The following is a 112,500-nucleotide window of genomic DNA, read 5'->3' as shown; positions in this document are numbered from 1 at the left end:
GCCCCACACAACCACCAATGTACCAAACATTGAGGGTGGATTTTGTTCCAGTACAGGGATTGGGTGAACCAGGACATGTTCCTTTGGTTTGCTTTACATCAGTGTGTTCTTACCTTGAAGGAAAACAAATGCAGAGAAGCATTTTGAACATAAATCAAGAGTTTGACACCATGTTTAGTTTCACCCTGTAAATATTGTCAGATTATTTACCAGTTTGAGTACCAACCAATTTTTTGTTCTTTGACACAGTTACTCTGAAACTGTCATCGATGTCTCCTAAGTTGAAGAAAACATTGTAAATAAGACATTTAAAACAACACGTTTTCTTAAACATTAACACTAAAGCAGTAATATGTTTGTTTAAATGAGTGAAATAAGATTTATTACAGCTCGCAAAAATCCACTTCTGTGTAATTTAGCCAATCGGATAAACACTAAATCTTTCAAAACAAGCCACTGTGGGTAAAGTTAACCCTTCAATGTGTAATGAGGTCAGTGTTTATGTGTGAGCATGTCTGATGTTTGAGTTCTAAAGACAAACATCCAAAAGTTCTCAGAGTTTCTAAATGTGTCTGAGTTGTTTCATGTATGTTGAAATATTCCCCAATAAGAGTGAAAGGCTTGATCAAGCTGAAACACATGGAGGTTATGATGCAGCCAGACGAGGAGGAATTTAAACATCTCCAAATGTACAAAGTAAAACGGCATATAAGGCGTATACATAATAAATGAGATAAGATATATAATAATGATAACATACAGTAAAGTTTATGAATAATATCAGAAAGATCTTGCCGATTATTTTCTCTGTAGATCAACGTTTGACAACAGACTCAAAAAAGATTTTATATGATTAATCATCGATCTTTTTTTCTTTCCAAGCAAGTTTGGACAAAACAATTCTGCATGTTCTCCCTCCGTACATTGAGCTTTATTTCATATGTAAGTCCATTTGGATTAAATCCTCTTTTTGGTGTAAGACCAGGCCGGGGTGTCAAACCATTACAGTCAAAAAGGTGTAAAAAGAAATTAATTCACACAAAAATTTCATACTTTTTTTTAAATGTTGCAATTTTTTCTTTCTTTCTCCAAAATTGTCTGTTAAATTTTTTAAGCGGAAGACAAACTATTAAACTAAAAATGACATTTAAAGGTCCTTGCCCTCTTGCTTTTTTATTAGTGTGTCCTCACTCTCTGACGTGCGAGCTCTTCAAACAAAATCAATCATGTCGACTTTCAGCCCCTTGCTACATTCTGCCTCGTAACATCTGTATATTTTTTCCACAGCAAATCAAATAAGTGATAAAAGGATAAAATATATATTTTTGAGTTTAAATAGGATTTCTTTTTTTCTGCTTCCGTCTCATGTTTCTAACTCTATGATCCCTCTGATTTCACTGCATTATATCATTCAACATGTTGAGAAAAAAAAATGTCTCCCAATGGGAATCCTTTCATGGATCCCAGGTGGTCCCTCGTGAAGTGCACCACAGCCTGACACACACACACACACACACACACACACACACACACACACACACACACACACACACACACACACACACACACACACACACACACACACACACACACACACACACACACACACACACACACACACAGGGCTGCAACATCCACCTATGTGCACACTGCTGCCCCCTGGTGATTAAACACAGACACAACAGCAGGTGGATGTCTGACCTGTGTGTCTGTGATGGAGTGTCTCCCCCTAGTGGACAAAGTGACAAACGAGCCTGTGTGTACCTTCCATGATTTATGAAAACTGATTTTGGGGGGACATTTGTCGTTTTTTCAGCAGGAGAAAAGTTCCCTGAAATACTCAGATAGTGAATGTTTATTTTACTTTTACTGTCCCTGATTTAAAATGTTTTTTTTCCAGTGCCAAACCTGCACTTTACCACCCCCCTTTTTTCATTTACATATTAATTTTCTTGGACCTGGATTAACATATCTTAAATTGTGTGCTGTCTATCACAAACAAAGTGTTTAATGAAACCTTTTGCATTCAATAGTTTTTGTTTTTGTAAAAAAAAGAAATGTCTGGCAATCCAAATGGAAATAAAGCAGTCGGCTGTTACCGCTCATTAGTGTCTGCAGTTAAAGACACATAGACAAATATTAAACTATGCAGTCACTAGATTTGTTACTGCGGCTCTCTGTAAATGTGTTTTAAAATAATCTGTAGTGAAAGTCTTATTATCAAAGTGTCAAAGTGTGTGCGCATTTAAGGAGGTTATGGGGGGGAAAAGTCAAATCTTTGTTTTTGGAATTTGTTAAAAAAGAAAGAAAAAAGACAAAAATGCAACAACAAAAAAACATGATTTCCAAAATGAAATAAATTAAATCCTTACCACAGTGTCATATTATTATATTATATTTTAGGAATCAAATCCTGCATACAGAAAGCAACTTTTAAATCGATTGAAAAAAAAAAAGACTCCTGTCGTCAAATTTGTAAGGAGAGAAAAAGAAGGAGATTGCACGAAACAGAAAACTTTCTCCACTCATGACCCTCGTTGTTGCCCTGCAGGAAGTTCAGCAGTGTTAAACTCCCCGACATCTAACACAGACTACTGGAGTGTTGTGTCTTGTATTTCTATCCCTCGTGAATTTTATAATTTTATTCGCACAAAAGGATTCCGATTCTCTGCCATCCCAGTAAGAGGTTTTCAGGGGGTTCAAAGTGCATCCTGCTAAGTTTACATCCCCAACATCAAATGGATATTGGCCAATATCAATAATATAAATGCTGGTACTGCTCTTTAAAAAGGACCTCATCATACGCTGTAATAATTGGCTTTACAGATCAGTTATATCTGACATTAATGGGAACAAATGTTGGCTTGGTAAGATCTGAAAACCCCTCTGTGCTGTATTGGGTTTATCCAACTCCAGAGAAGTGATTTGTTTGTTTGTTTATAAATCACTTTATAATTCATGGTGGAGATGTAGGCTACTCATTGGACTGTTTAACCTTTGACCTTTTGAAAAACGCTATACAACCTTATCTGGGTCACAGTTATTTGACATAATAGATCATTTTAAAAAGACGCATATGGGTTGACTTTGTATATTATGCGTGGCTCTGAAAGGGGACAAACAGTTAACATCAGTGTACCATCAGGGAGATTATGAAATCCTCTAAAAATAGTGTGTTCTGAGGCGGAACTGATCAGGTAGAGCACTCTCTCCTCATGTCAATGAAGGCAGCTCATTTATTTATCTCCCCGTTTCATGAGCTTTTGTTTGGATGCATTCATAAGCTCCCTAACTGCCCTGAAATCACGTCTCGGTGGTTTACAGAAATCACCAATCAAAGGCGCGTTTGTTCCTCTCTTGTCCCCTTTTTTTTTAATGTGAGGTGGCTCCTCGTATGTCGCATCCCGGTTGTAAACGTGTTAAACATCCACCTTCAGCCACAGAACAAGGGATCAGTATGGACTCAGAGGTTCAGTGCGACGCCTGCGTCCAGGAGAGGAAGATAAGCTGGAGGAATAGAAACGAGGGAGTGGGTCGGGAGGCAGCTACAGCCGGGGATTATCCCCAAAAAACTTTGCCCCGGGGTTTTGGCTCTCCTGTGCGCGCGGACCGGACCGGCGTCTGTTCACCGCGGCCCCGGGCGCTGACTGACAGGCTCCCCGAGGGGGGGGAGGCCCAAACGCGACTCTGTGTGGAGATTACAGGGGTGGCAACGCGGCTGGTATCTCTCTGAGAACACACACACACACACACACACACACACACACACACACACAGAAAGAGGTGAGATGATCTTGAAGAAGAAGCCCGCGGGCTGCAGCCGTGCCCATAAAGATTGACGCCTCAGCCTCACGCAGCTACCCCCCCCCCCCTTTCACCCCCCCCCAGAATCACACTCCCTGAACCTCGTGTGATGAGCCGATACAAGCCAACTTTGTTCAGCTGACAAAGAGGCAATTGTTTGCTGAAAGGTCATTCGCCCAAAGGGTTGAAGCAGAGCAGCAAGAACAGCTCCAGAAGATAACAACTAGCCTTTTTTTTTTTTTTTTTAAAGTCATATCTGCACTGTGAGGGCTTTGATAAACCTGCTACTTCAAATCAACATGCTGGTCTGGAATTAAATGAAGCCTCCGGGGCACTTTAAGTGGGTTTATCAGGCAAACCCATTGGACTTCCCCTCAGTTTTAATCTATTTTCAATGTGATTACAAAACCACACGTTTCATAAAAAAAATGTAATTTCATGGGGGAATAAATGCACACAAATGGTTTGGATATAAGATCATTTTATTTACGCTTTGTAATTCTCTTATCATCTCTCTCTCTCTATATATACAGCGTTATCTCAGTATATAAATCATCTCTGATGTATAATCTCTGATATTTGCGATACTTTTTTGGTACAGCAGTGGGTTCTACACAAACATCAATTCAAAGACAGACATCATAAACACTTAATATTTTTGACTTAAATATCATATTTCTCACACAACATTATTCATCATCTCCAAAGTACATTGGACACTTTGAGTTTATTTCCAGTTTTGTGTTGATGAGTCGGATTACATTTATCGATGCTCTGGGTGGGAAACGGGTGAAGAAATTGAAGTTTTGGGAACATTACAATCAGAAACATGAGTTTGAAGCTCAAACCTGTCAGACAAAATAAAGGGGAAGTCGTCTGGTTTTGTTTTTTTTCTGGGGAGATTCTTAAAGGCTTTATATGTGATTTTTTTTTTGATCCAGCAGATGTCGCCCTTGAGCACCAGCATGGAACCAAAACAACTTGCAGTGCATTGTTGTGTTAGCATGCTAATGCTAGCGATCTTTATTATGCTCGTATCGTCACACTGCATGTAAATTTACCTGAAATGAGCGTGATCTAGAAACACAGTTAAGCAGTGAGTACAGTATGTTATTCTTCTTTTCTCTAGTCCCTCAATTAAACAACTTTTATACACGAGGGGAGGAGTCAGCCGGCCGTTCGGGCGATGTAAACAAAGTGAAGATAGGACTCTGAAAACTCTGAAAACATCACAGACAGTGGGACTCGGGTGTTACACCCATTGTAGACAGTCATGACTCACAGAGTTATTTTCAGAGGAGATACTTGATTTATATTTAAGAGTGAAACATCACATAGAAAGCCTTTAGGAATTAAAAAAAACAAAAATACAGTTTTCCTTCTCTTTGTGTTTCAGTCCCTCCTTTTCCTCTCCTCTCTTCATGATTGGCTGACGGCAGCAGCGGGTGCGGCGTTAGCCACAGCGGAAGCGGCGCCCATACGCAGCAGTTCCTTCCTCTGCGTGAGGATGACGTCGAAGCTGGACTGCAGGCGGTTCTGCTGCTCCTGGATGCGGCTCTGCAGGGTGCGGACCCAGCGGATCAGGGCGAGGCGGCGGTACATGGTCAGCTGCACCTGGTGCTTCTCCATCTCCTGGGCCTTGAAGTGCTCGCGGTCCCGCAGCGTCCACACGGCGTCCATCAGCTCCGGCATCTCGCTGTCGGAGTCCGAGGAGCGGTTGTTCTCTCCGTCTTCCTCCGCGCCCTCCTCGATGAGATTCCCCAGGTTCCTCCCCGTCAGAGACTTGCGCGGGACACTTCTGCGTCTTCCGGGCGGCTCTCTGTTGCTGTTTCTGGTTTGGTTGATTTCCTGCTGGGTCGATTTCGGCTCCCCGACTCCGATGCGGTCCCAGCCTCCCATCAGCATCCCCTCGCCTGCGCCTGTGTCCATGTTGAGCGGGGACATGCTGCCGCCAGACCGGAAGCTGAACTCGGACTCGGAGTCGCTGTCGCCCCATTCGTCGCCGTCCTCTTCTTGCTCCTTGCACATCCTCCTCTGCTGCTCCCTCTTCTCCCTCTGCTTCTCCTCGTTCTGACTCATCATCATCCTCTTCACTTCCTCTTCCATCCTGCCTTCCTCCGCCCCGTCGGGAGGAACCCTGCCGTACCCGTCATCGCCCGTCTCGATTTCGGGCAGGGGCTCCAGCGGGCTCCAGCAGGGCAGGCGGGAGCGCGGCGACAGAACGCCGGAATTGTGGTGATAGGACGGCGAGGAGCTCGGAGGGTCGCGGCCGAGCGGGCCTAGGTTGCGGGGACGCACCTGGTTGCGGTTCTCGTCTCCGCCTCTGTTGCCCGTGAGGACCTCGTCGTCGTCCTTGCCCGGCAGGAAGTTGAAGTTGCCGTCTTTGTCGCCTTTCCTGTTCCGCAGGGACGACGAGGAGACATCTTCAGAGCCTCCCTTCCCTCCGTAGGCCGAGTTCAGAGGTTGGTCCTGATGGAGCATCACTGACCTCGACTGAGACTCACTGAAAAGACAAGAGACAGAACATCAGAGTGTCAAACATATTCCAACGCGGGAGCTGACGTGACAAAAAGGAGTTCAGTTCAGTGTTTTTATCGGACTTCTGAGCAGCCACAAGTTCAGCTTCATGTCAGGACACTACAAAACAAGAAATATATTCTAAACAAGAACTTTTATCGCTTGTTTTTACCTTCTCTCTCTCGTTTCTATTTCTTTCTGTATCAAAGCTGAAACGGTAAATTACAGCAAAAAAGAGTCGCTAAGAATTGAAATCTCAGGAAAAGTTATCAATTGAAGTTTCAATAAGGAGCAGGTCTGGCTCCTCCCCTTTGTAATAAAGAGCAAAAAAATCAAATTATTTTAACAGGCAGAAAACTTGAGCAGAAACAGACTCATTGATGGAAAGCAATCTGTCGCGACCAACAACCAAGGAGAGGGAGAGAGACAACGATTCCTACTCTTGGAACAAGTTTCTTACCTATCAGATTAAGATCTTAATTTAATTATCTTTTTTCTCTTCGTACCTTTTCTTTGGATTTGTATTTATTTTTTATTTTATTTCATGTTGCATGTATTCTTGTATGTTTAAAAAAATATATATAAAAATGTGCCAGGATGAACTAAATTTGTGATGAAATATGACAACGTGTAATGTAGTAAAACAGCCTGCAATAAAGTAATAAAAGAAAACCTTCTTACCTATCTTTAGAAAAAGTAAAAATAACGTCAAAGTGTAATGTTTGTATCTAAGGTGTTGTATCAACATTACAATCCAAAAGTTTGAAACACTACCAAGAAAGCAATCGATATCTACGGTTCAAAAAGCTAAATCTGGCAGTTTTTAAACCTAAAGTTGTTCTGCTCTAACTCACTTCTGTTCTCCTAACATCAGCTATTTTCCTGTTATTAATCCCACCACTTCCAGACAGAACTGAGATAATCACTCCACGCAGCTCGATACTTTCAAGAATCTCAAGAGTTCTCAAAACATGCAAACTAAAGCTTTCAACAGCACGACGCACCAGAAGCAGAAGCGACTTTAGCAGCGGTTTTCCAGTTCCTGTAAAGTTGATTTTTGAAGCAAGCACGAGTCAAAACACGAAGCTGCATGAAAGAGAAAAGAACGAGCAAGAAGCAGATTTAAAAAAAAAGTGATCTTAAACTTCGGGAAATTAAATGAAAAATATGTGAGGAAAATGAAATTCAGGGGATAAAAGAGGTGGATTAAAAACACAACAATAGAAGGAACAATCAAAAACTAATGGATGAGTAAAAGAGGAAAATGAAATCTAGTTCAGCAGGCCATCCCACCCTAAACACACACAATCACAGTCTAACACACACACACACACACACACACACACACACACACACACACACACACACTCCTAACTCCTTGTTTTCAGTGTCTAGAACTACAGGCTGGTCCCCACACTCCATTTCTATTAGCATCAAATATTTACATGTCTCCTCAGAATGGAAATTTCTCTAATCCTGACTTCAGGCTGCTGTCAATCAATCCCCCCTCTCTCCTTTTCCTCTGCATGCGCGTTCACGTGGTGCTGAAGGACAGCGACCGACTGACTGTGGCTGTGACGGGAGCGCGCATTCAGCGGGCACACACACACACACACACACACACACACACACTGACGATGCCTGACGATCACGAGGCGAAAAACACAGATTATTCGTGTAAAAAAAACAAAAAAAAACGACATTTAAACATAAAAATACCAAGTGGTGGCACCAGAATCGTGTGTTTTCTACATGGCAACACATCTGCAGTAAAGTAGAAAAAATAGATGTAAACACGCGATGGAAAAAAAAGAGAAAAAATAATACCAAAGCGGTCCTTCTGCTGGCTGGATGTTTCGCAGCTGTTCAAAAACACGTCTGTCTTTGCTCTGACGACGGCAGGAAACATGAAAAATGCGACCAATGGCGTTAAATTGTTGCATTTTACCGCTAAAATAAACAAACCCCCCCCAAAAAACACCAAACACGACAGTCTTATGTCTTAACTCGTCCACAGCGAATCATTAATGCCAGAAAAAACGCGAGAAAAATAAATGCAATAAATCATATTTCATGTCTACGTTGGGCGTTATGTAACGCTCACCCCATATCAGTGCTGTCTTCTCTCTCTCTCTCTCTCTCTCTCCTCAGTAAAAAAAACAACCTCAGTCTCTTCCTTTCATCTCTTATTTGCCGACTGGGAAAGTCAAATGACTGACACGGAACCTGAATGTATTAACATGATGTTCGGGATTTTTCTTACCTTTCTGCTGGTTTTCAGTTCGCTGGAGAAGCTGGACGCTGCGCCCTCCCAATTTTTTCCCCCTCCTCCTCCTCCTCCTCCTGCGACCCCTCCTATGTGATGTTTATCTTCCTCTTCCTCCTCCCTTCCTCTCTCTCTCTGCCGCGGTGATTCTGAGGGGAAAAGGAAAAAATCAGAGCAGAAAGGAACCGGACTGACTAATCGCTTCCTGAACTGGGCTGGGGTCTGCAGTGAAGAGGAAACTGTGCAGAGTGGACACAAACAATGTTGAGGACACAGAGTGCTGCGGTGCAGGCTACATAAACAGGGGATTATATATGAAATCACAAGCCTACAGACACATGATTGCACGGTGTTAGAGTAGCCTACACAGTGACATCCTCGGCTAGTTTAGCTGAGTCAGGCCCCCAGTGGCGATTCTAGAGTCTGTTGGGACCCCACTGAGGGGCCCTCCAACCATCATGACCGCCACTTTCCCCACGCATACTCCTCTGTTTCTTTTTCCTCTCCTGTTGACGGATCATTCCTCTCCAGGTGGGGCCGCTTAAAGGAGGTTTTCCAGCGTTGCAAAATTTGCACATTTTGGACAATTGCTGCGGTTTAAAGTTTCCGAGCCCTCAAGGGGGGGCCCCCTACTGGCCTTGGGCCCCCAAGCAGTTGCCTGTTGACAAGCAGCGCCTCTGGTCAGCCTTATAGAAAGTAAACGTCTCGTAAAAACCTCCATGATACATATCGTCTTGGAGTGAAACTGAACTTTAACTCAGCATTAATAAATTGGTTCGTTGTTATTTAAAGTTCAAAGCTATAGGGACATTTTAAATCTTTAGAAATGTCGCCTACAACTTTTCTAAAGATTTTTACCGTCGCTTATTATAACATTTTTTTCTGTTTGTATCAGGCGATAGCAACTGTAGTTTTGTTTATTAGAAATCAGGGACAGTGTAGAAAATAACATCAGTCTCAGAAGAGAAAAGATGCTTTGTGCCAGATTTAACTAACCAGCTCATTTCCATCTGTTGTCCCTGGGCAGATGATGGCAAAAGTAAAAATACAGATCCACCAGTCATCTACACACACACACACACACACACACATTTCATAAGAAACACAGAATAATATACAGATAATTAAACATTATGTACATGTAGTTGACTAAGTTGTCTTTTAGTTTGGCTGCAGTCTTCACTTTTTTTGTATGCAGGAGTTGAAGTTGTTGACAATCACAAAAAGAGACATTTTGAATCTTTTACTAAAAGTGAACGTTCTGGTTAGTCTTTTTTTTTTTTTTTTTTTTTTACAATTCTTTATTTAGAGGATGGTTGAGAACAATTTACAGACAATTAGCCATGAAGTTACAGAAGGTATAAAGGGTCCACAGTGAAGGTCTGCAGCAAACATCTAGATAATCTTGAGACCCTTTTCCTCCTAAACATCCTCAAATTTTTTTTTTTTAACAATATGTGGTTAGTCATTTTTAAATAAAGGGAGTTTGTATGGGTCACATATGACTTTTGTTTGAATTGTATTTTAATGACGATTTAGGTAAGCCATAATATTTGAACTTTATGTGAGTTTATGTTCTGCATATTTCAGTTGTGTAACTTAAGTTATGAAAGTTCCTGGATAACCCAATGGCAGAATAACCTGCCTACATAACAAACAGCCCCACAGTGACTGTAGAGTTAAACAACCGAGCCGGACACATTTTAAAATCGACTGTGGTGCTTTAAGAACGTGATCAAACACAGTTCTGGGGGCGGATCTTTAAGGAACTAATTCGTTCCTGTGGCCAATGTTAGATCAGAGGTTCTCACACTTTTCCTGTCATGCCCACAAACATTTTTCACACCTCTTGTTTTTAACTTTGAATTTTATACATTACATTTTTAACCTGAGTGGCACCTTGGGTGGCCTATCAGATTCAAAGGTGGGCCCAGACCACCTCTGGCCATGCCCCACCCACACCCCCTTGTCATGTCTTAGTCCCTGGTGCCCATAGAGGTATTAGTATTAAATGTGTTTTCACAGGAGAAGACAGAACAAGTTATTGAGACTGAGTTCCTTAATGCACTTTTACTCCCACTCACGGTGGGGAAAAGTGGGGAACGGGGCTCGACCCACCTGTCAGGCCATCAGCGCACCCACATTCAGACATTTTTGACCTGCTCAAAGTGCCTCTGCTGCTTCAGCACTTTGTCCGACGTCTCCTTTGTCCTTACTGATTTTTGTCCATTTAATTGTGCTGAGGCAGCCTAGAAATAAATTGCCATAAATAGCCAGTCATGTTTTTTTGTTTAAATGTTACATAAAGGGACATTTCATAAAATCAGAAACAAATGAAGTCTTTGAAACTTTTAGTGAACTTGTGACTCAAACAGATGACAATCCTCACTTTCACTCACTTGTTATGAATACTCATCTGTTGGTCTTACGCCATGGCTGTTTTTTTCCCCCTCTTTCCAGGTTTTTCTTTGTGATTTCAACAAGCAAGGTCACGCCTGTCCTCTGGTGGTCGTTGAACGGCATTCTGGGAAATGGAGGACGTGAAAACGGTGACTTTTTAAGGTGAAATCCTGCAACGCTTTCTGGTACTTTATCACAACATCGATTGCTTTGTCGAAAAAGTCTCCTCACGACATGATGCATGGTGTCTACAATTACTGATGGTTTAAAAGTGTCAAAACTTTTACCCACAATGCAACAGTGACAGGCAACATATTTTTAGTCCTCGCAAAGATGGAGGATTTGTTGCAGTGTGATATTTCTCCAGACTGGTGACTGGCTGCTTTTGTGATCGTCGATCCTCAGATCTAAGGGCACTGCAGTTGAATGTGTGTGTGTGTGTGTGTGTGTGTGACACAGTGTGTGTGTTTTCTGGAGGTGTGTGTGTGTGTGTGTGTGTGTGTGTGTGTGTGTGTGTGGTAGCCTTTAGAGAGGCTACATCAGAAAGACTTAACAAGTGTTCACCGACTCTCTCCACCCTGCTCTCATCCCCCTGACATGTCGTCGCTGGCGGCAGAAAGAACCTCGCATCCTCCCTCCTTTTTTCTCCACGCGCGCGCACACACACACACACACACACACACACACACACACACACACACACACACACACACACACACACACACACACACACACACACACACACACACACACACACACACACACACACACACACACACACACACACACACACACACAAAAACACCCCCCCATCCCCTCTTTTCTCCTTCAACAACATCCCCATTCAAGTGCATCAGCTCCAGGCGTCCTTCCTCCCTCCCCTCCCCTCCCCTCGCTCCCTTTCCTCCCCATCGTTCACTAGTAGCCTAAGCACATAAAAAATACATCAAACACAGCCGTCCGCCCAAGGCCTCGTCACACGCAAAATCATCTCTCCCTCCATCTTTCTTTCTCTCTCTCTCTCTGTGCAATAAAAAAAAAATAGTTACAAAAGACAACTACAGAGGACACTGATAGGAGAGATAGACTGAACTCGGGTCATCTGTATGTGAGGCCTCCTGAGAGGGGGGGGGGGAGTGGGGGGGGGACAGATTATTGTAATGTTAACACTCACACGTTAAAAAAAAGGGAGCATGACTTACCTTGTGCATAATAAGACCTTGTTTGGATTGTGCACAGCCCTGCAGCAGCGTGACCCACTTCCCTTCAGTTCAGCTCCACATCTGCTCCAACCAACCGGTCTCTGCTGTGACAGGGGCCGAGGGCAGACATCAGGGGGTTGGTTGGGGGCACCCTTGGGCCCACGCTGTCAGATCCCCCCAATGCTGAGACTGTAACAGAGAGAGAGAAAAAAAAGAAGCCTGCCGGACCTCAAGAAAAACACAAAAAAACACAAAAAAAAACGTTGGCCAAATTAGCCAAGACGTGCTAAATTGGACCACTAATCCAGCACGGGAGGGCTGCTTTGCACACTAATTCCACACTTTTATTTAAAGGCGTAGATGTGAGCAGACACGCAAGTCATGACACACAAGCTTGCACACTCCCCTGGGTGCTACATGCTCATGTTTCTCTTCAATTATTCCACCCTTTGCCCTCTCTCTCTCTCTCCTCCACTTCCCCGCACATCTGAATAAAAACCAGATCCGTGTCTTGTCCTCTAGATATTTAGAAGCCGTGCCAAAACGTGTAACCGTCCTCCTCTTTCAAGTGTGGAGAGAATTGGGAGTTCAGAGGGGTGGTGGTGGTGGTGGGGGGGGTTTAGTGCGCTGACCTCGTAAATTTCCTCTCAGGGGGGTTAAATAAAGTTGTGAAATTCAGTTTGTGGTGTTGATGCACAGAAGGAAAAAAAAAGCGGAATAAAGAGCAAATTTAAGCGGAATTACTCTCCAACTTGCAAAGATTTTATTCCTATTAAATACCAATTAGAATTGATTTCTTGACCCTGAAAACAAACCCTCCGGACTCGGAGTCAAGTCTTTTTCTCCATTAATTGCGTTGTAATGGCTCAAAGATAATGATCGACGCAGCATAATAGGATTTCTTTGGCCTAAAGCCTCTTTGCTCTTAAAAATTCCCTCAAAAATCCAGAATTTTCAGACATTTTTTTTAAAACAAAAGGTGAAACTAATAACGGCTCTAACGGGGAGGATTAGGCCTGGCCTGCCTGCAGGTAGAGCTGCACGCGTTACGCAGGTCCCCCTCCACGGGGTTCATTCCAGACACCCTCCTGGCGTTGGCCCCTAATGATGTGTAATGGGGCCCTCCTGCGCTCCCGCTCCTAACCCCGGGACCTCCTCCTAATCACCGCGTGCTACTAATGAGATGGAGAGACATGAAAGGGCTCGTTAGACGACCCTCCATTTAACGCCGGCCTATTATTAGCCACTTAGCAAATCATTAAGTCTCTAAACTGCAATTATGTTTTAAAACAGTTAGGGGAAAAAAGTGAGATGAAGAGTCGGAGGAGTCTTAAAGTGTGGAGGTCTACAGCGGGTGGAGACGTGTAGACTCCTGGAGGGGTGTGGGTCAACAAAGGTCGAGAAGCATTTACAAACAACCCGGTGAAATACTCTGTTATCGTCACCTCAAGATTTCCTGTAGTGACCGTTGTTGTGTGCAGATCTGACATTACGTCTCCGTGCGGTCGAGAGATGAGTGCAGATTTGTGCACAAGAGGCCGGACCGCCGTCTGCAGCTCTCCGTAGAAAAGGAGGCATCTAAGAGTGGAGTTGGAATCAGAAAATTACTGTAAAAAGAAAAGAAAAATAATAGCTTTGCCTCTCCCTCCATCCTCCCCTCCAATCAAATAACGCTCAAACCAAACCCAAAACCCCGGCTGCAGTCAACTTCCGCTAAAACATAACCATTACACAAACTCTCACCACAACATTGTTTAACCTCAACATATTCAACACACACTGCTCAACTCTCTTCTACCTCGCAAGTCTCCTTTACAAAGCACCTTCTCTCTTCTTCTGTATCCCTTCTTAGGTATTTCATATAGTTTTGTAGTTTTTTCTGTTCGTAGTCTGATGTGTGTCTATTGATGTCTTAGTATTTTGCTGTCTTAATTTGTTTTTTTTTACTGTATTTTTTTGGAGTCGATGTCCTGACCTTGTCTGTTTGTTTTTTTCTGTGCCTCATTTGTTATGTATATGTCACCAGTTTGTCACTTTATTGCACCTAATAAAAAAAATATTACTGTAACAGAAATGTCTAAATCCCAAGAAGCAGCATGCAACGACCTCAGGGAGAAGAAGAGAGAAGAGCTTTTAAAACGGTCTTTGTTGAAGAAAACACACAAACGGTTAAAGCTACTAAAACGGAAAATCCCCAGTTATTTAAAAACAAACCCTCAAACAGACATCTACAAAACTACCTTGAAAGAGATCCTTTGTCATGTTGTCACTAAAGAAAATCCAGAGGGAGTTTAGAATAAGATGAAATGGGTTAAGCATTTTTCAACGTTCCTTAAAGAATATTTGCTGAACACTGATGTCTAAAATCTTTACATCTACATTTTGATCAATCAACAAAGAGAAGCTCATGACCTTTTGAGGGGCATCCTGTATGGAGTCTGTGTTCACACCTGAGCTGAAGTGGAATGGGAAAACGTCTCCTTTTCTTTCCTGTATGTCCGGTATTGAGTCGAGTCTCTCTTCGGGGAAACCAGGAGACTGTCTTATGATAAAGAAATGAGGATTAGGTCATTTTAAATATTAGAAGATTTTGATTTAGAGGAGATATTGTGAAGATTTAACGCCAGATTATGTTGAAGATAGAGATAAACAAAAATAAAATCAGAGCTGATACCGATGTTTAAGTCATAAGGTCTTCATCACGGCTCCTCGGCTCTATAAATAAAGCTGGATAATTGTTCCTGCATTTCATTTTTATGTACTAGTTTTAATGGATTTAAATTGTCGGTAGCAGAACATCCTCCTAAAATGTCACCCCAAATACATCGCTGATCTTCCTCAGAGACCGTGCAAGACCGCCACGCTAACATTTCCTTTCATGTTTGACCCTAAAAACCAATCAGTTTGTCCAACTTCCTCTGCCCAACAAAAAGATCATCTATTGAGAATCGGAAGTTATCTGCACTAACATGCCTGCATTACATTTGAGGCGTCACAACAGATACAAATCGGCTACTGACATCAGTGCAGGCCTCATTATTTGCAGCTCTTCCCACGTCTGCCAACAGGATCTTACATCTGTCGACACTGTTGCATCACCATCCCTAGTGGAACATCAACAAATCTTCCAGATGTGAATTCATATTTCAGTTTTTTTTTTTCCAAACTTAAAAGCATAACAATGCCTAGTTCCCAAAGTTTATATGAATGTTATGCTGTCAGTCAATTAGCTGTGTGTGGCTGCTTGTTGGTTCAGTTTGAAGGAGTTTAATTATTTTATTTTATTTATATAATGCACACCTAGGACATGTGGACACACTGAGCTGTTGGGGGTTCAGTGCCTTGCTCAAGGGCACATCTCCAGTATTCAGGAAGTGGCCTGGCACCTCTCCAGCTACAAGACCAACTTACATATTTTGGTGCGCACCAGGACTTAAACTGGTGACCCTCTGGTCCCCAACCCCCCAAGTCCCTACAGAGTACAGACTGAGCTGCTGCCGCCCCTCAACATTACCATACTAACATTTTGCTAATCAGCACTTCACACTTTGTTTACTTGAGTTAGATGGGACTGTTATGAGATTGATAAGTATTTAGTCAGACACAAAGTATTGGCCTCGCTACCTACAGTGGAGCTAACAGCCCGACCAAAGAGGACGTAAAAAAAGGTAATGAGGTCAAAATGTCTTAAAATACACTTTTATTTACATAGTAGAACACATACATTTAAATCATCGTATAAAAGTCTCCCTAGTCATTAAAAACAAAATAAATCCTATTTACATGATAAAAGGTTTGCCTCTGTGAGTCAAGTAAGATGAGGTCATTAAAGGCTTCTGATGGATTCATAAAGTAGACACAAGCTGAGAACGTGTGCCGCTAATGTGTTGAGGTCAAAAGACGCCTCAGTGGTGCTCTTCAGTTTGCCAATCAAGGCAATGCAAACACGCAAAAACACGGACGAACATCTGCGTTTGTGTTTCATAAAACAGATCCAGAGGGAAGGACGCTGATCAGACGGCTCGACGCACAGCCGTCATTTCAACCTCCTTCATTTTTCAAGTCTGATCGGCTTATCCAGCAGTCCGTTATCAGTGTGCTTTTCTCCTGGCCCGCTGATGATTATCATTAAGTTAGTGTGTTACTGTGACCTCACTGGCCCAGGAAGTTGAAGATGCTCCTCTGCGGGCCTTTAGTCTGTGCAGCGGGTTTGTTCCCCGTGCAGACCCTCTTAGCTGCCGGGTTCACCGTTTCCACCGCTCCCCTCTTCTTCATCATCTGAGGGTCAAACACGAACAGAGTCAGAGCTTTTAGTTTGAAATGTACATGCACTAAAACCGTTCTTTTAAAATCAACCCATTTATGTGTAAAACATTTCTTCTGTGTAGTCGATGGTTGATTTGTGATGGATGATTCTTGGGAAGAACTGCCAAGCAACAGTTATTTTTTGCTTTTGTGCTTAGGGGGGGTAAAAAGAGGAGCAATGGGCTTTGGCTCCACCTAGTGTCAGAAATGTAGAAGACATCAGGATCAATAAATCACATGACTGTCACACAGTGTGCGGCCTCCAGTTTACATCTTTCAGTGTTCTTTTGTGTGATTATTTCTTAACGGTCACATCTTGCCAAAGAAACAGGCAGACGGATGAATCAAACTGTCTGAAGGCGGATACAGAAAATTATCTGTTTAATCCAAACTGTAAGGGGAAGGTTACGGACACTTGTGTAGTTAAGGATTGGACGTCGGTACAGATTTTAGAGGCCAGAACAAAAAATGAGAGGCAGCACATTTGCAGAGTTTCACAGAGGGCTGCATGATATTGAAATATCAAACATGCACATCCCATACATGCTCTCATAACGATATGAAGAGTGATTAAAAGAGAACAAGTATGAGCTTGAACTCACATTTTAATGTCTATCTGCTGTTGTGTCATGAATCCAAAAAGCCATTTATTTCATCTTTAAAGTGGCCCCAATTAATCTGATTTTAGCAGAACGATAGTTTGAGCTTCATCCGATTACAAGTGGTGTAAAAGCCCCTCCATTAAAATCTGCAGAGACCCTTTGCACCTTTAAGATAAAGCTGAAGACCCTGCTCTTTCACGAACACATACGTAAAATCACTGACTTCTCACCTGTTTCTGAGGAGCGTCTGCGGTTTTGCCGTCCTTCTCAGGAGACAACGTTTGAAACAGGAAACCCCGGGTGTTTCTGGGCGCCAGAGGATTCCCGTCCGAGATGGTGGCCAGCTTCTGCAGGACGGACTGAGGCTGGCTCAGGAGTGAGCCTCTCCTCACCTGGAGGAATCAAATATAAATCTCAGATTTAAGTTGTGCAGATCTCAGGGAATAATATGTCTTTAGGTTTAGACCCTTCTCAGGGAGGTCTTCTCGTTCTCACTCAGCGGTATTTTTATATTTACAAGATACCAGACTGCTTCTCACGGCTTAAAAAAAGAGGAGTGTTTTGTTGCCATAAATGTTGAATATAAAAAGTATTCTACATGATTGGAGACCGGATTGTCCACAGATCACCCGTTACATCAAAAACCTTAAACATGATAAATGTAAGGCCTCCATATATTCTCTGTTCAGCCTTTAATGTCATTAATCCTTTAAAATGGACGGTTTGATAACATCTCTCATCCACAGAGAAGTTCTTAGTTTAAATAAAAAAGTCAGCACAAGGTTGAGAATTCTGCTTTTTCTCTAGTTTCACACTTTCTGGTCCTCGAGAAGCCGTTACACCTTTACGATTCTTTCTCACGTTGTCAAAGTCTCTGGTGGAGTAAACGCGCCTGCTGATGTGTTCTGAACCTCGTCAGTGAAGAAGATACGACGAAGAGTCACAAGAATGACTTCAGCAACAAGTGAGGGACTCAATCTTTCTTTGTAACGCTGAAAGATTTTATAAAAGAAATGTATACACTGCAGTGACAAACTTCACTAAAACACATTTACAAGAAACTGAAGTGACAGTGACATACCTGTAAGGGCTGCGAGGGTCTCTGGAAGGGATTGAGGGCCGCTGTCGACTTCTTCTCTGGTTGTGGCGCCGCAGGAGGTTCTGGTTTAAAGATATGTGAAAAGTCAGGATGTGAAAGAGTTTGAATAGAACCCAACAGTTTATCTCGTCTTCCTCTTTTTGGGGGGTGCTACATGTGTAGTCCTGAAAGGTTTTGATCCATATACATTCATGGTGGCTGTGTGACAGCAGAGGGTCCTCGTTGCGGCGGTCGAGGGTTTGAATCCGACCTCGTCCTCTTTGCTACATGTCACCCCCCCCACTCTCTTCTCCCAACATTTCCTGTCTCTTTCCAGCTGTCCAATCCAATAAAGGCAAAAAATATATATTTGAAAAAAATTATCCACATTTCAAAATTGCACATTTGTGATTTCATAAACGTTTCACTTCATCTGTTGTTTAACTTTCTCTTGTTTTCACAATGAGTTTAGTTTTTATGGCTGTCGTTCTTTGTCTCTTAGTTATAAATGCCAGTTTAGTCATTTAAAAGCTTTTTAGCCTTACATTATTATTTACTTTAAATCAGAGTGTTTGTCTACATGTCAGAGTCCAGCTCACTTTTCAATTTGGATGTGATGTTACTGCGAAAGCGTCCAGTAACAAAAACTCATGAATATGATGGCGTTCACTTTTAGTCATATTTCTTCTTCCAGGAACACGAGAATGAATCAACAGTCGGAGGAAATGAACAATCGGAAGAAACTCTTGGCAGCACTTTCCCGTCTGTGTCCACTCGGTTAAGCTCAGTCTGCTTGGACAAACGCCAGAGTGTGTGTGTTTCTCATTTGACTTCCTGTCAGGGACAATTTTAATACCAAAGACCCGATGATTTATTCATTCTAGGATTGTTCATGTGTTAGAAGTTACCTCTCTAAATATGCATCTGGACCATATTCACAGAAATGATAAAGACTTCTTATTTCAATGAATTCATGAACACCTGGACTTGAACAGTTAATGTCTGATGAAGCAAGATTTCAGCAGTGTTGCATTTCTATATCTGGAGCTGTATATGAGTGTGTATGCAGCTTTGTATGAACTTGACTTTTGTACAATTTGAAAATATTGCAGAAAAAAAAAAATCTATCAAAGCAGATTGCAGAGCGGAAGTAGCAACAAGAGTCCGCTATACAATGCTACACTGCCTGTCCAAAAAAAAAGTCGCCACCTGGATTTGACTAAACAAATAGGTAAGAGCCTCCCATTGGATAATAACTGCAGGGGCGATTATCTTTCAGCTGGCAACAAGTTATTTAACCCCAACTGATGCAATGAGTAGCTTCTCATTTCTTAAACTACGACGTTGAAAGACCCATCCTGTGGTCGTGGAAAAGATGTTAAGTCTGTTTTGGTCAAATCATTGGCATGCATCAAGCAGAGAAAACATCTAAGGAGATTGTAGAAACTACTAAAATTGGGTTAAGAACTGTCCAACGCATTATTAAAAACTGGAAGGAAGATTTCCCCTGTTCCAGAGTGATCAGGGTAAGAAGAGAGGCAGATGAAGTGATGCACCCATCATGCCTACTGTACAAGCCTGTAGGGGGCAGTGCTATGATCTGGGGTTGGTCAGGTCTAGGTTCAGCAACATTATGTGCCCAAAGAATGAGGTCAGCTGACGACCTGAATATACTGAATGACCACGTTATTCCAGGTTTTTCTTCCCTGATGGCACGGGCATATTCCAAGATGATAATGCCAGGATTCATCGGGCTCAAATTGTGAAAGAGTGGTTCAGGGTGCATGAGACATCATTTTCACACATGGATTCTTCCACCACAGAGTCCAGACCTTAACCCCCATTGAGAATCTTTGGGACGTGCTGGAGAAGACTTTGCGCAGTGGTCCGACTCTCCAAATCATCAATCCAAGATCTTGGTGAAAAATTAATGCAACACTGGACGGAAATAAATCTTGTGACATTGCAGAAGCTTATCGAAACAATGCCACAGCGAATGCGTGCCGTAATCAAAGCTAAAGGCGCTCCAACGAAATATTAGAGTGTGTGATCTTTTTTTTGGTGGCGACTTATTTTTTTGGCCGGGCAGTGTATAATGAGAATATTTGCCTTGAAGAAGGCAGAGAAGTATCTCTCTGCGGAGAAGACATGCACGGAGATCGTAGCGGTCACATGCAGACACTCTATGCACTGACTCCAGTCACAGGATATAAACATCATCAACCTCTCCCACTGGCCCGAGGTGAATTCTCCTGATAATATCCTGCTGCGTTCTCAAAGCTTAAACATTTGTAATGACCCGTCTGCTGACATCGTCTTAAAGTTTTCACACGTCTTGTTGTTTTTATAACTCATAGGCTTCTTCTTCCCGTGAGGTCGCGTATCACACTGACCTTTTCTCTGCAGAGTCTTGGCGGTCAGCTTCTTGGCCAGCTTCATAAAGTGGCTGTCTTCCTCTTCGATCTTCTCGTCATCTGCATCCAAATCGTCCCCTTTCTTGGATTTCTCTTCAGACTGCGAGTCGAGACACAGAGAGAGAAAAATGAGGACAGAAATCACAAAAACACTGCAACAGGAAGGGAGATGATCGGACCATGCAGCAGACTGGTCACACACATTTAACGCTTACTGTTTGTCTACAGTCTTAAGTCTGCGTCTAATTCACAGAAAGCAGCATCTTAAAAAGGTGCATTTAAATAAATGTCTCCTCACCATTAAGCTGCGACAGAAACATATTTCCAGCACTCACCTGCTCTCTGAGCCACTGCTCTCTCTCCAGTCTCTCTTTCCTCCTCTGGACCTCGGCCTGGTCCACATCTTCATCTTCCTCCTCCTCTCCCTCGCCCTCTGCTCCCGTCCCCTCCATGTCAAAACCATCGTCTGGATGAGGGATTTTAAAAAAAAAGAAGCTCTGAGAGGCTTGTTGGAGAAACTTGACAGAAGTTTAGATACGTTGAAGAATTTACGTGTTGTTGTTTTAATATGTAGACTCGTTTACTTTTGTTAGGTTGAAAAGTGTGTTAATAACGGCCGTTTCAATCTTTATAGAATCTGAACTTGATGTATTTTTTGGTACTACTGTACATATATAGAGACACTAAAGCCATAAATGATGGCACAAATACACCAGAAGACAGATAATAATGTTCTGGGGGAGATTTGTTTGAGTGAGATAAGAGATGGTCATGTAAGCTGCTGCACTTTAAGATATTTGTAATAAATGTTACAGTCAATGTTTTATAATGAGCATTACATTGAATTTTCATAAACGATAAGTTGTCACTTATAGTTCTTTCAAGAACTGCAAAATCAGAATCGGCCGGTTGGACCTTTACAAAAATATCGGAACCAGGCAAAGACATGGTAGTCGGGAAAATTGCTCTTTATTTTTGGGTTATTATGCTTTTAGTGGAGAGACGGGACAGTGGATAGAATCATAAATCAGGGCGAGAGAGACAGAGAGAGAGTGGGGAATGACATGCGGGAAAGGAGCCACAGGTCCGATTTGAACCTGCGCTGCCTCGCTTCAAGTGCTACAGACTCTGTACATGGGGCGCGTGAAACTGCTAGGTCAGCGGCGCCCCGTGAATCTACATTTTTAACACCACTTTCCCAAAGCTTTAAATTCACCACCAGAGTGTGTTGTGGTTAACAGTTCACTCTTTTCCCCCTCGTCTTCCTGCTGCCAACTTTGACTATGCCAAACAATAAGTTGATATTAAAACATTGCAAACACAAACCCGACCATATTCTGAACTTGGTGTTTATGGTATTTATCCACTCCTCTTGTCTACTCACCGATATTTTTCCAACGGAAGCGGCGTGCTCTTCCTGGGCCGTCAGAGTGCAGGTCGCCGTCAGCGAGGTAACGCTCCTGGTAGAGTCTCAGACGACGCTTGTCATCATCCATGATCTGCTTCCTGAAGGAACAATTACAGAAAACTCTCATCTCAGTTTAAACCAAAGTGTAAAATCGGTCTCTGAAGAACGCAGTCAGGGAATGACAGAGGCGGCATTCTTCCTACTGCAAATCAGAAGAACAACAAAATGACCGTGAAGCTAACAGTTCAATAAAGTCGTTTGAAAAGGCTGAGAGAAGGATTTGAAAGCATCAGTCAGAGTCTTGATTGACTACCTCCAGATGTAAACGCTGCGTCTCTGCAGGAGTTTGTTGAGTCGTTACTCACATGTGGATTTTGTTGACCTGGTCCTGCAGCTCTTCATCAGACGGCAGCTCTTCTAGAAGCTCCTCTTCCTCGTACTCACTCCCTCCGGCATCATCCTCATCCTCGCTGGCCAGATCGCTGCCTGACAGCTCCGCCTCCGCCTCCAGGTAATCAGCCAGACGCCTGTGAAGAGGACGCAACAGCAGCCCGTTTAAAACCTGGACTTGAATCTAATTGTCTAAAAGAAAAAGTCTGACATTTGCTGTTGAGGATTCAATCGATTCTACTCTTACATTTTCTTCTTTTTCTTCACCCGGCGATGAGCGAACAGACCCTCCATCTCCTCCTGTTCTACCTCGTTGTCCTCCTCTTCACCGGCATCTGCCTCCTCCTCTCCTTCTCCGTCCCCACTGTCGACATCATTGTCCTCCTAGATCAAACAGTTGACTTGTCATTAATCTAATATAAGACATATATCCAGCTTTTTAAACGTAGAGTGACACCTATGGAGCGAAATAACAAAGGTGATGAGGCCAACCTGTTCACTATGACTCTCTACGTCTGACAGCAGCCGAAACTCGCAGTCCTCTTCTTCCTCCTCTTCTTCTTCCTCTGGCTTCTTTTGACTTTAAACAGAGAGACAACTTTGAGAATCTTATTCTGCATGTAGATGTTTGCTAATACGAGATATTATAAAAAGCACACTAATAGAAGCTTTGTAAAAATATCCCAAGCAGTTATAAACTTTTAAAGACAGATTTGTGTTTCACGTTAGAGTCATTAAATATAGAAATAAAATCTGTCTTCATACTGTACCTTTGTTGTGCTGGTGAAGCTGTGTGGGCAGAACCTAAAAGCGTCAGCAAAGGAGACAAAGGTACGTTCTGTTTATCTCTGCAGAAAACAACTCAAAATAGACGTTCAGAACATTTCAAAACCTTAAAATCTAAAACATTTTAACCGCTATAGATGCTTAAAGTTCCTCATAGTTAAAAGACTCTTTATATGTTTCATTTATTTTACTGTAAGATCCGCTCTCTGGTTTTAAAAAGTATAAATTACCTGCTTATAACCGAGCTACTGGACAGTGTTCTAGTTCTCACAGAAAAGGAGGACAGCCCGCACTTCCTTACCTTGACTTGGAAACTTCCCCGAACACAGCCCCAGCAGCCGCTCCATGGTATGATCAGACTCTTCGTCTTGTCCTCCATCTTTACTCTCTTCTGTTCCCCCCTGCTCCTCTCCCGCCTGCGTTGTTGGAAACGCTCCAGAGCACAACCCGAGCAGCTCCTGCGTCTCTCCGAGGTCTGCGGCCTGACTCGAGCCGCTCTCCGCCCTCGTCCCGAACCCCCCCGAGCAAAACCCTAAAAGCTCCCCCATGTTGGCATCCATGGCGTTTTCATCCAGGCTGTCCAGGATCAGCTGTCTCTTGTGGGAGCGGGGAGCACCGGGACGCGGCCCCACGTTCAGAAAGCCGTCTGCGTCCAGTAACTGGGAGTGGGTGTCGTCCTCCAGCGAGAAGCGACCGGACGCGGCTCCACCCAAGGGCCCCGAGTCTGCTCCTGGGGATGGAGGTGCGTACAAGTCTTGGGAGTCCTCAACAGGGAGGCAGAGGGAAGGCTCAGAAAGTTTGCCTGAACTCTGAGGGGGAGAAAAAATTTACAATTTAAGCATTTCATTTTAAAAGTCAACAAAATAGAAACTTTTGATTTTTCTTCATTTTTTTAACTGCTTAAAATCATAAACAAGTGTGAACTACAATTCTATTTAATGTAAACATGTTATCTGACCTTCAACTTGGTTTTTAGTTTTCATTTAAGAGTCCAGAAATCCTTCTTTGTTTTATGGTTCATTTTTGATTGATGTAAATGTGAGCATATGTGGATCTCAGAACTATTGTTAAACATATAAAAATACTGTTTTCAAACTAGGAATGTTATTAATTACACTACAGCTTTATGACTTTTTCTGTTTCTGTTTCGGGTACAGCTACACTGAAACATCCATGTTTTATTCGGACGAGATTTGGGGAATTCAAATCAGCTCTGAGTAATAAACAAACGGTGAAAAAACACGACTTACCTTAGAGGCAGAGCCCAGGAAGCTCGGCCTGAAGAGGCAGGGGGAAGGGGAGCGGAACATGGAGGAGTTGGAGATGCATCGTCCTGCGGAGCGCTGATGACTGACAGGCTGGTAGGAGGTGATCATGGATCCTGCCAGCTCGAAGCTGCTGTTGTGGCTGTTGTCCTTCACCAAGGACAGAGAGTCGTCCTCATCTACGGACGAGAAGGATGACAGAGCGTTCAGGGATGTGATTGATTGGCAAAGGACAAAAAAAAGCAGGAGAAATTTGTATGAATGGGTGAATATGACATGTGGTGTAAAGCTCTGCGAGTAGTCGGACTTGAGCTTTTCTAGTCTTCTGTTTCACAAAAGGTTCTGATTAATTAGTTATTTTTGAGTGTTCAAAGAATAAACTTTCACTCTACTCACCCATCTTGTTGCCGCTGTCCTGTCCAGAGGGACCAGACCTTCTAACACCATCACTAGAAAAAGGAGAACAGAGCATGTGAAGTGTTGGCTAAATGATTTAGGTGTATAGTCTGGAGTCTCTTAAAAAAAGGTGTAAAACACACAACCAGAAAGTCCAAACCCTCTTACCCGGTGCGAGAGCAGGAGTTGCCGGGGAACAACATAAGTGTGCCATCCGTGTTAACTAGGTCAGGAGTTGGAGACGGTCTGATCCGAGCCACAGAGGAAGTGCTCCTGATACTCTGAGCCACACTGCCTGCCACACTGCCTTCGTCCTCCTCCTCCTCCTCCTCCTCACCATCATCACCTCCCAGTAAGTCATCCACACACTGGTTCAAGAGAAGACCGAGTTAATGTGAGCACAAAGAGTAGGCAGTTCAAAATCAAAATGTGTTATAAAAGTGCAACCCAAGTAATCTTCCAAATCTTACTTCTTCATCCTCGGACTCATCCGTCATCTCTCCTTCCTCCTCTTCCTCCTCCCCGCACTCCTCGTTGTCCAGGCGATTCAGCTCGGCCTTGCGTACCCGCTCCTCCTGTCTCCGTTGGGCCATGGCGAGCTGCAGACGCTGCTTCAGAGTCAGCAGCTTCTCTCCTGTGAAAAATCAGAAAGGAGGGTGAGGTTACAAAACTGAATCTCCAGCTTGAAATTCACCTATTCTTCATCTTTATTTTTTCTAGACAGAGTCTGCAGTTTGGTCCACTGGTCTCAAGTATGCTTATTAAGTAATAAAGCCTCTTCTAAGTGCACATCACATCCATCTATAATACCTGGTTTGGTTGCCCCAGGCTCCTCTGCGCCCTCTTTAACAGTAACAGCGACTGTCTCGGTGTGCAGCTCCTCCTGGCCAGAGGAGTCGGTGTCTTTGCGGATGATGTTGAGCTGCATTGTACGCTCTGTTTGAGGGCGTGCGGGTGGTTTAACATGACGAAGGTAACGCACTTTAAGAGCTTCCAAACCTAGGCGGAAAAAAAAAAAAAGAAATTAATCTAACAGTAGACATTTATTTTCAATCTCAATCTTTTATTCTTTTGTTTGCTGAAATCCCAAAATTGGATCAGTTCCCACCTGGGTTAAGCTGAGCTGGCTCCAGCTGAACAAAGGCCCCGTCATCTGGACAGAGTTTAGCAACCGGTGGAGGGTCCAGTCCGAGCTTCTTCAGCATGGCGAGTTTGTCCTTTTTGGGTTTCGTTGGTTGCTGTGGAGAAGCCTCTATTGGAGCTGGATTCGCGCTCCCACACTGAGCTGCTAACGGCTCAGCCGATGTCCCAGATTCGGGCTCTTTTTGCAGAACTTTAGAGTCATCCATGGCTGCATTTTGACTCTGGTCTAAACACGCATTAGAGGTTTCTTCTCCCGATTCAGGTCTCACTGATCCATCTGCTGTCTCAGACTCCTGCAGGCTCTCGGAGAGGTAAAGCATCGGTCCGGATTCCTGCTCAGGATCGAGGCTCTCGGGAGTTTCTCTGGCCTTGCTCGGGCTCTCCTTCTGCGGGGATGAGGTGGCGGCAGGCTCAGGGATGGGCTGGATCTGAGTGGACGACAGATCCAGAGAGGGAGACGAGTCCTGCTCTGTGGGTGGCAGCAGAGGCTCGCCGGGTGGATCAGTGGGAGGTGGAGGAGGAGGAGGAGGAGGAGCTGGTGGTGTCTCCAACATCACGGCTGAATACTTTGAAGATCTTGAATGAGAAAGATTGTTTTATCAGATCAGCCTTTCAACTTTTAAAAGAGCTTATGACAGAAATAAATTGGAAACGTTTCACAAATAAGAAATCTTAAAAATCAGATTTCGCTTGTAAAATTGTGACAGTAGATTTTTAGTTTTTGACGTTTATTGTTTGCCCTTACTTCAGCAAAGCCATGGCAGGACCCTCGGGTCTGGCTCTCTTCTTAAAAAACTGGTCGATGGTCTTCGGCTCAGGGATGTGGTAGGGCAGGCCGAGAGTAGACTCTTCAAAGAGATAAAAAAAAGATTACCGTAAAATCCGGTGTAAAGGACACACTTTTGATATCAACTTTTTTTCCACCTATAAAGTTGGCTGCGTCCTTTATACTGGTACGACAAATACACCAGTTTAAAATACTAACTTTAGTGCAGCCCTCACACACTGCATGCAATATGACACAATTGTAAATTCACTCCTACTCTTTGTGTTTTGTGAGCTGTGCTGGGAAACAGTGACGTTGACAAGATCAGCAGTGACACTTTTTTTTTTTTACAATCTTTTTTGTAAACGGTGGCATACTGTTCGGTGAATTCAGCTTATGGAGCGCTGGTCTGATTGAAAGACTCCTCATTTGAAGTCCAAGAGTGACCAGTGGAGGTGGGCAGCACGACTCGAGAAACGAGGGGAGCCCACCTCACAGTATTTAAAGAGAGAATGGATTCAGGATAAAAAATGAAATACTCCATCTATGATCCAGACCAGCATCATGAAAACACAAAAACACACAGATAAAGAAGATAAAGGGGAGTGAGCATTATGAACTGACCTCTGACGAGCCTCTGAGATTCACTGTGGAGCTGCTTCATCGCCTCTTTGCTGGCGCGTGCAGCTTTCCTCTCCTGAATATTAAAAGCACATGTTGACAATAAAAGATGTTTATGTTCGGTATGTGGTATTTATTTATTACAGTATTTAAATTACATTCAAGGCTCTTGGCACAACATACCACACGCTGGGGTTTCTCCAGTGGTTCCTCGTCTTCTTCCTCCTCCTCCATAAGAGGATCCTGTAGCAACAATTAACACCGATTACACAAATGCCTTTTTATGCACGTGCACAAATTCATACCCAGTATTGTGCCACGCTTTCACTCCTTCAGCATCTCCCCAACTTTGACTTTATTCTGTATTTTGTTTCCATAAGCTGAAAAAAAGAAGAGTTTAAATTCCTGCTGGAGCTTTTTATAGCTGAATGAATGTTTCTTTTTGAGTCCAGTTGGAGTGAAAATAAAACACAAATAACATCAGACTTAAAAACAACGTTGAACGAGTGATATTAATTGCAAACAGCCATCGTTCACACACCTTGTGCTTTTTCATTTTCTGCTTAACAGCTGCTCTGATGGCCTCCAGAGACTCTTCCTCCTCGTCTTCCTCGTCGTTCAGTCCGGTGTCAAACAGGTCTGTGTCTCCCAGCAGGCAGCCACTGTCGTTCAGGGCTCGAGGGAGAGGCGTTTCCTGCGACAGAGGGAAGAAGGTTCTCTTAATTAAAGTACATTTTCATCCTTTAATCTACGACAATCCCAGGCACCTGTTTCCTCAACATTTAACCTGCAGAAAGAGGTCATTTAGGGGGATTTATACCATAAATTAACGACTTTGGAGTCCAGTGCAATTTTTTAACACACATTTCTGCATCATCATTTACATAACGATTACGTCTTTATATATTTTGGGGCCTTTGTCTTTGTTTAGATAGGACGGCGGATAGAGTAGGAAATAATGGAGAGAGAGCGGGAGGTGACATGTCGGGGAGGAGCCACAGGTTGGACATGAAACCGGGCCGCCAGCTTGGAGGACTACAGCCTCCATACATGCAGCGTGACCTATTTGCTAGGCTGTAAATGTTAAATTTAGGTCATACAAAACACTTCTTAAGGTTTGTGTACATTTTTTTTCCTTGGTACATTTAAAAAGACAAGACTAGAACTGAAAGCTTCATATACAAATCAATGTATGAAGAACTCAGCAGCATGAGAATCAAAGTTTTACTCAAAGAAATAAGCAAACTGCACAAACCTCACTCATCTCAGAGAGTCGTTTTTTCTTCTTCAGTTTTTCCACCGCTTTGCTTCGTTTCTCCTTTTTCTCCCGATGCCTCTGACTCTTCTCCCTCTTCTTCGATTTTACTTCCTCCTGTTTCTCCTCCACTTCACCACATTTCGCTTGCTCGGGTTCACTATCTTCGCTGTCAACGGGCGCACGGCTGATTCTCTTGGTCTTCTGCGTCCTCTCGTTCTTCTCTTGTGCCTCCCCGGTCTCCATCTCGTCTCCGCTAGAGGCAGATAAAACCAGTGCTTCGGTCATGTGCACACTGTTCTCCGCGGAGGCCTCCTCTTCCTCGCTGTCACTGTCTCTGATGGCGTTACGATGAGGCTTTCGGTGAACTGTGATGTCTTCATCGTCATCAGAATCTGGAAAAAACAAACAAACAGTAGATTTAAGAAATGTGAAATGGCAGAATGGTCACCAGAATCATTTCACAGCAGTTGAGGATTTTTCAAGTCTTGTCAGGTTCCCTGTAAGTACCTTAAGAGTATAATGTAAATGTAACAAGTTCCTCTTATTTCACAGACATTCACAAATGGATTCCTCATTTGCACAGCTAAAGTGTCTCTGCTCTGTCTGCGGCTGGATCATCACCCGTTGTTGTGATACTTCACCTTTAACTTCTTCTCTTTTGTTGGTTGTATCTGCGACCATCTCCTCCTCTGGAGAGCCCATCCCGCTGTCTGAATCACTCTCTGCTGCCGTTTGGGCCACCGCTGGGAGCCCCTCTGCCTGTGTGCAATAAGACAAAATGACATTTAACCATCAATATGTATTGTTTTTTTCTGCAGTCTGTGTTCTAGGATGTCAGTGTATTGTAAAATATTAACATTTCCTTCAAGGTTAATATTTCTTACTTCCAGGCGCTGAAAGTCGGCAGGCTGTTGCAGCAACTCTATTAATCATACCATGACATTTTAAATCATCACTTGCATTTTACTGCGCAGTATAAGTCTTTATTGTCCTGAATAGTTCACGCTACTCCTTTAATTTATCTTATCTGTTCTGCTTTAATTATTTTTTTGTACTACCTACTTTCTTATCTTTGTGTTGCTGCAACACCCACATTTCCCCTTGGTAATATCTTACCTTTGAACTTTTTATATATATATTTTATAACACTAAACATGAGGCATTGGTTTCTAGCCCAATCAATTAAATTTCATATTTTTCTAACCATCCTGGATTATTTATACTTATGTTTTTTGGTTTTAAGTTTTCCTCCACTTTTTATGAGATTACTCATGTTGGATTGAATGAGGTTTTTTTTATGTCTTTTATGTTTTACATTAACTTTAATTTCAGAAATCAGACAGGTATGTATCCCATTCAGTCCAGTTACTTTAATAATACTATAATTAAACCTAAAATGTGACATTTTCAATAAAAATAGAAATACAGAGTGAAAATAATATATATTTGTAACATTGATATGAAGCAGGGAAGTGTTTTTTCTAAGTTAAGGGACCCAGACGGTTGTTGAGTTGCATCAATGGCGCCTCGCAGTAAACCAAACAATGAGCCGACGTCTTTACGCACTTTAAACTTTGGTAACCAGTTTAAAAAACATGACAAAACCCCTTAGTGTGTACTGGTACATGACTAGTATGAGTAACCCTAACCCTTAAGCTTCGCTTTAAGATACGAATAGTTCAAACACGTCTAATCGATGGGACCAGGCCTAAAACCTGAACCATTATCCCAGCTGGTTGCGCATAACCCTGTGAGTTAGCTTCCGGGCTAAGGCTAACATCACCTATAATAGCAAATTAAATTCATCTAGCGTCAATTAGTTAATGCTAATATATCCAAATAACTCATAACAAGCAGAGGCATGTGTGTAAGTCCCAAAGTTTCGCGTATTTTGCAGAAACTAGCAAAACTTTTCCTCACCTGCTGTTGAGAAAGTACCAGGCTCATCTTTGTCCGCTTGTCGCTCTTTAGTGAAATAATCCAGCGGAGACAACAAAAAAAGATGTCAAAACGTAAATGTCTGCGCGACAAAGGCTATTTTCTGACGTTTAAAGCACATTTAGGAGGTGTTTAGCCGGGCAGCTCCTCTTCCTCCCGCCTGTTCCCCACACACCGAACAGAAATTTTGATCTTTCGCGCGTCGTGACAGCTGGCCCGCAAGTTTTTCGTCACCGGGGTGTCAATCGCGCCGTTCTCGCTTTCCCATTGGTCCATTTAGCCCCGTTTTGTATCCGCCCACTCTGACGTCACATCTTGGTGGGAACTGATTTTAAATACCAGGAATTTTCGGGCGGGCGGGTTTGAGGGCTTGTTGTGTAGACGAGGGTTGATTTAAAGCTTTGTAGAGAAAGAAAGAAAGAAAGAAAGAAAGAAAGAAAGAAAGAAAGAAAGACAGAAAGACAGAAAGAAAGATTTTAATTTTTTATAATGATGAACCATCTAAATGAAATAACAAATTAGTTAAATCATGGTTGAATATATTCTCATTCTTTGTTTTGATATGTTTAGTGCTTATTTACTTTGTACTTAATATTATATTGTGTTTATTTGCTAACATTGTGTTTTTTACTCATATTGTGTGTTTGGACAACCTGCTGCTGTAACACCACAATTTCCCAGTTTGGGATCAATAAAGTAATTCTATTATATTATTCTATTTTATTCTATAACATGTTTAATGTTCAGCACTAGTGCAATTATCTCCCCAAGAACTCCCTAAACAGTTCTCAATGCTGTTTGTTAATGACAAGCAAATTACCTGAACAAATTCACATTTAATTTGAGTACAATAAAATCATTATTCAACAGGTCACCATGATAATTATTAAAAGTTAATCTGCAACAAAAACCAACAGTGTTTTACTAAATAGTCCTACTTTGAAATTCAAGACTTATAGGCTATATCATGAGTTGTAATTTCATTTTTTTGTCACATAACTTACTGTGCACAATGTGAATGTGAGAAAATAATTTAATAAATTTGTTTTTTTACAACAGTTCGACATTACAATTTCTCATAGGAATGAAATTTGCATTCCTCAGTAGATGTAGCCTAGACTTTACATACACAAAACAAAACAGCAAAGTATTTACAAAGAAATATATGTAGAAAAATAAAACTCACATAGTTTATACATGAAAATAATGATAAAATATAAATAAACGAAAGGCAAGCTTCTTTTCTTTCCTCTTGCAACAATTCTCAGTTTATGTTGACCTGTTGTCTTCTTCTTGATAAGCCATAATAAAGACAATGATTTAACACACAAAGGCAGAGTTTTCCCAGTGTGTTAGCATCTTGTTGGAGCTCTTAAAGGTAGGCTACATATATTCCTAAAGTACCTAAATCTATGACATTGCAATGTGTGCACACTGACACTTTACTTTCCACTGCTTTTACTTTTCCGAAGGCCATAATTCTGTACAACAGCTCACCTCATGCGAGCAGAGAACTGTCATCATGATAATATCTGTCTCTCCATACTGTAATCTGTTCTGCACATGTTTAAATTTACAAATTATCCCTGCACTCAAGTTCACTTCATTTGTCTGTCTACTCGCCGTTATATTGTATAGTTTCTGCTTATAATATGTCTACACTCATGCACTGTAACTTATGTCAATACTGTCCATTTACAACTCTGTTTTTGCACATTTACATTTAATCTTTCATATTTAAGACTAGTAATGCTTAGTTAAATCCTGGTTGTATATATTCCCATTCTTAGTTTTGATATTTTTAGTACTTATTTACTTTGTATTTAATATTATATTGTGTTATATATTTGCTAACATTGTGTTTTTTACTCATATTGTGTGTTTGGATAACCTGCTGCTGTAACGCCACAATTTCCCAGTTTGGGATCAATAAAGTAATTCTATTATAAACTAAACTAAACTAAGTGCGGTTCAGGAAAAAAAATCACGCATGCGCACAACGGTGTGCACAGCTTCTAAGTGGCGCATGCGCACTTACAAATCCCCAGAACCAGCAAGCAGCAGTGGAGGCTCAGGTCAGTCAGTACAGTCAGCAGTCATCCACGCACCTATCTATATTCCCCCTTTTCTTAAATTAGCCACTTTAAGCTTCGCGATACCGCCCCCAATTTCAGCCTCGGTACGGAGCCGCCAGGCCGGGACAGAGACGGAGAGAGAGGCCTCGGCCATGGAAGCGCTCGGACCCGGTGAGTGACATTTTTTTTTTCTTCCGAGAAACAGTGGAGCCGTGTGTGGGGCGAGTGTGCGCAAATGCGTCGCTTCACTGGGGGCCGCGGCTGCAAGCGAGGCCTCGGCGAGCTGACGGGAAAACAAACCCGAGGCCCAGCCCGTGTGTGTGTGTGTGTGTGTGTGTGTACGTTTTTTTTTTTTAACGTTTGTGTTCACATCGAGCGGGAGACACGGTTCTTGTTTTGTTTTTTTGGGGTTTTATCGAGTCTCCAGAAATGTCTGCGCGGTTTTATTTACGCGAAGCTCGTCGTGTCGGGGCTGGCATTGTGTGTGTGTGTGTGTGTGTGAGTGGGGATTTAACTAGGACCTTTCCTTCCTCCTTCCTTCCTTCCGCGTCGTGGTGTGTTTACGTTGATGTGGTGTTTTTCTTTCCACTTTCACCACATTGCTACGACTGTACTGTGCAACACTACGCCGAACAATCCGGTCGAAATTCGCCGAAATCATCCCCCACCTGTGTGTCGATTCTTGTTCCCACCCCCCCTTTTGCTTTAAACCATGTAAATTTGTACCATCGCCATCGGGAACAGTGCGTCTCTTCGGGGGTCTGCCCTCCTCCCAAGATGACAGCGATGGGTGGAAAAAAAAAATGCCAATAAAAACACATGTTTACTGGCTGCTGGTGCGTATTTTCGTTGCTGGGTTTTAATGCCTCTCCGGGAGCAGAGCGGGGATGGATGGCGCTTGTATCGATCACATCTGCAAGGGCCAGCTCCATATAATTCATCTGCTATATGATAACAAAGGCACTTACTTTGCAGCGATGCAGCGATCTGATGGGGGGGGAAACATCAGCCACACACCTATACACCCACCAGTGCAATGCATCTGTATCGTCACAACATGGAAAATGTGTGTTTAACTCCATTTGTTCCCCCCTCTATATGACTCAAACTGTTTTTAATTTAATCTCGGAATGCGTTTTAAAAGGCATGAGTGATTGAGATCAGCTTGCAGAGAAAATCTCCAGATTTGCCCACATGCTTTAGTTGAGACAAAAGGTGGTGGATGCATTATTTAAGGAGGGAACACACTCAGCAGCAGCAGCAGCAGCAGCTCTGGATGTGTGTTAAAACAGATGCATGGTGCTGTGTGAGGGTCCTAAAGAATGTTTTGGACACCATCCACGTGTGTGTGTGTGTGTGTGTGAGCCTGCATGATCACACTAATCAGTGCAAGCCGTCAAATGATTGTAGAAGACGGTACTTTGTGCAGGATGGAGGAGCGTGTCAACATTGCAAAGTGGAGTGTGTGGATGCACGTTTATGATGTTAAATAGCCGAACAGTCAAATTCATGTTGAGCGCCAACATCAGACCCTTTAACGCTCGTGCTGACTTACACTGCAAGCGAGGATGCAACTTTCTAAAATATATTCAACAGTTGTATTCAGTTCCACTCTGAAAGCATCAAAGTGATGCAACAACAACAACACTGTATTGCTTTTTTTTTTTTTTAAAGCTGATAACAAACGGCCAATATAGATAGGACTGGATGTAATATTCCTCTTGAGGACAGAGTGTTCAGATTGAATTCATCAGCCGCCTCTGAACCAGCTGCAGGTGATTTCTTCCTAAATTTGCACTTTTTTTGCTTTTACCTCAGTGTAGTTGGAATTCACTCCCAGATGTTGTGGACCTGTGGTGTCCTCATGCATCCAGTTTATCCTTTCCTAACGGTGGACGATGCAACCGTTGGGAAGTTCTGTCAAAGCAGTCGGCGCTAATGCCTAGATTAACGCAGAGAAGGCATGAATATCGGTTTTTGAGCCACACAACTACAGCTGCAGCTCGTTTCATTTTTGAGCGATCTGTTTATCCTTTTTCTTCTTGTTTTGGTCAATCAATTTATCGTCCAATTAGTCCCGAAGTCCAAGCTGACGTCCTCGAAATCAAATCCAGTTTGCTGCCCTACAAGAGTAAAAAAAAAACAAAAAAACAATATTTTAAGGATTGTAATATCCTTTTAAAAATAACTCACAACAATGTCAATACTGTGCAGTTAATTTGATATTTCACAACATACTCGACACATGTGTTAGTCATCGTTGCCCTGAAATATGTGACTCAACTTTGTGATTATTTATACCGAGAGGTGGAGGGATAAAAGGGTAAAAAACATGGATGGGAAAAATAAAAAGAAAGAACTTGATGTCCTGGTTAAATTTGAGTGTTTGATGTAAACCTCTGTATGTGTGTGTGTGATTTGAACAAACAGCTGTACTGCCAGTTTGGGGTAATGCATCCGTCTGCGTGGTGCTGCCAAACATTGACAGCAGAGGTGTGACTGAATGCAAATTGCTAAACCCCTAGCAGACAGGTTAAATCAGTGGCTCCTGAGGAAATGTTTAAGAATTGATCGCCCCTGCGCTGAAAGGAAGACGTCTTCTTTCTGAGAATGGTCTATTTGAGTGCGTCAGCCTTTCCCACAGTAGTCCAGCGTAGTTTACCTTTAATCCAGGTGATTTGCAGGTGTGGGCGTCTGCGCGCTCCCTGCTCAGCGCTGCTTGTCTCTGACTCATCAACCGGCCAAGCCTTCTCATCCTCATGCTTAGCTTTAAGCCCGGCTGTCTCTCTGCCTGTGGTAACCATGGGACACGCGTGGCCTTAGTAACCTACAGTGCACGAGTGGCACACACTTCCTCGCAAATGTGAGAAAGCTACACGTACCCCCCTGTGGTTCAAAGCTGTGGGTAAACAAAGAGTAAATTCAGCTCGGTTTGTAGCGCACACACTGCTGACGTTATTTGTACTTTGCTGTGTTGCTTGATAAGCGTGCGGGTTGTCCAAACAGACAAACTCACCAGGACTACACGAGGAGCTGGAACACTCCACTTGGCCTCCAGTGCGTCTTGTCATTTTCTGTGCCAGGAAAAAAAAAAAGCTAATTTCACTTCCTCTGTGACTCAAAGTAGACGCAGCTCTGTGTCAAGCATAAAAAACCCCGTGGAGGAAGCTTGCTTGACAGGTTGTTTAAATTAAAGTCTAAAATAAATGCAACGTTTGACGAGTCTGGAGGGTCTGTTTCACACGATTTATAGCTCTAATTGAAATGTTTTATTGATGAGTTTGTCTGTGAAACAGAATAAAAAGGAATCCTCGGTTTGTGAATTCTGTATTCCTCGATAATGCATGACAGTGCTGCTAGACGGGTTTTGATACATCCAAAAATGATAAAAGCCATTAAGCGACGGTGTCCTGTAGCTTGACATATTGTAAGCTATTTTTTTATTAGTAGTTTTTTGTGATGTTACGCTGTCTTGAGGGTTGTGTGGAGCTTTTCCCTTGCATTGGAAACTGTTGATTTTAATCATATTTGATTGCTGTTGCTCCTCTGTCCTCCGTGGCTCGTCTAGTCCAGGTCAGGTCATCAATAAAAGTAATGGAGGCCAAGTTTCTCTCATCATAGTGGCAGAACTAAACCTCGATTTACCCCAAATTACAACATATAACTCATGTTTCTTATTTTTTTTTTCACAGCATGACCTTTTTTATTTAATTGCTTCTTGATCTCTCGTCTCTTCATTTGCCGTCGGTCCAAAAATAATCGTTCTTTCTCACAAAAATACTGACAAGTTGAATTATTAGACGATTGAAGAAGTCACTGTGGGCTGGTGGTTTTGCAGACTTTCACTTGTGATGCTAACAATTATAGACCCAATCATCAAATTCAGTTCATTCTTGTGTTTGGGTGCACATTAAAACCAATCTGAGACGATTTCTTAATGGAGAAAGAAAAACATGAACCCAGTCTAATTGGATATTACAAGTGAGAAACTCATTCTGGGCTGAAACAAATGGTCTGTTTTTTCCACAAGTTCATTGGCAGAATGTTAATCTGCATCTGTTTTGCTTAAAAAAATAATCATTTTAGACTCGCGCTTCCTCATTTCGGCTCGTCGTTTAGTTTTTTTTTGTCTTATTTGGTTGTAAACAATATCATCCTTTGGCTGTTAGGCAAGAACTATCTGATTTAAGACGTCAACATTGACATCACATAGACTAACTAATGAATCCACCAATCCAGAAAATGGTCTCACAAATGGAAAAATAATAGTTAGTTGCAGCCAGACTCTGATAATTTGAAATAACTGTACAGCTTGTGGTTGTCGGTGGTGTTAACTTCGATTGGCAGACGGCGGGTTGAGGCCTTTCACGATGAGACCCTCACATTTCTAAGTGTAGTAGTGTAGCAGCTGAGGAGCCTAAATATAGTTGCAGCTCTGTTTTTGGTCAAAGTGGAAGAGGAAGAGCTCGCACTCGCTGTGCCTCTCACACATCGAGTGAAACGGTTTCTGTTGTACCTGCCGGTGCTTGCAGCGAGCAGAGGAAGGAGAAGAAAAAAAAAATTGAAACCCGTGTAAACAGTCAGACAACCCAGTCCACTGCGGTATCTGCAGGGGTGCAAAGTCTTAAAGACATTTAGATCCTTCAAACAAGCCTTGGGATTTAATAAAAGTCTTAAGTATTTTCTCTCGCCCGTTGTGGGCAGTGATGGGAGTTATTAAATTATTTTCATATTGATTGAGGGCTGCTTGATAAATAATTCAATGCCTTAAAGTCCCCGCTGACCTCCCAGCATACTTAAAAGAGTGATCTCAAACTGCTGCGATAAATTTAATAATCTTAAGAAAGTTCAGACAATTGACTTTTTTTGTTTATGTAATTGTTTGCCAAATGTTCTCTAGCATCTACGTCGCCATTCAGTTTTTTTTCTCCATTTTTTCTAAAGAGATATATTCCGGATAAAGTCTGTTTCAAATATTTTTTTCACTTTTTTTTTATACAAACAAAACAAAATTTTATAAATAAAATGTGTCCATACCTTTTGAATCCATCCGCACTACTGAGCTCACTGGTTCTGTTTTGACATCAGGCTGAGACTGAAGTCTGAATCATTAGAGGTAAACAAACAGTTGACGCTCTTTACGGGTTTCTTTGCCATGAAGTGGGTATCAAACCGGTCTGTAGAAGTCTTAAAAATTAACTTGATGAACCCTGCAGATAACCTGTATAAAGCTTTGCAGCGTGTATTTTATCCCTTTTTTACATTTATGTGATCAGGCACACAAGGTTTAGACTCGGCTGTATGTCGATTTTTAGATCGTCTTTTACAGGTGTAATGTTGAGTTTTAAATATCATGTCCGTCCCTGTGCATGTCGAATCTTTTGAAGCGTCTAATACGCATCATCAGCATTAAACGCACACATCTGAATAACTCCTGCACTTGAAATGCTTAACTTTTGCTTGTGTTACACACGACGTTCATCTTTCAGCCAGGCTCAGAATACTTTGTACGCCTGTTGTTGCCATCGGTAACAGGGCCAGTAGGACAAAGTGGAGTGAATCATCAGATGATTTTTAGTACAAGTCGTGACGGAGACAATCACACATGGCTTGGAATGAGAGATTTAACATGATCGTACTGATGTGGAGAACACGGATGTTTGTTCTAATGAAGGTGTTTGCATGGCCGTGGAGGACGACGAGAAGAAGAAGAAGAAGAAGAAGAAGAAGGAGTAGTAGTGGGGAGAAGGGGGGAGACGGGGAGACGATTTGGGGCCCAGGCTAGATGAGGGCATGTTAGGAAGCGATGGGGAGGTTCCTAATTGTCCGTGCTCTCGCGCTTCACTTGCTAACTGGAGCGTGTGTGGGTGCATGGAGTTCAGGAGGACCCCCGCAGTCCCCTAGCTGTCAGTTGACAAAAGCAGTGAGCACCCTCCTCCAAGCCTCCTTCGATACCACCAACACAATATTATTTTAACTTTCTGTGTACATTCTGCCTTTTTTTTATTGTTTATGCTCTCAGTCTTTTGTGCATGCTTTGTCTTCTTTCCCGGAGATATAAGCAAAGATTGACTGCATCTTTTTCCTCGGATGATGTTCTCGTGTATAGAATTATTTATAGCAGATCGAGCAGGGAAGATGAAGCAGGCATCAAACCGCCTTTGTCCTCCAATTTTAATTTGGTGAGATAGTATGTGAGTAATGTGTTCACCTGCTGCAGGATTAGGCCTGCAGTTGTTAGCATGTACTGTATGGTATATGTGCTTCACTGATCACTTGAGCATCAAGGTGTGTCCTGTCCTCCACGTATGAAAGGTACCTGCGCTCATGAACGTGCACACGCCGTATAAAAGTGTGCATGTGATGTATGCTTGTAACGGTAATCCCAGACTGTGTGTGGCTTCCCCCCCCCCATATGGCCCTGCTGCTGTCTGTCTGAGAGGAGCTCGCTCTTTGTCTCAGCGTGAGGGGTGGGCGCCCTGTGTGTCTGGGTGGAGCTGGGGGCGGGCCGAATGATAATTGGGGGGTCATTGTTTTGCCAGCCCCTTGTTGACCCATGTAGGTCAGGGGGCAGAGTTACGGATCAATCAAATTGTGTTTGTGGGTACGCGAGGCCATTTCAGTGCATTCAAGCAGGTTGTCACTGATGAGATGGTTTGGAACAAGCTTGGCGTTGCGTCGCGGACGTTCATCTTTACATTTGACATTGAATGCAGAGACGAGGACACATGCACTCTGTCCCAACCTTTGTTCCCATTGAGGGAAATGCCAAGCATGCTTAAATTAGAGCTGAAGTATTTAATGGAGGGTAACAGCATTAAGGGAAACTCAGTAATCTGTGGAAGGAGGAAATTAATAAATATTTAATTTTTTTCAATGAAAAACTTATGAGAAATGATGATATGAAACAATTTCAGTAAAAATAAAGTATGAACTGGTGCATCACAAAAACATCTAAAAACTAAGTAAAAGGCGTGTGTGTAACCTAATTGATCTGAATCGACGTAATGATTTCATGATCCTCATCCTCATGTCTCTCATCCCTCACCTCCTGAATGGATTTGGGTTTGTTCTGTGGGAGATTTTGCCAAATCGGAAAACATTGTAAAACTTGATTAAAAATTAAAAAGGGGCGCCGGTAGCTGCATGGTTAGTTTGCGCATCCTGTGGACAGAGGCTGTTGTCCTTGAAGAGGGCGACCTGGGTTCGAATCATTCCCCGCTCTCTCTTACCCCAATTTCAAACTCTATCCACTGTCCTGTCCCCCCAAAAAATGGCAGAAAAACCCCAAAATATATCTTAAAACAATAATCATTAAATTACGTTATTTAGCTTTTTCACACATGCATGGCCAAATTTTCACCCCAACTTTTTTCTGGCTTAGTCCAGCCATGCCCTTAGTTAAATTTCCACAAGAAGTGAATTTGAAAGTGAAAGAAAAATTCACTGCAAGGCGGTGGGAGGGGTTGGTGACGTTTACATCCAGCACGCAGTGTCTTCATAATGAAGCCGCTTCATACTCGGTGTGTTGTTTTCCACTCGTTTGTTGATTCTGTGAATACGTCCCGTAGCATTGATATTGAGGCAGAAACAGTCATCCCGGCAGCAGACCTCTGTTGCCTCGTCAGCAACTTGTGCTGCTTCCTTTTTATGGCTTGCCTCCCAAGACACCCTCCTATACACACACACACACACACACACACACACACACACACGTACACTTTCTCCGAGAGGAAAAGTCTCCTGATGTCAGGGACTTGTATCAAAGAGAAACTCTGCAAGATTTGAAGACAAGGGCAGGCTACTTCTAGAAAGTTCCTGAAGTGCATGTTTGATTTAATCTCTTAGTAACTGTCAAAGCGTATTTCAGTATATTCACTTCTCTCTCTCTCTCTCTGCAGGCCCGCCCGCACCAACCTCTCTGTTTCAGCCTCCACGGCGTCCCGGCCTTGGCACGGTGGGGAAACCCATCCGGCTCCTTGCCAACCACTTCCAGGTTCAGATTCCCAAGATTGATGTCTATCACTATGATATCGACATCAAGCCTGAGAAACGGCCTCGGAGGGTCAACAGGTAAAAAAATCTACTCAAGAAAACACACACACACACACGGGGATGGGAGATTAATTTTGAGAGGAGGTTTTGTTTTTGTGTGTTTTTTGTTATCGCCTCATCATCCTGTTGTCGCCTGTTCACTTCTAGGGAGGTGGTGGACACCATGGTGCGGCACTTCAAGATGCAGATCTTTGGAGACCGGCAGCCTGGCTACGACGGGAAGAGGAACATGTACACAGCACATCCACTGCCAATCGGGAGGGACAGGGTTAGTACTTCTGTTTCATCAGCATGCACACAAATCAATCATGCACAAAAACAATGTGTTTTTTGACATGGTTAGAATATAAGAAAGCAGCCCCAGTGATTTGTTGATGTTTTAGAAGGAAGGTGGCATGTAAGTAATAGTTTAGTAGATTACGTTGTGTGTTTGTGTCATTCTGAAATCTGTAAGAGGAATTTGAGACCAGTACTGAATTCTGTGCAGGTCTAACCCCAAAGACTGCTCTCACTTCTCTTTACTTCTTCTGTTTATTGCATTCTGTGCAGAAATGATCTCGCAGTCAGGAATTTTAAACGTTTTTCATCCTCCATTGAAGCTAGTTTAATTTAATGCTTATGTTGCATTACAGACACAATCTGACAACGAGAGATAGGTTTATAATGTGAAAAACACCTGGAGTTGTTGCAGATGTTCTGTGTCTCAGAGGTGGAGCCGAGCAGCAGAGTTAAAATGTGCCGTCCTTTATTTCATCAGCGCACTTATTTGTCTTAGTTTACGGACCAGAGAACTAAACACGGCCTAGTCTTGACCTGTGATCTCTGCCATTGCTTGTCGGGTTAGGGTTAGTAGTAGCTCCATTTCCTAAGATGAAAAGGGGCATCTCCAAATTTGGGTGTTGAGGAAGGACAGGGACATTTTGGAAGGTTCAGCCATATGTATGTTCTTCATTATAAGGCTGTAGAAGTACAGCTGAGTTCTGCTCTTCTGGCTTTTTAATGCATGCCGTTACAGACCTCATGAGCAGGAGTTTTGTTTAAGTAAGAAGTAACTTAAATGACAAAATTCACCTTCAAAACTTATTAGAAATCTGAACCCACAAGGAAAACTGTGCCTGCAATTGGTGTGTTCTCCCTGGGAATTAGGGAGGTTTACTATCAACATGAAGATTTGAAGATAAGTACAGAAAACAATACTAAAAATCTGTTTAAGCTGTATAAAGCGTCTTCAGGGTTAAATGTTCCAAACCCTTTTGTCGTCTTTACAAAGAAGTCATCAAGAGTTAATTCGGTGTTGCTCTTCTTCAGTCCACTTTGCCTTTTGGTTATAATTGCCATAAGCTCCCTGTCGCATGTCTTCGATCTTTTATCCTCGCCTCATCTTTTGTCTCTCTCTCTCTCTCTCTCTCTCTCTAGGTGGACCTGGAGGTGACTCTGCCCGGCGAGGGGAAAGATCAGACGTTTAAGGTGTCCTTGCAGTGGGTGTCTGTGGTCAGTCTTCAGATGCTGCTGGAGGCTCTGTCAGGCCACCTGAACGAGGTCCCCGAGGACTCGGTTCAGGCTCTGGATGTCATAACGCGGCACCTGCCCTCCATGAGGTACAGACACTCACCACCCCCCCAGCCCGCCCGCCCGCTCCTCTCACAAACACACCACCTGCATCTGTTGACAGTTATTGCTTTTCAGTTTGTATTTGTCAGTATTATTTAATTTCCTGCTGTCCCGCGTCTTCCTGATCAAACCGTATTACAAAATATAATTATGACGTTCGGTGAGTCACACAGGAACAGCAGCTTTTGTTGCTTAGAGCTGTTACAGCTGAACCTCAGGGCAATGCAAGCCTCATATGTTTGTGTCCATCCCTGAATGAATGTAAAATGCTGTGGACTTTGATTAGGACCGTTTCAAACACGTCCTGTGCTTTGCCTCTGTGCACTGCCCGTCAGCACCTGTGTGTCTAATCGGACTTGAAGCTGTTTGTTGACACCTACTCACATTGTTTCATCCTCCTCTTTAGGTCCTTGCTTGTGTTGTACTTACTCTCAGATGTACGTCCCTTTTTGACAACAGCTTCTGCTAAATGAGTTGTAGAATCGAGGAACAGAACATTTTGAGAAAAAAAAACAGATTAATTGCAAATCATTAAATACATTTTTTGGGGTTATTTACTTTGGTCCAAACCTTTTCACACACATGCGTTACATTTTAATCCCCCTGTGTGCAAACATTCATTTTTGTATTGAACATAAAACATGACCCTTGAACTTTAATTTCTCGTACAAGTGTCTGATTATTTAAGACGACACACTGATTGTTATAAAGATGAAGATAAACTTTATTGATCCCCCGTGGGGGAAATTTGTGCATTACAGCTGCTCAAGAAAACAGGGGACGGGAATATAATTATTAAAAATAAAAATGGAAGTTACAAATCAAATCAAACATATTTACATCAGTTAAATAAAAAAATACAATAATGTAAAGTTACACAGTAACTACACTGGAAAGAGTTATTGAACTCTTGTATTATGAATCTAAATCTAGTGGTTGTAAGAAATGAATTCTTGTTTAATTCATGAATCTATATTGATCTCTATTTTTTCTTCTTCTGCTTTGTTTTTCACTCAGGTATACTCCTGTGGGGCGTTCATTTTTCTCCCCCCCAGAAGGCTACTACCATCCTCTGGGTGGAGGCAGGGAGGTGTGGTTTGGTTTCCATCAGTCTGTCCGTCCTGCCATGTGGAACATGATGCTCAACATCGATGGTGAGACCCGGACCCAAGCAGCTGATTGTCTTTAGCTGAATTTTAGTTTCATTGAGTACATCATTTTTAAAACATCAACAAATCAGTCAGCGCCCTAGTGTGTGAAATAGTGGCGGGCTTATGTGAGACAGCTGCAGGAAAGATTCAGTAAAATTCACTTTGAGCAAGAAGAAGGTGGTGATGATGCTGAAATACTTGGACCATAGACTGTTACAGCATGTAAGCGGTGCAATCTCCATGCCGACAGGAGATAGTTAAATTATGTTTTCTGTTCACCAGTTTGTTCTTCTCCGTTCTTTCGTTGACATAATGAACATGTCGAACTACACAAAGCATTGATTTTAAGGCAAAAGTTCTCTCCTCCCGTCCGACAGGGATTGTCTCTCGCTGTGAGGAACATGTGTGAACAAGCTAAAGACTTGGAACACAATTGCTAAAACATAATATACTTGTTTAACTGGTTAGTATGTGAATACAACAACAATACGATGTAAGCCAAGTTAACGTTTCTGTCAGTCTCTAGCCCCAGATGCTAACAGCTGTGCAAGCTAGTGAACAGGCACCTTGATGCGGAATGTGTAAAAAGGTGGAGGAGAAAGATAAGGACAATTAATATAATAATAATAACTTTATTTATATAGCACCTTTTTAAAAACACAGGTTTACAAAGTGCTTTGACAAAACAGCAAAAACAAGAACAAACTAAACCAAACACAGAAGAACATAAACAACAGCAAGAACATAACAAATGCAAAATACTAAAAATAATTTAATACAATTCAACAGAAAAGAACCCAAAGTGCACGATACCCAACAGGCATATATAACCTGACCATCACAAGAACCATGATAAGAACCATCACAAGAACCATCACAAGAACCATCATAAGAACCATCACAAGAACCATCATAAGAACCCAACAACACGAGCTGAGACCAAGAGGAGCAAAGATTTAAAAAGATGTAAGAAACTAAAAGAGATAAAAGCAAATAATAAGAAGGTAAGAGCAGTAAAAGAAATAGAAACAAGTGGTTAAAGGATCAAATTAATGTGTGGAGATCGTCATAACGTCAGGTCACCAAGAAGCCTGTGAATATTTTGAAAAGGCGTTTTAAAGCACAACCTCATTTGAAGTCATCGCCGCCTTTTATTGTGAAATTTGGGGGTCACTTGGTCACCGCTGTATCACACAGTTTGGATAGAGAGGCTGCCAGTGATCCAGTCATATATTGCTTTCTTATACTTGCTGATTCATGGGATTGCATTTGCTCATGATTTTGATTTTGAATGTGTATTCTCGCCCCTCAGTGTCAGCCACAGCCTTCTACCGTGCTCAGCCTGTGATCGAGTTCATGTGCGAGGTGCTGGACATACAGAACATCAACGAACAGACCAAACCACTGACCGACTCGCAGCGTGTCAAATTCACAAAGGAAATAAGAGGTGAGCGCTCCACCACCACCACCCCCCAGCAGCACTCACTCAAGTATACATCAGATATCTCGAAACAGCTGAGATTAACAAACATGCACACAGCGTGTACACAACTCCTGTGACTCACCGCTGTACCTGCTTCACCGCGGAGACGAGATGAACGTGTGGGCCTGCAGACAGAGCACATGCATGTTTGTTTTAAAGCAGTGTGTAAGAACTGAAGAATCTACACCCACTCCTAAAACAAACTGATGCTGTATATGCCCTCTGCACACTCAGCTTTATCTACACACATGCTGAACACTCATCCTTAACCTCAGGCTAACTGAAGATTGTGTCCTTGCTGTCGACTATTAAGCATTATAATGCATAATGCTTTTCCTTGTTAAATCCATGCTTTAGTCAAATACAGTTGATTTTTTTAATGCTATAAAATACTGCCTGAGAGCTTCTTCAGTCTATTTGTCCTCACTTCAGTCACTACAAAGTAACACTTTAAAAAAACCTTGCAGGCGCTGGTGGCTCTTGACAGATTTTGAACGCTCACTTTAAACCAGAATTTCTATCGCATATTTAAGTCAAGAGATACTTGTGAGCTTTGCGTTTTCTCCCTTTGGAGTCTTTTTTTTTTTTTTTTTAAACAAGCTGTGACATATTCACAACTTCAGTGTGCAAAAGCACTTAAAACCATTGGCAGCCTTGTCAGCGTTTATCTTTATCTTGGCCTGAAAACAACAGAAGAGAAACTAAGAGTCAAAATTCCAACTCACTTAATTTATAGCTTTTCCCCCTCAGGATCAATGAAATATCTATCTGTTGGTGGAAATGGCGCCACGTCTTGCATGATTTTGCAACTTTTTTTTTTTTTTTTTTAACAGGCTTGAAAGTTGAGGTCACACACTGTGGTCAAATGAAGAGGAAGTACCGTGTGTGCAACGTAACGCGCCGACCTGCCAGCCACCAAACGTAAGTTAAAAAAAAATCCTTCACGTTTATTCCCCTTACATGTCAACGAAGGCCACCTTGCATGTGTTGTGTAACGCTCCAAAAAAAGAAAGCCAAAAGCGTGCAAAACCTTGTAAACATCCAGTTAATGCAGCTCTGGTCATGTTTTCCCTTTTTTTTGTGTTTTTGTTTTATTTCCCTGTGTGGACCGTATGCCTGCTTCGCCCACATTTTCCATTTGTTCACAGGTTCCCCTTACAGCTAGAGAACGGCCAAGCCATGGAGTGCACAGTTGCTCAGTATTTCAAGCAGAAGTACAATCTGCAGCTCAAGTATCCACATTTACCGTGCCTGCAAGTAGGGCAGGAACAGAAGCACACCTACCTTCCCCTGGAGGTGAGAACGAGACTGTTGATGAATAAATAACATTTCTTTATTTTAGGGTTTAGGCAACCTTTAGGCAAAAACAACCTTGAAGTTCCTTGTGTTTTTCTTCTTATGCGATACATTTTTTTCTCTTTTTAAATAACGCCTTGTGTCCTTCTGCTCTGTAGGTCTGTAACATAGTTGCAGGCCAGCGCTGTATCAAGAAGCTGACGGACAACCAGACATCCACCATGATCAAAGCTACAGCTCGCTCCGCCCCCGACAGACAGGAAGAAATCAGCAGACTGGTGAGTTCTGTTTCCCTCTTGGGGTGGGAGTAAGAAAAGCAACTGAACCAGCTCTCCTTGTGTTAGTTTTCGCTTGTGCAGCTTCTACTATGTACTCAGTTTTCCCTAAATAATGAATTAGAAGAAGAAAAAAAAATCAACTTTCTTGTGATTTCCTTTACTAAACTCCTCCCTCTTTTGCTTTTTCTTTCCCAGGTGAAAAGCAACAGCATGGTCGGGGGTCCGGACCCTTACCTGAAAGAGTTTGGCATCGTCGTGCACAATGACATGACCGAGGTGACGGGCCGTGTACTCCCAGCACCCATGCTTCAGTACGGGGGCCGCGTGAGCACGGACACAGGGCGGGACTGTGGCAGGGTGAGTAGTGGGAAAGGGGGGCCGCACTCTGGGGATGCATGCATGCATGTTTGGGAACACACAGGGGTCGGGTAGCATCACAGAGGGAATGCGAGGACAATGAGGGGACATCCAGGTTTTACCCAAAAAAGACAAAAATTGTGTCTATATTTTAAGCCTATAGGTTTGTGACATTATCCACAAGAGTCCCTTTTTTCTATGTTATCCTTTGATATCCTTTATTGAATTGAGGATATAATTAGTAGAAAAATAAAGAAACAAACACAGAATGGGGGGGGGGGGTGTCTACAGAATCGCCTACACCTCAAATTGTGCCAGTCTGGGCTGTAGATGGGTTTGTCCTGTAATGAGTCCTACAAAGTTTACTGCTTCTGTTAATTTAAAATCTAAATGTACTTGGCAATAAAACCCGATTCTGAAGTTGTGACATCATGAACGATTGACCATAATTACCTATTCTATTGACCTGTGAGACCTGGATCTTCCCCTCTGCGACAACCCTGAGGTGGGTCTCTGTCGTCTGCATCTCTTTAAACACTTGTTCTCTCTCACTCACGCACTACGACGTTGTGGCTGTGTCAGTGGAGGAAATGAGCAAGCAGAGGCGAATTTTGCAGATTGCAGAGACTCACCCTGTGAATCTCAAATCAGCCGTTTATAGAGATATCATTTGTCGGTGCGTGCAGGGTAGAAAAGTAAACACTTTAGAGCAGTAAAGATCTGAAAGGTAACTATTTGCATCAAGCTTGCCCACAGAGGAGAAAGTTCTTCTTGCATGTCCGGTGTAAGAGGCTGATTTGGGATTCCAGAGTTGTGTGTGTATTGGGGGGGCGGGCGGGGGGGGGGTTTAGATGTGCTGCCAACAGGAGAAAGATGAAACCCAGCATTAAAGTAAAACCTAAAAGAGTCTCTTTAAAAGCCCGGTGGGAGTGACTGTGACTTAATCCCTCATCTGATATTAAAAAGGTTAATATAGAAACTAAAGGTGCTGGAATACAACACACCATTCAGAAGCAGCGTTCAATCACTCTGCTATGATCAGATGAAACTTTAATAATCCCTACGGGGGAAATCGTTTCAGAGTTTGCTGCCAGCTTTATTTTAGAGCAGATTGTTGCCTCAAAAAAACACTTTTGTGCCCAGTACAAGGCTCAAATCCCACATTGGCTTTCTGAAGTATACTTCTGTTAATTTACACAAGCTCCTATCGCAGCGCTCCCGCTCTCTCTGAAAGGCTTTACCACTTGCCTGCTGGGATGTTGAGTCTAATCGGCTTCCAGTGAAATGCCCTTAAATGTAGACTCAAAGCTCTTTCTGTGATCGTTCAGCATGAATGAAATGCACACGTTGTTCATTTTATTGTTGTTTACGTTCATGCAGTTGCATCATAGTATTAAAAAAATGTACATACAGCATGAGATGGGAACCAGCTGTGTGTTTTATGAGTGATATGCACTGATTGTGTTTTTAAATGAATGCACTTTTAATAATTCTATAAATTTGATTAATTGGATGACAATCTTGTAATGAGACGGTGAGGCTCTTACTTTGCTTCGCATGCCTCTCTGAAGCAGTTCATTGTGTGCTCTTGTGTAGAAGAATAAAGGCTCTTAATGGCATTTGGAAAATCTTGTTAACTTAATTGAAAGCCACGGCCCTTTTGAATCAGTATTCACAACCACACTGAGTGCAGGAGCACTCGCCTAACGATGCGCCTGTGAGTAGATGAACCCCTCTGTTGATCTCCTGATACAGGAGGCTGTAAAAGCAGCATGAAAACAGAGCGTTTGTCTCCTCTAGATAAGTCCCACAATGCTGATGTTGCATTACTTGGGCAGGTTTTACAGTTGATGCACAGTATATCTTGCTGCACAGATCGTCATGTGAATGTAGAAAACCAGTTTGAAGCCTTTTTAGTGCGTAAAGAAAATGTTCTTTTTAAGTATGCTTGAGGTATAAAAATCCAAATGTGTGTTGGAGTGTTGTATCTTTTGTGTCGGCTCATTGAACCGAAAGGTTGACTAAGAGGTTAGGGACTCTCTCCGCAGAACAAGACCGTGGCCACGCCCAACCAGGGCGTGTGGGACATGAGAGGGAAGCAGTTCTACGCCGGCATCGAGATCAAGGTCTGGGCCGTGGCCTGCTTCGCTCCGCAGAAACAGTGCAGGGAGGACCTGCTCAAGTGAGTCACGGCATCCGTTGTTTTTTTTTTTGTTTTTTTTTGTAACGAGGCTTGTCCCAGAAACGCTCGTTCAAATGACCAGGGTGAAGAGGGCCGAGCAAGGCAGAGGCTAAAGGAGCTTATACACGGCCACGCTATCAGGACGTCTCTCAGGAACAGGAAAAAGTGGGGCCGTGTTTAAAATAATTTATCATGATGCTTTGGGGATCCCCTGATTCTTTTCCTCCAGCACCAACATGAGGTTGACATTTTTAGCGCCAATCTTTGAGTGCCAGTATCAACTAACTTTAGAGGCCAAAGAGGGAAATAATCAGCACCAAGATATGAAACCAAGGCTGAAATGTTAAGACAATACCTGCAGCTAAATGAAAACACAAGACTACAGCATGCTAGGGCTTTAAGGTAATCTGACAAACACGGTATTGTTGTCATTGTCCCTTCCCCATACCCTACGTTTCTGAGAGAAATGAACCCACTGAATGTCCATAGGTTAGGTACTAGATACTCAGAATTAGTTGATTGAAACACAAGGTATGATCATCATTTAGAATCAAAAAGATCACAGCCTCATTTTGCATAACAAACACATCCCTATTGCTCTGCTGTTTCTGCCTGCATCCACTTTTGTCCTCTGAAAGGCTAAATTTGCATTTTTTTGTTCACTGCCCTTCATTTGTTTAACTAACCCTCCGGTCTGACCATATTCATTTTAACAGGTTCAGTCCATAAGTTTCTGACCAAATCATTGCAGAACCAGCACATGTCAGCATGCAAACAACCCACTCCACTGAGATGCTTCTGCACGTTGGGATGTCTCAGTGTTAGTTGGATGTTGTCTGCTTGTCCTGCTGATTTCTGACTTTTGCTTTTCATGCGTTTCAAAAAGGAGCTTCACCGACCAGCTGCGAAAGATCTCCAAGGATGCCGGGATGCCCATTCAGGGCCAGCCATGTTTCTGTAAATACGCCCAAGGAGCTGACAGCGTGGAGCCCATGTTCAAACACCTGAAGATGTCTTACGTGGGCCTGCAGCTGATCGTGGTCATCCTGCCTGGAAAAACACCCGTCTATGGTGAGAAAGTGAAATTCATTGGAAAGCATTTATTGACCAGGGTAGAGGTTATTTCTCCTTGCGAGATACGAGAGGTCGGCATTGATCTTGATTTTAATTTCCGGTCTCCAGCTGAGGTGAAGCGTGTGGGCGACACTCTGCTCGGCATGGCGACCCAGTGTGTGCAGGTGAAGAACGTAGTGAAGACATCCCCGCAGACCCTCTCGAACCTGTGCCTCAAGATCAACGCCAAGCTGGGAGGAATCAACAACGTCCTGGTGCCTCATCAGAGGTCAGAACTGATTTAGTTATGTCTTAAGTTTCAGCCCAGATCGGAGTCTGGAATGCTTGTCGTTAAAATGCTTTCGTAATCATGTGGCCAAGAGCAGTCCAAGTCGCTGTAGTAATCTGCATAATTTACATATAAATGAAGCTGTTCCTGGAAAATCATCCGTCTGGTGCTTTAATTCTGTGAATCTCTATATCCTTTGTGTCATGATATTTGGATCTGAGTATAAATTTCCTGTTTTTTTTTTTTGTGCATCCTGTTCTGGGTTCAGGCCCTCTGTGTTCCAGCAGCCGGTCATCTTCCTGGGTGCAGATGTCACCCATCCTCCGGCGGGTGACGGGAAAAAGCCGTCCATCGCAGCGGTAGTCGGCAGCATGGACGGCCACCCGAGCCGCTACTGCGCCACGGTTCGAGTCCAGACGTCCAGACAAGATTTGTCCCAGGTAACACCAACCCCCCAGGTAATGGCAAACTTACTTTACTTTAAAATATTATTGATATACTGTTAAAGTGTTCATGTGTGAAAGTGATCAATCCTGCAATATTTGTATGAAATACCAGAAATTGTACTCTATTTTTTTTTTTTTTTTTAGTGCTAGTAGTTGTATAGAAAAAAAGTTTTCTTCCCCTTTTTTTATTCAAAATCTTCCAACCTCTTGAGTCTAAATCAGTTGTTGTTGTTTTTATCTCTTTTAGGAGCAGCTCTTCAGCCAGGAGGTGATCCAAGATTTGACCAACATGGTGCGGGAGCTTCTCATCCAGTTCTACAAGTCGACGCGCTTCAAGCCCACGCGGATCATCTACTATCGTGGGGGAGTGTCAGAGGGACAAATGAAGCAGGTGAGAGGCTTTACTAGGTGACCTCTTGTTATCTCCGGTAGCTGATTTGTGCCGTGTATTTGTCATCGAATCCCAAGAGTGATCCAACAACAATTTTTTTATTTAACCTTTATTTTACCAGGCAGAATTGCTTGAGATCAAATGACCTTTTTTTTCGAGCAAGGCCAACAATGAAAGGCAGCTTTGAAAATAGAAAAACAAACGTTGCAAAGGATCTGTTTTAAGTGTGTGTGTGTCTCTTTCTTGTGTGTGTGTGTGTTTCCAGGTAGCGTGGCCGGAGCTGATAGCCATCAGGAAGGCCTGTATCAGCCTGGAGGAGGATTACAGGCCGGGCATTACTTACATCGTGGTTCAGAAACGTCACCACACCCGTCTCTTCTGCTCCGACAAAGCCGAGCGGGTCAGTGAGAGTTCACACCGCTATGGTGTCTGGAAATCAACCGTTTTTTGTTTTTTTTTGTTTGAAACGCTTTACTGTGTGGCTCTGAAAACGGTTATCTCGTTGATCAAATCCTGCAGGTCGGGAAGAGCGGTAATGTTCCAGCTGGCACCACGGTGGACAGCACCATCACACACCCGTCCGAGTTTGATTTCTACCTGTGCAGCCATGCTGGGATTCAGGTAAGGGACACACAATTAAATGTTTAACAAATGCTATGCAACAGGTTCAGTGTTTCAGCTATTCAAGAGATGTAAGGGGACCCTCCTTAATGCTGAGGTCACTTCAGTTCTCCACGCCTTTTTTGGTATTTGGAGAATGGATTTGGCACATTTTCACACAAAGTATTACAATCCATTATTTCACCAGATTCTTGACAATTTTGTCCTGAGGTTACTGCTGATGATGCTTTATGACAATAACAGCATCACTCAGATACTTCTTTGACCCACTGGATTGGCTGTTATTTAAAAATGGCTTGCAGTGGTTTGTTCACATTACAGTAACCGCCTCTTATCTTCGCTCACGCACTGCGGCGTTTGAGGCTGCACTTTAACGACTCCCCGTGTCCAAATGGAAAATGTTTTAAATGAAAATGAAAGGCTTCATCAGGTCAGTCCCATAGATTTTAGGTAGGAAGTAATGAAGCTTCAGTGGTATCCCTCGTTACTTTGAGGACTTTGATTTGGAGGCCTTGACTTCTTCAATATTTTTGCAATCGCTGCGTTTTTGGAGCAGTGTGTGACCACGCTTGGAAATGAGGGTGCAAAGCTTTGCTCTGGTTGCCGTGGAAACAACTTGTCAGTCACAAGGCAGCCACATACATGCACTGCTTTACTGACTATGTCACTCTCAAGTGAGACCATAAATTAATCTATGAACATCATGCAGTGTTCGAGGAAGTTTGAAGGTAAGGCCATTTAAAAAATTAAAAATAAACTCCTTTTTCCAGCCAGTGAAGTTGCCCCCTGTTGGCCGCTGGAAAGAATGCAGGTGTGAGCTTCACTTTTCAGACCTGGAGGCTTCATCCACTTCTTCTTTTATCCAGTCCAGCCGATGTGTTTAATCAGGGATGATGAAGTATACAAACCATCTGACAAAAATGTCACACATTTGCAAGATTTCGATCTAAACATTTTTAAGCTTTTGTGTTAATCTGAAATCAGTAAATCACATTTATGTCACCGAGTTAACTGCACTTTATCAAATGCTGACATATAACATCATGTTTTTTTTTTTTTTTCATTCCTTCAGGGAACCAGTCGTCCCTCCCACTACCACGTCCTGTGGGATGACAACTGTTTCACTGCCGATGAACTGCAGCTCCTCACCTACCAGCTGTGCCACACCTACGTCCGCTGCACGCGCTCCGTCTCCATCCCAGCGCCGGCCTATTACGCCCGGCTGGTGGCTTTCAGAGCCCGCTATCACCTGGTCGACAAAGACCACGACAGGTGGGGGTGATTCTGGATATGTGCAGTTCGACTTGTATCTTAAACTCTGTATTTAAACGCATTGATAGGAGAGGAACACTGTACAGTTTAAGAGTCTAGAATCAAACCAGGGAAGTGATGTTTTTAAAAATCCTCTTCTTAAACGGTAATAGTTTAAATATGTTGGAGACAGCTGTGAAATCTCTCAGGACTGACTATAGGTCAACAGAGGCCAGAGGCGTGAAGCTAACAGCTAGAAAAATGTCTTGTTTTAGTTTCATCCCTTCACCCTCCATGTCCTCTCAAAGTAAACCCTCCTCTCTCTCTCTCTCCTTGCAGCGCTGAAGGCAGCCACGTGTCGGGCCAAAGCAACGGCCGGGACCCTCAGGCGCTGGCAAAGGCAGTTCAGATCCACTATGATACTCAGCACACCATGTACTTCGCCTGAGCTAGCGAGCACGTCAGCCAGTCCACCCGCGGATTCCCTTTTTCTCTCTGTCTGTTTATCTCTTATTTGCCACTCTCTCTCTCTCTCTCTCTCTCTCTCTCTCTTCATCTTCTTCTCCCACCTCTCTCTCTCTCTCTCTCTCTCTCTCTCTTCTTGTAGCCTGTTCCTTTTCTCTTCATCACTCATTCTACATTTTCTGAATCTGCACCAAAGCGGCTCTTTGGACGGGGGGAAACCTGCCGCGTCTTCTACGTCCGGCAGGTTTTTTTTTTGTTTTGTTTGTTTTCCAGGAACAATCTCCAACCAGCGTTCCCAAAACAGAGCCGCCTCTCAAACCAGCAATCCAGCACTGCGAGCCCTGAGAGGTTTCCAATGCACAAAAAAAGAAGAAACAAAACCATACACACACACACACATACTACAAGTTGAGCCATTATTTTGAGTTATTTTTTTTTTCTATTTGAATGTCTGCACTCTTGTGTTTGTAATATACACTGAGCAAGGGAGTGGATTGGCACAACTTGTGTCAGCGCAGCTCTTTAGCTCTCCCAGCTAAGCAGGACTCTTCTCTACTTTTACCTCAACGCCCTTTTGGGCAAAATCTGTCACAAGGTCTTGGGTTTATTGGGTGGCGGGGAGGGAACTCTACAGGAAAGAGATGGAGGGGGAGTCGACCTTTTGAGAATGATATATATATATATATTTTTTCCTTTTTATGAGCGTGTGTTTTAACCTTTTCTCCTTTTACCGTCTTTTACAAGCGAGGTGACCTGGGTGTCATGCCCATTACTACTTTCCTCCCATCTTAGCGAAGAACACCCAAGTCTTTATGTGAGTGTGTGAATGTGTGTGTGTGCGTCTCTGTATATACATGTTCTGCTGTATGAGAGTGTGTTCGTGTGCGCACGTGTGTTTCATGGCAGGCCACTGAATTGTAAAGGGAAATCAAGGAGATAACTGCTGTAAATGCCTCAGATTTGTTGTTTTTATATTCACACATACAGTACATATAAGCATATATTTACATCTATAGAGCAACTTTGAGACATATGACTTAAAAACAGGCCTCCCAGAGGCTGGTGTGGGTATTTGTAGCAGTCCTGAATCACTTACTAATTGAAGTGCTTTGAATTACACGTGTGTTAGCGTGATGCTAATGCTACAAGGAAGGGATTTGCACTCCTTTTGTGCCTGAAACATGAAAAACAAAAAATCTCATCAAATCAAAGTAATTGAATCCATTTCAAGTATTAAGTGAGTTCAGGTCTGATGTGTAGCAGTAGTAACCGCGGTCGGGCCGGTGACTGGCTCAGCATTGGGACCTGTTCTGAAGGCATAGCAACACGGAGTACGGTCTTATCAGCCATTCTTTCTGTGTGTGAAAAAGCAGGATCTTTAATTTTCTTTGGACCTGATTATCTGAAAGATTTTATGATGAAACTGCTGGACGTTGCTTTAATTTGTTGATTTTTTTTTTTTTTCTTTTTAAAAGTAGTTTCAAGGGCCGGAAACCAATGTAGTTTTTTTTTTGTGTTATTTTTTTTTGGAGGTCTCCTTTGCTAACTGGCCAATTCATTGCACTGACCCGGGACGCTAGGCAAGCAACAGAGGGCACTCTCAATCTCTCTTACCTTTATGCATTTATACATACGAATCAACAAAGCAGATTTGTAAAAGTTTAATATAAGATGTTTTGTGGTTATCTTAAAAAAAAAAAAAAGAGCTGTTGTTTAGGATTAGTAGTTTACCATTGATGTTGTTGTTCTCGTTGTTGTCAATGTTGTTACTATTGTGATGAAATTTTACGGTTGGCCAGCGAAGCCAGTTCTATAGTTACTAGTGCGATTCAGGAATAGACTTCAGTTGTCGAGCTGCAGGTTAAAGGGGGGTAGAGCTTTGGGTTTGGAGCGTTTCATTTTGTAGCATTTGGGTTCTTGGTGAGAAGAAGAAGTTAGGCCCCAGGACGGATGAATTCATGCTTTCTCGTTGGGATGTGAGTTAAATCTAGCAGCAGGTTGAAGGTCATAGTGTAGCACTCCAGATCTGCCGCTGCGATCATCGCTCAGCTGGCGTCGGCTGGAGGAAGATCCAATAGATGGAGACAATCAGGGATCGAAATCAGACTGAACCTAGATTAATGGATTTGTTTAAAGCGGTTTTGCGATTGGCAATGAGTTGAATTTTTAGACTTTTTAACAAAAAAAAACCGTTTCTATTACTCTGTGTGTATTTGAGGTATACCCATCTTAAAGTCTCTGAAAGCTATTTGACCGTGTTTGTTTCACATTTATATGCATTTTTAACACTGGATTAAATGAATTGAATAATAAGCATAAGCACTGCCCTTGGACCCCCTGTACAAACACTCAGCAGCCTGTTACGGCGACGGCTGCAGGCGTAGCGCCCCCTGGTGTATGCGATCAGTAAAAAACGCAGGACGGGTCGGGTCGGGACGGGACGGTTTGGAGGAGAGGTCGACGTGCACGCCTCATCAGGGGGGGACAGCTCAGTGAAAACGCTTTTGTAATAAACCACCCGTAAAGCAGCAGGTTTACTATGAATGAGTTTGAGCACCCGCCTGTTGGAGGCGTGGGCGTTGGCGATGGCGTTGGCAGGAAACATGGAGGGCTGGTTGGCGGCGGGGGGGAGGGGGGATTGAAGGGGGTGTTGTCCAGGCATTGCATGCAATAAGACTGTGTTTTTAAAAGAAAAAAAAGGGCGGATCGGATTTTAAAAACATGCACTAGTTTGAACAAACCAAGTCAGCTGTAATTGAACATTCATCTGGCATCTCTAAACGGGGACTGATTTGTTTTTTTAAACCTTTTACTATATTGGATCCTTAAACTCCAGTCTGATAAACGATCACTCCCTGTTTGTAACATGGCAAAGCAATATTGACCCAGTTGTAATTTTCAAATGTGGAAAAACAAAGCTATAATTCTACTCATTGTGGTTGTTGGTCTACTCTTACTATCGTGTCTCTGTACTTTTTTTATTTTTTATTTTTGTAACTTTTTAGTTCCTTTTTATTTGCTTGTATCAATCAGTGGGAATGTGCATTTGGTGGAATAGTTATGTAGGCTGTAGACAATTTTTCTTTCAAGTAACAAAATGTAGACTTTGCTCGCCTGCATGCCAGAGTATTGTCCTTTTTGGAAAAAAAAAAAAAAAACAAGAAAAAAAAACACTTTTTGAATCATATTTATTATGAGAGAAAAAATATAAATGCTTTTTTTTTTTTTTTTTTTTTTTTTTCTCGGGGGTAAATGTTTATGAATTTAGTGGGACTGTTTTAGGCTAGCAATATCTGTTCAGTCTCTCCAAGACTCATTTTAAAGATTCCTACACAAATGTCAGTAATTTTGGGAGGTACACTGATTTGGTTTTGTTCTGCGAGGGGAGGGAGTCGGACCTTTTGCGTCGTGTTCAGATTCAAACGAGGTACTTTCTTCAAACACGGACCCTCGTTAAAGACCCCACCCCCTTCCCTCCTTCCCCAGGTTACTGACGGGAGCATCCACTTAAGTCTCCTCGCTCCTGGTTTGTAACTGTGGCCACACACCTCCTGGCAGGGGGCTCTCCTGTCTCCATGGCAACTCTGCTGACCCCTCACAAATGCACTTCCTCTTTGTGCCGGGGTCCTCAGCATAAGCGGAGCAGGATTACCTCTTTTTAACCTTTTTTAAATAAAAAAAAAAAAGATCCATATTTCTTTCTGTGCCCCAATAGAAAGAGAGCATGAATTATTTTTCAATTCCTCTCACTTTGATATATTGTTATATCTTAACCGATTTGTAATTTGACATTGTGTATTGTGTATTTTATTTTCCTTTTTTCAGTTCTTGTTTTCAGGGGGAGGGGGGTGGGGGGGTTGTTATAGCTCTGCTCTGTTTCTTTTTGTTTCTGCTAGTGGTCTCTGAAGCTGTGTGTGTGATCGTCTGATAGCAATAGAATCACAGAGTTGGAACCTTTTCCCACTCTGTGAAAATGAACGGAACCCTTTCTAACCAGTCGTGAGAGGGCAGGGTTATGTTCTAGCTCCGCCCCCCAGCAGAGGGCCATTCAATTGCTGTTATTGCTATTATGTGACAAATTCAAATACTTTTTTTTTTTTTTTTTTTTCTTTTTTTTTAGCCTGCAGGGAATTCTTGTGTTAATGTGCAAAGTAATAAAAATGGTATTTTATGCCCATTATAAAGCTGGTGTGTTTTGTCTTCATGCCCTGTTAAAGGAACTGTTGGGTTGTGTTGATTTTGGCGCCCCCCTGTGGACTAACATGTAACTCAAAATGAATATTTGGTGTGGAAAAATGAAAGAAGGCTGTTTCAGCAGCATGAATTGCCTCATCTTGACACATTCCCCGTGTTGACAGGCTTTAAAATAACTTGTCTGCTTTTGTAGCTCATATAGAGACATCCTTGTTATTTAAAGTCCGTTTGATAAGCAGCTAAAACCAGCTCACAGGAGCTTTAAGTTTATGTCCATGTGTACCAGTTAACACGAGGCCCCTGTGTCTATTGTGTCACTAGATGGCATTCTTTGCCAAGGTAAATGGGATCACATTAATATTGACAACACTAATGTTTTTTGTCCTCATCTTAGATCAGTCATCTGAACATGAATCTGAAAGAAAAGGATTTGAAATTCTCAACATTCTCACTTCTAGTCTGACACATTTTATGCTGTGATCAAACTCAGAGCGCCTTATGGATGCTTTATCTTCTCACCAACCTGACCATGTTAACCAGTGGACACGGAGTCACACAGAAGAGCAATTTAAATGAGCCGATGTCAAACTTATACTTGTATGTCAGCCTGAGACAGTATTCAGACTTTAAGCTCAGTGGGTCTTTTCTTAAACTAGTTCCACTCTAGAGTTTTTAAAACACTCCAGGATGTAACGTGTAGCTGCATGGACTTCAAGTTTTGGTCATCGATTTGTCACCACCCATGCTGGTCCATGATCTACGCTGAGTTGTAGCTGTGATACTAAATGTTCTCATGGTTTTATTGGTCTGGAGACAAAGTCCATGGAAACCTTTAAATACACAAAAGAGAGAAAAGAGAAGACAGATTTACTGCGTTCCTTTTTCAGAGCACATGAGTTATTAATTTCTATCAGGAAACACGACTTCAACCAAAATCTTAAAAAAAAGTGTGTCTGGAGAAAATGACCAACCCTGCCTTTAATTATATCAATTACCTCTAATCTAGTCCACCTATATATGGCTGCTATAAGCTGAAGTATCACTTATGAATCTTACAATAAATTACATTTTTACAGGAAAAATAAAAATCACAACATGAATAAATTCTTCAGTAGATCAGAGATATGAAAAAGGTTTTGTTTAAGGTATTTTATCTGGATTTATACATACCGGTACATTTGTTTCTAAACCTTTAAATCCAATTATTATAATATTCAAAATATGATGATTCTGCTTTAACTTCTGCCACTAATGGAAACTTGTTGTGTTGGCGGCGGCTCTCTCCTCTCATGGTGCCTCGGGTCAAAGAGGTCATGCAGTCAGCGATTCTGGATCAGGGAAATTCAAATAGTTCTTGTTGCAACATGTCTTTAAAAGCGAGGTACGGTTAAGGGTGTGAATTCCACCAAAGCATTAAACTAATTTAAACTTCACTTTACACCAATCTACATTCGTCTGAATGTCTTTTAAAACGCCCACATCTGTCTCGCCCTCGCTCACTCTGGATTGGAGCCATCATTGGTATGTGTCACCTTCCTCTGCTTCCCTTTGTGTGTGTCATCCCCTCTCCTCTCTCCTCTCCCGTTTCCTGTGTCCTGCATGGCCCGGCTGGTTGTCATGGTCACCGTAACCAAGGCGAGCAGAGGCGACAGAAGAAAGGGAAACCCGAACCCGCAGATCTTGATGCCGTGATATTTAATTCATCGGAGCGCTACGGCAAGCCAAGGTTCAGTGTGATGCAGATGGGAGCGAGAGCGAGAGCGGTCTCAGCTGGAAGGGGGAGATATCAGAATAAGAGGACAAAGAGGAGCTGTCAGAGCCGTGTGTTACATCCAGGGACTTTTTATCAATACCCCTGCTGCTTTTTCAAAACATGACCTGATGTGGACAGGCCTGCTTCTGATTTGAAAATAAAAAAATAAAAAAGTGGAATTTAATTGAAATTACACAAAAAATGAAGCTTAAATTTAAAAGTATGCACAAAGTGGCAATAGTCAGGGTTTGTACATTTCTGTTTTTACACCAGCGGCGTGTGTATTTCACCCCCTGGCTTTTCAGCATTTCACAACAGAAAAAAGAAATCCTTTAAACGCAACCTTTTTGTCTGAGCTTTTTCTCCCTTTTCATCGTGGACAAAAAAGGGTTAAAGTGAAAGCGTGTTTCAGTGAAAGCTCCTTTAAAAACACACACGTGAGTCTGTGTGGCATGAAAAGCACCACAAAGTGTGTAGTCCTCATTGTAGAGCACCCCCCCCCCCCCCCCCCCCCCAAATGTTGTCTTTGTGTTAACTGATCCACCTACGGACGGCGCTCCATCCTCGTCCATCCCTCCCTCCTTTTGTTGTCTCACCCTCTTTTGCCCTCCCTCTTGAATTCCTGTTTTTTTTTTCTCCCCCCGCTGAGGTTCAGTTTGCTTTTGCTGTTGGATTGAAGATGCTTTTTTTTTTCACCCAGAAGTCAGCCCTGATTTGTTTACACACCTTTATTGGAAACAAACCGACCCGATTGGACTGACTTGTTGCTCGCTAAAGGAAGAGGCTCTTTGTGGGTGGTGGGTGGGGGGGGGGGGGGAAGGGTGAAGCCTGAAGTGGCCTCAACAAGGCTCGGACCCCGGCGCCGCTTTATTGTCAAAGAGGAGACACTTGACCAGGCAGCAGCAGCAGCGTCTGATGACGAGTCCTACTGGCTGTTTTCATCTGTAAATCTCTGCTTTTTAAAAAAACAAAAAACAAACTGGTTTTAGAGTTTGTTTTATTCTGATAGTCTGATGTTGGATTTTTGCAAAAGACCTGCTGAAAAAGCGTCTGGATCATCCACTGAGGCTTCATGTGAACAGGATGTTTGATTCAACGATTCCTCAAGGACTACCTGTTAGATTTCCGTCCACCAAGAGGATTTTTTATTCTGTGTAATCAAGCATCTGAACCCTGCTGTGAGAGGATACACTCACAGCAGCATCCAGTGGCACTGAAATCCAAGTATCAGGTTCTATTAGTCTGATCCGTTTAGGTAAGGCTACACCAAACCAGGACGGTGACACTGCAGCTGAAAAAAAAGAAAAAACTGGACTCCTGGAGTTTGAACCAGAGCTGAAGGAAAGGAATCCTCTTTCACACACAAATAAAATAAAATAACAGAAGCCTGGCTGAGATCCATTTCATCCACAAAGGGGGCCCGGACGGTGAAGCCGGATCGATCGGGGGGTTCCTGCGGGGCTCTGCCACAGGTGGCTGCACAGCTATCGGCTGCTCAATAATGCATCGAGTCGAACTCAGGAATGAAAGGGAGGAGAAAGTGTGCGAAGGGCTAATCCTTTGGTGAGTGTACAAAGAAAAAGCGAGCCGGATAACGAGGAGGGAATTGAGGAGGACACGAGGAAGCAGATGTTGAAAAGGAAAAGAGTAAGAAACAGCTGCTGAGGAGAAGAAAGTTGACTGGAAGGAAAAGAAAGAGAGTGGAGCTGAAACTTGACTCTTTTTTTTTTTTATTGACTGTGTAAAAGAAGTGAACATCGCCTCTTGGTTTCAAGAGTGAACCAAAAAAAGTGGACTTGAAGTGGATAACCACAAAGAATATTTCAAAAAAAGAGGAACCACTCTAAACATCATGGTGAACACGGGCATGCAGCTGATCAGCTTCACCTGCGCGGTGACCGGCTGGATCATGGCGATCGCCGTCACCGCTCTGCCTCAGTGGAAGGTCTCGGCCTTCATCGGCAGCAACATCCTCACCTCGGAGATCAAGTGGGAGGGCATCTGGATGAACTGCATCTACCAGACCACGGGTCACATGCAGTGCAAGACGTATGACTCCATGCTGGCCCTGCCTCCGGACATCCAGGCCGCCCGCGCCCTCATGTGCCTCGCCATCTTCATGGGCTGGCTCTCCTGCACCGTGTCCTGCTGCGGCATGAAGTGCACCACCTGCGCCGGGGACGACCGCCGAGCCAAGGCCGGCATCGCGCTCTCCGGCGGCGTTCTCTTCATCCTGACCGGCCTGTGCGTGCTCATTCCCGTTTCCTGGACTGCCAACACTGTGGTCAAGGATTTCTACAACCCCAACGTGCCCCTCATGCACAAACGGGAGCTGGGTCAGGCCATTTATCTGGGCTGGGCGTCCGCTGTTATCCTCATGATCAGCGGGGCTGTGCTGAGCAGCACCTGCCCCCTCATGGAGCGAGGGGGCCGGTATCGCAGGGGCTACATAGGCCGGAGCTTTGCTAATTCACCTCCTTCAGCGCCGGATCCGCCTAAACCCATCACATCCAACAGTCTACCCTTAAAGGAGTACGTATAGGAGGAGGAGGAGGAGGAGCAGATCAACTTTGTAACTCTGGTTCTTTCTTAAAAAATAACCCATCTCAAGTCTGTGAATTTAACCAATAAATATAATATATATATATATATTTATGAAATTACGTTAACTTATATTTTGCTCATTTTGTATTTATTTGTCTTTTTAAACTTGTCTGCAGTATTTAAAAAACATTTTGTTTGTTGAAACTTGACTTTTTATTCATAGATTGTATAAAGAAGTGGACACAGATTCAGGGTTTCAAAAGTGAAGCCAAAAGCCCAAGTGTCTTTAACATGCATTCTTTGTAAAGGCCAGCAGGGGGCGACTCTGGTAAAAAAAAAGAAAAAAAGTGATTGAATGAAACCAGATGAGAGAATGAACCTACTTCTTACTCGATTATTTTACCCAAGTGAATTTTCCTCGAGAGCTTTCAATCTCTAGTTTCAGGTCTTCTTTAATCCACCATTTACAGAATATAAAAAAGGTAAATAAAGCATGATATGCTTCAGGGCTTCACTACCTGTGATTGTCAAGTTGCTACCTTGGCAGCCTGTTGACTAAAACTAAGATGTACTGATGCACATCCATTCTTATTCCTGGGCTTCAAAAGGAAGTTGGTCCACATATAGGTTAGGTAAGCGTTGCTTTGTCCACTTCTTCATAACAGTCTATGATTTAACTGTGATTTACAGCAGAGCCTGAAGAAAGCCTGATGCATAAATGTACTTCAAAAAAGTACACAGTGGCGGTTATGATGGCTTGTGTTGTCATGGTTGCGGTGATTTCTGTAGCAGTTATTTTTACCTCCTGATTTGACACATAAAGTCTTCACTGAGTGTCTGCGTTCAACGTGTGAAATAAAACAGGTTTGTTAAAGTTTGTCTCAATAACTGTTTTTTTTGATCCAGTCTGTCATTGTGTGTGGAGGCTGTCCTCTATCATAGATTTTGGTTTGTGCCAACACATTCATTTTCACTGCGTCATCTTTGAGCACCAAAATGATTCTGACTTCTTCTTCTGCAACACTTTGACCCCTCAAAATGTTTATGACACAGTAGGACTCTAGTCCTCCTCCTAACATCCATACAGAAATCTGTCCCTCTGAGGTTTGTGTTCATGTTTCTTCATCGTTCCTTTGAGGTTAAATGATGCTGCTCAGAGTTCCACTTACATCACCGTCGCTCTCTTCATTGGGACTCAACAAAAAAGGACACTTTGCAGAGCGTATCTGAAAGAAGACAGAGAGAAAACATGAGTCCACCTACAGATCTTCAGCAACATTTACGTAGTAAACCAGACCATTGTAGATCTGGTGGAGCGCTGTTCTTTAGTAAGCTTACACTTAAACATCTGTTTTATGAATTGGCATCAGACAAAGTTCGGTCTGGTGGTTTCCTGATATTTATTAAAATCTTATGAATTCTGGCGCGGGAGCTGGGTCCATTTATTACAGAGGAGTAATAGGGCCACATTAAACAATTGTTTTTCCCTAAAAATTTTAGATTAAAGTCGTAAATTTACAAGAAAAAAGTCATTATTTTAATTTGAATTAAATTAGGCTGTGGTTAAAATGATTATTCTAAAAGGCTGTATCTGAAGATTGGCCAGCCGCCTGTGCAAAATATGATGAAAGGGGAACCCTCAAAGCATTTCTCTGCCACAAAAAAAAAGATTATTTCCTCCAAGTTCAAAGAGTCTGCCTTGTATCACATAAATAGTCATTATCTGAGAAACATTCACTCAGGATTAAAACATCACATCAGACTTTTTACCTGTGATTCCGTCTTCAGCACTGGACGACTCCATGGATTTCCATCTTTTGGGAGCGTCTTCTAACACGGAGAGATCTTCTGCTCTGAGTGTCTGCAGCAGAGTCTTCCTCCTCAGAAATCTGAAAACTGGAGTTGAGGAAACAAAAACAACGACAACAACAACAATAAAAGATCCAAACCACAATGCAAACACCCCAAATACAAACAGAGAGGATACTGCTGTCGATAGTGACGCTCGGCATCCTGCAGCCACCCCAGCATGTCAGAGACCGACGGGGCGGTGGCAGAGCGTTCAGTAACCGTGAGCAGGTCCAGACTGTCTGAGTTCTGCTCGTAAAGCTGGAGGACTGCAGAGACCTGGTTACTGACGGAGTCTCTGACTGACTGGAGAGAAGACCTGAGGGGACAAGAGAAGGATGGATAAATAGTTTAGATATTGTAGGTCCACCATGTCCAAACTCAGATACTGGGACTCAGGGCATCAAGATAAATGAACATGTGAGAATGGGACTAGGCAGTACCTAGTATAATACAGCAAATTGTATATAGATAGATTGTATATATAGAGAGATTATAAGGAACACAGGAAGTTAATTTAATTTAATAAATATGAATTATTGAGCTGTGGAAAAGGGGTAGGATTAAATAAGTTTTATACTTCTTCCTACTCCTTTTCAGGCATACCAATTGAATATATTTAATTTGCCTTTTCTTTTTTTGTGAAATAATTTGAACATTGTTTTTTGTTTATTGTATTTTCGTGCTTTTCATTTTGTTTTGTATTTTTGAAATGTTTGATTTTATTTTGATATGTCTGAAATAAATGTAATCAATCAATCAATCAGTAGCTCACTATTTACACACCGCTGACAGAATTTGATTGCACTCTTGTCTAAGTCCATTAACATTATGATTTTAAAAAAATGGACACTGTTGTTTTTTACATGCCGATGTAGTTGAACTCTATTACACTGTTTTCTGATGGATTGAAATTCCCATTAGACACTAATTTTGTTTTCTGATGAACATTAGAAGGATTACAATTTCCAAACATAGATTGTGATATATAACAAAATGATCATAACGCCAGTGGAGAGCTTTTTGATAGCATGGCAGTGAATAGAGATAAGAGGTGACAAATATTTAATTCATGTTTCATAAGCTGCAAATGACATCAGCATGACATGACTAGTGGTTGCACATGTTAGCAAATATCTATATATTCTGACTGAAAGTATAAAAACTGAAGTGTTATATTGTCTGTGTGGGCCTTAAAGGGCCTTGTGCAATAACTTTGTAACTGCTTTATAACTGTCTATTTATTTACTCAAGTCACTGCACTTTAACTTTAACTGTCTATTTATTTACTCAAGTCACTGCACTTTAACTTTAACTGTCTATTTATTTATTCACTCATTCAGTCACTGCAGAATAATAACTGTATATACTCTGTCACTGCACTATAACTTCACTTATTTACACTTTATCTCTATATTTATATTTGTTTAATTAATCAGTCACTGCAAAATAATAACTGTATATATTCTCTCAGTCATCACAACTGTTTATTTATTTATTATTATTATCATTCATTCACTGAACAACAATTGCTCTGGACACTTTTTTACATATTTCTCTGTCATATCACCACAAATATATTTTTGTTGTTGTTTTTGTAAACGCTGCTGTTTAAGATTGCTGCTAATGAAGTTTCGTTGTGTCCTTGTATACAATGATAATAAAATATTCTATCTATCTAAAGTGAGAAAAATGAATAAAAACAATAATACAAAGTGTTATTCCTTGATATTGGCATGGATCAATAACAAATACTGGCATAACAAAAGCCACGTTTTGATCACAATGTCACTTATAACCTGGGTCCAGGGTTAATATTTTCCTTTACTGGTCCCCTCAGGTTGAGCAGCCCTGCATGTCTGCTGCTGATAAAATGAGTGATTATGAACAAATCACATCAGCTAGATCAAATAGGATAACATAATACTTTATTGATCCCCAGAGGGGGAATTCGGGCATTGCAGCAGCACAGACAAGAAAGCTCAAAATACAAAATACACATTAAACAGAATAGATAAGATAAATAAAAATAAAACAGGGGGTATATAAAAGTACAAAATGAATGATGAAGTTAACTATGCAGGGAGTTGAGACAGTATGTGCAGAGAATGACAAGATAAAGTGACAAGTGATGATTAAAGTGACTTGGTATGACAAATAGCAAAACAGTAAATGTAAAACAGCAGAAAAGAGAGGCAGTGTTGTACCACAGTAATGCAGAGTGCACTTATATAATATAATATAATGTAGTATAACATAATATAATATAATATAATGTAATATAGTATAACATAATATAATATAATATAATGTAATATAGTGCAATATGAACAATATACTGTAATATAATTAAATGTTATATCATATAGACTAATATAATAATATAATGCTGTGTTTTTTGTAGTTTTGAGTGTGCATTACATCTCATCTACAATCTTAATTTTGTTGCACTATTTACACAGTTACTTACATCTTCTCGTTGAGTTTGAGGAGGACAGTATCCGTGGCTTGCAGAAGTTTAAATGTGAGCCTCTCCTGCAGGTCAGGGAAGTCTCTGAGCGGCGTGTTGGAGATCTGGACGTTGGAGAGAGCCCTCGACTGCTCTGACAAGTTCCCGAGAGACTCCATGAGAGGGCTGCACTCGGTCAACACGCTCCTCCATAACCTCTGGTTGTTTTCAAGACTGTGGAAGCTTTTCCTCAGAGCTTCATGAAGAGAAAGTAGTGCAGGTTTGGACATTTCAGGCGCTGAAATTATTTAAAATTACAAGCAGTTGTGCCAGCAGTGAGTAGATCCTTGTATTTAAATGTTATTAATCCGCGTGTTATTTTTTTAAATGTTTCACAAAAGCCAGAAGAAGCACGGCAACTTCAGTCGCTAAATTCATCACATTTCTACCATGATGCTTTGACTTACTTCCGGTATCTTGATGTAAACACTGACGCCTGCCGCTACGATTGGCAGACATGTCATTTCCCGTGACGCCTCAGAAACGCGACCGGTGATTGGCTGTCTTCGGGATTGGCCCCGCCCCGCGCGGAGATTTGAAAAAACGGCTCTTGTTGCGGACGGGAAAGTTGAGTGACCGAGGAAAGAAAGATAATCAGGTAAATACTCGTTTATACAACCAGTATAACCACAGTGCAAGTTATTAATTTGAGTTTAATAATAAAAACGTTTCTGCGAGGTGATAAAATCGACTTTTAATGGAGTTATTGAGGGAAACGTGACATTTTGCGAAACAGGGAGCTAGTGATGTTAGCTTAGCCTGCTAGCCTCAGAAAATCGATTTACAGCTTCTTGCATGGCGGCAGTTTCCTCCTTTAAGTTATTTTGCACCTTCTACACTAAAGGTGAATAATGTTACTTGACACTAGGTCTGTCTCGTTTTCTCAAACGTTGGTAAATTGACTTTTCTCTCCTCTGTAAGAAGCCATGGCTCCCAGGAAAAGAACCACCAGACAGCGGAAGAACAACCCAAAGACGGCCAAGCTGGAAGCTTTCCTGGAGGATTTCGACAGCGAGGGTGAGATTATTTAAAATACATTTACCTTTGATTGATTGATTAATTTCTTCTTCTTCTTATTATTATTATTTTTAATTTGTCAATTTTATTTAATTTAAAAAACAAAACAAAACAATAAAGTTAAGAAAAACAAACATAAAATCTCAAATTTTGAATGAAAAGGAGCAGAAAGAAGATTAATCTTATAATATCTGCCCCTCTTTTACAAAACATAAATTAAAACAAAACAGAACACTTCATTTTGTGTCATGCACACAAAGTGTCCTAACCCTCATGGGCTCATAAGACACCAAATAATTCAGTTGCAGTGGTTCACATTTAAAAATCATAACATTATAAAGTTGTCACAGTTCAGTCTTAAACAACGTGTTCTGTCTTTTTTCCCCCCAGGCTTTACAAACAAAATCTGCTATAACAAAAGGTTCCTTTTTTAAAACACAACTCAACAAGAAGTTTTTCATAATCGTCTATAACCAAAAGAAATCAACAGAATTTGAAGACATTCTTTTAAAAAGAACATCCCTGATGTCAGCGTACATCGGGCAGTGAAACAGAAAGTGAATCTCGTTTTCAGTTTCTCCTAACTCACACAACAAACAAACTCGATCTTCCTCTGGAGTGGCATTAAACCTGCCGGTGTCTACAGCTAAAGGCGATGTTCCTGAACGTATCTGAGCGCAGAGGGATCTTTGTCTTTTAGTGAAATTAAACTTAGCACAGGCTTCAATCCTTTATGAGACAATACGTTCTTAGATTTAGTTTAGAAAGATATTACATTGACCACGGATCAAAGGCAGTACGTTTCTGACTTTCCTCTCATGGAGGCCCGTGTAGGTGATTTGTCATTTTATCATCTTTTCATTTATTTTATTTTTTATTTTACCAGGCAGAATTGCTTGAGATCAAATGACCTCTTTTTTCGAGCAAGGCCTGGCCAAAATGGCAGCAGCAGAAAAATAAATATAAGACAAACAAATGAGAAAAAGAGACAAATACAGTCCAGAAGGTGAAGAAGAAGAAGAATAAGGAGGATGAGATCATGTTAAACAAAACACCACAATACACACTAAAAGAACAATTATGTGATGATGATAAAATACTATGCAGTGAAACATTAACACACTCCAAAATTAGCCTTTAAAAAAACTTGTGAGCCGACTTTTAAAATCATTAATAGCGATGAGTTCCTGCAATTTGAGTGTTTTTTTGAAGACTGTTCCATGCGGAGGGAGCAGAGTACATGAAGGCCCTCTTCCCAAACTCAGTACGAGTTCTGGGGACTGACGTAGACAGAAAGTCCAGAGAGCGCAAACTGTATGATGGATTTGATTTAAAAGTGAGGTGGGTGCAGAGGTATGAAGGGAGTAGTCCAGTAATAGCTTTATAAATGAAGGTGTACCAGTGAAGAAGCCTACGAGCTGACAGGGACAGACAGGGTGCAATGATGGGTGAGTGATTTACAGCCGGTTATTTAAAGGGTTACACAAATATATACAACTTACTTTGAATTATTAAGTGTTATACAGTCATATGTCCAACCATTATGTTTTTATCTGAATAACAATCCCCTGAAGTTGATTATTAAAGCATTGTGACCATGATGTAAAACATAACAGAAGGCCTTTCTAGTCAACTGTCTTATTATGTGTCATATATTTTTAAGTAACGGTATTACAGTTTTCTTTACTTCCTGGTAATATTTTCTGCATATAAATTGAATTGAATTTATTTATTTAATAGGGACAATGTAATTTAACATAACTTCAATACAAAGCATGAAACTGATGTGCTGCATAAAGAGTTTATAGCTGTTGCTGATTTCCAACTCGTGTCCCCAGTTGGGCCTTTGTGTAAACAAACAGATTAAAATGTACAACATTCAGTTACATAAAACCCCAGAACACGATATGAGGACACATTAAAATACATGTACAACAATACAAATGCTATAAACCAGTTTAAAATAGTGGGTACAGCTCTGGCTTGCTTTCAGCATTTCACCTGTTTTGTAAAAGATTTTAAGTCCGAGATTAATTTTATTTCAGGTGGTAATGTGTTCAAGGCAACATGTGCTTCAATAATCCTGCAGGTATTCTTTAAATCTGTTGTAATGTTTGCACTAGGGCTGTGTGATTACTTTTATCGATATTGCAGTTTTAATACTTGATTTTTTTTTTAAATTAATTTTACCAGGAAAATATTCTTGTTGAGATACAAGATCACATTTTAAGAGAGTCCTGGCCAAGACAGCAGTATACACGTTTCAGACACAACACATATTACATCTAACAATAAATCAGAAGCATTAAGCAGAGAAGCGTGTGCATACAAGTGGGCAAATGATCCTTCATCCTGGTTTTAAAATCTTCCAAACCAACTAAATTCTCTAGTTTGAAGTGATTGTGCAACTCGGACCAAGATGATGGAGCAAGTTTGTGGAGTGACAAACATGAATAAACACATCACAGAAGTCTGAATTTCTCGCAATAAATAATAAAAACAATTTTTAATGTGGTCAAGCAATGCTTTCCCGCACAGCGTGTTACTTTTTGTTCAGATGCCTGTGTGTAATTGTGATGCTTTCCCACCATTAACATGCACGCTAAAGATTATCTTGATAATTATCAACTACTGTCGAGTTAATTAGTGCAAAGTTAGTGGATATAAAAGAAAACATTTTGGGATTTAATTTTGAGTTCTGAAAAACTTGAAGAACAGCAGACAGAAACTGTTAGTTATAACTTTTATGAACTCTTTATTTTTGTTTATGTATTGCAATACACTTTACACTTTACTGATATCGTGCAGGCTTCGATGCACCATCATGTCATCATCATGTAAACTGTTAGAGTGGAAGCGTCTATAACAGCTTTATAAACCGATCTGTAGTCTAATAATCTTTAATACTGTATCATCGACAACACGTGTTGTGTCTTTACAGTGAATACCAGAGTCATACGAATGAAAGAGAAGATCAACCAGCTTTTGAAAGATGTGGACAACAGCTACAACATGGCGCTGATTAAGCTCCCGAAGGCCATCAGACAAACATCGTGGCTAGAACATTTCAGTAAGTTAACACAACTCCTCTCATAATCCAGAAATATTGTTTTGACAAATATTACAAAATTGACTTTAGGTTTTTTGTTTCTTTTGAGCTGAATATTTCTACATTCCTGACATCCATTTTTACACGTCTCTCTGTAGAGCCTGAGAAACCCAAGTCACCAGAAGTTGATAATACAAAGGTGAGTTGCTCTCAAATTATTCATCATCAAGGATTTCAAAATGTTTCAGAACGTTTTGGCTTTTCTAGACAAACATTTTTCTGTTCATCAACATTCATTATAATCTAATTATTTCTGATGTTTGTATTAACAGAGAGATGAGGAAGCTGCTATTGTTGAGAGTGTTGTAGCTAAGGACCACGCAGCTCTTCTGAAATCTGCCAAACAAAGTATGTACAAAGTCGTTTTTTCAAGTATTCTTAACCCACTCAAGTCTATTGAAAATAATACATTGGTTCAGGAGATGCTGCACATGTCCAAATACTAAAAAACCAAGAAAGAAATTTAAGGTTAAGAAAACGTAGTTAAATCTTGAAGTGTGTTTGATCACGTTTACTTCCTGTCTGATCCACAGAGACAAAGAAGAAAGGTGCGTCCAGTTCAGAGGATGAAAACACCCCGAGCACCACCAAGAGGGTAAGGGATCATTTGTGTTCAAGCATGTGCACGAGAAACAAAACACACACTAGTGATCCTAGATATTCAGAGTAGACGCTTTTATTTGGTGAATCATTCCTGTTTAACTTCTTGTTCCTAAAACAGGGAAGACCAGCGAAGAAACCTCCGACTACCTCAAAAAGAGCGAAAGCGCTGTCTGTCAGCAAGCAGAACAGCTCCATCAGACGGTAAGAACAGAACTTTTTCTTACTTTCTCTCTCTCCTTTATTCCACCTGTTGATGAAGAGTAGCTCGATTGTGACTTACTAACATGTCTCTGTGTGAATTAGATCTAACAGGAAGCCGATGGTCACTCCTGCCAGGAGTGTGCTGGATTCCTCTTTGATGATGGGACCTACACCCCTCGTCACCCCACGCTTTGACCCGAGGTAAGCAGGTGTTGTAGTGACAGAACATGACCGTTAAGTGTGAAGACGGGATTAGTGCCGATTTAACAAATACATCTTTTTTATGATGCAGAAAGCAATTCCTTGGATGAAGTTATTGTAGCGTAGTTTGTTGAACAGAGTGCGCTCCAACTCTTCAATGTACAACACTCTCTGCACTGAACGCATTATATATACAGTATACACACATGAACTATAACTACTAGAGTTTGTTTACAGTTTATAATACTATTTCAAATATGTATTATTGGATTAAATTAAGCTGCAATTAAGAAAAACAAAGCTGGAGTGCCTTTGCATGGTCATATTGGTGCAAACGTTGCTGCACAATCCAGGAAGTAAAGCTTTCTATTTTCATCCCAGAACCATCGGCAGCTATATTTGTTTGATGGATTCCCCCCCCCCCCCAAAAAAATCACCATCTTTTAAAATCCTATATCAGTTTACTGCTGCACTGTAATGTCAGTTTAAATACTTCTACTGTGCAGTTTTCACACATGAACAAAGCTCCTGAAAATGTCCCTGAAATGTCTGAGGCCGTTCTCACAAACACTCAGAGAGCGTCTGACTCGCCTTGATAAAGTTCCAGCAATGAGTTCGAGCTTAGGATGGATTTACTCTGAACGAGGATGGGACGGAAACTTTTATCTTAGTGAGGAGGCGTGGTAGGTATGATATATTATTTAAAAAGCTGTGATTGGTTGATTTGAAAAAAAAAAAAAAAAAAAGAGGGTGAAGGAAAGAATACAAATTCTGTCTTAGTGATAATGGGCATAATCACTAAGTACAAAGATGTAATGTCAGTAGAGCTCCATTACAACACTCCTGCAGAATGACACATTCAGTGGGAACTGTTGACTTATTCTCGATGCTAACAAGCTCTATGAAAAGCTACGATGTTTGAGGAACAATTGCACTAACTCCCTTGGATTTTTATTTTTTTTATTTTCTAAATCGGAGAGACATTCACCACAGTTAGGAGTTATATATATATATATATATATAATCCTTAAGGTACAATGCTTTTATGTCTTCAGGCTGCCTAAGACCCCCGCTGTGAGAGTTCCCCGCCACAAAGAGAGGGTCTACAGCATCTCAGTCAACGGCTCTCCCATCGCGTCAGGAAACGAGGACATTGTCATCAACGTTCCCATCGGCAACGGAGAGGTGAGTGACAGGCGGCTGGGCTTCAGACTGCGATCCTAAAGGACAATGTTTGACTGCAGAAAAGTGGGCAGGGGACAGAAATTAGGGTCACACTTTAAATGTGCATGTCATAAGAGATAGTAATGTTTTGTATTGGGCTAACAGAGCAGGATCATTTACCAACCAAATGTCTCATATGTTGAAACAGAGCATTCAGCTTTTGGCCAGTCAGATGGACTCAGTGGATCTGTCACTGCTGGATGAGACCGCTCTGAGGAGCATCCGCCTGCTGAAGGTATGTTCATGACCTGCATCTTGAGCTGTGTTGATGAACGATTCTGGAAGCATTGATGTGAAGTATTTCCACCTGCCCCCTTTTATTTTCAACATATTTTCTTTTCTCCCTCTTCTCGACAGAATCGCCTCACAACCCTGTGTGAAACGCCAGAGTGACCCGACCAGCTCTTGTTGACTTGTACATTGTTTTAAAGAAATTGTAACCCTTTTATTTGACCGTGTGACGTGACATGGTGTGTTTTTTTTTTAACTCATATGTGTGATTTTAAAACATATAACACACACAGAGGTTCTCAAGAAAGACATGTTTTGTATATATTTTGTTTTACTGATTGTAGTTTCCTTTAAGCCAATCACATTCTTTGAAATCCATCCAGCTGTTAAATGTATGAATGTGGTTAAAGTGTCTCGTTTTACTACATTTGTGAGATGATCTTGACTTCAGCTTTTATGCCTGGATGAATTCTGCTTAATGTCCATCTCATTTTAGTGCTTTTCCTGTATTTTACTCCTGCTGGTCTGGGCTAAAGTGATCTTCTCTTTACTTGTTTTACAGCTCATTCTTTATCTTCTAAGTACATCCTTATCCTACATTTCTTTTTACGTGCGTTACATTTTGTCCTTGTTGAATCCTCCTGTGTTTCCATAAGTCATTTTGCAGTTAGCGCAAATACATTCTTGTACATACTTTACATCTTTTCTTTTGCTGATAAAAGTGATTTTGATCACGGATTTGAATTTGTGTCTTATTGTTTATTTGGAATTAAATTGTGTTGGTTTTATAAGTTTGGATTTGTAGGTTTGTAGGAGCAAGCTGCACCTCTGCATGGTGAACAGTAGGTGGCAGCATTTCACCACAAAAGTTTAGTAGTCAAAGCAGCCTCGTCTGATTATTCATCTTTCTTTAACTTCATCAGAGTGACGCTGTTTCCTTACAGACCACAAGTTGAAGTAAAATCCCTTGATATAATAATAGTAATAGTACATTTATTTATGGAGGCCTTTCAAAACACTCAGAAACAAAACAGAATAGTGCAAAGATTACCAGTATTTTTGTATTTTACGCCTTTACTATAGAGATAGAGAGAGTGGCAAATGACATGCAGGTCAGACCCGGGCCACCCGCCTGAGTGACCATAGCCTCCACACACGGGGCGTGCACACCAACCACCAGGCCACAGGCACATGGGCAGTTCTGGGCAGGGGCCAACAGGGGCCAGTACCCCTGTAAGACTGATCTTGGTCCCCCCTGTGGCCAAGAGCCCCCCTAATAACACACTGGAATTTGACTCAACAACTGGACTCACAATCTAGCATTAAATACTGTTACTGAAACAAATACAAATCATAGTATTTAATGATGTGTGCTATTGTTTGGCATAATATATATTATATTTTTTTAAGCGATCATCTTTGACCCGGGTCTAATGTTCCCCTCTGACAAAATAACTGGCCCCAGTTTGGCCCCCTCAGTAAAAGAGGTCTAGAACCGCCACTGCACAGGCGCCCCCATTTGGAGAACTTTTAACAGAGCACTATATGGTCATTTTGATATTTAAATACTTAAATGTACATAGAGATGTAGAAATAATCGCAATGGAGAGAAGAAAAATCAGATTTCTCGTAATGTATTACACAGCTGAGTTTTATTTTCATCATAAAAAAACTGATTCAAAAGTTAAAGGTTCTCTACAGTAACACCGGAGCGGTCCACAAACTCCATGTGACTCTACTTCTCCACTATATGCTAACAAACTCTTTATTGCTTATGTAAGAAGTTCCTCTTGTCCTTCCCTGACTTTGTTTACACATAGGAACATTAGTCAGCTCACGTGATGATCTGTTGGCAGGAAGTTGCAGCCTGTCCCGCTGCTGGCACACAAACCTGCACTCTGACCTTCGGGGACATCATTACACTGCCAATTAGAAGCTTGTTAAGCTTCGTTAGGCCTGATGAGCTCGTTAGGGTTTCCACCTGGGACGAGGATTCGGGGTCAGGCCGGGGCCTCACCTTGGGCCTCTGCAGACGACCATAACTTTGCTTTTCCCGCCGGATTCCTCATGCATCATATGCTATCCAAGCCAGAGCCCGGGAACTCTGTGCCCCCCCCCCCCCCAGCTTGAGCCCTGCTCGGTCCCTTCCATCTGTATCCATCTTAAGCGCTTCATCATGTGCTGTCTCCTCACTGTGCAAACTGTGCAGCAGAGGTAAAAAAAAAAAAACCAAAACTCTGCATCCCTGTAAACGACAGATGTTGTGGCCAGCGGTGCGTGCAGTTCAGCTCCCTCGTTAGCGAAGCACTGAGCCCTTGCGCACCTGCTCTACATATCATAGAATTTCCCCCCGTTTTGCCTCTGAATGGATTGAATCCTTTTTTTTCTTTTTTTATTCTCTAGGTGGGTGGAAAATTGCCATTTTGCACGGATGGCTTGGTTTTCAGTAAGCACGCAGGAAGCGGCGCAGTGACAGGTGCGGTATGGATGGGGCGGATTTTGAGGTCACAGAGCAAACACTGCTACATAAATCATCCGCTGAGATGTTCAGGATGAGGGACTGGAACCCGGAGATAGAGGGAGGGAGACGGTACAGAGAAGCTTCAACACAAGCAGGGCTGTTTTAGTGTCCATTCTGTGCAGCATTACGGAAGCCCAGAACAGACATACATCCGTGCGCTTCATTCTACTACATTTCCCTACAATAACAAGGACATTTTGTTTGTTTTCTCGAGCTCTTGATTTAGGATTAAACTGTGGTTTTCGGATGAGAACTGGTACATTTCAGACATTTTTTTCTGAGATCTCGAGGAATGTATTTATTATCGTGGGTAAACCAGCATTTTTATTCTGAGATAACAAGATCGATTAAGTCAAGTACTGAATAAAACAACCAAAAGTTACTCAGAAATGAGTGATATGAAATGTATGGATGTATGTCGGCTTCGGGCTTCCGTACAGTATTATGTTCACTCAGTCCAAAGAATTGGAGAGCTTCAAATTAGCATATTTGTCCAATCTGTGAATGATCACACTGTTAGTGATTCATTCACCGATCATTTTTTACCTTTGTAGGTCTCTCGACTTCCATTATGTGTGTTTGTGTCTTTAAGCTAATTGTTTTAAAATTCACAGTTTTTTGGTTCAATCATTAAACAAACCTCCAGACCCAGCAGCTCTGATACAGTGCGGACCTGCACGCAACATGTCCTGCAGCTTACAGCAGAGGAATTCAGTGACTTTGTTGTTAAACTTGATGTTCTCCGCTGCAGGCCGGTCAGACTTGTCTTTGGGGTCATAAGTGTAAGACAGACTGTCTTCAGTTTTTACTTACAAATGATTGGATCAGATTTGTGCGTCCAAATATCCCCAACAAATCTGGATAGGTCTCTGTGGTGTTGACAAAAATGTCTGTAAAATAGTATAACAGCATATTTAGAAGTAGAAATAAGATGAATTCACTTGCTAAGATTGTAGCTTTGCAGTGTAAAAACACAATTGTCGACTTTATGCAGATCATATTTAGTAAAATTCACTACTAGGGAGCAGGAGGTGACATTTTAGACTGCTGTGCAACTTCAATCTTTGCACCAAACTGAAGCTGCTGCATACTCTTCAGCTCCCAGCATGTTCTTCTCCACTCATTAGCTGTGGATACTTTCAATTACAGGTAGCATTGATATAAAGGCAAAACTGTCGTTGTTCATTACACTGACTTCCTCGACTTCCTCGACTTCCTCGACTTCCTCCTTCCTCCTCCTGCAGCTGTGAGGTGTCATGTGTCGAAGAACAACTGGATTTAAGGGTCAGGCTGTCTTGAAATATTCTTCAAAAATCTCAGAAGTACATGTTGGAAAAGGGCTCTATGCCATTCTGTTCTCTACCTTTCCCTTGTGGCTCCTTGTTCCTCATAAGCCCCTCCCACCACCAACTCCATTTGTCAGCCTCTCAACCCGCCCTTTCATCAAACAACCTCACCCCTGCCGTACAGTCAATCTCATCGCGTATTCACAAAATCTGTCCTCATTTAACACACGTGTCTGACTCATGAATGCGGCGTATTCCTCAAAAACAAAGCCGTTCCCTCCCCAAACTGCCGGAGCCGCTGGTTAATTGAGCCCCCAGACCTGGGAATGTGCCAAATTTTCTGCCAAGATGAATGAACCTGGCAGAGGCATGTTCTCCCAGCGAAATTAATTCTCTGGTGCGTCGAGGCCTCCTATAAATCCCATCCGTCAAGTACCCCGCTAATCAATTTATTCACATGCCTGCACCTCCGTCTGCCACTGTCTCACATCCTAGACAGCCAGGGGTCGAGACTTGATTTTTATATAAGTCAGTTTGTCTAAAAAAAAATGTAAAAAAAACTTTTGGTGATGGAGGACCAGCAGGAAACAAGGTGACCGTACACTTAAAAGGTCGACGGGGGAGGAAGAGTTAAACGGCGCTGAACGGCCCCCAACATGATGCATTCTGGGCATGTGTTTGTCTGGTGGCCAGCAGGGTCCTGATGGCGTTTTGATGAGCGCGGTCCCCTCTGTCGCTCAGGCACCCTAGACGATGGGCGGGGTGGAGAGAGGAACATCTGCTGGCGAAAAAAAAGACAAAAAAAAAAAAAAAAAAACCTGAGGTAATGAAGCCCTGAAAATAACAGGCCGCTCAGAGGAGAGGCGGGAGGTTAATGCCATCCGCTGATTGTTGAGAGACAAACATTTGCATGAGAGATCCCGAGCTGAGATAAAGAAGTAACAGCGTGTGTGTGCACAGGCTACCAAAACTAGTTACCTTGTTCTATTCTACAAAGTTCTGTTATGATAATGCGTTAGGAGGATTCACTTCAGTGTCTTTAGCGGTAGGTGTGGTTGGTAGGAGGAGAAGCAGGGTCAGTACTGATGACACACCTGAGGGGGGGGGGGGGGGGGGGGAATTGGTTTCGAGTCGAAGAGACGCCACGAGGAGGACGCGAGGACGCAGACACCTGAGAGACTGAATCTGAAGTAACGTTGGGTTTTTTGTTTCAACACTTCACGGGTTCTTTTTGCACATGAACTAAACTGATATGAAAGAGAGGGCCGGCGGAGGAGATCGTACCCCAAGTGGCTCCGTGGATCGGGCTGCCCGAGTGAGCTGGTCGCGGCACGTACGAGGATCTTTGGGGGTGAGTCACCTACACGCACCCCCTCAAACAGACAGGACAGTTGCACACACCTTCAGGTAAGGCAGGATACACCTTCACGTTTACGCAACACGTAAGGAGAGGCGTTAAGTTACGGGCTCACTGGCCTCAGCGTTAGGCCAGTGGGGTTGTGTAGCGGAGTAACAGTACTTATATGTACTAACCATGTAAACATGACATTTCTTGATTGGTGTTCTTTTTAGGTTCTTGCAAATCTGACTGAATCTTATTGACAACCACCTCATATAACCCCACTTCAAAATACAGAACTATCCCTTTACATGTCATGAAACTTCCTTTGTTAGCAACTCTCTGGATATTAGTTAGTTTGAAAAGTCAAGGGCAACAACGTGAACTTTCCTAACAGGTTGAACCAAAGCCTGCAGCTGCTTCTTAATGTGCAAAGCGCTAATAGGTGAAGCACTAACCTGAGGCCTGCGGTTAGCTGCAGGATCTCGGCTTTGGCAGGTTGAAAAAACAAGCTCTTCCTATTTGGTTAGACAAATATGCAATGCAAATACCAGGCAGGGGCGACGGAGCAGGGATAAAATAAAGTGAATTCCCCCCCCCCCCCCCATTCATTACCTCCTCCAGAGAAAGAAAAAAGGAAAGTGACCATAAAATGAGCGGAGGAGCAGCGGCCGGGATTGCCTTTGAGAAATAATTAAAGCCTCTTTGCAATGCTCCCCAGCCTCGAGGGTAAAAAAAAAAAAAAAAAAAAATCCCCATCTTCTGCACGCTCCGCAATTGATGTTTGGTTTACCAGCCCCTCTGTATAAAGCAGACCTTCAATAAACTATATCACCCTATTTGTGGGAGTAATACAGCCCAGTGCGGTCCTCAATTAGGTATAAATGACACAGCAAATTGGAAAATTAGGAGGAGAGGGAAGGATAATGTGCTCCAAAACAGGCTAAAACCAATTCATTAGACGAGCAGGGAGGAGACAAAGGGTGGTGCGTCTCCGTCCTCGAAACAGAAAATCACGCTTTTAAGTTCAGATGCCTTACCGTTCACCTTGTCACAGGCTGCGTTTGGAGGATAATGTTTTTACTTAGCGTGTTGGATTAATGGGGGGGAAAAGCAAATGGAATCTCTCTCATTAATGAAATTGGGTTAATCATAGCAGAAGAAGATAACATCCACCTATTAATTATGAACAACGCACGCCGTGTCTGCAGCATCTGAGACAGTGATGATGGTGCTGCTCTTTGAACTGCTATGATGACGCTAACAGCTGAGACAGTGTGCACCGCTGGTTGGATGATGTCTTTGTAGTTCGATTAACTGTTTTTTTTACGTTTGATAAGCTTGCAATCTCTACCTCTCTGAAGTACAACCCTCTACTCAATGGACAGTTTAGAAGGATGAGAAGATAACCCTGAATGTTCAGTTTCAATAATCGAAGCAGCAACGAGGATGAGGCTTAAGAAAACCAGACTCCACATGGAACTATGTCTTTGTCTTATTTGGTGCGTACATTTGACACCACTTTTTGATTTCCTCCTGCCTGGAGAGAAATTTTGCGCACCGGCATGCGATGTCTTGAGACCGTGGGTACTTTGCATTTAGCGCTCGTCTGCAAGTATTAGCTTGAAACACTGAACCCCCAAACATCAACATGCTAACATTGTGGTTTGATGCGATTTGGGTTGCTAATGCGAGGATTTTTTAATAAACACACATGCTCATAAACTCTCCTGTCTTGTTTTCTTGCATTTGCCCTCATTCTTAAAACTGTCTGTGCAATAGAAGATGAACTACCAGGGCGCTTTTTGGCCTTGCAGCCTATCCCACTTTTGACCTGGTGTCTAGCACTAAAGCAGGGAGAAGCTCAGGTTTTATTTTTGTTGTCCTTTTGGTTTATATCTACATTTACACGCTGCCTCACCTAGACCTTGATAAAGCCCTTCTGCTTTGACTCAGGCTCTGTAGTATTCTTTTCACTGCACCCTTATGTGTGATTTTATGACATGTGCTCACAACCCATATGCCTGAACTTTATAACCCACATATACTCTACTTATGTTCCTCTTTAACACGCTCCAAAAACACCTGCTTTTCAAACTGCTGCTGCCAACAAGGTCAACATCACAGACAAACAACCTCCCTGCACTTTGTCCTCTTCGCTCATTGAAAACAGGCCTGGTTTGATATCAGCTCCTCCCCGACGGGGCGTTCTTGTGATTCTAGGCACAAAGCAATGCGGAGATGAAGTTAGTCAGATTATATTGTTCTTTTGAGACACTTTACACACACACACACACAAGTACACACACACACACACACAGGTACACACACACACACACACACACAGGTACACACACAAACCCGGTTGTTGGATCATTTGGGAAACACCTGCCTCTCTTGGGTTCACTGCGGCAGAGCTACATGATAAAATAAGTTTGGGGATCAATTTGTCTTCATTTGCAGCCTCTCTTTTTATTAGGCGCAGTGGTGGGTGATGTGATGGGGGGAGGTCTGATGCTGCACAATGCACCTCTTCCCCACACACCACACATTCCAGCAACAGAAAACAAAAGACAAATCATTCTTTTCCTGTCACATCACACACTTATGGAATCGCCAACCTGCATGGCGGGCAAGAAATGCTTCCTACTGCTGCATGCAGCGGTGTGAAGAGTACTAATATATTCTACTCAAGTAAAAGTACTCTTACTTTGATAACATTTTACTTAAGTACAAGTAAAAGTAGCAGTTTAAAAATGTACTCAAGTAAAAGTAAAAAGTAACTTGTTTAAAGTCTTTATATGTGATTTTTCACACTTAAATATAATATAAATCAAGTATCTCCTCTGAAAATAACTCTGTGAGTCATGACTGTCTACAATGGGTGTAACACCCGAGTCCCACTGTCTGTGATGTTTTCAGAGTTTTCAGAGTCCTATCTTCACTTTGTTTACATCGCCAGGACGGCCGGCTGACTCCTCCCCTTGCGTATAAAAGTTGTTTAATTGAGGGACTAGAGAAAAGAAGAATAACATACTGTACTCACTGATTAACTGTGTTTCTAGATCACGCTCATTTCAGGTAAATTTACATGCAGTGTGAAGATACGAGCGTAATAAAGATCGCTAGCATTAGCATGCTAACACAACAATGCACCGCGAGTTGTTTTGGTTCCATGCTCAAGGGCGACATCTGCTGGATCAAAAAATTGCATATAAAGACTTTAAAATGTACTTTAAGTAAAAGTTACTTAGTTACTTTTTTTTCACAACACATCTCGTGTGTCGTGAAAAAAGGACGAGATGATATTAATCTCAAAGTTTTTTTAATTAAAGGCCAATCTTTGCAAAAGATTTATCTTTTCAGATAAACATTTTCTTTTGCACCCCATTGACAAAAACAAAATATGCATAATGACGGATAAATAATCAAGGATTATATGTTCAAGTAATCAGATGTTTTATGAAGGTAAATGTTTAAACCAGGGGTCTCCAACCTTTTTTCATCTGAGAGCTACTTTCAAAAAATGAAAGTGGCCAAGGGCTACTTGCATCAAATCGCTTGCATTTATTTACACAGCTCAGCTGAATTAAGCTACATGTTTGTACATGTGTGAAATTGCAATAAGCCAATGCTTATCAATAATCTTAAATTCACATCAATGCCCAAGAAAACATTAGTACTTAATTAATTAATACTTGTTTTTATGGGCCAAATATATGAATAGTGGGAAGAGGTGCATTTACCGACGTCAGATTTTTATTTTTAACACAGTCGGTCAACCTATAGGCGAGCTACTTCCATACCAGTAGCTCCCGAGCTACCTGTTGGAGACCCCTGGTTTAAACTATAGCGAATTACAAAACCTACTTAAGTAAAAGTAAAAGTACAGATTTTAAAAACGACTTAAAAAGTAGTAAGTACACCAAAAAACTACTCAATTACAGTAACGCGAGTAAATGTAATTTGTTACTTTACACCTTTGGCTGCATGTTACTGAGACGCGGCCAGACTAAGTTGCCTACAACGTGTTTTAACCCGTTTCTTTTTTAAACAACAGACGGTTGTTGTTCAATTAGATGCGCTAACGGACAAAGGGAAAAGGCCAAGTTGTATTCTTTTTTATTGGAGCAAACTAGAAAAAACCGTCGCACATCCATTTCATAAGACAGGCGTGTAGGAGAGGAATGTGTCCATCAAAAACTCCTGCTCACGGTCGCACTTGCAAACAAACATTTATTGGTAATGTTTCGGTACTAGACCTGCATCAGGCAAACGGTATGAAGCTTGATTTGTATGTTTCAAAACAAGCTGAAAGACACTAAAACAGTTGGTAGAGCTGATGGGAGCTGCACAATTGCATCATAACTCTCTGTGGCTTTTTCACTACTAAGGCCACTTTTAACATGTGACACTGATAATATAACATATTTATTACATTAACACATCTACACACAAAGTGCCACACAGTCCTGATACACACACACACACACACACACACACACACATAAAGATGAGGGCAGATAGGCTGCTGGCACATCACCTTGCTTATGTGTCCGTGGTCTCGGAGCTTGAAAGCAGACTGAAGGAGTGTGCGCAGAGTGAAGTGAGTAAAAACGCTGACCTCGCTGTAAGCAACACCGACGTGCCGTTAGCAGAGCGCCGTGTTCCTCTGTCATGCATCACAGAGCTGTCGACCTTCAGACCCCCGCCGCCTGTCCGCTCACTCGCAGAAATGTGCAAAGTGTTTTTAAGTGCTCGACCCTTGAGTGTCCGGTGCCAGGTGGCCATTTCCTCGCCTGTTTTTCTTTAAGAAAAAAAATACACACAACACTAAAGACCCGGAGAAGTACATCATCATGCCTGTTAACTTGCTGAGTTGGCGGATTTTCTTCCCCTTTGCTGCATAATCACTACATCACATTAACGGTAGTGGGTTGGGTGCATTAAATTGGAGTGTTTCCTTTTAACGTGGCCTCTATGAGGGACGTATTCTGCAGATGGAGCAGATTACAGGGATCCCAAATTGAACAAAATCTTTCTTAACCCTGCTTAAATCCTTTAACATTTACAAGTCATTTGAAGTAATGCTAAGCTCTTGTTTGTACTTTCAAATGATTCCCCCTCTCCCACATGCACCCGTCGTTCCCTTAGCAACAATATAAGTACAGATTCCAGTGCTGCAAAAAAACATGTTTATTATTTGCACCGTGATTGGCGTTCTTTTGACATCACAGCTGAAAAAAGAGCCAATTCAGCATTTCCCCCCGGCACGTCTGAGTGCGAGTCGTGCTTATTTGAAGTCTCACAATGATCATCGCCACGCAGCGCTGATTCAAACTGACTGAGCGAGGCCACGGCGTGGTTACACCTGCCAAGAGACTCAGTATTACAGCGGCTCAGGAGTTTTTTAGCACGGATTATTACTGGTATTATATCCTCCTGCAAGACCCTTTCTCCATTTACCTCTTTCTCTTTTTACAAGATCTGACAGATGACATGGTCTGCTACATGTAAAACAAGTTTTATTTTCCACCTGTGCAGCTGAACCTTAAACAATCACAGCATTGTAGGAAAGTCATTTTTTTTTCACGTCGATTTAGCTGTTTCAGCAGAACAGTGATGTGTTTTAAATTGACTGCAGATTGTGTGGTCTCAGGTGTGCTTTGCACCGGGACTGCTCTGCCTCAGTTCTGTAAATGAATGTTACAACTGAATCCACTTTGAAGCACATTGGTATGACCAGCGACTACACTTTGTATAATACACCTATTCTAGACAGCACTACAGCCTTATAAAGCTGCCATCTGCAGGTATATTTTCTAATAAATTCATTTTATGGTGACATAAGAGACTCTTGCATGTCGGTGTGGGGTGACTGGTGAGAAAGCTACCACCTCGCTTCCTTAAGACTTGAACATGGAGGGGAAAAAAAGTACTTAATGGATTTTTTTGTGACCTTGCTTTTGAATGACAGGTCGTTCCACTTTCTGCACGGAGGCACGGCGTCAGAAAATGTGAACAAGTGAAAAGGCAAAGTCGGGAAATAAATCACTGCCATATTATCAACACAACCGCTAATAAGACACAAATATAAAAAAAAAAAAAAAATAAAAAAAAAAAGTAATTTTGGGGAGCGTTCATCTGTGCCGACAGAAAATAATTTAAACCACTTGAGGACTCGGCGTTACAGAAAAGAGATTTTCTGAAGTATTTGTGTATTGATCTAAGGGTTTAAGCCTTATGGCAGTTTTAATACTCGATCGATACGTGTCAGGATAACGGTATGTGAGCAGGCACAGGTGTCACATGGAGGTAATGAAAGGAAACACTCTGATGTGAGGTATGACCTTATTACAGAGCCGAGTTGTGAAAAGGTCAAAATGTCTGCTGGTTATGAATTAAAGTGTGGTCAATAATTGAAGCACGTTCAGTATAGGGCGTAAATCCAACTTTACTGTAGGATTTTATCTTTTTTTATATTCTGATAATCTGATCTTTATATGTTTACAGGAAAAAAAAATGTTTCTGCAGATTTTGGCCTTGCACGATAATAAAAACATCTCTATTATTGCTCGCAGATTACTCTGCATGTGTTTTATCTCCCCAAGAATATATACAAAAAAACCAATCATATGATATATTCCTTACCTTGCTCCTGTCCTTATTTGCCTCAAATCCCCCGATATTGTGAATATATTGCACAGCTGAGTCTATCTTTGAAGGAATCAAGGCAATAAAAGGCTTTATTTACTCTTATCTGAAGCAGACCCCCCCCAAAAAACTCCACGGTATAACACAAACCGAGACACTTTCACAAAAGGTTCCTGGTTCTGTCTCCTGGTGGGATTTACTTCTTATATTGGTTTATTAAAAAGTCTCATTCCCTGTCACTGTGCATTGTGCATTATTGCGGCGGATCTCTTGGAGGGAATTGTCTCCCGTGAGCTGGTGGAGCTAATGGAGGGGAAGGCGGGATGGAAATTCAGGTTTCTAAATCAGGTCTGTCTTTTGACCACTTAATAATGGAATGCTATTAGAGTCAGGCTTAGCGAGGGACATACAGGTGTTCTCGATGTCTGATGCATGTTTTCAAGAAGAGTTTTTGTAATGTAAAATGTTCCAAAGTCTGCGTTGTAAGGTTTCTTTAGAGTAACTTTGTGCAATGATCTGCTGTAAATCTGATTACAGTCATATTAATCTAGTAATGACGTAATCTCTTGAACCACGGTTTTATTTTTTTCTGGGTTTTTTGTGCCTTTTAATGGAGAGATAGGACAGTGGATGGAGTCGGAAATCAGGGAGAGAGAGAGAGGGTGGGGAATGACATGTAGGAAAGGAGCCACAGGCTGGATTCAAACCTGGGCAGCCCGCTTGGAGGATGGGGGGGGCACACTTACCACTGCACCACCAGCGCGTATTTCCACAATAACAGGTACAATATGCCTTTTTAAACCATTTTTTACATGTTTTTGGAAGGAATACCATGACTCCCCTTCCAGTGTCTGGAGATCCCCAGGGGGGGTCCCAACTCCCATTTTGGGAACCACTGGTCTACTACTTTTTTTTTACTGATTAAATCCTTCAAGTTTAACTGTTAGCGTTTGCATTATTATTATTCTTAATAACTGAAAATATCAGGCAATATGGAGGTTGAATATGTTTCATTACAAATATGATGCTATGTCACAACTGCGGACCCTGGCTATATCCGAGCTAACTTGAGCCTCAGCCAGCTTACCTTAACACAGACAACCTCAATTTTGGTTTCACCATTTGGTACAACAGGAAGAAGCAACAAAAAGTCCTGCATATCGCCGTTTATTTTTATCGAGCAAGCTCAATTTGGGGATGCTCCTGGGCACTTCTGCAAGATCAGGGTGTTTATCTTTAACACACAGTGACAGATTTGAGAAGAAAGTGGGCTGAACCCTACGAGCCCCCCGGGGTGACCGTATGTGTAGCACCTGTCCATAGCTTAGAGTGTAATGTCTGTAGTCATTAACAATAAGGTGATAACTCCAGCTGGTATTGTGTTAAACTCTGACACTCCTGCTGTAATAATGGCAAACCCTCGCTGTGTGGCATAAATGTTTAATCCCACTATGAGTGAAGGTTAGGATTCCAGTTCTGGGATAGGGGAAGCATCTTTTAGTTTTAATGGCGTGGGATGACCTTGTTGCTTTTGGCGTTCCTATGCAAAAATAAACATGTTCAAAGTGAAACAAACTACTTGAGTCGTGTGACAGCTACCTCTGTGTTTCCTGTGAGGTGTGATGGATCGTGCGAGACCCTCACAGCAAGACTTTTTCGCAGGTTTTTCCATGGCGATGGCTGGCGAGGGGATGTTGAGAACCGTCACGATGGGATGAAGGTCATTCGGCGCTGAAGTGTCTAATTTACTCTGTGAAAGTGAACTCTTGTAAACATATAAAATGGAGAATGTAGACATCCTTAAGAGTGCTGGGACCTGCTGTATAAACCACTTACCAAAAGATTGAGTCTGCAGGAAGCGAGTAACACCCCGGGGCCGATCCCGCATGTCTCCCGCAAGGCTCCAACATGCTTCACTTTCTAGGTTACGCATTTCTTGAACTTCACCTGGATGGCCCATTCCCTGTGAAGCTACGAAGCTGCAGTATAAATAGAGACGATCGTAGTATTCAGTCCCAACAGAGGTCTCAGTCCAAATATACCCGGGAAATTTGGTCCCTTGGAAATATCTGTTATCGCAGCCTTTTATTGTCCTTGGACCGTTTCCGTGGATGTAGCCTCTCTCTCCCCCCCCCCCCCCCCCCCCTTTTCAAACCAGGATGACTGGAATCTGCCCTTCATGTAAATATCCCCCCGCGACGTGGTTTCAGAACAAAGAGGAGCCGAATCTGGTGGGTCGCCCTTGCTCCCTGCCTCGGGTTGGGACATTCCCAATGGGGCCAATCTATCACCACGTGATTTATAGGCCTTACAGAGAGAGTGGGTGTAACAGAGGTGGAGGAAGAGAGGAAGTGAAGGTGTATGGGAAGGAACTGAGGTGGATTAAAGACAAAAAAAAGTATTCTAAGAGAGAACAATGAAATAAATAGTCATACATAATAATCCCCACTCTAGCACATTCATTCTTCATTGTGTTTTTGTTTTATGAGGTTTATTACAAAAGTTGAATATCTACAACCAAAAGAAAAAGCATGACTCTAAATGGATATTGCCTCAAGTGAAATGCTGTGTTGCCATGTTGAAGGTAGCCTGATTAGATTTATTACTTCACTTAAAAAGCAGTTTAAATTATATAATGGGCTAAGAAACACTAAATGGGTGATAATGAATAACATAACAAGGCTGTTTTATTTATCAAGATTTAATGTGCACAATCGGGTAAAAAGGTGCTTATGAGAGAATTTCCTGAACGCAGCATCTCAAGTTTGCCCGAGGGAATTTCTTTAGATTCATCACAACACTTCTACTTGGACTCAAGGATGACCTGATTGGCGTTTGTTGGTCAAATGTCAAAGGGGGAAGGTCATGTAAAAATGTAACCTTGAATCTGCCAGAGTGCCCCTGTAGATTCCTGTGGAGGAAATCCGACAAATGTCCACTTTAATTTACCAAGAGGTCAAAGGTCACTGCAACCTCACATAACCTAGCTGCATCCTCTGGTGTGCTAAAAAAAAAAAAAAAAAAAGTAGACGGTGGAAATGCAAAAAACTGCAGTTCCTCTAGTGTCCACTTGAGCCTGGCTCCAATAGCAAACAAAGCCCCATTAACAGCCATGTTAAGAGACCTACTTTTACAGCAGAAATAAAGATGATAACAGCATGGTAGAAAAAGCAGTTTTGGTTTCTGTTGCTCATTTCTGTATCGGTGAAACATTAAGGGGGTGATTTTCTAAAATTAACAATTTGTTTTGATTTATTCAAGGCTAAAAGTTATGCAAAAGTTTGCTTGACTAGGGCTTGACTGAGTTGATAGGTGGGCACATTGTTCATGTTTGCCAGGAGGCTTAAGGCCGCCCTCAGCTCCAACTCTTTGCTTATTAATAGGTTGATCCAAATTTTGGTGGAGATAGCATTTCTGATCAGGCGCTAACCTTCATTTGGCTTCAGAACGCCTCTTCAGAAACCACTGGGTGATGTCACTGAGACTACGTCCATGTTTTATACAGTCAGTGAACAAAACATTCTAGTTGACATAAATCAAGAAACCCTACATATGACAATTATTCCAACCATGTTCTAATATTTTGAGGAGAAAGAAAGAATGTGATTGCATTCAATATTACATCATACACTCAAATGTTATCTCTTTTTAATTAGATGCTTTAAAAAAATGGAAGTAATGAAAATCTAAGTGAAATCTAGCCTCTCTAAGGCCAAAGATAACAAATAAATCCAACAGATTAACTCGATTCTCATTTAAAGGTCACCCCCCCACCTCAAATCATAACAAGGGCCGAATACTCTTATTAAAAAGTCCTGTATGCACTCAGTATGGCTGTCCATAATGATGTCCTTCCTATCCTGACCTCAGAGGCAGAGTTCAGACCGCCCCTGCCGCTGTGACCCAGAATGATGATGGCGAGGCTATCAGTCCCCGTCAGGCCACACAGTCCGGCCAGTCTCCAGTAAATCCCAGTCAATCACTCGTCTCTGTATCGCACTCTCCCAGATGGCAGTCATCACCTCAGCGCTGTCTCAATCCATCATACGTCTGATTCTGTGAGGCAGTAGGTGTTAAAGCAGTGTCCGGGTGGGTCTTTTAACCACTCTGCAATCCCACAAATCTGCCAGAGAACAGGTTAGAGGTTACACTGCCTGGAGCTCCTGATCTTTGACCCAACCCAGTTCACTGTCCATTACTCATAACTACCGCTCGCCGGGCTACATAACCTCTCCTCAAACCTGATGATACCCCTCTCAGCAATGTCTGTCTGTCCTTCTAAATGCCTGTATGATGAAACATTTACTCAAACACACACTCTCAGGCAATGAACATTCACCCTACGTAGTGTGCACATTCATGTCACATTTACAAGTTATTGGGCAGACAATAACAAAACAATAGATTGTATTTTTTAGCCTTAAGAGTTCATGTTTGTGTTGACAGATTTGACTCTCTCCACACAGTATAAAGTCGTCTAATATTATAGTTTTTGTTGCCTTTTTCTACATCAGTCTAAAAGTTTAAACAAAAATCCTACATGGTGCACGTATAATTTGATAATAAACAATCAAAAAATGCTCCGTTTCATTTGAAGTTGAAAATGAAAGTTATAAAAAGGGATGCCCAACCCGCCCTTATTCTCATGAAGATACATTTCCTAACTTTCTATTAGAGGATTGTTGGTTAATGAACTCCTCCCCCAGATAAAACAATAAAATGATGCCACAGGACAACTTGAACACTTACGATGACAAATGGTTTCGTCTTTTTGGTCTTTTTTTCTAGCGTCATGTGAAGTAATAAACCCCCCCCCCCCCCCCCCCCCCCCCCCCCCGTTGCAGCTAAGCATCAATCTTGAAAGAAGCGAGACGATGATAGAGTCTGTACAATCATCATTATTTTGTGAATTTGAAAGAATACTCCATCATTCACAGCATTACGATGATTTGCTTTTCTGCAGAGACAAGATTGGACAAAAAACATGCACCGATTAAAAAAAAACACAAATGGAGAAATATCCAGACAATGCCAGACAAGCCAGCTGCAGTCACTTCCTGCTGTCTCTGCTGGTTGCCTATAACTGTAGTTAATGACAGGACTCCAGGAAATCAGACTACTTCCAGCATTTATCTCATCACATTCATTTTGTCACTTAACAATCAGACACATTAGATAATTATCAAATCATATAGCGATACCTGCCTCAGAGCCAGTCTGACAAATAGACCAACAGAACCTAAATAAGTCTAACAGTAGAATACATGAGAGTCTTTGAAATGAGACATGTATATTTGTCATACTTCAGTTACAGATAAGGAAAAGGAGATAACCCATGTTGACTAATGAGCTTTAGAGGTGCTGTTGTGTGGATTTTGCAGCTTACTGCCTGCTTCCTGCACTTAAACCTAAACAGACAGCTTGAGTTATCTTTGTATTCACTGAGCAGACATGAGCGTGGGATTAATCTTATCATCTTAACCTAAGCAAGAGAGCGAATTAGAGCATTTCCTAATTTGTTGCATCATATGGCTTACATCCTGGGACCAATGAGTTGGCAACCCAAAAGTTGTCTCTTATTGTTTCAGACCTGTTATGCATTTACAAAATTATTTCCTATAACGATGACTACAGCCATGGAGTCCAAATATCTGTACCTAGAAAGCGGTATAGCTTTGCAACGTTGACACACATGACATGAATAAAGACAGATGGAAGTCCTTTCAGATTTTTTGAACTCTGCAAGTATAATAAATGGACTTGAGCTTGTATAGCTAGACAGACTCTTAATTTCATTGTATACCCATTCACACCTATTCACACAACGATGGCAGAGGCTAAATGTAAAGTGTCCATCAGTGGTAACTAATCCCATTCATACACATTTATACACCGCAGACGAAGCAGCTGGAGCAACTTGGGGTAAAGCGTCCTGCCCAAGGACACATTGGACATGTGGCTGCAGGAGCTGGGGATCGAACCCCCGACGTTCCGATTGAGAGACGGAAGACTCTACCGCTAAGTCACAGCCGCAATTATCTCTCTATGCAGGTTATTTATTTCAACCAAACAGATGACACATCATCATCACTGGCTCCCAGTTACTGCTCGCATCAAATTTAAAACTCTGCTGCTCGCTTACAAAACAGCGACAGAAACGTCTCCTCCTTACTTTAACTCTCTGATCCAGGTCTACACTCCCTCCCGCCCACTACGCTCTGCCAATGAAAGGTGTCTGATCAACCTTCACAACAGGGTCCTAAGACGCTGACTAGACTCTTCTCCTCTGTCGCCCCCCGGTGGTGGAATGAACTTCCAAACTCCATGTGATCTGCAGAGTCCCTCTGCAGCTTTAAGAAAAAGCTAAAGACCCAGCTCTTTCATGAATACCTACTAACTTAATGATGATGGTCTCCATATTATTGATGATGATGATGGTAATGACGATGGTTTTTGTTTGATAACGACGACTTATAAGATGGTTTCTATACTGATTAGAGCTCTCAAGAACTGCCCTCAATGTTGTGCTTTGCCTCTGGTCACTTCCTGTCAGCACCTGTGTGTCCAATCAGACTCAAAGCTGATCGTTTGCTCTTACTGACATTGTTCTCTTTTTTTCTAGATCCTTGCTTGTGTTGTTCTTACTCTCTGATGTACGTCGCTTTGGATAAAAGCGTCTGCTAAGTGAATTGTAGAATTGTTGTAGAATTGTAGAATCTCATATAAAAAAGTAAAAATAGAGAGAGGGAAAAATGTGAAACTGCTCCAACACACCTACAGAACATGCATAAATCCATGCATGCATTAACTGCATAGGTTTTCCATCAATGTCTCATTTCATTAACCCCAATATGAGGTTTCCTTTCCACGACCCCGCCATTTATAATAATAATAAACAACCGACCTGACCTTGTTGTCACGATCCTTCTCCCTGTCCCAGTTCACCTCACAAATATCCTTGGACTAGTGCCTGCACACAAACACAGAGAGTAAATCATCTGTGAGGGAATAAGGTCGTGGACTGATGGCCTTTCAACTTTCTTTGACCTTTTTTTTTTTTTTTTGAGAAGGTTTGTTGTAAGAGCGTCCTCGTGGGAACTCAACGCCCTCCGAGCATGAATTAAGTAGTGTTTTATAACAAGAGGGGATATGGAAGGATGGGGGCGAGTTTTATTATTAATTAGATTAGAAAGTTTTACATGCATCAGCAAAATGTCTGCGTTCCTGCCGTCTCATTACTGTCCAGCTATTTCAGCAACTTCCTCTCGATGCTTGGAGTTTGTATACCCTTGTTTTACTGTGAAAAGTTTAACAAGTTTAAAACAATCTGAATGACCACACAAATAAGTAAAGTTATAAAATGCTAAAGTTCAGTTTGTACTTTGAGAGTTGTTTTTGGAAATTAAGCTGATTAAAAAAATCCACTAGTCTCTTGAGGTAACCTTATATATCTTCCTCTTTCACTTTATTTACTTCAGGTATATTAAGGTAACTACAGTTGTATGAGGACAGGCTGAATCCATTATTTATATCGACCTTATGTAGGTGCATTAGTCTCTAGAATCTGTAAAGATAGGATCTTAAGATGTGATGGGATGAAGAGGATAATTAAACCAGTCATGTGTATTAAAAATATAAAATCCTCAATTTGTTAAAATCAGTACAAAGTTCAAATTGATAACATTTCAGGTAATTATATGAATGCATAACTGCAGAGAATTGTTTTTAAAAACTGTATAAATGTTATTTCTAGTGGCAGATCCACTACAAAGTGACTGTAGAGGAATTAAAGTTTGGATACAAAATTCGGCAGTGTAGAAATTCTATGTCTATTCAATTCTGTGTCTATTCATTTCTCAACAATACACCTGTCTGCTGCTGTCTGCATGTACGGCAGCCTATGTGGTCAAAAAGGGCGCAATCGCGTTCAGCTTGGCGGGAGACGGCCAGGTAAAGTTGATTTAAAGAAATGCGACATAAACAAAAACAAAAACCATGTTGCTGCACAATAGCGTCACAGTAACAGGACAAAACCCTGGAAAACAAGCCGAATGTGAGTTTGAAATTAGTTATGTGACCGCAAACCCGATTTTTTTATGCATTAAAAAAAAACCCGGGTGAAACTAGCTTAATTCGTCCCTGTCGTTGCCATGGAAACATGGGAGCTATAGCAGCAACAAGTGCAACAAGGACAACAAGGACAACAACCAGCTCCACACCTTGAAGGCAGAAGAGAAGGAGAGGTAAGTCAACTTGTATTTTATTGTCTGTCTTTCTACAGCTAGCTTGTTTTTGTTACTTGGTCTAATATAAAGTTCGTTTTTAGGGCTTTTGTCTCTTTTTGACTTGACACTTAAAAGTTTTTGTGTTGTTGCTGTTGTCTAAAATGATTCAGTCAGCAGGGACAGGGTTATTTTTAATATTATATTATTTATAATTAAGCATGTATTTAGTTTTTTATTGTGTTTCTAGCCTGTGGAGAATGCCTGCTAATTTTCTATGACCTATTTTATCCCTATTTTGTTTTTAAATTGAGCATAATTGCAATATTTTCTGAGTGTGGGCATTCAATAGACAGTCATAGGAATTTGATACACACTAATATTGTTCTGTAATTGTCAACTTTTTCCATTTCATACCGTATTGTTTGGATGAATTTTTCTTCTTACTTAATTTAACTTTCTTAACTGAACATTGCTTCTGTAAAAAAAGTGAAAGTCAGTGTTAAATTAACTGTTGTGTTTGAGAGACCAGCTGGCCCTGGTGGTCCCTTTGCCTTAAATAGGACATTCTTAACTTTGTTTGCCCTCCAATCTTTTTAACAGTTAACGTTTCAAAAAACTTTAAAACTTCTACTTCATATTCGACTTCACCCCCAGAGTTCACTCCCAACATTTTCAGTACTTGCCATGACAAGGCTCGATCAATATGGGCCCCAAAGACTGCGTGAACTGATCTAACTTAAAAATCTGAAGAAGAAGAACCTGATATTTAAAGTTAAAAATATAAAGTTATGAGTTAGGGACACAAAGTTTATAGTGCCAGGAGGATGAGCTATAGAAGTTCTTTCAGAGGACATGACAGATTGCGGGGGTTGTTAAAAAAATGAGCAGGAATAGCTGTAGTTTCATTTTTTTTTTTTACTGTAATAGAACTTTTACTTTATAATATAAATGCAGCTGTGTAAACAACAGATGTGATTTGTTGAAGATAATTCTCTCAAGGGGGATCCACAGTACTCAGACTGCAGAGTAAACATAATTTGTCTTTTGTTTGTTTTTTTGCCTTTTAATGACCATATCAGGAAAAACAATAAGCACAAATGTTTGAAGATTCATTAAGTGGCCCAAACATAAAAACAAGACATTACATCCTCGAAGGAGAACAAGGAAAACAAACTGCCTTAGAGAGCAAAAAAAACACCTTAGAGGATTGAAAGTTCAGTGAGTCCAACATACCGAATTTATTTACAAGACAACTTCTTATCTTCCTGTCTGTCTTGCATTGTTAAATCATTCTTTTCCACTCAGCGTGCCTGGCTTACCTCTGAATCACTCAGCAGCACAGCAGCCATGGTGTAACACCGTCGCTCACTTCAGATTCTCTCATTTAAACACTTTATTTTTCTGAGAAATAACCCCCAACAACCTTCTGTCAAAGTAAACTCCACTATAAAAAAAAAAAATCACAATCGATGTGCCACTTCCTTCCACCTGCGTCCAGTCTGTCTATCTGACCTCTGACTCTTGATCTGCATTGTTTCTGGCTCTTGCTCCTGTACCAGCAGGCTCTGTACACCTGTCTGGCTACTAGTTAAAAGTGTCTCTGTGACTATTCCCCAGATATCCTTATTAGCTATACACTCCTCTGCACCTGAGAAACACAACGACCCTTCCTTTCATTGAGCTGCTACATTTTCACCTTTTCACTTCTTTCGCCTGTCAGTGGATGGACACACACAGCGAAGTTGACAGCTCTCTATTTGTTTATTTTTCATCCTTCCATCACAGTAAGGAGGGCAGAGGCTAGTTCTATTGAAATTTAAACTATGCATGTGTGTCTGCCTGTCTTCCTCCGTGTCTCCGATGCAGCACACCCGAAGACTTCTAAATAAGTCTCAAACGATATGGCTGTCATTTCATGCTTTTCTTAACTGTTTCAGTCCGATATCAGGGAATGAAAACAGCACCTGCCAGCTGTTAAATGTAGCGTAAATGTTGGCCACCTACCGCCATGGCACATTGGTTTTTCCTTTTATACATAAATATTATTTACTTGCATTTTCTTACTATAAAACTCTAAGTTAAGGACAGTTAGGGATGTATTCTAGAGAATTACTGCCCACTCTGTTTGTGAGAAAGATAAAGGCATTTTTTACTAGTGCCTTTTCAAAACACCTGATATAACATGTCTTTGACTTTTCTTGAGTGGTTTAACTACATGTAGCATCGATATAAAAGCAAATATTCTAATTATAGTGCCGTGTAGCGGCCTCTGTAGCTTCAGCTGCAACTTCCTGGTCGTTCATTTTACGCCATGTCATGCTTTAGAAGACACGTATTTTTCCTGTTGAAGGAATTTATTTGGAAATAAGGAATTCTTTCCGATTATATAACACTTAAAATGTTGCTGTATTGCTCAAAAGCCCTCTCTACATCGTTTATCCCAAACCCCCCTTAAACTAACCTTCTTCATATCTGTCAACCCCGTCCTCCTCCTCTCTCCTTCCAGCCTCCTTCTCCTGCTTTTTCCTCTCTTGTCGTCGCCACCAGACTACTTATTTACTAATGATGTGCTGCAAACGCTTACTCTTGTGTTTTCACGCTGCTCTCTTCACCTCGCTCCTCTCCATTGCCTCTTCCCCCAGCACCCCCCTTCATCCTCCTGCCTGACCCCTGAATCCACATCTCCTGACCCCCTCAAGGTGAAACCTGGATGTCTTTAATTGGCCGGTATCAATTAAATTCTGAAAGCACATGATCTCGCTGGGGACGAGTAAGTGGACTCCACTCCAGCTAGTTATGTCTGCTTCCTGCTCCTTCGCCTCTCTGGACCCCCGGACCTCAGTTCATCCTCACACATGATACAACTGAAGCCTCGCCCTCGCTCGCTCCAGCCATATCTTCCCTTTCATTACATGGCCATCTCTTTTTTTTCTCTCCGTTTTCCCCCATCTCTCTCTTCCTTATCCATTCCTGCCGCCACTTTTAAATAGATCCCCGCGGCAGAGACTGAGCCAGACACGGCCTCCATCATGGGACCAAGAGGAGGCTAATGCCTTTTTAATGAGGCCTCGGCCACAATGTGACACAGTAAAGTGGCAGGAATCGGTGGCTGGTGAGCTCTTGGTCCAGGGTATTTATCACCTAAAACCCTCTGATCCACTGTGCCTATGGGAAGGAGGGGGGGGGGGGGGGGGGTTAGGGAGGGAGACAGAGGGTGGGTGGAAGGCAGAGGTTGAGGAGGAAAGAGAAAGTTTCCTTGAAGGGGGATGGAGAGCAAGTGAATAGAAATGGACAGGAGGAGAATTTGGAGGAAATCAGAAAAAAAGGGACAACCTTAAAAAAAAAAAAAAAAATTCCCTGTGTTAGAGAGAAACAGTCAGAAACAGAAGAGTGAGACAACCAGAGGAAGCAAGAAAGATAACATGTCTAAGAAAGCTCCAGTTGTTCTCCTCTCCTCATCGTCTTAAGTGGCTCTCGCATGTTTAGCATCCCTCCACCGATAGCCCCTGGAAGCTGCATAATGTGAAATCATAATAATAACCATAAAGCTTCGACAGTAATTAATATTCTTCCATACATATTGCAGCAGAGCCCGGGAGAAAGCACTAAGAGTGGTTCGCCTCCAGTGAAGGGAACTCACATTATTATATTCCCACTCCATCCAATATTAATGCCCATTGAGCCCAGTTTTCTAATATGAGCTCTAGTGAAATGGCCTTAAGTGGCTGAATCGCAAATAAGATAGATTAGCAACAAAAGAAAACCACCTATTTCATTATTGAGGCACGTGATTGAAAGTAATGGCACGGGTAAAGGCGTAGATATCCAAGACCGTCTGAAATATGAACTGATGGAATTGTCCTTTAAACTCCATCTCGGCACCACCAGTGTGCTCGTTTAGGACTTCAGTGGCGGTCTGTTATGGCTTTGCGCCACATAAAAGAGCCAGGTCCAATAAAATGTCGGTTGTAAAAATCCCACCCATTATGGTTACTTGTTCAGTCTTCCCATAGTGCTGCATTGAGCTCTAAAGCAGCGCCACATGTTCTGTCACACAACCAGAAGCTCAGGGAGAGATTAATTTATTTTTTGAGTATTGTGCTTCCTAAGAGGTACTGTAGCATTTTTTATCTTTAGATTTTCATTCTATGAACCTCCATGTTTGATTCTCTCTCTGTGCAGAGGTTCTCGTTGTGCTGAGGCTGAGTCTGATTTCATGTGCTAAACTTTAGATTGCACCACATGCAAAAGTCACACACAGGAAACAATACATGCCTGTACTGGATGACGTGTGCAGACGGTAAAAGCTGGGTGTTTGGGGTAGAAAAAACATCTGATTCATATTCTGTCTTTGTTGTCCCCTGTAAGGCAAATCTGTGATAGCAGTTTGCACACAAGAAACATAATGGATGACTAAACAAATCATCACAAGTCATTAACAATGTGCCCAGGCTATTCAGGGCCGGTATGGTTGATGACACAGGAAGGATAGATTTAGAAGAGGGTGAAGTTTTGTTTACCTTTGGCAATACTTGTGGCATGCTGGATAAGGGCTTTTGTGTTGCGTCTGGAGATGCTGGTCCTTCTAGAAGAACTGTTATTGATTCAGCATGGTGCAGCAAAAATCATAGTTTCAGTTGGCTGTCTCTTATTTTTATCAAGACAACCTGACGCAAGTTCTCCTCACAGCCTTTGGCATGTTTGGGTCTGCTGTTAAATGATGAAACTGATAGTTATGTATTTTGTTGCTTTTTTGACAGAGTTGCTGCCAAAATACACAATTTACCTTTTTTTTTTTCAAAATCAACCGTTATTGAAATCTTTTGATTTTAACTCTATGTTGTATTTTTTTGCAGACAGGCTCTCCTTTGATCAGACACAATCTACATAGCCTTAGCTTGTGTATAAAAGTAGTTCCACAGTACCCTCTAGCACTTTTAACATCATTCTCAGATTTTATCCTCCGTCTACCTGTCCTACACGATTGCAATTTGTATCACTTTTTACGCGGGGTATTTGTTGAATAGTTCAAAATGAACTTCAAAGCCTAACTTTAGAAAAGTGACCTTTACAATTGTTGTTGCTATAAATCACAGCACCATGCTGTGACTGAGAGAAATTCAAGCAGCTCAGAAGGAGCCATGAGGGCAGAGAAATGGCTTGTAACAGGAAAGTTGTTGGTGCGAAACTCAATCTGAAATGATTCAACAACTACCATCAGGGTGCCCTTGAGCAATGGAATGAAGCTGCTCTGTACTGCTGTGATTATATTAGACATATCCCAGGTGTGGAGATTTGTCAATGTGATGCTGGGAAAAACAAAAAGTCTCGTGTGTTTATCTGAACAAATGCAGTCTCTTGGAAGTACCACTTGTTACAGGCTTACTGCTGCTGTTTTTTGCACAGTTGCTCCATCCTCCATGCTGAACTCCGTACTGCATTTGGGTAGTGCAGACAACTAATATTCTTGTTTACAATTGCATGGGAGCTAAGCTGGACTAGATTAGGCTGATGTCACTGTTGGAGAAACTTGTCTCCGACTTAAGACTGCATTTGCTTCTGCAAAGGTTTTAAGCAGGGCATGGCTCCAAGCATATTGGTGTAATGCTGTCCGTCTGGTGTTAAAAGAAACATACCATGTAGTCTCCCGGTCAGATACCTACAAGCTGTTAGACAGCACCAGTATTAGTTTTTAAGAAGATAAGAAAATATGCCCTTCAGTTTCCTGCTGCAAGCATATGTTCCAGACAGTCATAAATGTTGTATGAGTCTGAGGAGAGCCTTGGGAGAGGAGAGGAGAGATGAGGAAGTAGAGAAAAAGCGGACAGCGTTAGATGAGGAAAGGGAAGAAAAAGGGACATAAGTGACAAGTTGGTAGTTTCATTAGAAGGAAAGACACTCTGTTGAACAGATTCAAGGCCAGGGAATGAATGCAGTGTGTATCTGTAATAAGTTTGTCTTTATGTGCACACTAGAGTTTGTTTATGTTGTCAGTGTCACTACAGTTTTAGTTCTTTTTGGGATAAAAAACAATGTTCTTGGCCTCGCTTCAGAAATAATAAAAATATTTCAGAGAGAGTCACAGTGTCTCCTCTTTAATGAGCGTCTTAGTATCTGACAATAAGAAACATTGCTCCCTGTGTGTATTTGTGTGTTTGAATGTATGTGTGTGAATGTGAAAGAGGACATCGAAGTAATGATCTGCCTCGTGTGCGCATGTGTACACTGCACGCTGTAGGTTTAATCAGGCACTCAGAGGCTCAATAAGTTTGGCTTGTAAATGAAAACAAAGCTATTTACATTCATTTACATTTCATTGCAGCTCGTGCATTTCAAAACAAGCTCTCTGTATCAACCGTGGAAGGCATCAATTTATCACAATTTGTTCAGGTGCTCACATCCTCATATTAGGTGATAGTTTTTTCTTCTCTCTCCAACAATGTAACAGTGACTCCTCCAAATCTGTTGAAACAAAGAGCCTATTTCTATTTATACAACATTTAACAAAAAGAGATCAGAAAACATGTAATTGCTTTGTTTTTCCATCTTGCATGCTTCCAAATATTATCCCTGAAATTTGTCATAGCCTTTTTTTATTTTCATTAAGATGAATCCACTATTAATATTCAAGACTAGATGGTGATTATTTAGTCCAAAAAATGTCACAAAATTGTGAAAAATGCCTAACACCCAAAAGCACAACGAACCAGTTTACCATCATGTAAGACAACCAAACGCAACATATTATTATACTCTGCCAATGCAACAGTATTCCTCCTGGATCTAATTTATTCTCATCCTTTATTCATCTAATATTTACCTTTAATGTATTCTGAGTATGCTTGCTTCATCAGTCATTATTCTAAATTAATTGCCGGATAAGTAGGAGGAAAAAAAAACACAACCAGAGGCAGAAAATCACCAGTCTTGGCAACAAACAGCGTTTCTCTCCAGGCTGATGTGGGGCAGTGATGAATACGACGGCCTCCCCGTCATTAATCAGACCGAAGCTTGTCTCTCTCTGGGCTGGCCTCCTGTCTGAAACACCGCGGCCCCCCCTGAAGGGGCCTTGTAGGGGGCTCGGCACAGACCGCAGAGGCTCCCTCTTCCTATCTCCACCCACCTTCCCCCCCTGACAGCTATCACCCCCATCCTGCAGTCCCTCCTGGTGAGGAGAACATCCCTCTGTGGAGAGGCTAAAAAAAGGGGAAGGGAAGCTGGGGAGAAGAGAAAAGGGTGAAAAAATATGGAAAAGAAACTTTAGGAAGAGTTTAAGGAGCTGTGAAGGTAAAGGATGATGAAATAGAGGGAAAAAATATAGAAATGGAGCTGATATTAGGGTGCTCCTTTCTTTGTGATGCCCCCCCAAACTCACCACCTCCATCCCTCTGTTTGCTCCAACAGACAGAACACACTGGCCTGTCTTTAACAAGGCGCCTGTCCTTGGGAGATTTCTCTCATCATCAATCAACTGCAGCCAGGGAGTCACACAGGGCAGAGAGCGGACAAGAGAGATTGAGAGTATGAGAGAGAGGCAGAGAGAGAGAGAGATGGAAAGAATGAGAATGAAATAAAAGAAGAGAGTGAGAGAAGGAGGGTGAATTGATTTAATTAAGAGATGGAGGAAGCAGTGAATGAATTGGAAGGAATACATTCCAGAAATGTCTCCCCATTTCTGCCTCTGTTCCTCCCGTGCTGCCCAGGTGACATCAGGCTCACTGAATATGAAACAGCTGCTACTGTACATGCAGGGCTGTGGTGCAGCAACATGTTGTGGTCAAGCTCAGTGCACTTACAGGACAAACTGTTGTGATGTTTTAGGATGACTTTTGCTCCTCGGATACGCCATGTAAAAAGTTTTCTCCATGATTTCGGCCCTGATATTCGTTTTGATCTGTATTCTCTTGTAGTTGTTGCGTCCGCTCATGGCTGATGACCAGGAACAAAAGAGAATCCAGGTTTAACATCCTTTCATTGTTGTGCAGACAGGCCAGTAGAAATCTTTTCAGGGCAGATGAAAAATCGCCCAAGCATTTTACCAAAGAGCCAATGTTCAGTGCTTTTAGATGTTGGACGTCCGCCAGCAGGAAATAAATTGTTTATTGTTCAGGTTTTTGGAGAAATATTGTCTACCTATTGTTACAGAAAAAACTAACTCATCTGCAGTGCTGTGATTCTCTCCAAACTTGATATAGAAGTGAAAAGCAGGCTAGATGCAAAAGTAAATGTATTTAACTTGTGTGTCTTTGAGCAAGTGCAGTGGGCATGAACAAACAAGTCAACCCCTGCAGTCATGAGAAACATACTTTTGCTCCAGTATGCACCTTTGCTGGACAAGCATGCTTAAAATATACATTCAACTTAAAGATGACCTGTTATGCTGACTCACTCACAAATAGTGCTACAATGCTGGATGGTCATATTTAATGAGAAGTTCCAGATCATGAGGTAAATGTCTGCTGGAGTAAACCCAGGATAAGTCTGTAGAGTGTGCTAAACGGGTAGTTCTGGTAAACGCACAAGAATTCCTTGAAACTTTCACTTTGACAGCTTCAGCCTCTACGGAGGCAGATGCAGCAGTTTTCATTGGCTTTTCTACCAGCACACAATCCGCCCTCCCCTGGCAACCCTGCAGTGTTCTGCCCCCGCTGTAAGGCTTTCAGAAAGCCGGCCACCCTTTAACTGGAGGGCTAACATTCATACATTACATTGAGAGTCAATCAATAAACATCCAGTCAGAAATGAGGGTGATACCCACATTCAGGCGCGTGTTACGACACCCACACTTTCACTGAAACGTATTTTCATCCCCCACACTTTTTACCAGTGGAGTCATCGATGAAAACCTATAGGTCAAGTAAGATTTATTAAGTGACAATTAAGCCAATCGTAGCTGTTTGGTTACAGTTGAAGCACGGTAAAGTTACGTGCATTTAATGTCACTCATCACGGGCTGAGTCAGAGCTCAGCTAACACATGGATACATGCTACATGTAGCATCCTTCTGAAAGAGAGTTAGTCACCCAAACAAATGTTTTTAAGATAAATCCACCTCACAAAACAACATAAGTGTAACATTTTCTCCTCTTGGTTGTGTATTTATTTACTCCTGTAACGTCACGATGTAGCGGAAGTCCCCTTTGCAGTTTTTCAAAATAAAAGCAAATTTTATATGAAGACCGGAAATAAAGAGACTGAGGCATAAGGCAATAAGAAAAGCAAAATAAAAGCATCACATCGCAAGAGAAGTTTTGAATCTGGTTTTTAGAGCTAACTGGGTTTCTTACAATGGATGTTCATAAAGTTAGTGTCTAATTATCTTTTGTAACTTTGTCTTGTTGTATGATGTGTCAGCTAACATTAGTTATTGGACATTAAATGAACCAGAATGTGTTGATTTACTAGAGGGTGCTAATATACTAACATTAGAACATTTTAAAATCGCTGCTCCACCCCTGCCCTCATTTAGAAACAAATGCACATAGACTTCAGTGGTCATCATGTGTCTTAACTCAGCTGTCTACTCACTTTTGACTTGACAGCCTGAAAAATATTGTTGATGCCGATCGTGTGTGTGATAGAGAACGAGAGTGTTTTTCCGATGTGTTTATTTCTGTACATGAGACAACTTAAATACACATAGATCTGACTTGAATCTCCATCTGTAGGAGTATACTATTGACGATTGTAAATGTTGCGTCCCGATTTCAGTCGTACAGTGTGAGCTCTCAGGTCGTGCCGGACATCCTGATCGCGCAGTGTGAGGTGAGCACATAAATCACAAATCATGAGCTTTGGTCGGAAGTCATTAACATTTCAGTCGTACAGTGTGAGCTATGACTTTTATACAACCAAACAGTGTATGCCGGGGTTTAGTATGTGTGGTTTCTGGCAGGTGATTTAAATGTTGGAAATGTGCTTAAAAATGTGGGTGTATGATGATGAGTGTCAGGAGATTCAGGAACGCCTAATTGCCCAAGTACAACAGATGTCCAAGAACTTTCACAGATGACTAAAGTGATGCCTTTGTGTCCCTTGTGTGCATATTTCAAATTGTGGGTGAATTTTATCTGTGGAGTATTGCGATTGAATCTGTTGAAGTTTAACCATTTCTGCAATTTTGATGGCAATTTTACCTGAGCACATAAAACAAACGAACACTTTTGTTAAGGAGTACACCACACAATGCACAGGCCTGCTGACTATAATGAACCTAATAAATCTGTGTGTGTGTGTGTGTGTGTGTGTGTGCGTGTGTGTGTGTGTGTGTGTGTGTGTGTGTGTGTGTGTGTTTGTGTTTGTGCAGTGCACACTCTCCACCCACCAGTGTATGCTAATCAGCAGCCCCATAATGTCCCGTCAAGGGAAACACATAATAAATCAGATTTGGTTTGACTTTGTAGTGAGACGGAGTGTTCTGGGAGACTGGGCAGTAAAGAGATCACACACACACACACACACACACACACACACACACACACACACACACACACACACACACACACACACACACACACACACACACACACACACACACACACACACACACACACACAGAGTTCTAAGCGATGTAAAGTATAAATTATTTCCTCTCTGTTGCACGGCCAAATAACAACCAGCTCTCCTTGTCATCCTGCTCCTCTCTTGTCTCTCTCCATCCATTCTTCTGTTTCCTCACCCATTACTTCCTTTTTTTTGTCCAAGCCCTCTGTACTTACACCAAGCCGTGTGCTGCCTCTCATCTCTCCGTCTGTGTGTGACTTTACCTTTTGCCAACAAGCTTAGGCTGCAGTCCAAACACGTGACTCACAGCACCAAGGAGGTATGGACGTGTTCCTAAAAAGCAGCATCAGAATACTCAGCGTCTCCTAATGAAGATGGGACTAGATGTGAAGTAGAACTAAAGCTGTCATTTTGGGAAGGAAAATGTGTAAGCCCAGAGTCTTTTTTTTTTTAACACATACGTGCTAGCACCTTGGCACGGACAAAAGCCCTGGCCACACACATGCCACAGGCAGAATAACTGATGACATTTTCTGCCAGCTCTCAGAAGAGCTTTTCTGTCTTCGGGCTGGCCAAGGCAAACAGAGCATGTCACCACTCCTGCGCCGCCTTCTGCGGGTTCATTTTTATGACAGCGCAGTCTAATTGCTGAGGTAATTAGATTAGGGAAGGCTGTCTTAAAAATAAAAGTCTCTCATGTTTCTCCGCACTTTTGCCTCGATTGGATAGAAGGCGTTTGAAGGCAACATCCATGGAGGCCAACAAAGTGCTGCTCTGTCCTCTCCGTCTGCTCGCTCTTCTCTTCTCTTCTCTTCTCATGCTGCAGGGAGAAACTTCATTACACAGAGAATGTTCTGGTGGGTTTCCCAAGAGAAACAGGAGGTCAGAGTTTACAATGTCCACTCTTATTTTCTTGAGGAATTTGTGAAGTGACGATGTGTTGTTTTGAAGAAAGGGATTTTGATCATATCATCTCATAACAGCAACTCATCTCCAAGAAGAGAGACTACTTTACTTTGTCTGTGTTATCGTTTTTTTCTTATTGTCATCCTGGTGTGTGTGTAAGGACATGTCTTATCAGATTATAAAGACCTAATTGGTCTGTAACAAATGATCCATTTGTCCCATTTCTTCCATTAATTTGGGGCTTAGTCTCTCTGGCAGCAGTCCAAGCAGGTAAGAACCTTTTTATCTTCTCCTGGGGAATCTTGAGGCCATCATTAATTTCTCTTAAAATCATTTTCCAACCACCTATAACAACTATCCTTCAGTTGACTGCACTTCAACACACAAAAAAGTTCCTTTAAAAAGTCCTGTGGCAGTAGTTGTTTTGACTATGTTCAACTTTCTAATTTTAGGGAGGCTCTTTTTAGAGGACTAATAGGTTCATTAAAGACTCAAGAAACAGATGGGACTCATGGGTAGAAAGAGGATTACATTAGTTGTGTAGTATGCCAGATAAATAATACTTGATAGAAAAACTGGAATCTGCCTTGAACTTATCTGCTTTAGAGAATTTAAAAATATATTCCTGAACTAAAATCTCTCAAATTATGTCCTGTCACATGAAGTCAATTCTCATTTTCTACACTCAGATGAGTGATGGTGTTTTTGTGCTTTTTGTACAGGGCTCGTGTGTGCTTCTATACGTGCCCTGTATGCTTTCCCATTGAGTTTGTCCTGTCTGTGTGTGCTCCCTTGCATACATGACATGGCTCAGTCTGTCTTTCTTCTGTTTTCCTTTAGCTGCGAAGGCATGTGGATCGATCGTGCGAGTCTGGCACTTGATGCCTGGTGATTGATGGTGTATAGGTGATTTATTAGTCATGTCCGAGGTGCAAGCAGCAGAGGGAAGCTCTTTTGTCCCTGTCTTTTGAGTGGCTCACTGTTGTTTTTCATTTGCTTCGTTCTCTTTCCCTGCACTACTCTCTCTATCTCTCTCTCTCTCTCTCTCTCTCTCTCTCTCTCTCTCTCTCTCTCTCTCTCTCCTGCACTGTTTTACTGTCTCTCCCTGCAGTGACCTTTTAGATCAGGCTGTGAAGTTGCCTTGTAGCAAGCAGCGCTACATCTCAGATGTCATGCCCTCATACAGCTACAAGAGTGTCATTCTATAGAAAAGGACTGAAAAGAGCCATAGGCAGGCATGCTGCTGCCCTCAATGGAGTGTTTTGTCTCTCTTTCTCTTTCTGTTCGACTGGAGGCCTTATTGTGTGTTAATCACAGGCTTCAATAGCTAACCCTGAAATGAGCTGTTTCCAATAAAATCAGGCTCGACAGGGAAGAAGACAAGTGGGATAAAGAAAAAGAAAAGGGACATGTTGACTGCACTGCTCTCAAACCTCTGTCACACTGACAGCCAGCAGAAGAGGGCCTGTTAGTGTAATCATTGTGACCACTCATGATTGGAACTGTGAGATGGAGGAGGACGATAGTTTCCATCCAGTTCAACATATAGTTTAAACTTAGGTAATAGATATTTTTTAAAAACTTTTTTATACCAAAGGAAGTTCAGGAGTCATTAATAAGACTCTTTTTTTTTTTTTTTTTAGAAATAGTGAAGTGGTCTCTTCCCAAACTTGTTAATACGGTTCTTCTGAGATGCGTAATCTTGGTATGTTTACAGTGTTTGCTGTGGTTAAAACTGGTATCCAATAGAGGATACTAAGGGTCCCTAAATCACTGTAACTTTAGCATTCTGGCACAGCCAATATTTATTTTCGTACTAACACTTATTTTCAGGATAGCTTCTTTGTGGAGATGCCTGTGACATATTTAGTAAACACATGATAGAGTTTGTGTGTATTGAAATGCAGGCCTCATATAGGAAGGATGCATTAAACTTACCAGCTGTTTCCTCTTTCACATGGCACATTTCAGATGAGTATCTCTCCCTGCAGAGTGATAGGAAACGCATTTCAACATATGATCAACGATCCAATTCAAGAATGACTTATTTCCGGCTGCTGGGCTTTGATATTGCCTACTTTCAAATGTGTGAAATGCAACATAATGTAAAATGATGTGATGTGATTCAACAGAGCAGAAACAGTTCCATTTTAATTCTGCAATATTTTACACTGAATGCAAGAAAAAAAACAATAAATCAAGACAATGCAGTTATGCGAGAGAAATATTCAAATGGGCTGCTTTGCATTATATTTCCAATGTCGTTTATTATTATGTAGACTACTGGATGTTTACAGCAGATAGGAGAAAATTATTTAACTTCCTGTCTTTTGTACACAAAGGACAGATTCTTTGCTGCTGAATAAAAACATCCTCAAATAGTTTGTTTGCTGTCTTTGTGGCCCCAATGTTTTTTCTGGGACTTTTTCCAAATCTCATGATTAAAAGAATATTGCACAAAAACAAGTTTAGATAAAGTTTGTCATAAGCTAAGTTAAACCTTTTGGCTAAGAGGTTATTCTGCGTGCCCGTGATTAATCTCAGGAATAATCATATATTTCGCTTTTGACCTTTTCTTGATTGCTGGCCACCACATGTCTGTCCACATTATCATCATTGATCTGTTCTCTGATTTATGGACACAAAGGGTAGATGTGAAGATCTGGGAGATCTGTTATGTGGCCATCACAGTCTTGCCTTTCATGTCAGAAATCAATGGTAGGTTGTCTTTTTTAGGATCTGTGATTGGTCTGGTGGTTTGTTCTAGATTTGGGCCTTCGGGAAGATGGAGGAGTGCAGTTAACTTTTCATTTGATGAGAATCGTAGCTGATGGAGACAAGGTGATCAGCTCTTCTTCTCTCTCTGTGGTCCAGTGTGTATGACATGATGTTTCAAAAAAACTTGAATACAGACTGAGCTTTGAAACTTAAGACTCTTAAAAACTATGCTGTCCTCTTAAGTTGACCTGTAGAGTTTTTCTGGGATGTTAAAAACGTATGTATACCTAAGCAACAGTTTACTTGCATTAACGTTGATGAAGCTAGTTTTGTGTGCTCCTTGCTTAAACTTACAATTTCAAGGATGACATTGCAAGTTGTCATAATATCAAAACATAATCTATCTTTACCTTATTATGGACTGTTCCTAAAGTTTGGTCTCTGTTGTTGAAAATACTCATTCTTATTGAAATGATCATAAAAAATGCAAACAGGACAAAATTGTTGGCCTATTGAACAACTATAGTTTGATCACTATTTTCAATTCTTTAACAGCTCATTTAGAAGTAGCGTATAATTTCCACTTTCCAAAGATAATAGAAGCAGATTGACAAATAGCTGTTTTTTAACTTCCATATAAAGATTGTAGAAAACTTTTATACTGATAGTTCAAAGCATGGGTAAACTCGATTTCACAACTCAAAGGAGGGAAAAAAAGTGGAGAAGGATGGAGTGGGATCACACGCGCATTGTTTTGTTATTATTTCAGCAGAACTGGAGTCTCTCATTGTGAAAGACTCAGCAGGTAGCCCGCTTGGCAGTTATGTGCTAAGTGTGTATGTGTTAGTGTGTATGTGTTGGTGTTGGTGTGTGAGGCAGGGAGACAGGGAGAAAAATGGTGGCGTGTTTATTCAGTGTGCGTTTGATGTGAAATAGGAGAGGTGCAGTGAAACCTGCAGGGAGCCTCGACAGGAACTAAAAGGCAGTGTTCTCTCACTCATACGTAATATACACACATTCACACTGACAAACATGCACTCGCTGTCTTTACACTTTCAACCAAAGTGTATTGTTCGACACTTTACCATAAAGCATAGAGTAAGTTCTCTCTCTCTTTTAATGCCATTTAATTGCAGTCCATGTTTCTAAGACATAAAATGTACAGTAAAAGTTATAAAGGGTATAAGAGCAGAATAATTACAAGCTGTGTCATTTGTCATTGAAGAACTAAAGAGTTACTTTACTTACCTTTAAGTCGGCTGAGTGGCCTATTATCATCCATCGGGAAGGTGGAACCACCCATATGTCAGGAAGCTATAGAGGCAGGCTTACTGTGATGGGAGCAAAGCATAAAGAAGTGAGGTGACAAAAGACCGAGCCCTTTTCCATTGTAACAACGTGATCTAAAGCCTCCGTCAATGTCATGTTCCATTGCAATGTTGCACGCTGGACGTTGCCATAAGCTGAGTTGGTTGACATTTCCATACCCTAGCAAAGCCTTTCCCAAACCTAAGACTGTCACGGCCCACTTTGAAATACAAAATTACTCCGGGGCCCGTTGTAAAATAAAAGTTATGACTACAGCTCCCACTTTCAGTAAGGATAAAACATTGGACATGACAACATGATCTTATGCGAAGATAGACACAAAAGTTTGCTAAACAGATAGTAGAATATCATATGATATTATGTCCATGAATAGTCATGACAGGCCTTACTAATCACTCTGTCTGTTTGAGTGGTTGGCTCATGGTTAATCATAATTTTTGTGATATTTTTTTAATTTTTATACCTGGTGTAGGCCTTTTCGAGTAACGGTGCTAGATACTGGGAACCCCCACTGTCCCTGGAGGCGGTTAAGGCATTAATGAATTAATTTTTATTTCAGCATAAATCACACATAACAAATATGGGTTTTCTTCAGAAATGGGTAAAATATGCAGTTTAATGAAAAAAAAAAAAAAAAGTTTGGTTTTTGTGTCTTCAGATCCCCCGAGGGGTCTAGACCCATACTTTGGGAACCACTGCCCAAGCACATAACATTCTTTTCCTACTCTAATGATGAAGCAATTATGTGTCTCTACACCCAACAAAACAGATGTGACTGATTCGCTTTAACCATGTGTCTACAATGATTACAAAGGTCCAGTAACGTTGTGCTTGCTGCTGCAGATGTGACATATGTTGTATAAAACATTTGAAGGACAACAACTGATGATGGGCTGTGGAAGGGGCCGCTGCGGCTCAGGAGGTAAAGCAGGTTGTTTTCCAATCAGAAAACCCACGCTGCAATTATCTGATCCTCTAGTCCGATTGTCTAAGATACTTAACACCAATGTGCTTGTGTGGAAGATGTGTGAAGAGTTGATTACATCTTCAGGGTATAAATGTGCCTAAATGAGGTAAATGTGGCTTTTAATAAGAACCAGTTTGAAGTGGTTGGATGAATACATACCTGCTATACAAGTGAGTCCACATAATGGTCTGGTATAGACCATTTCTCATTTTTATCAATCAGGCTGATGATGTCACAGACCAACAGTCACACCAGAGTCAACATCAGTGTACAGCAACACATCCCTCATAATAAACTGTAATCTTAATTTTGAAATATAATAAAAAAAAACACTAACATCAGGCGTTCAGGAGTATCAGGCGTTGATAATAAGTATTCATGTTCTCTCATGCAGACAGGTGAGCACGGTGACATCATCAGCCTAATTGATGCAACTGTGTAATCAGCCGGGACACCTGCTGTTATTTTCCCAACACCTGAACCTCCTGCTGGTGTTGACCATGATTTTTGGGTCATTTTTGTGAATTAATTTGTCATTTATTCCTATTTGGTCATTCTGAAATTATATCCCCCTCTGTCTCCATTATTCCCTCCCTTCTAATCCGTTGCAGAGACAACAATTTAAATCGAATAGAAATGTGTTACTTTTTAATTTATAAAATTTTAGGGCTTGTGAATACTGCCTCATTGTAAAAACGAGAACACGTTTTTGAATCGGCTGTTTTTTTCTCTCTCCAGCGATTAAATTAAGTTTTAAAATTTGAAAAAAGTTACAAAATTAATATTCAGTATCCCATTCAGTTTTTTATTTTGTTGGGAGCGATTATGCAACTTCTGCAATTTTATGGCAAATATATACTTTAAAGTCACATTTTACTCCCGGGGCTTTCCACAAGTGCCGACTGTCGACTACTCTCTAAAGTACAGCTGGCTACTTTTTTTCCATTGTTGATTCTGATTAAAAAAAAATGTGTGACTCACAAGCAGAAGAAGAATAATAGCATTTTACAAGCAAAGTGACGCCTGCACACAGGATGCCCTAGCACCCCTCAAGCTGGCTACTTTTTCCCACTGGCTGACTACTTCCTGTACTGCTTACTCTTGGTCCTTCTGCTGCATCTCTTACTATTGTTGTTAAAACACTGGTGGTGTGATTAAAATAGCAGACAAAAGCTCCTCTCCTTTCCAGTGTTATATCTCTTTTTTTCTCCCTATTAATCTCTCAGCTGCATAAAAACCTTAACCACAATGCTCTATCAGCGGTTCACCTCGTCTTCTTGCTCCTTTGTCTTGGAAAAGCACTTTCACATCTCCCTCCTCCTCTTCCGTGTCTTATTCCTGTTTCATTTTGAGCTGTCAGTCAGAAACCAGATCAACTCAAAGTAAATGAGTCAGAGCTGGCAGGAAACCCGGAAAAGCTTTGCTGTAAGAGCTGTTTGTGCTTTTATGAGGCTGACGCAGTACAATGGCATTGAACAGTACAAGCAGTTGGCAAGTTTATAGATCCATAGACGCAGCTGTTTAAAGACTACAGTGAATATTTTGCCTTTTTCCTCTAAAATATATCCGTACTTGCATAATAAATGTTCCTCATTTTGGTTTCTAAAGGACCTGATATGCAGACCTTTAAGACCTTAGTCTTCTAGCATTGGCAGGAATAGAAAAATTATATTTTGTGGATATTACTAAAATATTTTTTAGGTTTTTATGATTTCCAAGTGGACCTCTGTGACCCTTGGTTGAGGATGTAATTTGCTTGATTACCTATAGAGGGTGCCCTTTGACCGTACAGTGTCAGACAAGCATGACCTGGCATTATCAGACCACACAATACGCTGTAGTACCCTACTCTGGCCCTGTTTTACACAGACACACATGCACACGTATACACACACTCTCCAACCTTTCATGCCTCGGCGCTAGTCGGCCTCCTGCTCTCAGGATCAGGGCGATGAGCGGGAGGAGAAAAAAGCGATGAGACTTGAGCAGGAGAGTGATGAGCAAGGGGAGAGATTGGCTCGCTGGCAGATGATTCAAAGATCATTCTGTCCCCCGAAATAGCTCTTGAGTTAAGAAGGTTGTCTGAGAGCATTAATAAGTAATGACGAACCAGCGGCCCGAGCTTTCTGCATACATGTGCAACCTCAATGTGTTGTTCAAGGTGTTTGATTCTGTTTTATTTCACCTACTATAATATCTCCTATCAAATATTTTCTTACTGTTTTGTGCATTAGCTCATATGACATTCAGCTGAATGAACCTGTCCCGATCTGTAACCTGTGTGTGTGTGTGTGTGTGTGTGAGAGAGAGGCTTGCCTGTGTAAATGTCATGTTCTTGATGTGAATAATACTAAGAGCTGTCCTTGACTTCCATCATGATAAGTAATCGTATTGAGTCCTCAGGATGGGGTTATGTGTGTTAACGCCAGATGTAATCTAAATGTAAACAACGCAAGGAATCACGGAAAATCACATCATGAAGTCACAACCTGCCATCACCTTAAACATGACTTTCCAGATCCTGCTTATGTTTCCCTCAAAGGAGCTTGAGTGGACGTATTTAGCTGCTTAAATCCATAAGATGCATCTCTTATTATGATCAGTTTATTTAGTACATGATGCAACATTCACAGAATATTTGACATCCAGTGTGTTAAATAATGATTCCTTTATTGAAATTGATGTTTTTTGTTGTTAAGACAGATTCTGCCTGTAAACCGTTCGCAAACCTGCAGACAAATATGACATAACACTAGAGGATAATGACACAGCAATATTCCAACTACCAGCAATGTTGTTAGCAAACTGTCTCTACAGTTGCTGCTGCAAAGCGTACATGTAGAGTGAACAAGACAGCTTCTCAGAGACAGCACACCAGCTCCAGACAGAGCTACTTACCGCACTACACTTTATGTTTGTGAACTAGATAGTAAACCGAATGTTCATGGTCAAAGACACTTTATCTGTTGCCCATTTACAGAACCACATCTATTTCAGAACATACTTTGAATGGACAGGTAGTCCATGAGGAGATATTAGCTGAGTGTTTTATTTT

The 112,500-nt window shown here is 41.7% G+C and overlaps 6 protein-coding genes across 10 annotated transcripts; 3 read left to right on the top strand and 3 right to left on the bottom strand.

Moving 5' to 3' along the window:
- Window positions 1-4,268: 4,268 nt before the first annotated feature.
- On the bottom strand, window positions 4,269-8,574 carry LOC132990587 (UPF0500 protein C1orf216 homolog). 2 transcript variants are annotated; one of them, XM_061058880.1, is made up of 2 exons: window positions 8,426-8,574; window positions 4,269-6,307 (listed from the first exon to the last, which is right to left on the bottom strand). In XM_061058880.1, exons 1-2 carry the CDS (start codon window positions 8,428-8,430, stop codon window positions 5,224-5,226), a joined length of 1,089 nt encoding a protein of 362 aa, XP_060914863.1. In that variant the 5' UTR covers window positions 8,431-8,574; the 3' UTR covers window positions 4,269-5,223. The 2 variants fall into 2 exon arrangements, with proteins under 2 accessions (XP_060914863.1, XP_060914861.1); XM_061058878.1 differs by lacking the exon at window positions 8,426-8,574 and adding an exon at window positions 8,149-8,296.
- Window positions 8,575-15,872: 7,298 nt separating this feature from the next.
- LOC132991016 (claspin) lies at window positions 15,873-30,776 on the bottom strand. The gene is made up of 24 exons (XM_061059570.1): window positions 30,542-30,776; window positions 29,263-29,380; window positions 28,619-29,013; window positions 27,905-28,057; window positions 27,547-27,606; window positions 27,367-27,439; window positions 26,722-26,824; window positions 25,942-26,552; window positions 25,644-25,832; window positions 25,304-25,467; window positions 25,002-25,201; window positions 24,834-24,886; window positions 24,423-24,616; window positions 23,474-23,981; window positions 23,157-23,190; window positions 22,879-22,966; window positions 22,634-22,770; window positions 22,362-22,523; window positions 21,973-22,094; window positions 20,924-21,054; window positions 20,568-20,688; window positions 18,178-18,257; window positions 17,327-17,488; window positions 15,873-16,467 (listed from the first exon to the last, which is right to left on the bottom strand). Exons 1-24 carry the CDS (start codon window positions 30,566-30,568, stop codon window positions 16,342-16,344), a joined length of 4,011 nt encoding a protein of 1,336 aa, XP_060915553.1. The 5' UTR covers window positions 30,569-30,776; the 3' UTR covers window positions 15,873-16,341.
- Window positions 30,777-32,613: 1,837 nt separating this feature from the next.
- On the top strand, window positions 32,614-57,747 carry ago4 (argonaute RISC component 4). Of its 4 annotated transcripts, none has more exons than XM_061060559.1 (19): window positions 32,614-32,805; window positions 40,536-40,707; window positions 40,837-40,957; window positions 42,106-42,287; window positions 43,318-43,454; window positions 44,764-44,898; window positions 45,768-45,855; window positions 46,083-46,230; window positions 46,389-46,508; window positions 46,704-46,865; window positions 48,914-49,047; window positions 49,934-50,118; window positions 50,230-50,389; window positions 50,658-50,829; window positions 51,083-51,226; window positions 51,492-51,626; window positions 51,746-51,847; window positions 52,920-53,119; window positions 53,438-57,747. In XM_061060559.1, exons 1-19 carry the CDS (start codon window positions 32,787-32,789, stop codon window positions 53,544-53,546), a joined length of 2,625 nt encoding a protein of 874 aa, XP_060916542.1. In that variant the 5' UTR covers window positions 32,614-32,786; the 3' UTR covers window positions 53,547-57,747. The 4 variants fall into 4 exon arrangements, with proteins under 4 accessions (XP_060916542.1, XP_060916540.1, XP_060916541.1 ...); XM_061060557.1 differs by having other exon boundaries at window positions 50,658-50,847; XM_061060558.1 differs by having other exon boundaries at window positions 48,899-49,047.
- A 3,615-nt stretch (window positions 57,748-61,362) lies between these two features.
- On the top strand, window positions 61,363-62,052 carry cldn35 (claudin 35). The gene has a single exon (XM_061059426.1). The coding sequence runs from the start codon at window positions 61,363-61,365 to the stop codon at window positions 62,050-62,052; it is 690 nt and encodes a 229-aa protein (XP_060915409.1).
- Window positions 62,053-62,728: 676 nt separating this feature from the next.
- Window positions 62,729-66,826, bottom strand: airim (AFG2 interacting ribosome maturation factor). The gene is made up of 4 exons (XM_061059427.1): window positions 66,373-66,826; window positions 64,042-64,221; window positions 63,825-63,943; window positions 62,729-63,280 (listed from the first exon to the last, which is right to left on the bottom strand). The coding sequence occupies exons 1-4, from the start codon at window positions 66,639-66,641 to the stop codon at window positions 63,240-63,242; spliced, it is 609 nt and encodes a 202-aa protein (XP_060915410.1). The 5' UTR covers window positions 66,642-66,826; the 3' UTR covers window positions 62,729-63,239.
- Window positions 66,827-67,295: 469 nt separating this feature from the next.
- Window positions 67,296-73,735, top strand: cdca8 (cell division cycle associated 8). The gene is made up of 10 exons (XM_061059425.1): window positions 67,296-67,428; window positions 70,370-70,498; window positions 70,636-70,676; window positions 70,810-70,885; window positions 71,071-71,132; window positions 71,259-71,341; window positions 71,444-71,542; window positions 72,598-72,727; window positions 72,915-73,001; window positions 73,124-73,735. The coding sequence occupies exons 1-10, from the start codon at window positions 67,338-67,340 to the stop codon at window positions 73,157-73,159; spliced, it is 834 nt and encodes a 277-aa protein (XP_060915408.1). The 5' UTR covers window positions 67,296-67,337; the 3' UTR covers window positions 73,160-73,735.
- Window positions 73,736-112,500: the final 38,765 nt, after the last annotated feature.

This window comes from Labrus mixtus, chromosome 16 (assembly GCF_963584025.1).
Source record: "Labrus mixtus chromosome 16, fLabMix1.1, whole genome shotgun sequence".
Lineage (NCBI taxonomy): Eukaryota > Metazoa > Chordata > Actinopteri > Labriformes > Labridae > Labrus > Labrus mixtus.
Note: the sequence above shows the minus strand (reverse complement) of the source record. Positions and strands in the feature narration are given on the sequence as shown.

What these genes read in the sequence shown, in the direction of transcription:
- cldn35 (XM_061059426.1), top strand. Translation starts at nt 61,363, where the DNA reads ATGGTGAACACGGGCATGCAGCTGATCAGCTTCACCTGCGCGGTGACC.
- cdca8 (XM_061059425.1), top strand. Translation starts at nt 67,338, where the DNA reads ATGGCTCCCAGGAAAAGAACCACCAGACAGCGGAAGAACAACCCAAAG. An exon ending in CAGAAGTTGATAATACAAAG is followed by an intron (nt 70,677 to 70,809) that starts GTGAGTTGCTCT and finishes TTGTATTAACAG; the next exon opens with AGAGATGAGGAAGCTGCTAT. An exon ending in CAGAACAGCTCCATCAGACG is followed by an intron (nt 71,342 to 71,443) that starts GTAAGAACAGAA and finishes TGTGTGAATTAG; the next exon opens with ATCTAACAGGAAGCCGATGG.
- LOC132991016 (XM_061059570.1), bottom strand. Translation starts at nt 30,568, where the DNA reads ATGAGCCTGGTACTTTCTCAACAGCAG. An exon ending in CTTCCGTTGGAAAAATATCG is followed by an intron (nt 21,055 to 21,972) that starts GTGAGTAGACAA and finishes TCCCTCATCCAG; the next exon opens with ACGATGGTTTTGACATGGAG. An exon ending in CAAGACTCTGCAGAGAAAAG is followed by an intron (nt 18,258 to 20,567) that starts GTCAGTGTGATA and finishes TCTTTAAACCAG; the next exon opens with AACCTCCTGCGGCGCCACAA.
- airim (XM_061059427.1), bottom strand. Translation starts at nt 66,641, where the DNA reads ATGTCCAAACCTGCACTACTTTCTCTTCATGAAGCTCTGAGGAAAAGC. An exon ending in CTCAAACTCAACGAGAAGAT is followed by an intron (nt 64,222 to 66,372) that starts GTAAGTAACTGT and finishes TTGTCCCCTCAG; the next exon opens with GTCTTCTCTCCAGTCAGTCA. An exon ending in GAGCGTCACTATCGACAGCA is followed by an intron (nt 63,944 to 64,041) that starts GTATCCTCTCTG and finishes TCCAGTTTTCAG; the next exon opens with ATTTCTGAGGAGGAAGACTC.
- ago4 (XM_061060556.1), top strand. An exon ending in TGCCAATCGGGAGGGACAGG is followed by an intron (nt 40,958 to 42,105) that starts GTTAGTACTTCT and finishes CTCTCTCTCTAG; the next exon opens with GTGGACCTGGAGGTGACTCT. An exon ending in CAGGGCGGGACTGTGGCAGG is followed by an intron (nt 46,866 to 48,898) that starts GTGAGTAGTGGG and finishes CTAAGAGGTTAG; the next exon opens with GGACTCTCTCCGCAGAACAA.
- LOC132990587 (XM_061058878.1), bottom strand. Translation starts at nt 8,264, where the DNA reads ATGCAACAATTTAACGCCATTGGTCGCATTTTTCATGTTTCCTGCCGT. An exon ending in CCAGCAGAAGGACCGCTTTG is followed by an intron (nt 6,308 to 8,148) that starts GTATTATTTTTT and finishes TTGTCTTTTCAG; the next exon opens with TGAGTCTCAGTCGAGGTCAG.